General features: G+C 38.6%; 49 protein-coding genes across 49 annotated transcripts; 30 read left to right on the top strand and 19 right to left on the bottom strand. All coding sequences in view use genetic code 12, as the record gives it.

The window, feature by feature from the left end:
• Positions 1-426: 426 nt before the first annotated feature.
• Positions 427-1,344, top strand: KGF56_003703 (uncharacterized protein; the record flags this gene model as incomplete). Its single annotated transcript, XM_049325063.1, has 1 exon — positions 427-1,344. The coding sequence occupies one exon, from the start codon at positions 427-429 to the stop codon at positions 1,342-1,344; it is 918 nt and encodes a 305-aa protein (XP_049179293.1).
• Positions 1,345-1,467: 123 nt separating this feature from the next.
• HSP78 (chaperone ATPase) lies at positions 1,468-3,672 on the bottom strand (the record flags this gene model as incomplete). The annotated part of the gene is made up of 1 exon (XM_049325062.1): positions 1,468-3,672. The coding sequence occupies one exon, from the start codon at positions 3,670-3,672 to the stop codon at positions 1,468-1,470; it is 2,205 nt and encodes a 734-aa protein (XP_049179292.1).
• Positions 3,673-4,036: 364 nt separating this feature from the next.
• Positions 4,037-5,434, bottom strand: DFG16 (Dfg16p; the record flags this gene model as incomplete). Its single annotated transcript, XM_049325061.1, has 2 exons — positions 4,037-4,499; positions 5,058-5,434. 2 exons carry the CDS (start codon positions 5,432-5,434, stop codon positions 4,037-4,039), a joined length of 840 nt encoding a protein of 279 aa, XP_049179291.1.
• Positions 5,435-6,211: 777 nt separating this feature from the next.
• Positions 6,212-8,962, top strand: KGF56_003700 (uncharacterized protein; the record flags this gene model as incomplete). Its single annotated transcript, XM_049325060.1, has 1 exon — positions 6,212-8,962. The coding sequence occupies one exon, from the start codon at positions 6,212-6,214 to the stop codon at positions 8,960-8,962; it is 2,751 nt and encodes a 916-aa protein (XP_049179290.1).
• A 100-nt stretch (positions 8,963-9,062) lies between these two features.
• Positions 9,063-11,163, bottom strand: KGF56_003699 (uncharacterized protein; the record flags this gene model as incomplete). The annotated part of the gene is made up of 3 exons (XM_049325059.1): positions 9,063-9,080; positions 9,175-11,030; positions 11,145-11,163. 3 exons carry the CDS (start codon positions 11,161-11,163, stop codon positions 9,063-9,065), a joined length of 1,893 nt encoding a protein of 630 aa, XP_049179289.1.
• A 101-nt stretch (positions 11,164-11,264) lies between these two features.
• KGF56_003698 (uncharacterized protein) lies at positions 11,265-15,083 on the top strand (the record flags this gene model as incomplete). The annotated part of the gene is made up of 4 exons (XM_049325058.1): positions 11,265-11,995; positions 12,414-12,436; positions 12,868-13,517; positions 14,043-15,083. 4 exons carry the CDS (start codon positions 11,265-11,267, stop codon positions 15,081-15,083), a joined length of 2,445 nt encoding a protein of 814 aa, XP_049179288.1.
• A 110-nt stretch (positions 15,084-15,193) lies between these two features.
• On the bottom strand, positions 15,194-17,320 carry AMO1 (Amo1p; the record flags this gene model as incomplete). The annotated part of the gene is made up of 1 exon (XM_049325057.1): positions 15,194-17,320. The coding sequence occupies one exon, from the start codon at positions 17,318-17,320 to the stop codon at positions 15,194-15,196; it is 2,127 nt and encodes a 708-aa protein (XP_049179287.1).
• A 2,791-nt stretch (positions 17,321-20,111) lies between these two features.
• Positions 20,112-23,039, bottom strand: EFT2 (elongation factor 2; the record flags this gene model as incomplete). Its single annotated transcript, XM_049325056.1, has 2 exons — positions 20,112-22,636; positions 23,036-23,039. The coding sequence occupies 2 exons, from the start codon at positions 23,037-23,039 to the stop codon at positions 20,112-20,114; spliced, it is 2,529 nt and encodes an 842-aa protein (XP_049179286.1).
• Positions 23,040-23,442: 403 nt separating this feature from the next.
• Positions 23,443-24,281, top strand: ADE8 (phosphoribosylglycinamide formyltransferase; the record flags this gene model as incomplete). Its single annotated transcript, XM_049325055.1, has 2 exons — positions 23,443-24,029; positions 24,077-24,281. 2 exons carry the CDS (start codon positions 23,443-23,445, stop codon positions 24,279-24,281), a joined length of 792 nt encoding a protein of 263 aa, XP_049179285.1.
• A 155-nt stretch (positions 24,282-24,436) lies between these two features.
• Positions 24,437-25,546, bottom strand: IDH2 (isocitrate dehydrogenase (NAD(+)); the record flags this gene model as incomplete). The annotated part of the gene is made up of 1 exon (XM_049325054.1): positions 24,437-25,546. The coding sequence occupies one exon, from the start codon at positions 25,544-25,546 to the stop codon at positions 24,437-24,439; it is 1,110 nt and encodes a 369-aa protein (XP_049179284.1).
• Positions 25,547-25,646: 100 nt separating this feature from the next.
• Positions 25,647-27,338, top strand: HOM3 (aspartate kinase; the record flags this gene model as incomplete). The annotated part of the gene is made up of 1 exon (XM_049325052.1): positions 25,647-27,338. The coding sequence occupies one exon, from the start codon at positions 25,647-25,649 to the stop codon at positions 27,336-27,338; it is 1,692 nt and encodes a 563-aa protein (XP_049179283.1).
• A 1,264-nt stretch (positions 27,339-28,602) lies between these two features.
• On the top strand, positions 28,603-29,607 carry GVP36 (Gvp36p; the record flags this gene model as incomplete). Its single annotated transcript, XM_049325051.1, has 1 exon — positions 28,603-29,607. The coding sequence occupies one exon, from the start codon at positions 28,603-28,605 to the stop codon at positions 29,605-29,607; it is 1,005 nt and encodes a 334-aa protein (XP_049179282.1).
• A 66-nt stretch (positions 29,608-29,673) lies between these two features.
• On the bottom strand, positions 29,674-31,191 carry ARO9 (aromatic-amino-acid:2-oxoglutarate transaminase; the record flags this gene model as incomplete). The annotated part of the gene is made up of 1 exon (XM_049325050.1): positions 29,674-31,191. The coding sequence occupies one exon, from the start codon at positions 31,189-31,191 to the stop codon at positions 29,674-29,676; it is 1,518 nt and encodes a 505-aa protein (XP_049179281.1).
• A 1,836-nt stretch (positions 31,192-33,027) lies between these two features.
• On the top strand, positions 33,028-34,275 carry PDA1 (pyruvate dehydrogenase (acetyl-transferring) subunit E1 alpha; the record flags this gene model as incomplete). Its single annotated transcript, XM_049325049.1, has 1 exon — positions 33,028-34,275. The coding sequence occupies one exon, from the start codon at positions 33,028-33,030 to the stop codon at positions 34,273-34,275; it is 1,248 nt and encodes a 415-aa protein (XP_049179280.1).
• Positions 34,276-34,966: 691 nt separating this feature from the next.
• Positions 34,967-40,909, top strand: KGF56_003689 (ATP-dependent RNA helicase; the record flags this gene model as incomplete). The annotated part of the gene is made up of 1 exon (XM_049325048.1): positions 34,967-40,909. The coding sequence occupies one exon, from the start codon at positions 34,967-34,969 to the stop codon at positions 40,907-40,909; it is 5,943 nt and encodes a 1,980-aa protein (XP_049179279.1).
• Positions 40,910-41,190: 281 nt separating this feature from the next.
• Positions 41,191-42,303, top strand: TRP4 (anthranilate phosphoribosyltransferase; the record flags this gene model as incomplete). The annotated part of the gene is made up of 1 exon (XM_049325047.1): positions 41,191-42,303. One exon carries the CDS (start codon positions 41,191-41,193, stop codon positions 42,301-42,303), a length of 1,113 nt encoding a protein of 370 aa, XP_049179278.1.
• Positions 42,304-42,412: 109 nt separating this feature from the next.
• KGF56_003687 (DNA-directed RNA polymerase III core subunit) lies at positions 42,413-49,228 on the bottom strand (the record flags this gene model as incomplete). The annotated part of the gene is made up of 2 exons (XM_049325046.1): positions 42,413-46,762; positions 47,879-49,228. 2 exons carry the CDS (start codon positions 49,226-49,228, stop codon positions 42,413-42,415), a joined length of 5,700 nt encoding a protein of 1,899 aa, XP_049179277.1.
• A 64-nt stretch (positions 49,229-49,292) lies between these two features.
• Positions 49,293-50,244, top strand: KGF56_003686 (uncharacterized protein; the record flags this gene model as incomplete). Its single annotated transcript, XM_049325045.1, has 2 exons — positions 49,293-49,567; positions 50,046-50,244. 2 exons carry the CDS (start codon positions 49,293-49,295, stop codon positions 50,242-50,244), a joined length of 474 nt encoding a protein of 157 aa, XP_049179276.1.
• Positions 50,245-53,997: 3,753 nt separating this feature from the next.
• On the top strand, positions 53,998-55,839 carry HAP41 (Hap41p; the record flags this gene model as incomplete). The annotated part of the gene is made up of 1 exon (XM_049325044.1): positions 53,998-55,839. One exon carries the CDS (start codon positions 53,998-54,000, stop codon positions 55,837-55,839), a length of 1,842 nt encoding a protein of 613 aa, XP_049179275.1.
• Positions 55,840-56,490: 651 nt separating this feature from the next.
• On the bottom strand, positions 56,491-58,137 carry ALD6 (Ald6p; the record flags this gene model as incomplete). The annotated part of the gene is made up of 1 exon (XM_049325043.1): positions 56,491-58,137. One exon carries the CDS (start codon positions 58,135-58,137, stop codon positions 56,491-56,493), a length of 1,647 nt encoding a protein of 548 aa, XP_049179274.1.
• Positions 58,138-59,789: 1,652 nt separating this feature from the next.
• KGF56_003683 (uncharacterized protein) lies at positions 59,790-61,205 on the top strand (the record flags this gene model as incomplete). Its single annotated transcript, XM_049325040.1, has 1 exon — positions 59,790-61,205. One exon carries the CDS (start codon positions 59,790-59,792, stop codon positions 61,203-61,205), a length of 1,416 nt encoding a protein of 471 aa, XP_049179273.1.
• A 389-nt stretch (positions 61,206-61,594) lies between these two features.
• Positions 61,595-62,179, bottom strand: KGF56_003682 (uncharacterized protein; the record flags this gene model as incomplete). Its single annotated transcript, XM_049325039.1, has 1 exon — positions 61,595-62,179. The coding sequence occupies one exon, from the start codon at positions 62,177-62,179 to the stop codon at positions 61,595-61,597; it is 585 nt and encodes a 194-aa protein (XP_049179272.1).
• Positions 62,180-62,994: 815 nt separating this feature from the next.
• On the top strand, positions 62,995-64,254 carry SAP10 (aspartyl protease SAP10; the record flags this gene model as incomplete). Its single annotated transcript, XM_049325038.1, has 1 exon — positions 62,995-64,254. One exon carries the CDS (start codon positions 62,995-62,997, stop codon positions 64,252-64,254), a length of 1,260 nt encoding a protein of 419 aa, XP_049179271.1.
• A 1,903-nt stretch (positions 64,255-66,157) lies between these two features.
• On the top strand, positions 66,158-66,881 carry KGF56_003680 (60S ribosomal protein eL22; the record flags this gene model as incomplete). The annotated part of the gene is made up of 2 exons (XM_049325037.1): positions 66,158-66,169; positions 66,537-66,881. 2 exons carry the CDS (start codon positions 66,158-66,160, stop codon positions 66,879-66,881), a joined length of 357 nt encoding a protein of 118 aa, XP_049179270.1.
• Positions 66,882-67,246: 365 nt separating this feature from the next.
• KGF56_003679 (tubulin-binding prefolding complex subunit) lies at positions 67,247-67,639 on the top strand (the record flags this gene model as incomplete). Its single annotated transcript, XM_049325036.1, has 1 exon — positions 67,247-67,639. The coding sequence occupies one exon, from the start codon at positions 67,247-67,249 to the stop codon at positions 67,637-67,639; it is 393 nt and encodes a 130-aa protein (XP_049179269.1).
• A 940-nt stretch (positions 67,640-68,579) lies between these two features.
• On the top strand, positions 68,580-69,452 carry CBR1 (Cbr1p; the record flags this gene model as incomplete). Its single annotated transcript, XM_049325035.1, has 1 exon — positions 68,580-69,452. The coding sequence occupies one exon, from the start codon at positions 68,580-68,582 to the stop codon at positions 69,450-69,452; it is 873 nt and encodes a 290-aa protein (XP_049179268.1).
• A 675-nt stretch (positions 69,453-70,127) lies between these two features.
• On the top strand, positions 70,128-71,489 carry KGF56_003677 (uncharacterized protein; the record flags this gene model as incomplete). The annotated part of the gene is made up of 1 exon (XM_049325034.1): positions 70,128-71,489. One exon carries the CDS (start codon positions 70,128-70,130, stop codon positions 71,487-71,489), a length of 1,362 nt encoding a protein of 453 aa, XP_049179267.1.
• A 1,686-nt stretch (positions 71,490-73,175) lies between these two features.
• Positions 73,176-73,403, top strand: KGF56_003676 (uncharacterized protein; the record flags this gene model as incomplete). The annotated part of the gene is made up of 1 exon (XM_049325033.1): positions 73,176-73,403. One exon carries the CDS (start codon positions 73,176-73,178, stop codon positions 73,401-73,403), a length of 228 nt encoding a protein of 75 aa, XP_049179266.1.
• Positions 73,404-74,971: 1,568 nt separating this feature from the next.
• AMS1 (alpha-mannosidase) lies at positions 74,972-78,304 on the top strand (the record flags this gene model as incomplete). Its single annotated transcript, XM_049325032.1, has 1 exon — positions 74,972-78,304. One exon carries the CDS (start codon positions 74,972-74,974, stop codon positions 78,302-78,304), a length of 3,333 nt encoding a protein of 1,110 aa, XP_049179265.1.
• A 303-nt stretch (positions 78,305-78,607) lies between these two features.
• Positions 78,608-80,911, top strand: KGF56_003674 (uncharacterized protein; the record flags this gene model as incomplete). Its single annotated transcript, XM_049325031.1, has 1 exon — positions 78,608-80,911. The coding sequence occupies one exon, from the start codon at positions 78,608-78,610 to the stop codon at positions 80,909-80,911; it is 2,304 nt and encodes a 767-aa protein (XP_049179264.1).
• Positions 80,912-81,797: 886 nt separating this feature from the next.
• Positions 81,798-83,891, top strand: KGF56_003673 (anaphase promoting complex subunit 5; the record flags this gene model as incomplete). The annotated part of the gene is made up of 2 exons (XM_049325029.1): positions 81,798-81,809; positions 81,954-83,891. The coding sequence occupies 2 exons, from the start codon at positions 81,798-81,800 to the stop codon at positions 83,889-83,891; spliced, it is 1,950 nt and encodes a 649-aa protein (XP_049179263.1).
• Positions 83,892-84,024: 133 nt separating this feature from the next.
• On the bottom strand, positions 84,025-84,567 carry KGF56_003672 (CDP-diacylglycerol--inositol 3-phosphatidyltransferase; the record flags this gene model as incomplete). The annotated part of the gene is made up of 1 exon (XM_049325028.1): positions 84,025-84,567. One exon carries the CDS (start codon positions 84,565-84,567, stop codon positions 84,025-84,027), a length of 543 nt encoding a protein of 180 aa, XP_049179262.1.
• Positions 84,568-85,498: 931 nt separating this feature from the next.
• EDC3 (Edc3p) lies at positions 85,499-87,112 on the top strand (the record flags this gene model as incomplete). Its single annotated transcript, XM_049325027.1, has 1 exon — positions 85,499-87,112. The coding sequence occupies one exon, from the start codon at positions 85,499-85,501 to the stop codon at positions 87,110-87,112; it is 1,614 nt and encodes a 537-aa protein (XP_049179261.1).
• Positions 87,113-87,331: 219 nt separating this feature from the next.
• On the top strand, positions 87,332-90,880 carry KGF56_003670 (nucleocytoplasmic transporter; the record flags this gene model as incomplete). The annotated part of the gene is made up of 1 exon (XM_049325026.1): positions 87,332-90,880. One exon carries the CDS (start codon positions 87,332-87,334, stop codon positions 90,878-90,880), a length of 3,549 nt encoding a protein of 1,182 aa, XP_049179260.1.
• A 495-nt stretch (positions 90,881-91,375) lies between these two features.
• KGF56_003669 (Mrp/NBP35 family ATP-binding protein) lies at positions 91,376-92,377 on the top strand (the record flags this gene model as incomplete). The annotated part of the gene is made up of 1 exon (XM_049325025.1): positions 91,376-92,377. One exon carries the CDS (start codon positions 91,376-91,378, stop codon positions 92,375-92,377), a length of 1,002 nt encoding a protein of 333 aa, XP_049179259.1.
• Positions 92,378-92,458: 81 nt separating this feature from the next.
• Positions 92,459-94,010, top strand: KGF56_003668 (uncharacterized protein; the record flags this gene model as incomplete). Its single annotated transcript, XM_049325024.1, has 2 exons — positions 92,459-92,474; positions 92,614-94,010. 2 exons carry the CDS (start codon positions 92,459-92,461, stop codon positions 94,008-94,010), a joined length of 1,413 nt encoding a protein of 470 aa, XP_049179258.1.
• Positions 94,011-94,156: 146 nt separating this feature from the next.
• VAC8 (protein anchor) lies at positions 94,157-95,851 on the bottom strand (the record flags this gene model as incomplete). Its single annotated transcript, XM_049325023.1, has 1 exon — positions 94,157-95,851. One exon carries the CDS (start codon positions 95,849-95,851, stop codon positions 94,157-94,159), a length of 1,695 nt encoding a protein of 564 aa, XP_049179257.1.
• A 2,408-nt stretch (positions 95,852-98,259) lies between these two features.
• On the top strand, positions 98,260-101,706 carry VID21 (Vid21p; the record flags this gene model as incomplete). Its single annotated transcript, XM_049325022.1, has 1 exon — positions 98,260-101,706. One exon carries the CDS (start codon positions 98,260-98,262, stop codon positions 101,704-101,706), a length of 3,447 nt encoding a protein of 1,148 aa, XP_049179256.1.
• A 329-nt stretch (positions 101,707-102,035) lies between these two features.
• ADE1 (phosphoribosylaminoimidazolesuccinocarboxamide synthase) lies at positions 102,036-102,923 on the top strand (the record flags this gene model as incomplete). The annotated part of the gene is made up of 1 exon (XM_049325021.1): positions 102,036-102,923. The coding sequence occupies one exon, from the start codon at positions 102,036-102,038 to the stop codon at positions 102,921-102,923; it is 888 nt and encodes a 295-aa protein (XP_049179255.1).
• Positions 102,924-102,995: 72 nt separating this feature from the next.
• On the bottom strand, positions 102,996-104,432 carry KIN3 (serine/threonine protein kinase; the record flags this gene model as incomplete). The annotated part of the gene is made up of 1 exon (XM_049325020.1): positions 102,996-104,432. The coding sequence occupies one exon, from the start codon at positions 104,430-104,432 to the stop codon at positions 102,996-102,998; it is 1,437 nt and encodes a 478-aa protein (XP_049179254.1).
• Positions 104,433-105,269: 837 nt separating this feature from the next.
• On the bottom strand, positions 105,270-106,958 carry ZRT1 (Zrt1p; the record flags this gene model as incomplete). Its single annotated transcript, XM_049325018.1, has 1 exon — positions 105,270-106,958. One exon carries the CDS (start codon positions 106,956-106,958, stop codon positions 105,270-105,272), a length of 1,689 nt encoding a protein of 562 aa, XP_049179253.1.
• Positions 106,959-108,450: 1,492 nt separating this feature from the next.
• Positions 108,451-111,153, top strand: MSH2 (mismatch repair ATPase; the record flags this gene model as incomplete). The annotated part of the gene is made up of 1 exon (XM_049325017.1): positions 108,451-111,153. One exon carries the CDS (start codon positions 108,451-108,453, stop codon positions 111,151-111,153), a length of 2,703 nt encoding a protein of 900 aa, XP_049179252.1.
• A 154-nt stretch (positions 111,154-111,307) lies between these two features.
• Positions 111,308-112,219, bottom strand: YDC1 (alkaline dihydroceramidase; the record flags this gene model as incomplete). Its single annotated transcript, XM_049325016.1, has 1 exon — positions 111,308-112,219. The coding sequence occupies one exon, from the start codon at positions 112,217-112,219 to the stop codon at positions 111,308-111,310; it is 912 nt and encodes a 303-aa protein (XP_049179251.1).
• A 1,366-nt stretch (positions 112,220-113,585) lies between these two features.
• Positions 113,586-115,390, bottom strand: KGF56_003660 (uncharacterized protein; the record flags this gene model as incomplete). The annotated part of the gene is made up of 2 exons (XM_049325015.1): positions 113,586-114,193; positions 114,310-115,390. The coding sequence occupies 2 exons, from the start codon at positions 115,388-115,390 to the stop codon at positions 113,586-113,588; spliced, it is 1,689 nt and encodes a 562-aa protein (XP_049179250.1).
• Positions 115,391-116,217: 827 nt separating this feature from the next.
• MET16 (phosphoadenylyl-sulfate reductase (thioredoxin)) lies at positions 116,218-117,006 on the bottom strand (the record flags this gene model as incomplete). Its single annotated transcript, XM_049325014.1, has 1 exon — positions 116,218-117,006. The coding sequence occupies one exon, from the start codon at positions 117,004-117,006 to the stop codon at positions 116,218-116,220; it is 789 nt and encodes a 262-aa protein (XP_049179249.1).
• A 449-nt stretch (positions 117,007-117,455) lies between these two features.
• KGF56_003658 (cohesin-loading factor complex subunit) lies at positions 117,456-121,556 on the top strand (the record flags this gene model as incomplete). The annotated part of the gene is made up of 1 exon (XM_049325013.1): positions 117,456-121,556. The coding sequence occupies one exon, from the start codon at positions 117,456-117,458 to the stop codon at positions 121,554-121,556; it is 4,101 nt and encodes a 1,366-aa protein (XP_049179248.1).
• An 87-nt stretch (positions 121,557-121,643) lies between these two features.
• On the bottom strand, positions 121,644-122,621 carry KGF56_003657 (uncharacterized protein; the record flags this gene model as incomplete). Its single annotated transcript, XM_049325012.1, has 1 exon — positions 121,644-122,621. One exon carries the CDS (start codon positions 122,619-122,621, stop codon positions 121,644-121,646), a length of 978 nt encoding a protein of 325 aa, XP_049179247.1.
• A 3,241-nt stretch (positions 122,622-125,862) lies between these two features.
• MNN4 (Mnn4p) lies at positions 125,863-128,448 on the top strand (the record flags this gene model as incomplete). The annotated part of the gene is made up of 1 exon (XM_049325011.1): positions 125,863-128,448. One exon carries the CDS (start codon positions 125,863-125,865, stop codon positions 128,446-128,448), a length of 2,586 nt encoding a protein of 861 aa, XP_049179246.1.
• A 233-nt stretch (positions 128,449-128,681) lies between these two features.
• PDC11 (indolepyruvate decarboxylase 1) lies at positions 128,682-130,388 on the bottom strand (the record flags this gene model as incomplete). The annotated part of the gene is made up of 1 exon (XM_049325010.1): positions 128,682-130,388. The coding sequence occupies one exon, from the start codon at positions 130,386-130,388 to the stop codon at positions 128,682-128,684; it is 1,707 nt and encodes a 568-aa protein (XP_049179245.1).
• Positions 130,389-132,334: the final 1,946 nt, after the last annotated feature.

Here is a 132,334-nt window from a genome sequence, read left to right as displayed (position 1 = left end):
TACTACAGATATTGCTAATCACAGTGCTAACCGCAGTGCTTCTCCCCAGTTCTATCACTTTTTTGTCCATTTTGTTGCGAAAAAATCAACCATCTATATAATGTGCACCTAGTGATCCCATTAATGTAATCATTATCCTACTCTATATATCATCCCACTCTATATCCCACTATATATCCCACTCTATATATCATCCCATTCTATATCCCATTATATATATAATCCCACTCTATATCCCACTCTATTTATCATCTCACTCTTTTTGTCAGCCCCTATCTTATATCTAATCCAGACGATATGATTGCATCCTTAACGCTACCTCCTCCCCTCAATTTATTTTGCTCTATAGGTGTTCTATTTTTTCTGGTCAAATGTGATACACTCTTTTTTTACATTCTCCTCCAACTACACACTTTTTTACTATCAATGGGTTACATACCACCTCCTGACGGTGACAAGGACACAAAGGCGTCAAAAAACAAGTCACATCCAGTGAATCCCATAAAGACGTCTTCATCATCATCAGATTCCACAACCATTACAATACAGAGTCCTATATTTCCTCGCAATCCAAGTGTTGGTTTAATATGGGGTCCACTAATGCCTGCGTCTGACAACAGACCTGCCCTATGCACAATGATTGGCTTACAGTTTTTTCTAGGAGTGGGTCTATTTAGGTATGCAAGAAGACAATTAAGCTTACCACAAAGAGGTAGAGGAACCGTACTTAAACTGATACTTGCAGTAGCCAGTGGAGGCTCCTTAATATTTGGCTGCGGTCTCGAAATATCTCGTTTGATTTTACCTTACGATCCGTGGTATGAAGAGGCCAAACGCTACCGCGAATTAGCTATAAAAAATGGAGAAACCCCAAGCTTGTGGTTTGGAGCATACAATTATTATCGACCGATGAACGTGAAAAGTTGGAGCGATAAACTAGGCACCTGGTTTGAAAATGTAGAGAAAGAAATGAATAGTGGCGAGTCTCAAATTGAAAAACCTTCAGGAATATTGCACAGGCTAGATAAAAAAAAATTTAGTGAAGTATATGCCAAATTAAGAGAAAATAACAATACAAGATTCAAAGAGCTCCTATCTGAATTGCAAGGAGTAGATGAACTCAACAAAGCGGAAAGGTTGGATTTGATCCTAGAGGGGAAAAGCAATTATATTAACCTGGAATTTAACAAACCTGGTATTCAATTAGGTACACACAACATGGACTCGGATGAGGACTTTGAAATGGTTTGGCTTAATTTCGAACCTTGGGATGAGCTAAAACTAGAGACTGACTACGATATCAGATTGATTCCAAGATACGCCTCCCCCGAGCAAGAAGAGTAACTAGCCGGAATTAATAACTAATCAAAATGTAATTAAATCTTTTTTTTTTTTCTTCTTTTTTTTAAATTTTTTTTTTTTAAATTTTTTTTTAAATATACTTTATCTATTTATTGACCTATTTACCTACTCCTCCCCCTCTTTTCCCTCTTCTTTCTCAATAACCGACTTTTCGGTGTGGTTTTTCTCAACAATCACTTTACCTTTCTCATCAACAACTCTCACAGCTTCGCCTTCTTGGATTTCTCCACTGATAAGCATCTTTGCTAATGGGTTCAATATCTCTTTTGCAAGAACTCGCGCAAGAGGTCTAGCACCATATGCTGGATCGTACCCCTTGGTTATTAAAATGTCCTTGGCTTTTTCCGATACCTCGAGGTGGATCCGCTTGGATAATAATCTATCATCAATTTCCCTTAACCTAATTGCCAAAATCTCTCTTAATGATTTTTTGGAAAGCCTGTTAAACACCAAACAATCGTCTAGTCTATTGAGAAACTCTGGGGGGTAGTGTCTCTTCAAATTCTCCAAAACAGCTTCCTTTACCTCTTTACTAACCTTACCATCCTCTCTCAGGTTTTTATCCTCAAGAAGAATGTGCTGGCCGAGATTTGATGTCAATATAATAATCGTATTCTTGAAATCAACTTTTTTACCGTGTGAATCTGTGAGCGCTCCTTCGTCCAAAACTTGGAGCAATAACTTACTAAAGTCAGGATGTGCTTTTTCAAACTCGTCAAAAAGTAAAACGGCATATGGCTTTCTCCTCACAGCCTCCGTAAGCTCCCCACCTTCTTCATATCCGACATATGATGGAGGTGCTCCCAATAATCTAGTAATGGCATGTTTTTCTTGAAACTCAGACATATCAAATCTAATTACTGAATTTGGATCGTTGAACAAGAAATGTGCAAGTGCTTTGGAAAGTGCAGTTTTTCCTGTTCCCAGCGGACCCAAAAACATAAACGATGCAATAGGTCTCTTTTCATTTGTCAAGCCGGCTCTTTGCAAACGAACGGCATCTGCTACCGCATGAACAGCTTCGTCTTGTCCAACGACTTCCTGTTTCAAAATAATTTCCATATCTAGTAATTTATCCTTTTCCCCTTTAACTAAACTGGTCACTGGAATACCTGTCATTTTCGAAATAACTAACGCAATGTCATCGGGCGTCACTGAGTCGTGTAACAAGTTGGTTGGTTTGGTAGCCAGTTCAGATTTCGTTAATTGCAATAACTTTGATTGCAATTCGGGAATTTCTGCATATTGGATCCTTGACGCAGTAGCATAATCATTGTTTCTTTGACTTTGCTCCAAGTCATATTTGGCCTGCTCAATCTTGGCCTTAGCTTCCTTGATATTGTCAATCACTTTTCTTTCAGATTCCCATTGCTCGGTTAATTGTTGCAATTCTTTCTTCTTCGCTTCCAACTCTCCTTCCAACTTGTTTTTTCTATCAACGGATAATGGATCTTCCTCTTTCTTCAATGACTCTAGCTCGATCTCAATGGTCATGATGGACCGATCCAACGTGGCAATAGCATCTGGCCTGGACTCATGCTGCAACCGTAACGTGGAACTAGCTTCGTCAACTAAATCAATAGCTTTGTCGGGCAAAAAACGATCTGTAATGTATCTGTTTGAATATAACGCTGCGGTAACCAATGCAGAATCAGTTATCCGCACTCCATGATGAACCTCATACTTTTCTTTCAATCCTCTCAATATGGAAATCGTATCCTCAACCGATGGTTCATTCACCAACACTGGCGAAAACCGTCTTGCTAAAGCGGCATCCTTTTCAACATATTTTCTGTACTCCTCAATAGTCGTAGCACCACACATGGACAATTTACCTCTTGCCAATGCTGGTTTCAACAAATTACTAGCATCTATAGATCCCTCGGCTTTTCCTAAACCCATCAATAAATGAAACTCATCAATGAACAAAATAACGCTACCGGCCTTCTCTTCCACTTCCTTCAATATAGCTTTCAATTTGCTTTCAAAATCACCTCTATATTTGGATCCACTAATTATACCAGCCAAGTCCAAAGTTATGATTTGCTTGTTATTAATTGATTCTGGCACTTCTCCTTTAATGATACGCTGAGCAAGACCTTCCATCACCGCGGTTTTACCAGTTCCAGCAGATCCAATAAGTACCGGATTATTCTTGGTCCTCCTTGATAAAATCTGGATAGTACGACGTATTTCTTCATCTCTACCAATCACCGGATCTAATTTGCCTTCCCTCGCCAAGCTCGTTAAATCAGTTCCAAACTTCTCCAAAGCTGGTCTGTTGTCTTCCTCTTCCTTATTCTGTTGCATTTGCAACCTCCTAGGAATGGAGGAATGCAACTGTCGAATCGGATGTCGATAGACTGGTGTGTTGTAGTGCGAAGCCTGAACTGGTGCTGCATATGACGGAATATATCGAATAACTGGGAGTGTTGTTGTGGTCCAGAACCTCCTGGGCACTTTCAAATTCCTATTTTTCAACATTAGCATACTACTTACTTTTGCTTGTTCAATGAAATGTTACAATTCTGTTCTTTTTTAGCAATTGATGGGGGTTTTATATTAAGGGGTAGCAAAAAAGGGAAAAAAAAAAAATTATGGAACCTCCTAGAAATGCAAAGAGTCTTCCCGAACCATCCACCATAATATTTACACACACATATATATATATATATCAATTGGACTCTGTGCTACAACGAGTTCCTCTTTCTCGCCAGTCCTCTTCGTCATCCTCTTCCTGTATCCACGACTCGTAATCATCCGCCGTGTCATTTTCACTTTCAAACCCTTGCCCTTCTCTCTCTTCCATCACACGTGAAAGCGACTCCCAGTCGTCTGTTTGCTCATCCAGCGTGAAATCTTTCAAACTCTCTTCCGACCTCTCCTCAATCTCACATTTCTTCTGGGCGGCCCTATTCATGATCCAACCAGTGAATCTGTTGTTAGTCTGGCGCTTGCCTGACTCCTCGTCCCTAAAATCAATTACATCCTCACAACTAATCCTTCTACCCAATACATTCATTAACTCAAATCTTTTCTCCAATATCCAAATATTAAAAACCCATTCCCAAATAACAGTAAGCAAAATAACTTCAAGCAAATATGGCACCAACACTAACCATGTTTTGACTAGCCAGCTATATCTGAACAAGGTTATACGTAGAATGGTAATCACTATATCTAATGCAAACAAAAACCACACAAAAAGAGCTAAAGGAAATAACTTTTTGCTATAACATATCTTTCTCGGATTTTTGATCATGGTTGTATAGTACATCAATATACCGCCAAGCCACGTTACTACTATAAGTCTCCCCACAGCTCGAAGTATACTCCACGTATAATGTGCTGATACACTTTCAAATTGAGTATGAATGTATTTGCTAGTGTTGTAGATGACTTGGTAATATGTAAAAACGGAAAAATAGAATCCCATGAATATAAAACTAATAAACCCCGAAATAAACTTATACCTCGGTCGCACTAGTTTTTGGATAATCTCAAACCAAGAACCCATCGTTAGACACTGTGTAAGGATTATCAACACACGATAAACGTTGGTGTTGTACAACTTATAATGTAGCTTTATAATGTCCAAGCTACCATCGTGATACTGGATTTCAGACTCTTTTGTTAGGGTATTTAGTAAAACACTTGTGACTATTGCGTAGAAAATTGTTGTAATCTGGGTCAACCAGGGCTTACGCTTATGCTTGGGATTCAAGTACAAAAGCAAACTCAACATCCAGCACAGAACACATGAGCCACACAAGGCGAAAAGCAAAGCAACAAACGTATCTCCGTTATCCTTTTGATTATACGGGCTCTGGTTCAAATCCAGTAGATCTTCAAACAGCAGATTAGACTTTTCCTGCGTCACTAGTTCAATCAACTTCAGTATCGAGCAGTTTGTAATGTAATAGGCAGGTAGAATCTCGTGCAAGCTTGAATCATTGTTCCATGTCTGACTATAATGTTCTAGTAGTTTGATGGTACCATTGGTCAATGAGTACACCGAACAGTTTATCGGTATATTGCTATTCTGTAGATATGCTAACGTATAGTTTCCCATACTAGGATCTAGCAAAGGAGTATGGGATATCCCATAAACCATTTCACTTCTCTCTTCTTTTTTTTTTTTCTCACTATATATCTCTTTATTCCTTGTTTGAACTCGGCCTCCTCACTTTCTTGTCCATGTATTCATATGTACGTCGATTAAAAATAATATCTTTTATTCTTGGAAGTGTGCTTGGTAAAACATTTTTCTTGGTATTGATAATAATTTCTTTACCAAAGAAAACAAAAGAAAAAGAACAAAGAGAATGAATGAGGAGATGTATATCCACACCACGTGACAAAAGAAAAAGAACAAAGAGAATGAATGAGGAGATGTATATCCACACCACGTGACAAAAGAAAAAGAACAAAGAGAATGAATGAGGAGATGTATATCCACACCACGTGACAAAAGAAGAGGAACAAAGAGAATGAATGAGGCGATGTATATCCATATCACGTGACAAAAATATGTCATCTTTCAACCGATTCGAGTCGGTGGTAGCTAGTGTTGCTCCACTATCTCGCTCTGCTCGATAGTGTCGATAGTGTCGATAGTGTCGGTAGTGTCGATAGATTCGGATGTATATTGACCTGTCACATGTATCACCTTCCTTTTGTTAGAGACTCAAAGTTGTCCCATTAAATCATTCTTAGCTTTGTCTTGTCTGTCAGGGTGAAAAAAAACAGAAAAAATACAAACAAATGGTACTCTCATTTAATCAATAAATTAACTCATTTAATTGATAAATTAACATTGCAAATTAAGCTTTGTTTTAAACATTTTCCCATGGACGCAAGCAACCAATTGGCTTCTACAACCAGGAGGTCAAGAAGGGCTTTTCACGCGGGGCTCAACTCGTCTGTGCCATCGCTTGTGCCACCGTTTGTGCCACCTCAAAACATTCCTTCACAAATACCTGTCACCGAGGAAATAGTTCCATCAATACAAAGCGCAAGATACTCCGCACAACAGGAATATGGTATACCAGACAACGAGGGAAACTACAAGTCATTTTGTACCTTCTCAGACACTGTTCCACCTGAAGCTGGTACACAGTTTCATGTTACTGATCAGGGAACCGCTTCTCCCAAATTCATGAGATCAACAATGTATTACGTGCCGGAATCAGAAAAGTTGCGCCTGGTAACAAAGCTCCCCATGGCTATCACCGTGCGACCTTTTGCACCTCAATTATCCAGCGAAGAACCTGTTCCGACTGTTGAGATTCAAACCTCCGCCATACAGGGCAATACCACTGATAATAATAACAACAACAACAACAATAATGATGATGATGATAGCGATCCGCTTAGTGTTGGTCCTTTGAGATGCTACAGGTGTCGAACATACATCAATCCCTCGATGCAATTCACCCACAATCAAAAATGTATTTGTAATATTTGCCAATTTGCAAATAATTCTGTACCTCAGGAATATTACGCTCCATTGGATGCTCGAGGGTACAGGGTGGACAAGTTTGTTCGCCCTGAATTGCACAAAGGTGTCTACGATATTATAGTGCCAGTAGAGTATAACTTTCTGAAAAAATCTCCAGAGACTTTGCATATTGTATTCCTTATTGACATATCTGAAAACAGCATAAAGCAAAATCTTCCCATGTTGGTGGCAGAGTCTATAAGAACAACTTTGTTCAATTATAGCAGCAGCAGCAGCAGCAGCAGCAGCGGCAGCACCACCTTCCCTTACAAGATAGCCATAATTGCGTTTGACAAAAGAATACATTTCTTCAACATATCTCCCAAACTTGAAAAGACTCAAATAATAATTTCCTCAGATTTGGATGATCTTTTTGTCCCGTTTGATGAAGGATTATTTGCAGATCCACAGGAGAGCCAGTATGTCATCGAGGATGCTCTTAACCACATTGAGCAATTGGGAAACTCGTCTACTCATGTAGCCGACTTGGAACCATGCTTTGCAACGGCTTGCAAAACTGCTGGAATGTGTTTGGAAATGCATGGAGGAGGAAAAATCGTCTCTGCTTTGTCGAATTTACCCTCATGGGGTCCAGGTGGCTTGAAATATAAGGACAACAAGGCAGTGGGAAGAACACCTTCACCCGAAGTTGAAAAGAGAATATTCCTTTCAGACAATGAGTATTGGAAGTCAATGACCAAGGAGTTTGTTGAAAAAAGCATAGGAATGGATCTCTTTATTGTTTCTCACACCTCGGTCGACCTTTCAAATGTGGGATATTTAGTATCAGCAACAGGTGGAGAAATCTCGAGATGGACAAATTTAAACTATGAAAGAGATGGAAGATTATTTACCGCCAAGTTCAGAAGTATGATTTTAGACACAACAGGGTATCAAGGTCAACTCAAGTTACGTTGTTCAAATGGCCTACAGGTGGCCCAATATTACGGCACATCTTCATCCATATACGATTCCAGTTCAGTGCGAGACCCAGTTATTCCTATCCTTTCCAAGAACCAGGCATTTACAATTCTTCTTTCTTATGACGGACAGCTTAGCAAAAAGTTAGATTGTCATTTTCAAGCCGCGGTACTCTACACAGACCCAGAAGGTACAAGAAAAGTAAGAGTCATAAATTTGGTTTTAGCAGTAACCCCAAAACTAGAAGACGTTTTTTACTTTGCTGATGAAAACGCCATAATAACCACATTGGCAAGGGACACGATTTCCTTTATTGGTAATCAAACTTTAAGCGAGCTTCGTGAGTCATTGAACATCAAACTAGTTGATGTGTTTACGCAATACCGGGCGATGAATGAGTACGGACATAATCGGGCTCGTACATTAACCAGCAAGTTACTTTTCCCTGACGCATTAAAGAACTTGCCTTTGCATATTTTAAGCTTTTTAAAAACAAACTCGATTAGAGCATCAACTGGTTTATCTGCGGATACACGTTTGTGCGAGGTATTCAATATGTTGAACATGCCCTTGGAAAGACTTATGTATCTGTTATACCCGGCATTAGTAGAGTTGCATTCACTTGAACCCGAAGAAGGTACGATTGATGAAAATACGGGCTTTACAATTGTCCCGCAGTATAAAGAACTATCCATAAACAGTCTCGATCGTGGTGTTTACATTTTATGTGATGGGCAGAGAACTTGGATCTGGATAGACCCACAAGCAAATATAATGTTGATCAGGGATTTGTTTGGCAAACTGTATGAGACAGTGGAGGAGCTCGATGCTTTAATGGATGAACTACCAGAACTTCCATCAGAGATATCGCAACAAGCACGCAATCTTGTACGTTTTTTCAATAAAGAGATTGTTGGTGTAGACTCATCAAGTGTGCATATAGTTCGTAAAGGTATCGATGGGGCCGAACAGCACTTTAAAGAGTTTTTGAGAGACGATAATATAGGTGGAGCTATAAAAGCTGCCAATGGTCCAAGTTATGGAGAATATCTCACAAACTTACACAAAGCAATTAGAGTGCAATTGGACTCAGACAAAGCAGCCCAAACTATCAAGCAATCCATATCCAATGTTGAGCATGATACTGAAACCTTGGCACAAAGGTTTATCAATTTTTAGAATTTGCATATATCAATAACGTTTTGAATAGCCTCCTTGCTCTCATCATTACCATTTTGCATAATATTCATGCATCCATTTTTCAAATTTGGAAATTTCTTCAAGTGAAAATCGAGATCTCCATGATTAGCCGCAGCATATACTAGATTCACCAAGAGATAAACTACAACTGTAATCAATCTCTCATCTTTACAAGATAGAGAATCTATAACCACATTTAAAATCTCTTCAAAAACGGTTTGATCATCAACAATTACATCTGCAATCATATCAAAGTTTGTAGCGTTTACAAAAAATTTAGCCACTATTATTTGCAAATCCACATCATTTGAATTCAATAACTTCAAACTAATAGTTAGTCTCCTTTTATTCAGATCTTGTTTGATATTGAAGAATTTGGCCAATAGTATTGGCTGCGTAATGAGATTATTTAGTAGTTCATATGTGGAAATCTGGAATTGTACGTCCAAGAGTATCAAATTGTCAATATATGGCATGATTTCGTTTACAATAAAATCTTTTAACTGCGAATCATCAATAGACGCAATATTTGTTAGTGACAAAAGTGCTTCATATTTATCCAAAGCACTCATAAGTTGAGAGTTATCATCAACATCATCGAGCATTTCAATAAGGAATGGGATCGAAGTTCGAACGTCAAACTTCTCAAATGCCAATTTTGGATTAACACAAATTAACATCCGGGCTAAACTTCTCAATGCTTTCAAGCGGAAAACAGCAGCAGAAGCAGAAGCAGAAGAAAAAGAGTTTTCTTCTTTTTCCAAAGATGCAGATACAACCCGGTTTTCTTCCTTGTTTATCTTACTGTGTTTGATAAGGTAATTGATCACAATAGTCAAGGCGCCCTGTTTCACTAATTCTATTCTCACCATCTTCTTTTGGTCAACTGAGATGTTATAGATGATATCAATTACCACATTCATGAGGTTTGAGCTAGATGCTTCAAAGGTTTTAATTTGGTACAAGTTAGATACAAGATGGTCACTTTCGAGAAGCTCTTTGTTAAACAACATTATATTTTCTGATTTTTCTTCAGTGCTCTCGGAGCCTTCCTTTGGTACTGAGAAATGTTTCAATTGTTCACGGGGATCTTTCTCCTTTATTCTTGACAAATTGGCCAAGATGGAAAGTATCCCATACTGGATAGAAGTATTAACAGCAACATCAGCAGAAGAAAACTTTTGTAATGCTTTAACAAGCTTCTCAACAAACAAGACATCTCTTCTTATCAATTCACGAGTCTCCCAAAATAAAGTCAAGTATGTTAGCGCTTCGATTGAGTAGCCAACATACTCCATTTCGTGCTCTTGGTTTAGGTACAGCATAAGGACATCTGCAATATCTGTTAGCTTCAACTTGGAGTTGGATGTGGTGGATTTCATATATGTCCATTCCTTGGCCAAATCAAGGCTGGCAAGTAGCCTTACATGAACATCTTTGCATTCGAATGTACGTAACAAGAGTGCACTATACATCTCGCCATTAAGCTTTCTGCAGTTTTCAACAATACACGAGCTGGAAATGCACTTCAATATAGGTAAAAAGTTATGAGGTTCCTCGCTCTTTGATAAAAAAAGATCTCTTGTCTTGTCTTTGGTATAGATCTCTGCACACTCATTAGGTATCAAGGGGAAGCACATTTCCATCACTGCAAGAAAGTTGCAAAATGATGCGTAATCTAGTGTGTCTTCTTCATCCACTAACAACTCCAAATAATCTGTAATCACTTGCGTAGTTTTAACCTTATCAGTCTGTAAATTTTGTACCAATATGAGTAAAATATGGTGATCAACCTTTGAGTTCTTACCTATATAGGTAAGGAAAAGACTCAAATGCTGCGTGTTTACAACCTTAAATTCCGTTACCAATGAACTATAAATGCCCAAATAGAATTCAAGGTTACCACCTTCTTTTAAGTTTGTCCGTATTGCCGCTAAAATGTCCAATATTGACAGCTCTGCTGTTCTGTTCTGGTCAATTAGAGATACCAACTTTCTTGAATTATCACCAGTATTTTCCAACATTTGTAAAAATTGTCGGGGGTTTTCTAACAATTTGTCATGAAGAAACCTGAAATGCGCTGGCTGGAATAGTTTCTCCTTGTTCTCCGACAGCAGCGGGTCCTTGAGAACACCATCATACAAGCAATTCAAATCTACACTCTCACCATCTTCATTCATATCGTCTGTATCTATAGAGTTGAAAATTAAAAAAAAAAAAAAAAAAAAAAAAAAAACCTAAAAAAAAGTAAATCTTGTTTTTTAACGACATCGCCGTCATCATGGATACCACTACAGTACTTGAGAAATATACACAAGACCTTTCAAATTTGCCACTAGAGGTGCGACATCTACTAGAAGAGATTAAGAATAAGGATCTTCAGCTATCAGATATAAGGAGGCAGTATCAGTTCAAAGACAATCAGCTACATAAATTTATCCGTGCCAATGGTACTTTAACCAAACACCCCAAAGAGCAACAGCTCTACCTCAAGATAGAGGAGGAAATGAATGCGGCGATCAAGTTACAAAAGGAGAAAATTTTACTATCAAACACTGCTTTGTTCCTTATATCGAAACATTTGTTCAATTTTGAAACGGATATAACCAAGTTGGAGCGGGACGAGTTGTTACCTCCCTTGGAAAGCCCAGTGGAGTTAGAAACAAAAGAGGAGTTTTCAGGATTAAATGGATTTTCCGATAGTCTATCGGCGACTCCGACGCCTTCTTCAATGACTCCTGTAGCCGAACCAGTGAAGAGGGGCCAGAAGAGGAAGGCTCCAGTCAAGGGGGCTTCAGTTACACCCTCGGCACCTGTAAAGGTGAATAAACATAAATCAGAGGAAGTTGAAGATTCGATGCCACTAACAACTGGCTCGTTGGCAATTAATGGTTCGGCTGAAATGCCAACTCTGGAAGGTCCATTAGGCGAGGATGCAGATAATAATTTGTACTGCTTCTGTCAGCGAGTGTCCTTTGGCGAAATGATTGCTTGTGATAATGGCGATTGCAAGTATGAATGGTTTCATTGGAGTTGTGTGGGGATCACCTCCCCACCAAAGGATACCGAAGTTTGGTTTTGTCCCGATTGTAGAACAAAAAAGAAAAAGACAAGGAAGTAGAACAAAAAAGAAAAAGACAAGACACTATCGAGCAAAGCGAGATAGTGTTGTAATAAGCTACTGTGATAGTGTTGTAATAAGCTACTGTGATAGTGTTGCAACAAGCTACTGAGTCAGTGGAGCACACTGACTGAGAAAACAAGTGGAAAACTCTCCTCTACTTTTCTGGGGGAGCTCTTCTCCTTGAAAAGGGGCCTTCTTGGGAGGTGGATTGGGGGATTTGAGCTGCAAATTGTGGCCGCTCATCTCATATGCAATTGTGCAACCAAATACGCGTATGGCATTTTCAGTTTACTATCATTTATTAAGAACAATAGCCACCCGTCGGTTTGGTGAACACGATTGTTCCCTTATATAAGGTTTTCGTTTTCTTATTAGATAGAAATGTTTTAGTGTAAAATAGATGCGCGCGCACAAAAATTTCAAAGGCTTTTTTGATTACTTTTTTTTCCATCTTTGAAAATGTTTACTGTTTTGGAACGTACAACAAATTTGTATAAAACTTGTTTCATTTGAAAACACATTCAAAAGTGCACAACATCTGAACATCGAGAGCTTTTGAACAAATTCGGAGCTCAAGTTTTGAGATAAAGACGAATTGCTATTGAAATAACTGTGCTATTACCTTTTCATTTGGAACCATTTGGTTAATTTTTTGCATAAAATATTTTCTTGAGAATTATTTACAAAGTTAAGCTTTTTGCAAGAGTAATGTTGTACCAAAATATATTGATTTTGTGCACAATTTTGTTATCATGCTCAGCTGCTGATCCAGTCGCACCAAACGCAACACCAGCAGTAGCAGCACCAGCAGCAGGGGCAGCACCAGCCAATACACCAGCAGCAGTAGCAGCAGCTGACACACCAGCAGCAGTAGCAGCAGCCAATACACCAGCAGCAGGAGCAGCAGCAGACACACCAGCAGCAGGAGCAGCAGCAGACACACCAGCAGCAGGAGCAGCAGCCAACACACCAGCAGCAGGAGCAGCAGCCAACACACCAGCAGCAGGAGCAGCAGCCAACACACCAGCAGCAGGAGCAGCAGCCAACACACCAGCAGCAGGAGCAGCTACTACTACACCAGCAGCAGGAGCAGCTACTACTACACCAGCAGCAGGAGCAGCTACTAATACCCCAGCAGCGGGAGCAACAGGAACCGCTACTACTACACCAGCTACAAGAGCCGCTACTACTACACCAGCTACAGGAGCCGCTACTACTATACCAGCTACAGGAGTAGCAGGAGCAACCACTAACACCACTCCTGGTGTTGCAGGCACGGGTGTGACTACAAACACGACCCCTGGTGTCGCTGCACCTGCAACAACTCAAACACCTGGCACCGGTATAGGCGCTTCTTCAAACGTCTCTCGTAAAAGTACCACCACAAATAATATTAATCCAGCAACAGATGTGGATGGTATACCAAGCGGGCTCACATTTATCACGACCAGGGTCATGCGTTCAACCTCGACGCCCAATTCTTCAAAAACCCTGTCACCGATGTCTTCGTCATTGTCTGGTGGATCAGATGCAATAAGAATCAACTATTGCATATTCTTTTTAGGACTCATTCTTTTATAAGTATTAGGTGTATAAGGACAGTTTTTTTATATATAGAAACGCATTTATATTTATTTATTTATTTTTTTTTTTTTCCAATCTTAATGGGTGCAAAATTGTAATAGAGTGAAAAAAAAAAAAAAAAAAAAAAAAAAAAAAAAAAAAAAAAAAAAAAAAAAAAANAAAAAAAATAAAAAAAAAAAAAAAAAAAAAAAAAAAAAAAAAAAAAAAAAAAAAAGAAAAAGATTAACATTCTTTTAGTAAGGTTCTATCGAGAAAACCAACCAAATGTATATCCCACTGCTTCGTCGTCTACCTTTTCGAGCGCATTTGCGATTCTATTCCAAACGAGTTTACTCGGAGGATTTCCAAAAGCTTCGCGATGGGTTCAAAGCGTCACAACTGCCATCTGAGAACATTGTCAATACCTTGAGATCTATAAAGACATTGCAATTGAAATACCCCATTCATGAGCAGCTTGAGTCCAATTCTAGTTTATGCAAACAGTCAACGAGCCTCATTGACGAGATGTTTGAAAAAACCACTTTCACGCGAGAGTTGTTGAAACAAGTTCTTCTTATCAATTTGCCTACAGCATTGAATTTGAGACTCTTGAACTTATACTACGAGTTGAATCCTGGAACTTCAACCTACATAAGCAAAGAGTTGGCACTCATACCTCTACGTAATGCTATTTTTGATGCTGATTTCCAAGGTGCAATTAAAGTTACAGATATAACCATGGGCCATCCCAATTATATAGGGCACAAAGCGCACATTTTGAAACTGGGAGCACTAAAATTAATCTCGACAGCAGCAGCGATTACCATTTTCACTAAATTCGGGGTAACTTCATTGGTTGATGCGGGGATTTTGCCATCGGGCTGGGAACACCTTGGAGCTATCAACTCGATACTTTTAACATATATCATCAATTCAAGTTTCTTTGTCACGATTGTAAAGTTTGGAAGACAGTTGGTTTCATCCGGTGGTGATTACCTCACATGGCAAAAGGGAACTTTCTATACGCACTGGTTTAAACACTCTGACGAAATGTTATTTTTATCAAAGATAGTAGAGGCTGATCGCAACTTGAATAATGGCGAGCTGAGTCCAGAAATTGTTGAAGAGATTTGTCGTGTAGCGCCCGATACAAGAAGTAATTCACATATATTGAAACCGGGGTTCGATCGTGATGGTAATAAAATCCGCTTAATGCAAATGAAGGATGACTTGGAGAAAGTCAAGTTCCAGGCATATTGGATGACTGGTGGAGACGGATTTGAATGGATAGAGCCAGATCAAGATCCAGCGGATATACAATGGAGAGAACACTTGAAGAGTTATAACACACCTGCGTTGAACTGTAAGCTGGCAGAAACGGGGGAGTACAAATGGGCCGACGAGTTGATCTAAAGAAATCTCTTTCTGTAAATATATATATACATTCCTATATATTAACAGGTATATATTTACCTGTTCCGTCTGTATTCTGTTTTCAATTTATTTTTTTTCCTTCTTTCCTCTTACTTGCAACAGCTTTTATCACCAAAAGCCAACCTTGAAGTTTTGTCTGTATTCAAAGAGCAGGTATCAACCCCCGATAAACCTTTCTTAACCTCTGAAGTGGTTCTAGCGTACGATGGTTTTACATCCAAAACTGGATTCTCCGCATGCAAGTTTCTAGGTCTAAGTTGAAGATCAAAAATTTCTGTAGGCATAACTGGGAAGTCCTCTGGTGCTGGGAAGTGAGTGATACCAAAAGTGTGGAAAAACACGATATCAGTATTGTTGACATTTGCTTCTCCGTCGCCAATCCATTCTCTCATACCTCTCAGACCTTCACCACTCCATTGACACACGTGGTCTCCCGAAGGGTACAACTTACCATAACCATAAGCATCATCACTATATGGAATAACTTGAGTTGAATTAGCTGCCCATGGTGCTCTCTTTCTAACCAATGATCCTTCTTGAGCCAATAACGGAGAACAGAATGTGGACACCAATTTATAAGTGGCCGGCTTTCCTGAATACTTGTGAAGGGAGTTTGGATTGAAAATATCCCAGGTTCTAGCAGTCTTGCCCTCAAAGTTTGTAATTGAGTCTTTGACCTTGTTGAAAACTGTCTTTTCACAATAGAACGCATTACCATACTTGTTTTCTTTGGATCCAGTTGGGTAAGCTGAAGGCTTAGCATCACTTGTACCAGCAGAGTTATTATCACCATCAAGTCTGGGGTGCAATCTCAAAGAGAACAAGTGTTGGTGATTGTGCGCGTTAACGTTTGGATAAACTTTGGTACCCCATGGTCCAATATCTTCATCATCAGCACAAACAAAGGTGTTCAAGATACCTGTTAATCTAACTTCCAACTTAATGGTACCATCTTGTCTGAAGATCCAGTACAAACAGTACTCGTAATTAGCGGCAGTGAAAATCTGGGAAATAATCAACTTCTTTCCTCTAGTGGTAACAGTAGTTTGGAAATCGTCTCTGAAATCAGAATGTTTAAACAAAAGACCATCGTCTTCCTCGTGAATGCAAATGGCATTCTTGACAGTAGAAGCATCACCATTCTTGTCTGTAAAGTGAGCATCGATGTAGTGAATGACACCTTTGCAATCACATCCCAAAGTCAATGGGTTTGTACAATTACCTGCACCATACTCACCAATATCCAAAGCGTGTTTTCTTTGGTGGGGGAAATCTGGGCAACCATAAGGAACCACCATTTCACAAAGTGAAATACGATGAAACAATGGTCTAACGCGTCCATGGTCACTCCAAGTCATGTCGCTCAACACAATACCTTCTCTGTAGTTGAAACCAATATGGAAGTTAAAGTTTGACCAGCTCATAACATTTCCATCCAAGCTAAATGAAACACCTTCAGGTTGAGTAATGTTGATTGGGAAGTTGTCATTTCTAAAACCAGATGGATTTTCTCTTGTACCAAATTTCTCTGCAATGTGTTTAGGATGGAAGCTTGAATGCTTGTTCAAGGGAATCTTTCTTCTTCTTTGAGGGATATCAATAAAGATAACCTTCTTAGCATTCATATCAACAATTGGACAAAAGTCCAATGGATGAGAATAGTGGGAATCATCTTCATCAGATCTGTAGTACATCAATGCTTGCTGTAATCTTCTATCAGCTCCCCATCTTTCATCGTAACCAATAGTCCAAGCATCACAATAAATCATGTGCATCGAGTTTGGAGGGAGTCCGCTAATTTCACATTGCCTTCTCACTTCAGGATCGTTACGAATAATTTCCTCGGTCACTTGCAAATCGTAGGGCGTCAAGATTGGCTGAACTCCAGTAGTGTGTTGAAACTCAACCAATTGCTGAGCACTGATATCTACAATACCCTCGTGTACACCAGCGTCACCATTAGCTACAATAACAAAATAAGCAATTCTTGGTGGTCTTGGCCCATTTTTCTCTTTCCAGTTATAGTAAGCCTTCTTCATAGGTTCCCTCAAAGTGATGGTATTAAAGTTGATGGTTTTTCCAGCATAGTTATTCTTTACAATGCTTGAAACCGACCTGATTTCTTGAGGAGACAAGGGGTCCAAAGGATGAGCTGGTGGTGGGGGGGCCCCAACAGATGAAGTAGCATGTAATGCCAACTGAGCTAATCTTTCCATTGCTTAATAAAATATACCTATATGCTTATAAAAAGAAAATTCAGCAAGAATGGGAAACAAGAAGAATGATAGCAATAAATAGAAAAATGGAAAAAAGAAAAAGAAAAAGAGGCGGAAAACTTGGGGGTCAGAGGAGGAGGTATTTATACACCATCCTTTCTTCAATCATACTCAGCTCTCTTTTTAAGTACTTTTTCCATATCAATAACATCCTCAAATTCATTATACATAATACTAATAATTAAACTTATTCTCGATAAGATCAATTCATTTTTTTTTTTCTTTCTTTTTTTATTTTTATTTTTATTTATTTATTTTTCCTTTCCAAACTGCTCTTTTCATTACCTAAAAAAGAAAGCAGATCCGTATGGGGGGTAGTGGTATCTCTTTCCTATTTCGTTAAATGATTGGCGCACAGATTAACTATCTCAAAATTTAAATTACCAATAGAAACGTCAAAACACTCCTCCGCGTATTTCCTGAAATATAGCATTGTTCTCGTGGGTAATGGGAAAAAAGAAACAGAATTGAACTGGGGATATACATGGCCACGCAGAGATTTACTTTATTAATTAATCTTCTTGGATCTTAGGCCAGATTCTTTTTTTCTTTAAGGAGGTTATCACGTGAACGGACAAAAACTGATAGGGCTACAAAATGGTGGATTACAAATGGGCCCTCCACCCCACTAGCACCAGCACCACCAGTACACACCTATTCTTCCTTTTCCTCCTCTATATTCCTTTTTCTCCTTATTAAGAAGAAAAAAAATAAAATAAATTAAATTAAATTAAATTAAATTAAAAGTTGTATTAATCAAACGATACATTTGTTTCTACATATGTTTCTTATAGTTCTCTTGTAAATCTGGATGAGCACAATTGGTATTATAGCAAAAGTAAATATATTGAACCCATTCCAGCAGTTTATAACGATTATCTCAATAAAGTTCAAAGTTAGTGTAACATTCTCTACACTTCTGTCATAATTGATGAGTAGTTCACTGAGATATGTGATGTGACTTGTCTTTGATACTAGAAGTTGCTGAATATCTATTATGGCTTTTTTGCCTATATAAATAAGGCATGTTGAAAGCAATACCATTACATATTGATAATACCGAAGGAGAGTTCCAGTTAAAATAATAAAATTGGAATTATTTGAATTAACAACAGTTGGCTCTTTTTCACCATGATCAGATGATGTCAGTGTCAGTGTCAGTGGTGTCAGTGGTGTCAGTGGTGTCGGTGGCTTCAACATGTAACTCAACAATAAAATGGATATAACGAAAATAGCTATTGCAATGATCAGATCAAGCGAGCAAAAAGGCACCAATATTGTTATAATAATATTCCACGTCGCTAGAACAACCAAATTTGGTTTGCTGATATTAAATAAAATGCATGTTAATGAAAGGATAATGTTGATATAAAAATATGGATGTACTGAAAAATCAGCCATCAACTCATGTACCAGGGATGCTACAATTAATACCATTTCTCTCTCACATGGAAGAGATTATGGGTTTCCCTACCTTTCCAAGATAAATACTCTCAATGAGAATTCATCTCCATTATATATGTCTTATTATAGATTTTGCACAATTGTATGGAAGCACATATCTACAAAGAGCGAAATTTTGGTTAGTCATTTCTTTCTTTTGTTTTAAATGAAAGACGTATTGTATTAAACATAATTGACATCGTACTAATGTCAATTGGGTTAAAAGAGTTTGATCTAGAAAAGTTTTCCTCATACAATATTACATATAGTTTTCTTTTTTTTTTTTCCCTTCATCTGAAGTAAAGCACATTCCTCTAGCACATTTCTATAGCACGTTCCTATAACACGTTCCTATAACACGTTCCTATAGCACGTTCCCTCCCTGAAATATATCCCCTCTGTTGAGTAAAGTGAATCCTCTCTCTCTAACAAGTCATATGCATCAAAGTGCGTTCAAAAGAGATGAGCACAAGTAAACGGCAATATAATTACACAATATTTACTAATGAAACCAAAAGGGGCCATTCTTTTACCCGGTTTTCTTCCAGATGTGCCGGTTTATAAATAAATTTTTTTTTTTCCCTCCCTTTCTTTTTTAGTTAGTTCCATTGACTATATAATAAGTTACATGTTCTAAAGGTTAAATTGCCATACTACAATATTTTTGCTCTTACAAAAATAGAGCAAGCTTCAATCAAAAACGGCTTTTCTTTTTATTGGGCTTTATGTCTGGAAGCTTGAACACTTTAAAATGTAAAAAAAAGGTCCAACACATAAAAGTGGTACGATTAATATCCGTCAAAGCTATTAGAATGCTTTATCTTCAAACTGAGTTTTGCTTTCATCTTTTGTCCGTATCTACTACTAACATTAAAACAATAAACTATGGACCATCGGCAATAACTTTAACAATGAATAGCCGCAAAAAAAAAAAACAAAAACAAAAAACCTCTCTCTTGAATAAAAGCTCAACTCGGTTCTTCCTACTCAAATGTTCATAACCGAAAACGGGTAAGTAATTAATATACCTTTTTCTGCCAGATTTTGGTCTCAAAGTTACAAGTAGCATTTGACTTTGAATTTGACAACCACACAAAAAAGAAAACCCTTAAAAATATCTTTTACTAATTTATCTCTACAAAAGCAGCTTCATTTCTGCTTATTATGTTTTTTTTTTTTTTTTTTTTTTAAATAAATTTTTATGACTTTAAAACACAGACGTATACATAACTATGAAAGAGAAGAAAACAAAAAAAAAGCTGATAGAAAAAATAAGCCCCTTCTCTCCTTATAATTTGTCGTAATACTCTTCGTAACCTGGAACCTCCGGCTTCATTCCTTGTCTTTCTCTCTTCTCCTTAACAATCAAACCTGGTTTGGTTGCTGGGTCTCTAACATCACCGCTCAAGACTGACCAATGGTCGAAAATCAATTGTGGGAAAGCTTGACCACCAGTGGCTTGTCTCAATTCACCCGTAAAACCAAAGGACTCATTGACTGGCAAGTATGCTTTAATGGTGAACAATGGGGTACCTGGTCTTTGCTCTTCAGAAATAACTTGACCTCTCTTTTTGTTCAAGACTGAGTAAATACCACCAATGGCGTTTTCTGGACATTGAATTTCAACCAAGAAGACTGGCTCTTGAATGGCTGGCTCAGCTAGTAACATCGAAGCATAAGTGGCTCTTCTCATTGTTGGGATGATTTGACCACCACCTCTGTGAATAGCATCTGCGTGCAATGTAACATCCAAAATGTTAACTCTAACGGATCTAACATTTTCACCGAGAATAGGACCTTCCTTGGTTGCCCATTGGAAAGCGGCAACAACAGAGTCCTTAATTTCGTTCAAGTATTGAACAGCCTTGGTTTGATCAATAACCATGTTAGGACCGTTACCATCTGGACCAAAACACCAAATCTTTCTAGCATCAGTGACGTCCCAACCGTGCTTGTCAGCCAAGATTCTAGCTCTAGCTTTGAAATCATCTCTTGGGTTGATGACACCGTTCTCAATGTCCAAGGAAACTTCTTCATCGATTGGTTGAGCTTTAACGTAAATTCTATTATGCTTGTTTGGTGACTTGGATAAAGCAACCATTGATGATTCGGTTTGAACAGTTTCTCTATAAGCAACAACTGGTTTTGAAACCCTGATTGGAATACCAGCATGGTCGTTTTCCAAATCCGATATACAAATTTCCAAATGTAATTCACCAGTAGCAGCAACAATATGTTCACCTGATTCAGACATAGAGGTCAAAACACATGGATCGGATTTGGACAATCTCTTTAAACCTTCAACCAATTTGGGCAAATCGTTAGCGTTCTTAACTTCAACAGCAACCTGCACAACTGGTGAGACTGAGAATTTCATAACTTTCAAGTTGTGTGCGGCTTCGTTAGTGGTAAGGGTACCAGATTTCAACAAAAACTGATCAATACCAACTAAACCAACAATGTTACCTGCAGGACAGTCATCAATCTGTTCAACTTTACCACCCATCATCAAAACAGTTCTTTGAATAGATTTCAAGAACAAGTCTTCTTTTTTACCAACTTGGTAGTTTGGACCTTGGATTCTAACTTTTTGACCTGACTTAACAGTACCAGCAAAGACTCTTCCGAAAGCATAGAATCTACCTTTATCAGAAGTAGGAACCATCTTAGACACATACAACATCAAGTCTGCATTTGGGTCACAGTTTCTAATGGAGTTGCAGAATTGATCATCTGATGGACCTTCATATAAAGTTTCAGCTCTGTATTTTTGAGCAGTAAGAGGAGATGGCAAGTGCAAAACAATCATTTCCAACAAAGCATCAGCAGCTGGCAAGAATTTTCTCATAACTATTTTCAATAATGCTTTACCTTCCAATTCTCTTTCATCTGACTTCAAATTGATTTCTAACTTTTCCAATAAAGTTGGAATTTCAGCCTTCTTGAAGTTCATAATAGCGGCAAACAATCTGAAAATTGGGTCCAAAACAAACATGTTGAAAGCTCTTTCTAATGGTTTTCCATCTGCATCTTTGTCCTTGTTGGTCCATTTCTTAGTCTTTGGGTTAAAGAATGAGTCTCCCCATAATCTTTCCATCATTTTTGTTTTGTCAACACCAAATTTCTTGGAGTACTTGTTAGCAAACTGTCTAATAGTGAAAGCCCAACCATGTAAACCGGAACCGAAAGCAACTGTTCCTTTATCTGGGAAGACTTGACAGTCACCCAAAGATTGATCAACATAAGTAGAGATAATAACATTGACTGACTCAACAGTTCTAGAGAAGGACTGGTATAAATCTTCTTTGGTAACTTGCAATTCCAACAAAGCTCTGTCAACCTTGTTGATAATAACAACTGGTTTAATTCTTTCACCCAAAGCTTGTCTCAAAACGGTTTCGGTTTGAACACAAACACCTTCGACGGTATCAACAACAACTAAAGCACCATCGGTAACTCTCAAAGCAGCAGTGACTTCTGATGAGAAATCAACGTGACCTGGGGAATCGATCAAGTTGATCAAAAACGAGTTACCGTCGGTTTTCTGTTTGATGTCTTTAACATCTTCATCGTTCATGGAAGCATATAAAGAAATAGCAGTAGATTTAATTGTAATACCTCTTTCTTGTTCATCTTTTCTAGTATCCATGAATCTGGCTTCACCAGCTTTACCGGCTGAAATAATACCAGCTTTTTGAACCAAGGAATCAGTCAAAGTGGATTTACCGTGATCAACGTGAGCAATGACGGACATGTTACGCACATTGGCAACCTTGTCCATCAAGTCACGGATTTGTTCAATAGTGAAAGCAACTTGATTAATACTGGTTAGTATAAGTAAGGGGGGGAAACTCCTTTCTCAGGAAAGACACTTGAGGGAGGGAGGGGGTAACTCCTTTCTCAGGAAAGATACTTGAGGGAGGGGGGAGAAACTCCTTTCTCAGGAAAGATACTTGAGGGAGGGGGGAGAAACTCCTTTCTCAGTAAAGACACTTGAGGCAGGGGGGGGGGGGGGNGAGGGAGGGGGTAACTCCTTTCTCAGGAAAGATACTAAGGGATGATCTCTAATTCTGTTGTTTCCAACAAAAGTCAAAGTCCATTGCCCAATTCCTTTCCTTCCCAAACTGTGCAACTCCATCCCCAACTGGATTTCCACCTCTCTCTCTCTCTCTCTCTGCCTTCCCTTCTCTTCATGCCGCCATATAGACATACCCATCTTGTTGTAGTTTTCGTTGAAGGTGTTAAATCCAATGAGTTTTTTCTTTCCTTTAAGATGGGAAGAAAAAATCGCTACGAAAATTTTTTCGCAATGAAGAGAGCTGGCACTTCCACCTGGGAATTTTTCACAAATGGTAGTGTACAAGGGATGAAAAGAATTTTTTTTCGTACACACGAAACAACAAACTGGGATAACATGTTTTTTTTTTGTTGTGTTAAGATACACAACCTTCTGACCTTGAGTTTTTGCTCGGTGTCACTTTTGCAATGTCGTGAATGATTGCGACAAATGCATTGAAAAAAAAAAGGTACAAGTGAGAAGAGCTAAGGGCTTTGATGTAATTGAAGGAAAGGCTAGTTGTTTTTTTTTTTTTTCTTCTTTTCATTTGTATAGGTATAAGATGCTTACAATAACTGTGCTAATATCTGGTTCTGGAACTAATTTACAGGCATTGATAGATGCAGAAAAGGAGGGGAAGCTCAATGGGAAAATTGGCCAAGTGATATCCTCTTCTGAAAAAGCATATGGGTTAACTAGGGCGCAAGAGCATTCTATTCCAACTAGGGTACATAGTTTGGCAATGTACTACAAGGGGATACCAAAAGAGCAAGTTGAGCTGCGAAAGCAGAAAAGAGAGCAATTTAATATCGACTTAGCAAATTTGTTGCTTTATGGCTCAACAGATGGTAAACCAATTGAATCGTATAAGAAGCCCGACTTGATTGTCTGTGCTGGTTGGATGTTGATATTGGCACCTTCGATTTTGCAGCCATTGGAAAAGGCAGGTGTAACGATAATCAACTTGCATCCGGCATTGCCAGGCGCATTTGATGGTACACACGCTATCGATAGGTGTTGGAAAGCAGGTCAAGATGGCACAATCACTAAAGGTGGAGTCATGATACACAAGGTAATTACAGAGGTTGACCGCGGAGATCCAATATTGGTAAAAGAACTAGAGTTGATAAAAGGCGAATCTCTAGAGCAGTATGAAGAGAGGGTACATGCAGTTGAGCATATAATAATCGTTGAAGGTACCAACAAGGTGCTCAAAGAACTCTCGACACTCTCGACACTCTCGACACTATCGAGCAGAGCGAGATAGTGGAGCAACAGACTGTCACTGACACTCTCGACACTCTCGACACTCTCGACACTATCGAGCAGAGCGAGATAGTGGAGCAACAGACTGTCACCGACACTCTCGACACTGACTGTCACCGACACTCTCGACACTGACTGTCATCAACACTCTCGACACTGACTGTCATCGACACTCTCGACACTGACTAGCTGCCACCAACTCAGGTTTAGATTATTGTTTTTTTTTTTTTTTACACAGTTTTTATAAATCTTTATAGTTTAAAAAAAAATAATAATAAAAGTTCAACAGTCTATAAGTTTTTAATGACCTCTTGTGTAAAGTGTTTAGTGGATGCGGTACCTTTCAAATCACCGGTTCTGTTTTCTGGACCCGAAGCAATTGTCTTCAATACTGCATCTTCAACTCTTTTAGCTTCTTCGTTCAAGGACATGTGTCTCAACATCATACAAGAAGACAACAACAACGCAGTAGGGTTAGCTTTACCTTGTCCAGCGATATCAGGGGCTGAACCATGAACGGCTTCAAAAATAGAAACCTTGTTACCCATATTACCAGATGGAGTTAAACCTAATCCACCAATTAAACCAGATGATAAATCAGACATGATATCTCCATACAAGTTAGGCATGACCATAACTATATTTTTATATTGAGATGGGTCGGAGGTCAATTTCAATGAAGTGTTATCTAATAATTCGAAATCTAAGGAGACGTCGGGGTATTCTTTACCAACTTCCTTAGCAGTGTTAACAAACAAACCATCAGATAGTTTCATAATGGAAGCTTTATGAACAACAAGAACATGTGGTTTGTTGATGGATTTGGCATACTCAAAAGCATATCTAATGACTTTTTCAGAAGCTGGTTTAGTAATCAATTTAATTGATTGGACAACACCAGGAACAATTGTGTGTTCAATACCAGAATATTCACCCTCTGTGTTTTCTCTAATCAAAACGGTATCAACATTGTCGTATGGAGTCTTATAGCCAACAATGGACTTACAAGGTCTCACATTGGCAAATAAGTTGAAAGTTCTTCTCAATGTCAAGTTCATCGAGGTGTGACCTTTACCAACGGGAGTTGCCAAAGGTCCCTTCAAAGCAACCAAGTTTCTGTTGACCGAGTCCACGGCAGGTTGGGGCAAAGTGGTTTTGCCGTCAATTAACAACGGAGTAACATCTACAGGTTCCCATTCAATGGGGATATCAGCAGCAGCGTAAATGTCCTTCACCGACTGGGAAATCTCCGGTCCAATACCATCACCTTCAATCAATGTAACAGTATATTTACCGTTGGGTTTCTTTTGACCCGTGAACTGACCAGCAATATATGATCTTGCTAATAATGGGCGTTCTACAGCCTTAAATGGAATAGATTTGGTGAGTTGCTTGAACATGTTTACAGAATACTTACTGGTTAGAGGTTAAAACAAAATTATGGGAAAAAGATTCAAGAGATTTAAAAGGTTTTTTTTTTTTTTTTTTTTTTTTTTAGTCATGTCAAGATCTCCGTCATTAGGTTCAAGATCATACAACTCGGTGCTTGATTTCAAATCGGGATCAGCAGGTGTAGGGGGAGCAGGTGTAAGCCCGTTGAACTCGCCATCGCTGTCGTCAGAACTGGGCAAGTCCCAGCAAGGTTGGATAATACAAAAATTTGGAGGAACGTCAGTTGGGAAGTTTTCTGAAGAGATTGTAGAAAAGATAGTCAAGGTATTTAACCAACGGAATAAGGTTGCTGTTGTGTGTTCTGCAAGATCATCAAATACCAAACTGGAAGGAACCACATCAAGGTTGATTCGACTGGCTGACTTGGCTTCGAATAATTTAGATTTTGAAACAGTATTGGAAGTAATTGAACAGGACCATATTGAGAATTGTTGTAGTAAGATCAACAGCAAAGCAATTAGAAAACAATTGGAAAGGGACATCAAGTTTGAAATTGAACATGGCAGGGAGTTGCTCCATGCGTGTCAAGTTATTGGCGAAATTAGTCCTCGTTCTCTTGATTCTATTATGTCAATGGGTGAGAAATTGTCCTGCTTGTATATGACTGCGTTGATGCAGGACCGTGATTTGAATGCAGTTTATATAAATTTATCCGAGTTGATTCCCGTAAACTATAATTTCAATAATGGATTTGATGACGCTTTTTACCTGTTTATTTCCGAGGAGATTGAGAAAAGAATACGCCAAGTTACTGAAAATGATGGAGGAGAAGATGTCATTCCTGTAATCACGGGTTATTTCGGGGTTGTGCCAGGTGGCTTGTTGAATGGTGCAGGTAGGGGATACACTGATTTGTGTGCGGCACTAGCAGCAGTTGGAGTGCAAGCTGAAGAACTACAAATCTGGAAAGAAGTTGATGGTATTTTTACCGCTGATCCTAGAAAGGTGCCCAATGCTCGGTTATTAGATAGTGTTACTCCCGAGGAAGCAGCAGAGTTGACATACTATGGTAGTGAGGTTATCCATCCTTTTACCATGGAGCAAGTGATCAAAGCCAAAATACCGATTAGAATCAAGAACGTTGAAAATCCCAAGGGTAAGGGAACTATGATTTATCCCGACAATATAGCGAGACGAGGTGAGGAAACACCACCACATCCACCAGCAGCCTACGAAACCTTGACATCGAGTTATATATCGCTGCACAAGAAACGATCGGCAACAGCCATAACTGCAAAACAGGACATTGTAGTGATAAATATTCACTCAAACAAAAAGACGTTGAGCCATGGGTTCTTGGCGCAAGTATTCATTACACTAGATAAGTATAAACTTGTAGTTGATTTGATTTCCACTTCGGAAGTGCATGTATCAATGGCCCTTTCTGTACAAATTGAACAAGAAATGCAGTTGAAAAACGCTATACAAGAATTGAAAAAGATGGGAAGCGTTGATGTAACTAAGAAGATGACCATTATTTCACTTGTTGGGAAACAAATGGTGAATTTCATTGGTATTGCTGGAAATATGTTCAAAATTCTAGCTGACGAGAGGATCAATATTGAGATGATAAGTCAAGGTGCTAACGAAATTAACATCAGTGCCGTTATCAATGAAAAGGATACGTTAAGAGCCTTAAGGGCGGTACATGCCCATCTATTAGAGGGAAACCATTTTTTTTATGAGTCAGAGTGTGCTTCTGCCGTAGATGTTAGACTAGAAGCTTTAAGGATGCAATAGACTCTGCATAGACTCTGGAGTGGATACCTCAACCTCCAGAGCCAGATACCTCGACCTCCAGAGCCTACATGCATAGACTCTGGAGCCTATATGCATGGACTCTGGAGCCTATATGCATGGACTCTGGAGCCTACATGCATAGACTCTGGATTTTATATGCATAGACTCTGGAGCCTACATGCATAGACTCTGATGCCTACATGCATAGACTCTGATGCCTACATGCATAGACTTCCAGAGCCTATATGCATAGACTCTGGAGCCCATATGCACTCTGATACCTACATGCATAGACTCTGGAGTTTATATGTATAGACTTTGGAGCCTAAATGTATAGACTTCCAGAGCCAGATACCTCGACTTCCAAAGCCTAAATAAATAGACTCTGGAGCCCAGATACCTCAACTTCCAGAGCCCAGATGTATAGACTCTGGAGCCAGATACATCGACTTCCAGTTCATTACATATACATACACAATGGTATGTTTGCTCTATAGACATATGTCAATGGTTTGCCAATATGATCTTTTTAGTAGCATCAGAAAAAATAGAGGCACAAGAGAAGACATTATAAAAGACAGGGGAGATTAAGGTTATAAAAAGCCATTTCCTTTATGAGACACAATATGGGTGCTCTACTATCGAGCAACACTTTATAACTTAATAGCTAGTAGCTAGTAGCATAATGACTTAGTAGCTAGTAGCTAGTAGATTAGTAACTTAGTAGCTAGCAGCTTAGCAGCAAAATAGCTTAGTAACTTAGTAGCTTAATAGCTTAGTACTTAGAGCAGAACGAGATAGTAGAGCAACACTTTATAACTTGATAGCTAGTAGCTTAGTAGCTTAGTAGCTTAGCAGCATAAAAGCTTAGCAGCTTAGCAGCTTGTTACAACACTATCGAGCGAAGTGAGATAGTGTCGCTCGATAGTGGAGCAACACTCGGTAGCTAGTTACAACAATATCTCGCTTCGCTCGGTAGTGTCATTAGTCAGTGCTACTCCACTATCTCGCTTCGCTCGATAGTGTTGTCCAGTAGCTAGTTACAACACTATCTCGCTTCGCTCGCTAGTGTTGCTCGATAGTGTCGCTCTTTAGTGTCTCAAAACTCCCTACACATTGTCGCGACACAGTCACACGACACAGGTGAAACAAAAAAACGACACGAAATAAAAAATGAACAATCAGAAGCTCTTATCAGAAACGCCGTTGGTTATAACCACCAGTTTCTTGTTAAAGAAAGTGTATAAGCTTTGAGTTTGCAGTGATGTCATTCAATTTTGCCAATTTCACGAAAGATTTGAAATCATTTGGAGATAAAATCTCCTCTGATTTCAATAAGGAGGTGCTTCCTATGGCTCAAAGAACTCAGCGTATGGTTCAAGAGAAAATCGGCAAGATTTCCAAAGATGAAATATCTCAATTGCCCAAGGAGTATACTGAGTTAGCTCAAAGATGCAATAACATTGAGCTGCTTTATAAGAATATTCTCAAGGTTACTACAAATTACGAAAACGAGTCCTATGATTATCCTACCAATTTGCAAGAATCATTTAGTGAATTTAGTCATAATATTACTACTAGATTCAACAATTTATCCAAGGCTACCACTACTGCCGAGGCGCAAGCAGCATTGGTTAAACCAAATGACGACCAGTTTAGGACTCCCAAGACAATGTACCATGCATTGAGCAGGGCCACTGATGCTAGCATTTTGACCAATGGAGAAAACGAGGCAGCAACCTCCGCAAGAGACGAGGATCCTTTGATTAAAGGCTTGGATCTTTACTCTTGTAATCTCAATAAGATTGCTAATGCCAGAATCGGACAAGATCAGTTGATAAAGCAGAAATTCAACATTCCCTTAAAGGCTACTCTACGCTCATTGATTTCCCAATCGAACAATATCCAGAAAAAAGTCGAGTCAAAAAGAATTGACTATGATTTGGCTAGGTATAATTTGACCCAATGCACCAATCCTACCAAAGAGAGCAAATTACGCGTTGATATGGAGAATGCAGAGGACGAATTTGCCAATACCGTGGAAGATGCTATTAATATCATGCAAAACGTGGTGGAAAATGCTAAACCGTTACTAGAACTCTTGAACTTGATTGAAGCACAATTGGCATATCACAAATTGGCTAGCGAGTTGTTGGGTGGTATGGTTGGTCAATTTGAGGAATTAATCGATGAACAAAATAAGAAGAGCGGCAATGTTGGAAGCAACACCGTTGAACAAGGTAAAGAGACGGGAGAGTTTGATATTTAAGCTGATGTGTGTGCACTGCTGGTGATTTAGTAGTAGCTATCTCTCTTTTTTTTTTTTTTTTTTATTTCAATATTTTTCACCATTGTTATAGAATTCCAAAACTGCATTGGTTAATCTCTTGCCGCTTTCAATGATCTCTTTATCATTGTTAGCTGGTGCGTAGCATAGCCTAAAAAAGTTTGATCTTTCAGAGCTGAAGTTTGCATCAACACTCATGTTAGAACCGGAGACGACACGGACTCCATAACTTATAGTTTTCCACAATAATTGTTTCATCTTTGTTGTAATTTCCTCTTGATTCCTTCCGTCGAGGAATTTGATTTTGAAAGTAACAAACATCCCTGCCTGTGGGTCAATCACATCGACTAGCCCTTGTTGATATGCTTTCGATTCAAAGATAGTCTTTAGCAAAAGATCTTTTCTTTGCAGATAAGTTTGTCTCATTTTGAGAATCCATCCGATCCAGCCGTCTACACCACCAAACTTGTCGTGGATTACGTTATTCACTACTAATTGTGAAAGCCCTGAAGCACCGCGATTCACAGTCTCAGAATAGTTCTTAATGACTTTGATGATTGATTCATGTGCAATAATGAAGCCTAATCTGAGACCTGGCGCAAATAGTTTGGAAAACGTTTCTACTCGAATAACTCTTCCCCTTGTATCAATTTCCAAAAAGGATGGAGTTAAATGGGATTTGAGGTACTCGTCAACGGTAACTTCCTTGGGGGCTGCTGCTGCTGCTGCTGCTGCTGCTGTTGTTGTTGTTGTTGTTGTTGTTGTTCCATATCTAGGCAAGGTCAAATATCCATATGGATCATCTTCTATAATTATAAAATCGTGTAATTCAGCTAGTTTATAAACTTGTTTTCTAAATTGGAAAGTTTGAGTTAATCCCGTGGGGTTTTGGCCCGTAGCTATAGTATACAATGCCTTTGGCTTGGGTAAATCGGGGTACTTGTTCAGCCAATTGCCCAACATTTCTGTTAAATAGTTCAAGTTGATACCGTTTGACTCAGGACTGAAATCAATCGGAATAGGAATTGGTGTAGCACCTGCATTATTGACAAATCTTAAAAATGGGGTAAAAGTAAACTCTTCAATTAAGATCACATCGCCCACATCCAAAATTGCATCACAAGCCTTGTTTAGCCCATCAGATGCTCCTGTGGTTAGTATAGATTCCCATTGGTTGTAGTTGGGATTATGAGTTCTTTTGATGAAATCCTTTGTGAATTGAAGTAGAGGTTTATGGCCTTCTACTGCTGCGTATTGAAGACCCGTGGATAAATCAATCAAATCTGGGTTAGTTGTATACCTAGTGATATTCACCAGATGAGTATTTTCCTCAAAGTAGTCGCGTTCGAGCTTATCTTGGTGCTGGAAAGGATAATCAACAAGGTTTACTTTTGATGACTCAATTGGGAAAAACCCATTGTTTGGAGCTCCATAGGATAAAAGTAACGGGTCGGGATGTGGTTTAAACCCTACTGGTGGTGTTTCTTGTGGGCCACTTGTGAAATGAGAACTTTCTCTTTTACTAGCTCTTTTGGAGATGAGGTGATCAATGGTGAAACGGTTCATCGCGGTAAACAATCACAGTTCTAAAGCTGTTGGCTGTTGGCTTTTGATCCTTGGCTTTTGACCTTTTGCTCTTTGCTCTTGGCTTTTGACTCTTGGCCCTTGACCCTTAGCTTTTGACCCTTAGCTTTTGACTCTTGACCCTTAGCTTTTGACTCTTGACCCTTAGCTCTTGACTCTTGACCCTTAGCTCTTAGCTTTTATAAGATCACTATCTCTCTTTGCTCGATAGTGATCATTATGGTTATCTTGATTGCTAAAAATAGGCTTACTAATTAATTTGCAGCCATAGAGCCATAATATGGAATTGACTTTCCTTTTTCGGTGTATTGAGGCTCGATTTTTCATTTGGTTTCCTTTTTGGGTTATTAACATTCCCTTTTCGGTGTATTGAGGGTCCCGGAGATAAAAATAACATTATACTGCTCCGCTATCGACCAAAGAGGGATTGTGGAGCATTGATAAATATAGCAAGTGTTTCTCCACTGTTTTACTTCGCTAGTCTCTACTGTTCTTCTAGTCTCTACTGTTTTGCTACTTTCTGCTGCTCTGCTATTCTCTACTGCTCAATAAATTTGGTATAACATTCTCATATGCCTTCAAAGTGATGAAAAATCCAGTTTTAGACTTGTAACCAATAGAGATAGATGGAAGTTTATAGAGGAGGTTTATTAGAAGGGATAGACAGAAGTTTATAGATAGAGGCTTATTAAAAAAAATGATAGTTAGCGGTTAGCATTTGGTGAATGCACCACTAGCTCGCTTCGCTCGCTAGCACTAGTGTCACTAGTCAGTGGTGCTCCACTATCTCGCTCTGCTCAATAGTGAAGGCTCGTGGAGGCTCGTTCTTCTAGTCGGTTAACCTCTTATAGCATCTAGTATATATCCCTAATCAATTATTGTATAATTCTCTCAAGGATTCCATATAAAGCAATCTAATACGCTACCAAATAAATAACCGTCTGATGAATAGACGAGTGAAACGAGTCTAGTCGATAGAGAAAGAGAGCAGTCGCTAGGGAGCTTGTCTAGAGTAGTGATGACTAGACGAGTGAAACGAGTCTAGTTGATAGAGAAAGAGGGCAGTCGCTAGGGAGCTTGTCTAGAGTAGTGATACTCATTTCCACTTTGTATGAATATGAATATATAAATATACAGCACATGTATATTTATCGATGCTCCACTATTGAACGGACACTATCGAGCGAAGCGAGATAATGTTTTTAGTCAGTCGCAGCTAGAAAGTGGTTCTCCACTATCGAACGGACCCTATCGAGCGAAGTAATGTCTCTAGTCAGTCGCAGCTAGAAAGTGGTTCTCCACTCGATAGTATCGCTAGTCGGTGGCTAGAAAGTGGTTCTCCACTATCTTCCTTCGCTCAAAATGCTATCGCTCAACTTAGAGTTCATCTAAATACAATAAATCAAAGTATGACTATCTCGCTCCGCTCAATAGTGGCCGCTCGATAGTAAATGGTTCTCCACTATCTCGCTTCGCTCAATAGTAAGTGGCCGCTACTAGTGGAGGGTGGAGTTTAATAGCCGCCACGACCCATCCACCCGGCTCACAGTCGACCATAGGGCGGTCGCGCCAGATGAAAAAAACTCCGATGCGAAATTTCAGTGCGGCGTTTTTTCCATTTCCGGTTTTTTCTTCTCATCGAATCGTTTTACCAAAGAAAATACATCAAGAGTTATCGGATTTATAGACTTTCAAAACCAAGTAAGGGTTCGGAAAAGGAAAAGCCTGGTTATTAAGCTGTTACTTGTAGCGTTTTTCTTGTAGAGATCTTTTGCCGCTATAATTTTACTGCTTTTTACTTACTAAAAACCAAAAAAAATGAGTCGTTTAGTCAATATCTCCAAAGTCATTGGTGGTTTCAAGAGCAATTCTAGCACCTTCAAAGGCTCATCGTTGAAAATTGTTAGAACGTTGGCCACCAGTAAAGATGCCGAGTCTATCGATTCTAGTGATTTGGTTTCTGTTGACCTTCCTCAGACCTCTTTTGAAGGGTATAATTTAGATTGTCCTGAATTATCCTTTGAAACTGAGAAGGAGACGCTTTTGAAAATGTACAAGGATATGATTATTGTTAGAAGAATGGAAATGGCTGCAGATGCCTTGTACAAGGCGAAAAAAATTAGAGGATTTTGTCATTTATCAGTTGGTCAAGAAGCTATTGCTGTTGGTATCGAAAATGCCATTGATCATAAGGATACCGTTATTACTTCGTATAGATGCCATGGTTTTGCATTTATGAGAGGTGCCTCTGTTAAATCCATATTGGCAGAGTTGATGGGTAGAAGAACTGGTGTTTCATTTGGTAAAGGTGGATCTATGCATATGTTTGCTCCTGGATTTTATGGCGGTAACGGAATTGTTGGTGCACAAGTTCCTTTAGGTGCAGGTTTGGCATTTGCCCAGAAATACAAGGGCGAGAGATCAGTTTGCTTTGATCTTTATGGTGATGGTGCTTCTAACCAAGGACAGGTGTTTGAAGCTTATAATATGGCAAAATTGTGGAATTTACCGTGCATTTTTGTTTGTGAAAATAATAAATATGGTATGGGTACTGCTGCTGCGAGAAGTTCAGCCACTACTGAATATTTCAAGAGAGGTCAATATATCCCTGGATTGAAAATCAATGGTATGGATGTCTTGGCTTGTTACCAAGGCTCTAAATTTGCCAAGGACTGGGCTTCTCAAGGTAATGGCCCATTGGTTTTAGAGTTTGAAACTTATAGATATGGTGGCCACTCGATGTCTGACCCAGGTACTACTTATAGAACAAGAGAAGAAGTGCAGCACATGAGATCAAGAAACGATCCAATTGCTGGATTAAAGGCTGTGTTGTTGGAGAAAAACATTGCTACTGAAGCCGAAATCAAATCCTATGATAAAGCAGCTAGAAAATACGTTGATGAACAAGTTGCCGAGGCTGAAGGAGATGCTCCACCGGAAGCCAAGATGGATATTTTGTTTGAAGATGTTTACGTCCCAGGAAGCGAGATTCCTGTTTTGAGAGGTAGAATTTCGGACGATACTTGGGATTTTAAGAATAAGACTTTTTTGAATAAAGTGTACTAAAGAGCATCACTATCGAGCGAAGCGAGATAGTGGTGCATACTAGCTGTCAATGACACCATCGAGCGGAGCGACACTAAGCATTGCCACTATCTCGCTTCGCCCAATAGTGTTGTGACAAGCTACAAAGTGTTTCTCCACTATCTCGCTTCGCTCAATAGTGTTGTGACAAGCTACAAAGTGTTTCTCCACTATCTCGCTTCGCTCAATAGTGTTGTGACAAGCTACAAAGTGTTTCTCCACTATCTCGCTTCGCTCAATAGTGTTGTGACAAGCTACAAAGTGTTTCTCCACTATCTCGCTTCGCTCAATAGTGTTGTGACAAGCTACAAAGTGTTTCTCCACTATCTCGCTTCGCTCAATAGTGTTGTGACAAGCTACAAAGTGTTTCTCCACTATTCGTTCGATAGTGGATGTTGGATAACTTTCCAGTAATAAATACATATATTCTCTCTTCAATAGACTGACTTCTTCTGTAGAGATCTAGAGCACACTAGGGTCAATAGCATAGCTACAAAGTGTTTCTCCACCATCTCGCTTCGCTCGATAGTGTTGCCAACACCACCAGCTCTTGGAGCTAGCGGTTTTGATGTTTTGAAAAATCGCAGGGCATCGGATTTTTAAAAAAAAAAACAAAACTCCGTTGGTTTCACCAATTTGATAAAGAGTATTATCAGATTGGACGAGGCTAGGTATGAACGGAAGTGGTCTGGTAACCCAGGAGGTGCTTGAGGATGAAGCAAAGGAAGGAACTTTTATTTCTGGTGCAAATGAATCAGCTGGAACTAACAGGAGTAGCACCAGCACCAGCACCAGCACCAAATTTGAAGAAGCATACGATTCATTTCTCACCAAGATACGAAGGTATTTGTTAGACTCCTCGCCAGAAGTTATATCTTCAGCAGTAGAGATTCTATTAGACATTTTCGGATCCAATATCAATGTCCAGACAAAGAGGAAAGAAATCAATCAATTGTTGAAAATTCAAATTGGTGATGATGAGTTGAGTCAATTGATTAATTTGGCTAATTTGTATAATGGGTATTTGAAAAGACACAAGACGGGTACAGAAGGAAAGGGAGAAGCGGACGAGGCTATTGTTGTTGATGTTGATGTTGAGATGGAGGAGGAAGAGGAAACCGAAGGCGAGTTTTTGCGTGAGATTGTTGAGTCTGAAGAGGAGGAGGAAGAGGAGGAGGAGGAGGAGGAGGAGGAGGAGGAGGAGGAGGAAATAGAGGATGGAAAAGTTCAACAAGAGGCGACATATTCATGGGATACGTTTTTAGCAAATGTGCCGAGTGATGTGGATACCAAATCAGTATTTGAAATTTTAAAAGACCCGGCTTTAAATGACCGTTTGGTTTCTCAAAGACTAGATGGTTTATTAAACCTGGATATATTGAAGAAAATTGTCAAGAATCGATGGGAAATTGTATTTGGCCAAAAAATAAACACCGAACCCAAGCATTTACTCATAAAGGAGATGATTCAATTGCGATTATACGCTTTGATCAATAAGCTTATATTCAATGATGACCGGGAAAAAGAGCATATTATCAAAAAGCTACAAAAGAAGAGATTTTACGAAGAAAAAGCAGATGATTTGAAAATAACTTTACCCAAGGGCACTTTTCAGGAAAAGTTGCCCAATTATGATATCATTACGGTGCCTCCTAGTACTCTATCAGATCAGGTTGAAGACGAACTATTGCCCACTTCAACACTACCGCCGTGGGCTCGCGAAGCATTCCCTACTAACGAAACAACAACATTTAATCGAATACAATCCAAGATATACCCCATGGCATTTGAAAGTGACGAAAATTTGTTAGTTTGCGCACCTACTGGTGCAGGTAAGACAAATGTGGCCATGCTCACAATGTTGAGAATCATAGATAACCACAGATCCAAGAATGGACATATCAGTAAGGACCAATTTAAAATTGTTTATATTGCACCTTTGAAAGCACTAGTGCAGGAACAAATGCGAGAATTCCAAAGACGACTAACACCGGTTTTTGGGTTGATTGTCAATGAACTAACTGGTGACTCTACGTTATCTCAGCAACAAATCGCTGAAACCAATGTAATTATCACAACCCCGGAAAAATGGGACATTATAACAAGGAAAAATTACGCATATTCTAAATTGATAAAGTTGATGATTATTGATGAGATTCATTTGTTGCATGACCAAAGGGGACCGGTGTTGGAATCTATTGTTGCAAGAATTACCAAGGACGAGGAGAGTGATGTGAGGATTGTTGGATTATCAGCAACATTACCTAATTATCAAGATGTTGCCAAGTTCACCAATGTCAGTAAGGAGGGAGTGTTTTATTTTGACCAATCATATAGGCCATGCCCTTTGGAACAAAAGTTTATTACAATAAAGGAACAAAAAGCAATGAAGAAGAGGATCGCTATAAATGAAGCTTGTTTTGATCAAACTCTTAAATGCTTAAAACAAGATCAACAGTTGATTATTTTTGTTCATCTGAGGAACGAAACTGTTAATACTGCCGAGTATTTAATTGAACGGTTACAAAAAGATCTGGATTTAGAAATTGTTACTGATGAAAGTACAGGGGAAATCCTTTCTCAAGAATCTGAAAAGATTTCAAACGTAAAGCTACAAAAAGTTCTTGTATCTGGGATTGGTGTACACCATGCTGGGTTGAACAAAGTCGATAGAACAACTGTTGAAGATTTGTTTGCTCAAAAACACCTCAAGGTTCTTGTATCTACAGCAACATTAGCTTGGGGAGTAAATTTGCCAGCCCACACAGTAATCATCAAGGGAACCGAAGTATACTCTCCAGAATCGGGATCGTGGATCCAGCTATCGCCACAGGATGTTTTCCAAATGTTGGGAAGAGCAGGTCGTCCTCGGTACGATAAGAATGGTGAAGGTATAATCATCACCACTCAGGATGAAGTACAGTATTATCTTGCTATTTTGAACCAACAGTATCCCATTGAATCTCAGTTATTGACAAAATTGATTGATAATTTGAATGCCGAAATTGTGCTGGGATCGGTGACTTCTTTGGAAGCAGGAATTGATTGGTTGGGTCATACATATTTATATATTCGTATGTTGCAATTACCATCGCTATACTTGGACTATACACCCGTGACTAATAATAACAATAGTGACCCAACGATGTATTTCAAAAGAGCAGAATTCATCAATGCTGCGTTTTGTGTGCTCAAAGAGAACAAATTGATTGAGTATGAAAATGGGCAAGTGAAAGCTACTGAACTTGGCCGTATTGCATCGTATCATTATATCAGTTACCATACAATTAGCCAGTATAACAGATTACTCAAGCCTTGGCATAGAGAAGGTGATGTGATTCGAATTTTCACTCTTTCGGATGAATTTGAGCTTGTGCCAGTTCGTCGAGAGGAAAAACTAGAAATTAATAAATTGATGGAGCAATGCCCCATCCCAATCAAGGAATCTCCAGTTGAACCATCGGCCAAGATCAACATTCTTTTACAAACATATGTTTCAAGATTGAATTTAGACGGGTATGCCTTAATTGCAGATATGATATATATCAAACAATCCGCAGATAGATTGCTACATGCATTGTATGAGTTGGCAGTTTTGAAAAAATGGTCATCTTTGGCAAAATATGTGTTGGAATTGGCAAAAATGGTCAAGAATAGAATGTGGATAAGTGATTCGCCATTGAGACAATTTGGATCACATATACCGAGACTGATTGTGAAATCATCCGAATCCTCTCATTTACCATGGCTGCAATATTTCCATTTGACAAAAGAGGAGCTTGCAGAAGTTTTAAACTTGAGAGGGAGCGATGCTACAACTGCAGTCAATTTTATCAATTCGTTTCCAAAAATCGAAATCATTGACTATACTGTGCAAAGTATTTCGCAAGAATTTATGAGAATCAGAGTTGAGATCAAACCTACCTGGAATTGGATATACGATGTACATGGTAAACAAGAGACATTTGAAGTTATCTTGGAGGATTGTAATGGTTTACGAATTTTGCAATACCAACAGTTATTTGTGAGACAACAGCAACTTGATGAAGCGCATCTTTTGGAATTTTATGTTGAGATACCGAACCCTATAACACCTAATTATCTATTATCATTCATTAATACCAAATGGGTCAATTGTACATGGAAAGCGGCAATTATTACAGACTTGATAAAGACCAAGGATAAATCGTACTTTACTGCAAAAAGTGAATCCAAAGTGGAGGATGCAAGTTGGAAAAAGACGATGATGCTGATGCTGATGCTGGTACCAACACTGTTCAGTACCGAAGTTTTCGATACCATTTGCGATGATGAAGAACCAAGCTGTTTTATTGGTATAAATAAGGGCGACGAAAAGACGTACTGTCCTGATTTGGCAATATTTCATCATTTCAAGAAACTGAATGGCAGGATAATATACATCAATCCAGATACTTCAATTATTGATACAAATTTCAAACGATGGTCCAAATTGGAAAAGGGAGTTGCCAAATTAACTGAGGATTTAAAAACAGATGTTAAGAGCTTCAATAAGAGCAACATCATTTTAGGCACACCTGACCAAGTTTACACTTTGGTCAAGCGTTGGAAAACACTAAAATCAGTAAAATCAGTGGGACTTCTTATACTAGATGACCTCCACATGATTGAATCTAACGCAATGTATGAATTTAATTTAATTAGAATTAGACTATTGCAAGCGCAATATGGCAACGAGCTAAAGCTTCGAATAGTTGGTATTTCGTACCCAATGTTGGATGTCCGTGATATGTGTGCTTGGCTTAGTATTGGTAAACTGAGCATTGTTAATTTCCCTGCTTCAATTCGTGAACACAATATTGAGGACATCAATTTAACTATTGACGATAACGATTTCTTGAAATCTGTTGATGGCTTTATAAAGAAAGGGAAAACTGTGCTCATATTTGTTGATTCTAATACTGAGGCTATCAAGTTGGCCGAATCATTGCATGTTAATGAAAGTAGCAGTGGCATTATGAATGAGCAAAAACATTTTGATAAAATCAAAAGCTCTCTTTTGAAGAACTTTCTTAAAGGTGGAATTGGTTTTTATTTAAATGAGTTTGATAACCTTGATAAGTTGATTGTTGAGAGGCTTTTTAGTCTGCGAGCTGTTTCTCTTTTAATTTCAACATGGGATTCAGATATTCAACAAAAAGCAAATGCAGATGTGGTAATGATTGATGGTACCCAGTTCTATGACGAGTATGAACATAGAAAAGTTGATTACAGTTTAACATCTATATACAACATGGTTGGATGTTGTCAAGACATGGCAAATCAAGGAAAAGTGTTTATTAGGACTTCAGCAGACACCATAAACTACTACTCTACATTTATGAACACCGGGTTGATGGTGGAAAGTCAACTACGCCAAACAATGCATGAATTTTTTATTTCCGGGATTGTTGATGGCTTACTAAGACAACGAGAAGAATTTGTTGATATACTAACCCATTCATTTTTTTATCAGCGGTTATTGAGCAATCCAAGCTATTACCATTGTAAAGATGTAACATCCAATGGTATTTCTGAATATTTGTCCATCATGATTGAGGATGTAATCGATGGTTTGATCAAAAACGAATTTGTAGAAGAACTTGGAGAAGATGAGGATGGCTTAGAGTTGAATCCCTTGAACAAAGCACTTATTGCATCTCATTACAATTTATCTTATGAAACATTGAACTCTTTGAGTTCTTTAACTATAAAGAGTAAATTAAGAGATATCTTGAATGCATTGGCAAATGCTGTGGAATTTGAAAGTATCTCAATACGTAAGGGCGAAGAAAGAATATTGGTGGATATATCGGGAAAGGTGCCAATGAAAGCGGGGGGGTCTCATTATCATGTGACACCTTTTTACAAAACGTTCATACTCATTCAAGCATATGTTTCACGAATCAAATTACCGTTAACGCTTCAGCAGGATCTTCAACGTATTTTGACAATAATGCCGAAATTGTTGAATGCTTGTATTGATACGTTAGCAGGAGATGGCCACCTAAATGCCATGTTGGTTATGGATTTATCTCAAATGATAACTCAATGTACATGGTCATTTGAAAATCATCTTAAGCAGATTCCTCATTTCGACAATGAGGCGATATTAAAACGGTGCAAGGAACATGATGTTACTAGTGTTTATGATTTAATGAGTCTTGAGGATGACGAGCGCGATGCAGTTTTACAAATGGACGATGAAAATGATGAAGAGAAATTGAATGATGTTGCATCCTTTGTGAACCTGTATCCTAATGTTAAACTCACTTATACCTTGACCAATGATCGGGTAGTGGCGAATGAGGCTATAACGATAAGAGTTGTATTGGAAAGAGACGAAGAAATGGAATCGTTACAAGTGGTATCGCCATTACCTTTTCCACAATTTGAAAGTTGGTGGATTTTAGTTGGACAATTTTCAACTAAACAACTATATGCGATAAAAAAGTGTCAAATCAATAAAGTGGAGCAATCTTTTGATATTGAGTTCAGCTTGCCTCTACAGGGAGTGTGTGATTTGACGTGTTGGGCCGTTTGTGGATCATACCTTGACGCCGATAAAGAGGCCAGTTTCCAAATAACCGTTGACTAAACAAAACAAAACCAAAAAAAATATATACATATACATCCATATATCAACCCTCATTACTCTTTTGGAAACAGAGTAATTCCAACCTACTTGCAAAGAAAGGTTACCTTTGGTTAGGGTTGGGTTGAGGAGGGTTGAGGAGGTGAATCGAACCCGAGTCACATGACTATATCACGTGACTCATGACTCACTTGACGAAAGCGGAAAAAAAAAACGGGCCATCGCTGGAAAGGTGAAAAATTATAGCCATTGACTAGACGAAAGGTTGGGTTTCGTTAGTAGAGATGGGCATTGGGAACGCTCAGAGGGATAAGGTGCTTACTCCTTATATTGTGTCGTTGCTAGCGAATCCTCCAGTGTTAAAGCCGGAGGATTTGTCGCAGGTTATCCGGTTAATTTTCCAAGGTTTGGCATCAGAGATCCAAATAGCTTCGTTTTTATCAGTATTGAGAATGAGAGGTTTGGACCAGGAATCTGACTATATTGCAGCAGCTGTTGACGCGGTATTGGAATTTTCTGAGACCATAAAAGGGCATTTAGTTGACGAGCGGGGATATATAGATATTGTTGGTACGGGAGGGGATGGACAGAATACATTTAATGTCTCGACATCTTCAGCTATAGTTGCCGCGGGAATCGGGTTACCCGTTTGTAAGCATGGGGGCAAAGCAAGCACATCCACACTGGGCTCGGGGGATTTGTTGAAATCCTTGGGCGTTGATTTGGCAAAAATTAATGTGGTGACATTACCTGAAATTGTCAAAAAATCAAAGTTTTGTTTTCTATTTGCTCCCTCATTCCACCCTGGCATGGGCATAGTGAGTAATGTTAGAGCTCAGTTAGGTATACCTACGATTTTCAACATTTTGGGTCCATTGATCAACCCGATACCTATTCAATCAAGAATTCTCGGTGTTTACAGTGAAAAATTGGGTGAGAGTTATGCGAAAACAGCATCAATATTGGCCAAGAAAAGCCATATACATAAACGTACAATGGTTGTGTTTGGAGAATGTGTCTTGGACGAAGTTGCCCCGTTTGGGTATACCAAAATTTGGATTGTTGAGAAAAATGGAGATATTATAAGAGATCGTATATCGCCGAAAGATTTCGGTTTACCTGAGCATGGTATAGATACTGTAAAGTCAGGCACACCCGATGAGAATGCAGCCATCTTGAATCATATTTTAAACCAAGATAAAGAGGAGTTTAAGATTATCGAAGGTCGTCCCAATCACCCTCTAGTTGATTATATATTGTTGAATACGGCGGCGCTCGCTTATATTGCCGGACTTGCACAAGATTGGGTTGGCGGAGTAAAACTCGCAAGAGACGCAATAAAATCTGGCGAAGCTCTGAAAGCTTTACAGCATTTGAAAAATGCTATTGCAGAGTAAGAGATAAATAGAAGAAAATAGATTCCATAAAATATTTTTGATAGACTTAGCATGCTTTTGATTAATTAACTAAAGAAAAGGAAGAGCAAAGGACGGACTAATTTCATATCTATGCCACTGAAGAAACTTCACAACATGATTCAAACAAGGTCCTTTTTCTTCTCAATACTTTTTCATCGTAGTTTGACGACTTCACCAATTTAAAAGCACCAGTACCCACACTCATTGTTTGTCCTAATATAATACATTCAGAAACACCTTCAATTTTATCATGTTTCATGAAAAACGCTGCATCGAATAAATGGTCCGTTGTCTTTTCAAATGATGCCAATTGCAATACCGAGTCTCTCATTTTGCTTAAACCGAATCTTGTAATACCCAATACTTCACCTTTATAAGTCATCACATCACCTAACAATTGAATATGACGAGGATCAACGCTCATTCCGTGATTACTCATTGTATAATCAATCTCTTTAATAATTGAACTTCTTGCCGCTTCAATACCAAGAATTTCATTGACTTCAAGGACGTGATTTGTTGTTGTTTTTGTACCAATAATACCCTCAGTGTTCATAACATCTTTCAAACCGTAACCTTCTACAAGAAGTTCCTTTTTCCCATCATCCTTGATGTTAATAACTGCACGGTAGACGTTTGAAAGACCAATGATGCAAATATCAGGAAGTGTTCTTTTCAACAATTGCATTCTGAAAAATAATGCATTTTGATTGTTGTCCTCAGTTGTTGTTTTCAAGGCTGCTGATTTCGGTTCAATTATATCACATTTAACAACAATCATGTTTTTGCCCATCACGGTAACATCTCCTTTGGATATTTTCAATTTGGGAGCATTGCGTATTGATTCGGCAATTCCATCTATATCTAGCTCCAATTGCAACTTTTCAATGGTGTCTAAGTCGATCTTGATGCATAAACAAGCCATACTTTCGGTATAGACATCTTCAATGTAAAACGCGACATCTTTCAACAAGGTTTTTTCTATTCTTCCTTTTGCTACACGAGCAGCAATCTCATCGTCGTCATTGACTAGCACAGCATTGATGATTGGAGTCGAGATTGTTTTTGAGGCATTAATAATTTCTTTAATACGAGGCACACCTAGTGTGACATTCATGGAAGCAACACCAGCAAAATGGAAAGTTTTCAATGTCATTTGAGTACCTGGTTCACCAATAGATTGTGCGCCAATGGCTCCAACAGCAGTTCCTGCTTCAACTTTTGCTCTTGTGTATTTGTAAATACACTGTTTGAGGAATTTCTTTACTGCTTTTTGTGAGATTTTCATCAATTGGTTGATAGCATTGAGTTTGAGCTCATCTTCATCAATGAAAATATCCTCTGGAGACGGTGGAGTGAAAAATGGCTTTAAACCACGTTGTTCTCTTAATCTTGCTAATGTTTCTGCTTTATTCAACATAAAATTTCGTACAGAGTTGTAAAACTCTCTCTCGGCATCTTTTTGATCAACTATTTGACTCTCACTTTCGTTGTTCATACCATTGTTATTTAATTTATCCTCCAAAGGTTTTAAAACTTCCTCAACTACATTCTGAATTTGATAGGGCAACAACGGGTTGTCATTTGCATTATATGTTAGATTATAAGCATGATCCCACTGTCGTACAAAATTCACTGGTTTAGCATCACCTTCCATATCGTAAGGATCCAACCCATCACCACCATATGTGAACTGAACAATACCATTTGATGAGTTTCTCACAGTATTGTCATATTGAGAAGATAAATCTTCTAGTGATTTCATTAATCTTCTAGACATGTAACCGGTTTCGGCTGTTTTCACAGCAGTATCAACTAACCCCTCTCTACCAGAAATGGCATGGAACAAAAATTCAGGCGGAGTTAGGCCACTAAAAAATGAGTTTCTAACAAATCCTTTTGACTGGGGTGTTTTTGAATTCTTGGTGAAATGAGGTAAGGATCGATCTTGGAACCCATCAGGAACACGATGGCCCGAAATGATTTGCTGACCAACAACAGCCACCATTTGGGACACATTCAATGTAGACCCTTTAGAACCACATGTGGCCATAATTAATGGTGCATTTAACGGGTCTAATTCCCTAATACAAACATCACCAACTTCTTCTCTGACTTTGGACAAAAGCCCACCGATTTTTGCTTCCAATGTTTCCTCTTCATTACAACCTGGTTGAGTTTCTAATTTACCTCGATTATATAAGTCAATCAACTCGTCACATTTCAAGTATGCTTGTTCCACCATTAATTCCTTCTTTTGCTTCAAATCATGCGCAGGTGTAACATCATTGATACCAATAGAAAACCCCCTATTTCCTAAATATCTTGCACATAATTTGGCCATTCTTGTCATGGCAGTAGCTGCTTCTTGAGGACCATAATCTCGTAGTATTGTGTAAAACACTGAATGTTTTTTTCCATCACCTAAGGTTGATTTATCCATCAATCCACTCAATATTTGAGACCCTCTAATCACAACGTATCCATCGTTGGGTGACATTTCACTAGGTAAACCCTTTGCAGGTGGATGGAATGTTTTGTTTTTGGCATTTAAGTTAATCACAACTTTGGATTGTTTATTTGGTTTGATTAAAAGAGAGAAAACTTGTTTACCAGTCCATAACATCACTGGTTTCATTATTGATGGTGGTGGAATATCGAAATGAACATCTGCATCAGACATCATAGATAGTAGTTGAACCAATGTGGCACGATCTAAAAACGTATCCTTATGTGATATTAGATACGATCCTGTAATGAAATCTTGAGTAGCAGCAATAATAGGCTCACCCGATTTTGGTGTAAGTAAATTATTTTTAACACCCATTAAATTGATTGCTTCAGCCCTAGCTTCTTCGGTTTGAGGAACGTGCAAGTTCATTTCATCACCATCGAAATCCGCGTTATATGGAGTACATACACATTCATTTAACCTGAATGTTCTCCAAGGTCGAATCTTTGCATAATGGGATAAAATGGACAATCTATGCAACGAAGGTTGTCGATTGAATAGCACTATATCACCATCTTCAATATGACGTTCAACTATATCACCAGGCTGTAAGGTTTTTGATAATTTGTGACGATCACCAAATCGTAAGTTCCTCTTTCCTGCTTCGTTTTGTTTGTGAACATAATTTGCTCCTGGATGGACATCAGGCCCATTCCTAATTAATGCTTGCAATTTCTTCTTATTGTATCTAGTACACTTCTCAGGATAGGTCAATACTTTGGCAACTCTTTCTGGTACAGCAACTTCGTCGATTCTTAAATTTGGATCAGGCGAAATAACTGTTCTTGCCGAAAAATCGACTCTTTTACCGGACAAGTTACCTCTAAAACGACCTTGCTTACCTTTCAACCTTTGACAAAATCCTCTTATTGGTTTTGCAGATTTGCTACCACCACCACCGCCGCCAGCTGCTGATTGCATCAATGCGGGATTTGCCGCATCGGAGTTAATATACATTGCCACAGATAACTGTAAATAATCCCATTGCTCCATTAGGTTATTCACTGATATTCCCTTCATTATACCTGCTTTAATCATAGAGGATGTCCATACGATTTCAGTTAACTTGACGGTTAAGTCATCTTCATTTGACTGATTATCCATTTTGACTGATGGCCTAATACAAACGGGTGGTGCAGGTAGATACCTCCAAATATACATTTCAGGTCTTCCGCCTCTAGAAGGGTCCATTCCGAAAAATTCACAATCTGAAGGAGTAATCTGTTTGAACAAATTGAGCGTTTTCAAGGGGTTGAAGTCTTCAGTCATTCTTTTGGCAAATTTTTCTATATCCGGGTGGTTTCTAATCACTTCTTGTAAATCTTCATCCCACTTTGCCTTTTCTGGAGTATCTTTCTTACCAATCCATCTGAATGTATCATGAACGATTTTCAACGATGCAGGACCAGCACCACTAGCTGCCTTTTTCACCACACCGTTTACATGATTGCACTTTAGGCACCTCCTCTGTTTTTTACACTGATCTAAAATTTTCTTCAATATCTTCATTTTTTTCAAATTATCGATACCTGGTTTTCTCAATTCGCCAAGGAATTGTCGCTTACTCTTCTCGTCTAGTAGCACGGCTGCGCAGTTTTTGCAAATAGATTGAAGAACCGAGATGATGGATTTGAAGTACCCTACATGAAATACGGGTAATGCTAATTTGATATGACCAAAATGGCCCTGACACGATGCCAAATTCCCCTGACATGTACTACACTCTTCGGCATTTGATGAGGTCCCCATCTTGGGATCCAAAGCCCCTGAGCTCTTTGGGGTACGGCCTTTTTCCAAATCATACAAATCCCTCGTTTTTATCTCAACAACCGACTGTGCTACTATATCCTCAGCCGATAATGCTCCAAATTCTAATCCACTGATACATTTCGGTGCAATGCTGGTTACAACTTCCTTGCCCATAATCTATGAAAAAGCACAAAACAACCGTATCAACAGAATCAGTATATATATATATCTCAAAGCAAACCCGCAAATAGGGCACTAAGCTTATACAACGAGGCACTGGACTCGTTAAAGGAATTCTAATCCTCCGAAACCAATGCTTTCTTTCAATGAGCTGAGTCAAAAAAAAAAAAAAAAATTGAAATTTTTTTTTTGGTACAATTTGTAGATCACGTGACTTGATGATTCGATGATTGATTCCAAGGGGGAAGGCGCTTAGGGGGCTAGAGAGGTAAAGGGAAAGGCAATTAGGGGGTAGGAATATATTTCACGAGGTTAGAGGTAAAGGGAAAGGCAATTAGGGGGTAGGAATATATTTCACGAGGTTAGAGGTAAAGGGAAAGGCAATTAGGGGGTAGGAATATATTTCACGAGGTTAGAGGTAAAGGGAAAGGCAATTAGGGGGTAGGAATATATTTCACGAGGTTAGAGGTAAAGGGAAAGGCAATTAGGGGGTAGGAATATATTTCACGAGGTTAGAGGTAAAGGGAAAGGCAATTAGGGGGTAGGAATATATCTCACGAGGTTAGAGGTAAAGGGAAAGGCAATTAGGGGGTAGGAATATATATCACTAGGTCAACCAAAGCGTTCAGCTACAATGTTCAGCTCTAATGTTTATTTGATGAGATGTGTATAAGACCGTTTATGGACACTATCGAGCGAAACGAGATAGTGGAGCACACTAGCTGCCACCGACACTATCGGCACTATCAAGCAGAGTGAGATAGTGGAACAACACTCAGTAGCTCGTTACAACACTATCTCGCTCTGCTCGATAGCGTTGCTCGATAGTAGAACAACACTCAGTAGCTTGGTACAACACTCAGTAGCTTGTTACAACACTATCTCGCTCTGCTCGATAGTGTTGCTCTGCTCGATAGTGTTGCTCTGCTCGATAGTGTTGCTCTGCTCGATAGCGTCGCTCTGCTCGATAGCGTTGCTCGATAGTGGAACAACACTCAGTAGCTTGTTACAACACTATCTCGCTCTGCTCGATAGTGTTGCTCTGCTCGATAGCGTTGCTCGATACTGTCTCATCAACTAAAACCACAGCAACTTTGTATTTTCTTCCCATACAATCCCCCCCAGTTTCAATTTTTCATCCTCTTGATAATCATTCATTAGAATTGCCAGTCTTGATGGATTCTCCAAGTTTATACTGGCCTTCAATTCCAGCTTCAACCATTCCTTCAACTCATTAGAACCATACTCTTGCAATTCAGATTCCCAAATGACAACTTCCGTAGTTGAGCATCCTTCAATTTGCAGCTTTGATAAATAATCAACCATGTATGAGATAATTTTTTTAACCACATCAACCTTGTTTTCATTTTTGAAACAAACGAGTTTCAATACTGTAGCTTTTGTAGTTTTTGGATTTGCTTCATTCCAATCTATTGTCCATATTACAAACCCAAAGATTTCATGGGTTTCCTTGTTAATGAGTTTGATTCCAAAATGTGTTGGCAGCGAATGCTCGAGCTTCGCTTTTATTGAGTCGTACGATTCATTTTGGAAATCAATGCTTTTGCTCCATTGAGGCAAAGGGAACAATTTAAATGTAATGAATTTAGACCGCAAATGAAACCAATCAATGATATCTGAAGTTGGCTTAATACATACTCTAGTTTTCCCATCAAGTTGAGTTTTCTGCCAAAGAGAGTCATCTAGTTTTTGTTGATAAAGATTCATCAAGTGTTCAAAATCATGATACTTGATCAATTCAAAATCTAACCCGTCTGCGTCTTCCTTGACAAGGCTCGTGCTGGTTTTAGCGGGCATCGGGATCTTGATTAAATCAACGGGGAACGATTTAAACCCATTCTTGGCATAATACTCACCAATTTCACTATACAAGAACAAAAAACCTTGTTTCCCAACACCACCACTTACATTATCTTCTCCTTGAGCCCATTTCTTCAATTCATTAACCATGATTCTTGCATACCCGTTACCTCTATGTTCCTGTAGAGTGAATACACCGCCAATGCATCCACTCAACACCTGTTTCTTCTCAACCTTGCCATCAATTTTCTGGTAGATCCATGCTTCTCGAATCAACAACTCAATGGAGCAAAGCGCAGCACCTTTTTGTAAAGGTTTCTTAAACAACATAAACACGAGAAGCTTATTTGGATCTTGTGAAGTCATTTGAGATTTACTCAACACGTGCTCTCTCAAGACATAGTCTTGTGTCAGAAGTGCGCCTTTCCATGATTGACTATTTTGCACCCTGGTGAATTCTATAATTTCCTTATCTGTTAGTTGGACTAGGGCAAATTCTTGGCTTTCTTTAGCTTCGCCTGATATGGCTTCATTGGTGGTGGTAGCAGAGGTAGAAGCAGTTGATGTAGGAGAAGCAGATGTAGGCGAAGCAGATGTAGGCGAAGCGGATGTAGGCGAAGCAGATATAGGCGAAGCGGACATGGTTAGTGGAGACATAATTCTTCTCGTTGCTTCTTGCTAATAGCCAATGACAGATGAGACCTTTATGACAGCAGATGAGACCTTGAGACCTTTATATGGTGATAACCGACGAGACCGTTATATGGTGACAGCAGATGAGACCTTTATGACAGCAGATGAGACCTTTATGACAACAGATGAGACCTTTATGACTGCAGATGAGACCTTTATGACAGCAGATGAGACCTTTATGACAGCAGATGAGACCTTTATGACAGCAGATGAGACCTTTATGACAGCAGATGAGACCTTTATGACAGCAGATGAGACCTTTATGACAGCAGATGAGACCTTTATATGGTGATAGCAGATAAGACCTTTATATGGTGACTTTTTGACAGATAACCGCTTTCAATTTATACGATAAAGAAAGGAGAAGGACTTTTGAAGAAAGAGAAGGACTTTTGAAGAAAGGGAAGGGTTGTTGAAGAAAGGAGAAGGATTGTTGAAGTAAACAATGGATTACAATTTCATTTTGCAATTTGATTTGCACTTTCCTAAAGAAGACAATGGCAGATTTAGTGGGAAGGAAGTAAGCGGCAAGAGAAGAGAGGAGGGAAAAAGGAGTGATAAGGAAGGAAAAGGGAGGAGAAAGAACGAGAAAGGAATGAGAGAGAGGGGAGGAGAGGGGAGGAGAGAGTAAAAGAGAAAAGAGGATACAAGGTTTGATGCCGTATGAAGTTGGAATGATTTTTTACAAGTAATGCATATTGCTACCCAATTTCTTGGTTTCGATTTTTATTGAGGTAGTAGTAACAGGTGTAGATGAGTCAATGAGCCAAGTTGACCCCAAAGTAACTGTAAATGATCCTAGTAGAGTAACAAATGATCCTAGTAGAGTAACAAATGATCCTAGTAGAGTAATAAATGATCCTAGTAGAGTAACAAATGATCCTAGTAGAGTAACAAATGATTCTAGTAGAGTAAGTGTAGATGATCCTAGTAGAGTATGTATAGAGATATATTGCGAGGAGTGATTTCTCTACTTTATTTCAGCTAGTGGAACAAGAGAAAAGAGAGTAGGTAGGGTAGAGGGTAGATGGAAAACAGTAGTGTGGAGTAGAGTAGATGGAAAATAGTAGAATAGAGTAGAGTAGGTAAGGAAGAGAGGCTCCGCTAGAGGTCTGGTAAGCTACTACATACGGGTTTGAATGGCCATTATTAATCTCTAATCAATACATACGGTTATCGCTAGTCAGTGTTGCTCGATAGTGGAGCAACACTCAGTAGCTTATTACACTCTGCTCGATAGTGTCATTAGTCAGTGTTGCTCGATAGTGGAGCAACACTCAGTAGCTTATTACACTCTGCTCGATAGTGTCATTAGTCAGTGTTGCTCGATAGTGGAGCAACACTCAGTAGCTTATTACACTCTGCTCGATAGTGTCATTAGTCAGTGTTGCTCGATAGTGGAGCAACACTCAGCTTATTACAACACTATCCCGCTCTGCTCGATAGTGTCGAAAATACTAGTCTTGATTAGGGACCACGATTTAATTTGTGTTTAATGTAAGATTATAGAGATAAGTAGGAAGTTGCCTTGACTAAGGTATATTGAACTAAACACTTGCAGCCTATAAGAGACTTGCTTAGTCATAGAGATGCAGATTCAAGAGAATTTGTGGAGACAAACTTAAAACGGTAAACTCCGAGCTCATTTCCCTTCAGCCTACATCACTATATAGTTCATTTCCCTTCAGACTAAATCACTATATAGTTCATTTCCCTTCAGCCTACATCACTTTAATTTTTTCATTCAGCCTCAATATTTGTCTACATCACTTTATAGTTTCTTCCCATTGCTTCAAAGTTCTAGTCAATCGGTAATATTAATAAACCAAGGTATAATTCAAAACATAAGGCATTCTTATTGAGAATAAAAAATTAATTTTAAACTCCTTGTCTGTCTGTTTTATTAATTAAAATCTCTCACTCGTAAAAATAGAGACAAATATAGTTTATCAGACAGACATTTTTTGAACGCACTTCCATTGCAGTATCAAAACAATTTAAGAAAAAAATAAAAAAAAAAATAAAAAAAACAACCTAGGAGAATTGATCAATTGTTATGAATGAGTTGTCCAATTTACAACTTCTAACTCCTTATTTCACAATCTTTATTAGAAGAAACTCGGCAATTTAACAAACTTACTCCTTTTCCCTTTTGACGTTGCATCTCTCTGCATGCCTTTTTTGGCATTCTCTTTAGGAAAAAACATCAAGAGAAAGAGGATTGTTTTTTTTACACCGATTGGAGTTTGAAGGTCGTGCTATTATGTTCATCTATGGGGTTAGGTTACATTTTAACTGGGGAAAGATGAAAAAAAAAAAGAAAAAAAGAAAAAAAAAACTCGTAAACATATTTCAAGTTACTAAACAATTCTTCTTCCTCCTATCAATTACTCATTAGTTTATGAGTTCCCCATTTGAAGTTAGCTAACCAATTTCCAGTATGGATAGCCTGCAATTGACTGTAAACTCCAAAAAAAAAAAAAACCGCATAAAAGTTGCACAATAAGGTTGGGTCGGCTAATGCAGGGAATTTGAGTAAAGAAAGAGATGAGGTTCATCGGTGTTTGAGGTTCATCGGTGTTTTCGGCTAATTAATCCTCTGTGTAAAATTAGATTGGCCAGTTCCTCATATCCGGGAGGCAATACCCGAAGGAAAAAAAAAAAAAGATGTTTTGAGTTGGTGCTTTACATAAGATGACACAAATGGTAGCGCTAAGTTGTAGATGTAATAAAAAACAAAAAGAAAAGTACACCCGGGGTATCATCAGGGGTAGAGCAGAAATTGTAATGGACGTGGATGATCAGGGGTGGAGCAGAAATCGTAGTGGACGTGGATGATCAGGGGTGGAGCAGAAATTGTAGTGGACGTAGAGAATGAAATTACCTGAAATTTGAAGTTGCCTGAAGGATAACAACAAAACATCTCAAAATGGTAAAAACCAGAACCTTAAAACAAGTATACAAAACGGGAGTGGGGGATTGCCGCAGAAATTGATTCTGGATCGCGGCAGAAATTGATTCTTGGGTCACGAAAATGGAATTGCCAATGTTGGAATCAGAGTTTAGACTTTGAAAATAGAAGCTAAAGATCTGAGTTGAGATGTGAGCAAGGAGGAGGATTATGTAAAAGATAAATTGTCACAACATCCCGTTTCTTAATAGAGTTCCCTAATGTTTATATTATTATTGCAATTACTGTATATGTTATTATTGCAATTGCTAGTTACAGTACTTGTTATTATATGTGATAGTGTCGATGGCAGCTAGTGTGCTCCACTATCTCGCTCTGCTCGATAGTGTATATTGGATAGTGTATATTGGATTACTCGATAGTGTATATTGGATTGCTAGTTATTGGCTATGACCAGCAGACACCAATGCATTTCCCCATAATAATCTCCAAGATGTCATGACGCATACTAAAGCAAGCCAAGACGAGCTATATGCAACTACGTAAAAAACCGGAACAAAATATATGTGATTACGTAATCAAACCACATACACAGCTACTAAATATATAATAAGTTACATAACTAACCATAAACTTTTCAGACAGACATTATTTCTAGCCAAAGAAAGCTTCGGGAAAACAATACCACTGGCGAAAACTCACATACTTAAAAAAACGGTGTAACATACTTTAGTTGACAGTGACAGTTTTTAACTCTAACTCTAATTTCAGACACTCAGATACTGAAAAAAAAAAAAAATTTATTATTACTTATTTTTAGTGAGTAATTTGGTAGCAAGGTTTTCTTTTTTAGGGTAGCATTGGCATCATTGTCTCAGAAGCAAGAGTGCACTTGAGTAGCCGAGCGATATTGGCGCCGGTAGTGAGAATTATTTAGTTAGTTAGTGGTTCGCGCAGGTTTATGTTGATAATATATACCAAAGCACAAGTTCAAGAGCAATAAATTGATCAATAATTTTTTCATTTTTTCAATTTTTCAACTTTTTCAACTTTTTCCCATTTTTACCGTTATAATCTTTCTCTTAAAAGCCTTTATAACTTTCCTAATATCGCCATAACCAAAAGAGAGATACACTTGCAATTCACTCATTTATCCAATTCCTAAGCTTTTCTCTTAAATGATACAAGCCTGGAAACGAGCTATAAGTTATACTACCCCACAGCTATAGTATCTCATGTTACATTGGAATCCTGGTCATTTTTAAGCGAAAAGGCAATAAACAGAAATTTGAGGTACGTATTGAGAGCAACTTTAATGAACACAGTTCCATAAAAAAAAAGGGGGGAGTCGAGGGAATGGGAGAATGTGAAACAAAGAAAGAACTGACTTTTCAAGATTGTCTGTGTTTTTGGTTAAAACCTGCTTTGGAGGTCCTGCTCAATAGAAGAGCTTTCCTTCTGAAGCTTTACAAGTCCTTTTGCGATGAGCTTGGAAAAAAAAAATTAAACGCTGAAAATTGGCACATTGAAAATTGAAAAATCTAGTTTTGCAGAAACTGAGCAAATACTTGAGCAATTCTAGATTAAACTGGATCTGGCTAATTTTGAACCAGCAAAACTAGTTTGCAAGCTATTAATACCTGCTCGGATAACTCCCTCTCAAGCTCCTCCCCTGTTCACCTTTTATGCCTAAACTTTTTACATTTACTAACATTCTTTTTTTTTTTTCGCAGCTATCTTCTTTAATAAGGCATCACCAGAGTTTGATTCTATATACATATTCATATTGACATATTCATTACAAAAAATGACTGTTATCTCACAGGATCCAGTTTCGAGTATCCCCTCTTCAGTCGCAGGTACATCTGTTTTTAGGGAATCGCCAGCATATTTCAAAATACAACCGGCAACAACATCTTCTTCTACTATTTTACCAAGAGTCAAAACTTCAAAAGAATGGGTTTTACCACCAAGACCAAAACCAGGACGCAAATTGAAGGAACTGAATAACAATACGGGTAGCAGTAATTGCAGTGGTGCCGCCACCACCGCCACTACTGCCATTACGCGCCCAAAAAAGACAAAGGTCAAAAAGAAATGTTGTCAAAATGAACCATTGGACAATGCAAGCAATCTTCTGGATACAACTACTATCCCTCAATTGTTGAAAAATATCTCCATTATTGATAGTGAAAACAATTTGCTAAAATCCAATATGTTGTGTTTAATTCATGAGTACAAACATTTGAAGAAATGCGTATTAGACCATACTACTACTAGTAGTACTGCTAATAGTAATGTTACTAATGCCTCTAACACCACCACCACTCCCACAGCGGAGTTAAGCCCAACCGCAAACAATAGTATCTCCAGTAAAACTGAAACAAATGCAAATTTACTGGATACAAGCATTCCATATACTCAAGTTCACAAACGATCCTTTAATGAAATTCTCATGACATTGGAAGAAGAGGAAAAGAAGGAAAAGAATGAAATGAATAAAGAGAAGAAGAACTTGAATGAGGCAAGAGAGATTGTAGAATTTTCACCTTATATCTTTGGTCTGGACTCAATAAGTTCTATAAATTCTTCAGCTCTTAGCACAACTATGAGTTCGCCATTGATGCAGAATAATGAATTTGATGAGTTTATAAAGATTGACGAAATTGATGAAGATAAAGGAGAAAAAGATAATGAAAAAGAAGATGATGATGAAGAAGAAGAAGATGATGATGAAGAGGAAAACCCGGATCATGCAAGAGATTTAATGACTCTTAAAAAATGCAAAACAAACAATGAAGTGGAAAACCCAGGTGCATCTACTAAATTTTACACTAATAGTTTAGACTTTGAAGATTCAGATATGGAAATGGAAATTTTTGAAGATGGAAGTAACCATAGAGAAAGTGTTGATAGAAGTGAAGGGGATAATTTAAGTCCTACTTTGGAATTATCAAGAACTACAAGTCCATACATGTCTGATTACGATTGTAATCTGTTGATGAGCACATTGACCAGAAGTACAACAGTTAGTTCTGTTGGCACCGTTGTTGAAAAATTCGGTCATCATCATCATAACAACCATACCAATTTGCAACAGCAGCAGCAACAACAACAACAACACAACCATCATCTCACTACTGCTGCTGCTGCTTCTACTACTACTACTACTCCTCCTCCTCCTACTACTACTAACACTCTTGCTACAACCGGGGCTAATTTATGCGCGGGCGGATTTCCTATGCAAGCTACAATTTCTTCTACATCTTCATCAATACTGGCATCGCCAATGATTCACAAACACCCACCACCACTTCTGCTTAAAAAAATGGGAGCTTTTTTTGATCTTCCTAAATATAAGGAAGTGGATAAATCAATTGAATCTTCCCCTTACAAGTTCAAATTTGATGACTGTATGGAAGAGAAAGAGGATAAGAGGGATGAAATGAAGAGACATGACGATGAGTATAATATGGTTACTGATATTTTGGAGGAAAAGTTGTTGAATAATCATTTACATTACTATCTGGATAAAGAGGAGGAGGCACAAATGCCACTTTTACACCAACAACTGCCGCTGTTGCTGCAACAGCTGCAACAACAGGTGCAAGTGCCAGAGTATGGATGCACTGGTTCCTTCTTATTTTGAAAATCTAGAGAGAATCAGATGGAGGGAGAGAAGTGGGAGGGATTGATGATTGGTGATAGGTAAATGGGGTATGATGGGACAATGAGGGAGATAAGATAAAAAAAAAGGAAGAAAATTTTCGAAGTTCAATATACATATATATATATATATATTCAGATTGTTAATGAGGTGATGAGATTGACGAGATATGACGAGATATGATGAGATCAACGAGAGGATGATTTATAAAAAGAGGAAGAAAAGCTCAAGACTTGGTTCAAACTAGTTGGACTCGAGTATATTTTTTTTTTCAAAGTAAAATCCCCTGTTTAGGTGTTGTCCAATTGGAAAAGACCATGACGGTTTGATATGAAACTTATTTATTTATTCATTTTATTTAATTTTGATTTATACTGTAGATGTCTCTGAGTAACGTTGACGAAGACTAAACTTGAAACTTGTGGTACTAAAATTAGTTTGAAGGGGGAGGAAAGGGGAGGAAAGGGGAGGAAAGAGACGTGCTCTCGATAACGTTGATTATATCTATTCCAATATAGTCTTTTTAGTCCAAGTATCTCTCTATAAACATTTCTTTTTTTCACCAGTAATATAATTTATACAGTACACACACACACACACACAAATATGTTTTTTTTTTTTTTTTAATGTTTTTTACTGTTGCACAGGCATTGAAGTAGATGGTTTTAAAATCTCATCACCTGTAGTAATAGTATTAACTTTCCATGCACTTGTAATAGTCTTTGGTTTAGTCAAGAATGTGATACCGGATTTACCATAAAAGTTCAAATCACCCAAAAAGGAACCTCTTGATCCGGTAAATGAGAACATAGGTAATGGAACAGGAATAGGCACATTAATACCAACTTGACCAACATCGATTCTCTTTGTGAAATATTGAGCAAAACCACCCAGTGAAGTGAAAAGTGAAACTCCGTTACCATAACGATTAGCATTAATCAACTCAATAGCTTCATCAATTGTGTCAACATTCACTACTGATAACACAGGAGCAAAAATTTCCTCGTCATAACAACGCATACCGGGTTCAACTCCACTAATTATTGTTGGTGCAAGGAAATTTCCCTTGGAGAATTTGGAATCATCGGGTCTATAGCCACGACCATCTAGTTCCAATGTTGCTCCTTGCTTAACCGAGTCTTCAATAATTTGTTCTGCTTTTGCAAGTGATTCTGGATTAATCAAAGGACCCAAATCCGATGACTTATCAAAACCTGAACCCGTTTTCAATTGTTTTGCATCCTTAATTATATCCTTGATCCATTCTTTGGTTTTACCAACTGTAACCAATACACTTATAGCCATACATCTTTGACCAGCAGCTCCAAATGCAGCACCATTCAACGCATTAATGAACTGTTGCTTTGGTGCATCTGGAAGAACAACTAAATGGTTCTTGGCTCCCAAATTAGCTTGAACTCTTTTACCCAATGCAGTACCTTTTTCGTAAATATATTTACCTGCTTTATCACCACCTACAAATGTCACGGCTTGGATTCTAGGATCTTCAATCAATTTGTTAACAGTAGCATGTTTACCATGTACAATGTTAATCACACCGGGTGGCACACCTGCTTTTGCTGCCAATTCACAAATAATCATTGCTGCACCAGGAACTCTTTCTGAAGGCTTAACAACGGCAGTATTACCGGTGACCAAAATTAGAGGCAACGACCATAATGGAACCATTGCTGGAAAGTTAAATGGACAAATGGAAGCAACTACCCCTAAAGGTTCTCTAATCATCTTTGTTTCCATATCGGTACTAACTTCTAAAGTCTCACCCTTGAGGTCATTTGTTATATTACAAGCAGCCTCGGCAACTTGTAAACCTCTAGTAACGTCTCCTTGAGCATCGACAAAAGTCTTTCCCTGCTCCAAAACAATCACACTAGCAATTCTATCTCTATTCTCCTTTAATAAGGAAGCAAAATTGAATGCAATTCCTTGACGTTTAATGACAGAAGTATCTCTCCAACTTGGGAATGCGGCATGGGCACTAGCGATAGCATCATCCAATTCCGATTCTGTGGATTGTGGGACTTTAGAAACGACATTATTAGTAGCAGGATCGTGGATATCAAACCATTCTTTAGTTTCTGATTTGATGAATTGGTTGTTGATAAAGCTTGGAGTTAGATATGGTTCATCGTTGGGGTTTGTATGGCCGGTTGGGAAACTTGTAGTGGTTGAAGATAGCTTGATGATTGTTGAGTTGAACCTCATAACTTGTCTAGCAGATGACTTTATACTGGTTGCTTTCAATACTCTCGACAACATGACTCAGTGACAGGGAAAAAAAAAAGGATAAATTAGAGAGAGAAAGAAAGAAAGAGAGAGTGGAGGTACTTCAAAGTGACTATGTTGTAGATCAGAGAATTAGCAAGGTCTTTTATACTCACCACTGCAGCTTCGTAACTCTTGTTTAAATGTGGTTGTAAAAAAGTGGTTGTAAAAATTTGGTTGTAAAAATTTGGTTGTAAAATTCGAAAAAGGGTGTGTGGAGTAAAAAGATTAGGTACTATCGGGAACCCAGATCCGTAAAGGGAAAAAAAGTATCCTATTGGTGGGTCCCGTATAAAGCCGATTATTAATCTTGAAAAAGGTGAATCTTTTTTCCCCGCATAAAGCTATTCGGAACTCGGTTCACGAGACTAGAGACTGGACGAGTGAAACGAGTCTGGTCTATAGAGAGAAGAGAGAGAGACTGGACGAGTAAAACGAGTCTGGTCTATAAAGAAAAGAGAGAGAAGAGAAAGTAGTTAATAGACTGTAGAGAAAGTGGTCAATAGACTGTAGAGAGAAGAGAGAGTAGAGAGAACAGTTGTAGAGAAAAAAGAGAGTAGAGAGAATAGTTAATAGACTAAAGAGAGAAGAGAGAATAGAGAGAGTAGTCAATAGACTAAAGAGAGTAGAGAGAGTAGATAATAGACTAAAGAGAGTGGAGAAAGCAGTCACTAGACTATAGAGAGTAGAGAGTAGTCAATAGTCTATAGAGATTAGAGAGAGTAGTTGATAGACTATAGAGATTAGAGAGAGTAGTCACTAGACTAAAGAGAGTAGAGAGTAGTTAATAGTCTATAGAGAATAGAGAGAGTAGATAATAGACTAAAGAGAGTGGAGAGAGCAGTCACTAGACTATAGAGAGTAGAGAGTAGTTAATAGTCTATAGAGAATAGAGAGAGTAGTTGATAGACTATCTCGCTCTGCTCGATAGTCTACAGATTTTTGGAAACTATTATTCAATATTTCTCTTTTACATTTCTGACTTCTATTGTTTCAATGTGGCTCACCCAAGGTGCTGTAATATTGATTGACGCGCTACCAATACAGGGACTTAAGGGGCTACCAGTATAAGGACTTAAGGGGTTTTATGGGGCTGCATATACCGAAACTTAAGGGGCTTTAAAGGGCTACAACTATATGGCTTTAAGGGGTTAATTGGATATTTGGATGCAAGGGGAAGACCAGTTTAAACGAAATGTATGTTAGTCGATATAAGAGACTAGAATAATGCAAATGGCTTGCAATTTTTCTCAATATGCCTTCTCAATGGGCTTATTGCATATTTTGACTAATCTCTCAATTTCGAGTGACTTACTTCAACTAAATACAATTTCTACACAGTGATCAAATTTTACTGCATTCAGCACCCCATCCCCCGTGCCTCCTTCTCCCCCCACCCGAAATTGGAGCTACAACATTTCCATAAAACTTGCATACCTAAAAAAGCACTACAATAATTGTTTTTTTTTTTTTTTTTTTTAAACTGCAATAGAAAAGCGTTGCAATATTTTTCCCTCTTCTTTCTTTTAAACTTTTTTCGCAACAATTCAAATTATACAAATCATAGACAGAAAGGTATTGAGCCTCTAACCCTTGCCTATAAACCGCCTTAGCGCCCCACACAGCCGCCACCGCCTGTGCTAGCAATGACTATAACTGATATCAATATAAAGCAACACCACAGAAAAAATAGAGACAAGTATCATCACCACATTTCGGGACCTCCTCTCAACTCAGCCAAGAGCCAGTCATTAAAGAGTTTATTTGAAGTATCTTCAGCTTCGTCGCTGGCCAACTCTCATAATTCTTTGTCGTCACCTCAACTACAGTTTAATCGCAGTAATACCAGCTCAATATCTACTTACGATAATAAGCATAACATTATAAATAAGAGCGAGAAGAGCAAAGGTGCCCGAGATTTGAGAGAAACACACGAGGAGGAGGAAGAAGAAGAAGAAGAAGAAGAAGAAGAAGAAGAAGATGATGATGATGATGATGAAAGTATAGCTGAGATTAAGCGAAAAGGCGTTTTCCCAGGGCTTCGTAAGCCGGTTGTTCTTGAAGTTTATCAAAAAAAGCACTCACCAATATTATCACCACAAGTTTCGGTAATGAGTAAACTTGACTTTGATTTTGATTTTGATAATTGGAGCTTAGATCCTATAGATCATAGTGAAAGTGCGAGACTACAGGAACAAGCAAATGGTTTAAAAGAGGATAGAAGAAGATTACATGCAGACAAAAGAGAAGATGAATATTATGAGAATGAAAACGAGGAAGGAGGAGGAGGAGGAGAAGAAGAAGAAGAAGAAGAGGCACTTGGTGATGGTGCTGACGATGGTAATTACTATGCAGAAGTTGAATCAATGATTGAAAGTTTAAAAGAGTTGAGTCTTTTGGATAGGTTCAAAGGGTTGATTAAAAAGAATTCAAATAGCATGTTACGGAAGCTAAATGGTGGGTCCAGTTTTGATTTATCAATGTTTCGTTCCACTGACGAAGTTTTCCATGTGAATGATAGCGCCACTTTAACTCCCCAAGAATGTAAGATTAAATTCTGTGAGGATAATGATGGTTCCAAATCGGGCGAGTCAAAGGAAATTGAACAGGAAACGTATCCTTTACTAGAACCAAAACGTAAAAAATCGTTTCTCAGTTTTAATAAGTTGGGGTTTGAAGGATTGGATTTTTCATCTTTGATTAATTCTTCTCCTTCTTCACCGAATAAGCATAACTATGATCATCACCAGTATCACCAACCCCTTCAGCATAATAAAAACAATAATAACAACCATAATCATCATCATTATATGCATAATCGCGGCCCACTACATCATCAACCTAGATCACATAATCAACAAGTCAAGCTGATTTTAAAGTGTAAACAGAACAAAAACTTTAATCAAGAATTGGAAGAGTCTGTCAAGCAGGACCTTGTTCAGTTTGATGAGTTTTGGCATAAATTTGAAATGATTGAGCAGGCAAAGAACAATTTGGGGAATGAAGAAATGTTGAACCTAATTCGTTTGGAACAGGTGAGGAATTATTACAAAGAGATGTGACTGGCAAAGAGGAAGAAAAGTTATAATGTTGGGTAAAGTGGTGAAGTAAATGGAGTTGGTTTTGTTTTTTTGAATTTTTTTTTTCTTGATAGAAGGAGCATTTGGTGGTTGAGAAAGGAATACAAACAGGTAACGTGTCTTTGCATTTGCAAAGCAGGTTTAACTGTTTTTTTGGTGGTTTTGGACAATGAAAAAAGTAAAAAAAAAAAAAAAAAAAAGTTTGATTTTGAATAAAGTTTACAGAGCAGGTAATACACGGAGAACTGGGTCATTTGAAAAAAGTTTAACAAGTGGCTAGTGTAGAAGTGATGTTTTCTCTAGTTTCAGTGGCAGATAATCGACGAGCGCACAACTATATCCTATTCTATAGACTGTGAATTTTCCCTTCACTATTGATTTATTTGAATGTAGGGATAGTCAGGCACAGACCCCGAAGCATCGAATTTCCCAATAGTTCGCAATTCCACTTCTTGATCCCAGTAACAACAGTATTTTCTATTATCTTTAATACTTCCATGATAAACAAAGCTGCTATTTTCCCCTTCATCAAAACAAATCAGCCATTGATTTGAACCATGGTAGTAAAGTGAATCGTGTACAACTTTAAAGTCCTTTGACGATTCGCCATTAGGACAGAGTTTCAACCGATGTGTTTTTGAATCAACTCTTAAGAAATGAAGATTTTCAGATGGTGCAATGTTATCAATTTTCAAGCTTGTGTTTTTGAGAATGGTGCCTTCCAAATAGGTATTGCTACTGGTGGTGTTTTCGGGATTACTTATATAAACTTTTGTACCATTGTGGTGCAATTTCTGTATTGCTGCATTCATCAACTGATCAGAGTCAGACGAGTCATAGCAAGAGTCGTAAACTGCCAATACAAACGGTTCGGATGCTTGTTTATAAAGCACTTGTGCTTTTATAAAGTGGGAAAAGAACAAAATTGAGTTGATAATGATGTATAAATTTCTCATTCTTCTTAAATGGTTCTAGCTTCAGCTTGAAAATTTTTCACAACAGTCTGGAGTCAAAGGGGGACTCTTTATCTTCTTATAAACACCATTTTTGATCAGTTGCATACCAAAAAAGGGGGAAAAAAAAAGAGAAGCCGTTTTGTTGAGCCGTTTTGTTGCAGATAATATATTGTCCTTGTCTTGGTAACAATAGAGAGTACTTTTTTTTTCCCTGGCCAAATTTTTTTGCAGCCATTTATTCGGTAGCGCACTTTTACGACATTGGAAAATGTTTTTTCAGTCAATGAAATGGCACGTGCTACCGGTGTTTAACTTCCAGGGTTCCTGGATAAAGACAGGAATGTATTAAGCTCTCCCTCTCTCTCCCTCTCCCTCTCTCTCCCTCTCCCTCTCTCTCCCTCTCCCTCTCTCTCAACTTCAATTCCCACTTATTGGGAAATATTGGTCAATTTCAAAATCAGTGGGCAAGGGTGCTATCTCACTGACCCCGTTTTTAAAGGGTCAGAAACTCTCTTTGCGAATAATAAAGTAAAGTAAGTACATACATAAGGCTTTTGGCGGAATTGGAAATAAAGTCTTTATGCAGTATACATTGCTAAAATAAAAAAAGACTAACCATTAACTTACTTAGTCAATTTATGTAAAAGTCTAAAGAGATACAAGAGTAAGAAGATCTGGCAGTTGGCAACCCAATTGGACTATCCTACTAATGTGTCAGTAATCCTCCTTCTGTTTCTATCTCTTTGTTTTGTTAGGTTCCCCCCCTCCCCATTTCCTTTCTTTTTTCTTTTTCTTTTTCTTTTTTTGGGCTTGGAATGACCAGCTTTGCTATATCATTAGCGCTATTTGCTTGCACAGTTATTGCGTTTCAACTTGACTTCAAAGTTCAAAAACAAGAGTTTCAACCACATGCACCAACAATACTTGACCAACGAGATTTCCATCTCCTCTTTCGTGTTCTACAAAATGTCTACATTACAGAGTTGGAAATAGGTTCAAACAATGATAAAGTATCTGTTTCAATAGACACGGGATCACTGAGCTTATGGGTGATGTCAAGTTCAGTGGAATGTTTGAATGTGTCTCAATTCCACACAGAAAATGCCCCTACAATTCCCAAGGTACTTGATGATCTTTATCCAAACTACACATGTACGGCAAATGGGACTTACAATCCTAATGAATCAGAGACGTTTGTTGAAACAAATCAAGTTTTCAATATAGGGTATGCCGATGGTACCGGATCATCTGGATATTGGGGGCTTGATGATTTGCATATTGGGAATGCAACAGTCCATAACTTCAAGTTTGGCATTGCCAATATCACAAGTGTTGATGTTGGTATAATGGGAATTGGTTGGCAAGAGTCAGATGATGACAATTTTCCAAAAATGCTTGAAAAGCAAGGAATAACTAATAGTTCAATTTACTCGATATACATGACCAATGAAACGGGAGTGGTTCTTTTTGGAGATGTGGATAATTCGAAATATACAGGTGAAATGGCTACTACTAATATGACCAAGGCTGGTACTCTAGAAATCGAAAGTCTAATGCTTGATGATGAGAAGATACTGGTGGTGGGAACGGAGAAAGTTCTTTTTGATACAGGAGCCACATTTTCCGCATTTCCTCGAGAATGGATTGAGGCGATTGCCGAGGCAATAGGTGGTAGATATAATACAAATGCACTGGTATATGATATCGGTTGTGATGAGGAGTATGATCAGATGTTGAAGTTCACGATAAATGGCACTGAATTGTCATTTCCGTTGACGGCTCTAGTTTCACATGTTAGCAGTACATCAGAGGAAACATGCGTGTTAGCGATATTGGATCAGCTGATAATAGGTGGTGTTTTATTTGGTTCTGATATCTTGCAAAATTTCTACACTGTTTATGATTTTGAAAACGATAGGCTTTCCATTGCTCAATTAGGTGAAGATGTGAATGCAGACCAGCAGAGTTCAAGTATTTCGAACGAAGGGGCAAGTAAGACTAATGAAGCACACTCTGTTTTACCATGGTCATATTTAGAAATATTTTTGGTATCGGTCTTTCTTTTTGTTCTTTAAGGTTCATGACGATAAGAGATAAAGTTTATTATTAATTAGGAAAAACAAATTAGCGCTAGTAAGAGGAAGAGGCGAATCTTTGCAGATAAAGGTAAAGAGGTAAAGAGGGGCTTATAGGGTCAGGAGATGGCTAGAATATTATTATTTAAGGTTCCCAAAGTAGTATACAAATAAGAATAAAATTTTATTTTTTTGAAAGCCCCAGCTTTTCTCTAGCTTTTGAAGGGGGAGCACAAGAAGAGTAATAGCCCCCCCCCATCACAAGGTGGAGTACGAGCCGAGGCAAAGTTGCATGACATCAACAAGAAAAAGTACTCAAAAAAGGGCTGATTCAAAGATGAAGCTTTGGTATTATGGCCCTGTAATTTTCAAGTCATATTCTGTTTCAAATTGTAATTTTTACTTTATCCTCTCTCTCTAACCTGAAACTGCGGTTTACAAAACCAGATAAGTGTATATGTGTGGAGCTAAATTGTATTTACCCCCAAAACAAGGAATATGAAGTTATATGTATATTGCCACAACTTTAAGATTGCAACTCTTATTATACGTAACCGCTGTTCTTACTTAAAAAATATAAATCCTTTTTTTTTTTTGCCTGTATAAAATTAATATTAGAAACTTGTATCGAGTTCTTTCTACTCGGCGTTTATGAAAACACACACACACACACACACAAGAGTTCAATCTGGATACCTCTGCATGATATGAGAAAAGAGCGTTAAATAAGAATAGGAAAGTGAGCTATATCTTCTTCCTCTTATTTTTAAACGTCTTTTTGCCTGGCCTCGATTAAAAGCGTTGAGGATATTAAAGTAGGTGTTATCGTCATAATATACACATAACACCATACACACAAATATACACACAAAAATACAGATCCCACCCACTATTTCTTCTTGCCACCGCAACAACAATAGAAAAGAATAGAAGGATGGTTAGCGAAGAGTATACGGGTTTGCTCATATTCTTTTTGTTATGTTGTCTATTTCTACTAATCTGCGCCTTTTATTTCGAAGAAGGACAATGGGTTATGACGATTGAAGAAATGAGAGAGGAAGAACATAAAAGAGATTTGGAAGGACAGAGAAGTCTACCTAGTAGATAGCGAAGAGTACGGCGAGCTATCAATCAATGAAGTGGCGATAGAAAGATAAAAAGAGTACTTTAATTTTTAGGGGAGAGCAGAACACGTTAGAACTGCTCTCAATGTTTGGTCCCAGGTATTCAATTCATTTGTTTTTTTTCATGTTGAGGTTTTTATTAGGTGTGAGTACAGTGTATTCATCTTCTTTGTACATTTAGGTTGGAAGATTGTAATAGAATTTAACTATTTAGATAATAATTGAAGATCATTCTCTGTTACTGGTTTTGACCTTTTAAAAGTGGAGGGAAAGAGTTAGTAATGAGAGAAAGTAAGTAGTAGTAGTAGTAGTAGTAGTAGTAGTAATAGAAAAAGAAGTATATGTGCATCCTACCACAAGGGTCATAGAAGTACATAACATGTTCTGGTTTCAGCTACAATTCTCTCTCTTTCTCATATGGTTCACTCCACTCGCCTGCATCTCGTTTAGTATTTTCTAATTTTTGCAGCCTTTTTATGATGCATTGCATGATCTACTGCAAGGCGCTCTTAACCAAGGCGCAAATAAGTCTAAACCCTGAGTAAAACTATACACACGTGACATATACCAATTTTCGTTTTGCGGGCTGCATGGTAGCACTATTTCAAACAGATGGTAGCCCCACTATCCATCGATATCAAAGATACAGAGAGAGAGAGAGAGAGAGAGAGAGAGAGAGAGAGAAGAAAAGAAAAGAGAAGAGAAGTTTTCCAAATTTTTCACTTTCCTCTCCACCTGTAACCTTTTCAACTACACAGATCAGACAAACCCTAACCACAATGGCTCCAATTGTATGTATGACTATATCACTAATCTAGTAAATATCAGATTCATGCCGTGCACCATCGCCAGGAAACACAAATAAGTTGATTTAAAGTGGTAAGGTTCAATATCCTTTCCATTTTAACTCACTTTTTTTTTTTTTTTTTTTGCTTTTCAAAAGGGAATATTGAATAGAATATTCAAACTTGAGTGGCTTCAAACCCTCTTCACCAACCTTCCCCCCTTCCCTCCCCCATATATTTTTCCTTTCCTTCTTTTGGAAATAAAAGGCTTTGCTGTCAGAAAGAGTGTGTTCTGTATAATATTTACTAGAAAAACATTCTTTTCGCAAAAGTGCGGTAGGCTAACAACTTCCCCGGTGTGTAGACTTCAAAGAAATCCAAACAAGTTAAGAAATTCACTGTTGATACTTCAGCACCAGTTGAAAATGGTGTTTTTGACCAAGAAGGATACGTCAAATATTTGATTGAACACATCAAAGTCGACAACATTGTTGGTAATTTAGGTGATGACATTTCAGTTACTGCTGAAAGTGGTAACAAAGTTGTCATTCTTTCAAACGCTAAATTCAGTGGTAAATACTTGAAATACTTGACAAAGAGATACTTGAAAAAGAACCAGATTAGAGATTGGATTAGATTTGTTGCTGTTAAACAGAATCAGTACAGGTTACAATTCTACTCTGTTGCTGAAGACGAAGATGAAGAGGATGAGGAATAGATTTTGGGTATATAAAAGTTTGAGAACAATTGGTCTAAAGCCATTAGATTGATGTGATTTTCTTTATTTTTTTTTAATACCTAAATGACATTTGCTCAAAGGGTTGGGGTTGTTTTTTTTCTTCTTTAGTTTTCTTGAGGCATATCCCTTCTACTCAGGGGTTGTCTCTTTTTCTACTTTTTGTTCTTTTAGGGGAGGTTACTTAGGTTTGTATAAATGTTAATATTCGCTTTTGAACATTAGATGACTCTATTTGATGGTCGCAACCGCTACCACGTACATACTTTGTATGGAAGCTCTTCTTTTTTATTTTTTCATTTTTATTCTTGAAACAAAGAACGTTAAGATCTCTACTGTCAATTACAATGGAATTACTTCCTGAGGGACAAAGAAACACTGCGGTTGAAGTGGAATGGGAAGATCAACAGAGAATCAATAAGTTCTCGACATTGATAAATAAAAAGGATAGCAAGCAATTACAATTGGATAAATTAAAAGTTGAAAAAGAGTACCTTGATGACTTGACCATGGAATTGGAACTATTTGATGAGGATGAGAAGATTCAGTACAAGGTGGGCGATGCATTTATGTTTATTAAGGTGAAAAAAGCATTGGGTAAGATTGAGAATGACGACGAGGCGATACTGAAGAAAATTGATGATATAGTTGAACTCATTTCTGAATACGATGAGGAATTGGGTAAGTTGAAGAAGGCATTGTATGCCAAGTTTGGTAATAACATTAATCTAGAACGGTGAGGGGGGCAACACTATCGAGCAACACTATCGAGCAACACCATCGAGCAGCACCATCGAGCGAAGCGAGGTAGTGTTGTAACAAGCTACTGAGTGGTGCTCCACTATCGAGCGACACCATCGAGTAGAGCGAGATAGTGTTGTAACAAGCTACTGGGTGTTGTTCCACTATCGAGCGACACTATTGAGTAGAGCGACACTATAGAGAAGAGCGAGATAGTGTTGTTCCAAGCTACCGAGTGTTGTAACAAGCTACCGAGTGTTGTTCCACTATCGAGCGACACTTTCGAGTAGAGCGACACTATAGAGAAGAGCGACATTATAGAGAAGAGCGAGATAGTGTTGTAACAAGCTACTGAGTGTTGTTCCACTATCTCGCTTTGCTCGATAGTGGAGCTCGATAGTGGAGCTCGATAGTGGAGCTCGATAGTGGTGCTCGATAGTGGTGCTCGATAGTGGTGCTCGATAGTGGTGCTCGATAGTGGAGCTCGTGTCGTATGTGAATACCCAAAAGAGTAAAAAAATCCATTAATTACATATTTTCTCTCTCGTATATGAAGAGTGCCGGAAACTGATGCCAAAGTAATATTAAGATCCGACTAGAGGTCTAATGAGAAACAGTGTGAGTATGTGTGTGTGTGTCCATTATGAAACTCCTCTACCCTTTTGTTTCTATCTGTAGTCTACCCTGCCCCATTCCTTAAACCCTCATCTATTCTAATATTCTTTTCATCATATGATATCTTGAAAAAAAAAAAATCCCCTTAGTAAATTAGTCGACCGATTTCAATTAGCATGGTGAAAAAAAAAAAAAATATATAAGAACCCCAAACTTTTTCCTTTAGAATTTCAAAGCCAGTCTTTACTTTCTTAACTCTTTTTTGTAGTACAAGGCTATAGAGCAGACACAGAGAGAGAGAGAGAGTGTGTGTGTGTGTATACAATGGCAGAGTTATCTACATCTACTTCATCCGAGCCAAATCCATTGGTTGTGTTTACAACCGTAGCCTCTATAATCTTATCCTTTATTGCATATTATTTTTTTCAACAATCAAAAAAGGGTAAACCTGCATTGATCCCAGATCAGTTTCAGAAATTCCCATTGATCAAGAAGATTAAAGTGTCTCATAATTCGGCTATTTATAGGTTTGGATTGCCCCGTCCCTCAGATACTTTGAACTTGCCCATTGGTCAGCATATCAGTATTGGTGCGATTGTAGATGGTAAAGAGATTGTACGTTCCTATACCCCCATTTCCACTAGTGACCAAAAGGGCCATTTTGATTTGTTAATCAAGACTTATGAAAACGGTAATATTTCAAAACACGTTGCGGAAAAGGAGGTTGGCCATTTTGTGGAAATCAGAGGCCCTAAGGGATTTTTCACATATGCGCCCAATATGAAGAAAAGCTTGGGAATGATTGCTGGTGGAACTGGTATTGCGCCAATGTACCAGATCATAACAGCCATTATGAAAAATCCCGATGACAAGACCAAAGTGCACTTGTTATATGCTAATGTCACTGATTCTGATATTTTGTTAAAAGACGAATTGGAAACATATGCCAAGGAGCATCCCGATAGATTTAAGGTTCATTATGTGTTGAATGAAGCTCCTGAAAATTGGCAATATTCGGTTGGCTTTGTGACTCCCGAATTGATTGATGAGCATTTACCTAAACCTTCTCCTGATACAAATTTACTATTATGTGGTCCTCCACCAATGATCAGTGCTATGAAGAAAGCCGCCACTTCCTTAGGCTATGAAAAGGCCAAACCTGTTTCAAAATTGGGTGATCAAGTATTTGTCTTTTAAAAATGAAAAAAAAAAGAGATAAAGAAAGAGAATGGAGGAGGAGGAGAAGAAGAAGAAGAAGAACAGGCAGTTTTAGAGCCAAAAACAAAGAACAAAAAACTTATAACGGTATAGATACATAGATACACTATCTAGTTGAGTTAAAAAGAAAAAAGAAACGTTTAAAACAACTTTACGTTACTGACCCACCAGCTTCTGCTTCTTCTTCTTCTTCTTCTTCTTCTTCTTCTTCTTCTTCTTCTTCTTCTTCTTCTTTCCATCTAGAGTCATCTCTCTCTCCCCCTCTCTTGTCTCAGATTGGTAGTGTACCTGATGATAATTTTCTGCATATCAATTTTTGTTTATCAAAGAGGGAGATATCAATCAGCCGAAATCGCTCTATATAGTAATCCCCTTTTTTTGGCCTTTGTAGAGGATACCCCGGGATTTCAAGAATAGCAGAGAACAGAGATAGCTGAAGATAGCTGAATAGAATAGAATATATAGATAACAGAGGACAGAAAAGCTGAAGATAGCAGAAAAGAGAATAGCTGAAGATAACAAGAGAAGAGAAGAACTAAAGATAACCGAGAAGAGAATAGCCGAGGCGATACTTTTTTCCAATAATCGCTCCTTCCTTTGTATTTAACAAAGTGACACGCTTACACACACATACACCATTAAAAGAGGCTAGATATGGGGAAGATGTTGTGTTCTTCTATAGCGATTGGGCTAGCCTTGTTGACAGGACCTGGTTTGACGGTTTTTGTTGAAGATCTTCAAGCACAAGATTACTTTGACGTACAAGATGCCAACAACTACATCTTGAACGCAATACAAGATGATTACAAAGAAGTCAAGATTTCAAACATTTTGAAAGATCCATTAAAGTATAAAGATTTCCCGCCAATAGTGAGTTTGCCCAAGCAGGAGCAGCGAACTTTGGAACCAGGCGAAATCCCTCAATATGTGCTAGATTATGCGCCTTTGGTTTACCTATATAGCGAAGAAAGATATTTGCCTTATGATATTAGCGAGTTTGTTTCAAACTTCCATGTGAGGTACGAGAACGGCACAGTGTGTCCGGGGACAGACGAAGGCGTCTTAACATTACAAAAATTGGCCAAGCTTAAAGATTCCGATAATTTGTATTTGACTTCAAATTCAGATTTTGACACTGATCCCGAATGGATTACTGGTATTAAGAATAAACCTAATTTGATAAATGGAGAGATTAAGAATGCACCTGCTACTTTGATTGTAGTGGACAAGGGCAACGGATGGGTCGATTCATACTGGTTTTATTTTTACTCGTTTAATTTAGGACCATTTGTCATGGGCCAAGGTCCCTATGGGAACCATGTTGGAGACTGGGAACACTCATTGGTGAGATTTTATAAAGGAGAACCAATTATAGTATGGATGTCGGCACATGGTGGTGGCGGTGCATTCTATTATGAGAATTTAGAGAAGTACACTTTAGATGAACGGCATCCAATTATTTTCAGCGCCAGAGGTACTCATGCAAATTATCCTAGTGTGGGACAACATCCTCACGACCTACCATACGATATACTTTCAGATTTCACTGATCGCGGTCCTTTATGGAACCCAGAAAAGAATTATTTAGGATATACTTATGATGGAAAACACATTTTTCCTGCATTGAACAACTCAAATCCACATTTTGTTGGACGTGAATGGAGCTATGGCAATTGGTTAGCATTCAAAGGCCATTGGGGAGATCAACAGTTACCATCTAACGATCCTAGACAAAAGCATTCGATAATTGGCGGATACAAATATATCAATGGACCAACTGGTCCTCTTATGAAGAATGTGTTGCGAATCGTTCCTTGTGAACGTAGTAAATGGTGGAATTTCTGGAGTGGGTGTAATGTAAGACAAAATATCAAGTGGGGTGTTGGAGTTGAAAGCGAAGGTTATAATTGTGGCAACTTGTTTGTGAAAATGAAGCCAAAATGGTTAAAGCTGGTATTTCAGAAAGTTACTTGGGGCGGGGGATTTTGTTTTATTATTGATTTATTATACGGATGAATACTATCGACACTATCGACACTATCGACACTATCGACACTATCGAGCGAAGTGAGATAGTGGAGCAGCGCTGACTGCCACCGACACTATCGACACTATCGACACTATCGAGCGAAGCGAGATAGTGGAGCAGCACTGACTGCCACCGACACTATTGGGTGAGCAGAAAAAGGGAGGGTAGAGAAAGGGAGGGTCGACACTATCGAGCGAAGCGAGATAGTGGAGCAGCACTGACTGCCACCGACACTATTGGGTGAGCAGAAAAAGGGAGGGTAGAGAAAGGGAGGGTCGACACTATCGAGCGAAGCGAGATAGTGGAGCAGCACTGACTGCCACCGACACTATTGGGTGAGCAGAAAAAGGGAGGGTAGAGAAAGGGAGGGTCGACACTATCGAGCGAAGCGAGATAGTGGAGCAGCACTGACTGCCACCGACACTATTGGGTGAGCAGAAAAAGGGAGGGTAGAGAAAGGGAGGGTCGACACTATCGAGCGAAGCGAGATAGTGGAGCAGCACTGACTGCCACCGACACTATTGGGTGAGCAGAAAAAGGGAGGGTAGAGAAAGGGAGGGTCGACACTATCGAGCGAAGCGAGATAGTGGAGCAGCACTGACTGCCACCGACACTATCGGGAGAGCAGAAAAAGGAAGGGTAGAGAAAGGGAGGTTAGAGTTGATTTTGGGATTGGGATGGGATATTATTGTTTGATTTTTTTTTCTTCTTTTTATGATTCATTTCTGTAACGTTTTAGACCTTTTTAATATAAAGATAATACAATAGTGTCAGGAGTCAGTGCTGCTCCACTTAGTAGCTTAGCAGCTTGTTACAACACTATCGAGCAGAGCGAGATAGTGTCGATTTGAGATGTGTTGGTCTTATAGTAATGAATTTTGCTAAGATGGTGGCTGCTAGTGTGCTCTACTATCGAGCAGAGGGGGATAGTGTCGGTGGCAGCTAGTGTCAATAGTGTCGGTGGCAGCTAGTGTGCTCCACTATCTCGCTTCGTTCGATGGTGTCGCTCGGTTTCAAGGTCTCACTATTACTTCTTCTTTGATAACGAATTCTGTTACTTTAGGATCATTATTCTTTTTCTTCCTTCTAGAGTCAGCTTGGGATTTCAGTGATGATGATGATGGTGGTGGTGGTGGCAAGCTGGGTAGGTTTGATATTTCGTAAAACATATATATTAAAGAGAAACAAACGAGTCCCGTATAAATCCAAAATCCCCTTCTTCTGAATTTATTAATGAACCTATCTAATGGAGTATAGTACTTTTGATATATTGCTATCATTGGTGAATTTACTAAGCAAAACAAAAAATAGAAAGCTGCAGTTATCAATGGTTAACCTTTGCCAGTATAAAATATTCAACTATCAAAACAAGCACCCTCACAAGCTAACAAAAAGCGTTTTTACCTGTTTAATCGACAAACGGCGTTTGACCAAAAGTAAACGATACTATCGAGCAAAGCGAGATGGTGGGAGCACGATGACAATGACTGGCTTATCACAACTGGTAGCACGCGCTATTGTAAATGCCTGAGGGTATATCAATAGCAATGATAAAAATAACAAGTACAAAAAAAGCATATACGTTTTCTTTTATTATTGATAGCTTTGTGAGGTTTAGTTTGATTTGCTTGAATATACTGCTATTGACAAGACAATTACAGAAGATACGAAAAATGTCAGACGTTAAGGGGTACATTGTTACATTAAAAGAAGATTGTCCAGATAAGACGGCAGAATCGATAAAGAACCAGATTAAGGAATCTGGTGGCAAAATTACCAATGAGTTTAGCTTGATTAAAGGGTTTGCTGTTGAATTACCATCTGTTCATGCTGATGCATTGGGAAAGAAACATCCCGAAATTGCAAATGTTGAAGAGGATAAGGAAGTTCATATCCAATAAGAGACTATGTGACACTATCGAGCGAAGCGAGATAGTGGAGCAATACTAGGTGCCGCCGCCACTAGATGCCACTGACACTATCGGGGAATAAAAGAGATTGTTTTAGTCGGTAGAGTATTAATGTATAGCCAGAATAGATGAAACTCAAGTAATCAATCGAGCGACACTATCGGCACTATCGAGCGGCACTATCGAGCGAAGCGAGATAGTGGTGCACACTAGCAGCCACCGACACTATCGAGCGACACTATCGAGCGACACTATCGAGCGGCACTATCGAGCAGAGCGAGATAGTGGTGCACACTAGCTGCTACTGACACTATCGAGCGACACTATCGAGCGAAGCGAGATAGTGGTGCACACTAGCTGCTACTGACACTATCGAGCGACACTATCGAGCGACACTATCGAGCAGAGCGAGATAGTGGAGCACACTAGCTGCTATTGACACTATCGAGCGACACTATCGAGCGAAGCGAGATAGTGGTGCACACTAGCAGCCACCGACACTATCGGCACTATCAAGTAGAGTGAGATAGTGGAACAACACTCAGTAGCTTGTTACAACACTATCTCGCTTCGTTTGATAATGTCGCTCGATAGTGGAACAATATTGATTAGCTTGTTACGACACTATCGAGCTAAGCGAGCTAGTGGAGCAATACTAATTAGCTTGTTACAACACTATCGAGCTAAGCGAGCTAATGGAGCAATACTGATTAGCTTGTTACAACACTATCTCACTATGCTCGATAGTGCCGCTCGATAGTGGGACATCACTCAGTAGCTTGTTACAAAACTCAGTAGCTTGGAACAACACTATCTCGCCCTTCTCTATAGTGTCGCTCTGCTCAATAGTGTCGCTTGATTGTGGAGCAATACTGATTAGCTTGTTACAACACTATCTCGCTCTGGTCGATAGTGCCGCTCGATAGTAGAGCAACATTCAGTAGCTTGTCACAATACTATCGAGCAGAGCGAAATAGTGCCACTCGATAGTAGAGCAACACTCAGTAGCTTGTTACAAAACTCAGTATCTTGGAACAACACTATCTCGCTCTTCTCTATAGTGTCGCTCTGCTCGAAAGTGTCGCTCGATAGTAGAACAACACTCAGTAGCTTGTTACAACACTATCGAGTAGAGTGACATAGTGTCATTAGTCAGTGCTGCTCCACTATTTAGGTCTTCTCGGTAGTGTCATTAGTCAGTGCTGCTCCACTATCTCGCTTTGCTCGATAGTTTCGCTCAGTAGCTTGTTATGCCACTACATAACTCAACACTTTCAACTCACTCACTCACAAACAGAGCACTCCAAAGGACCAACCTCCTGAGTCTCGTAACAAGCTACTATTAATCGCTACCAAGCGTTATCTTATTTGTTATTTATTTTTTTATCTCCGAACTTTCCCAAAAGTCCGGCCCGGTCAATTGCGCCCCCGCACTTTTTTTCTTTTTGAAAAGAACAAGACCACTTTACATTCTTGAGTATTAACTCCTTGGTGAAGCTTTTCATTGGATTAGTAAGGGATTAAGGAGGTTAGGAGATAAGGAGATAAGGAATATAGGTATGGGATACGACGATTTTAACAGGTACCCCAATTTCAAGCCGGTTGATCATTTATACGAGTCGAGGTTACGGCAATTTACCAATACTGGAGGCCAGTATGCTCATTTGAATTTACCCCGGTTTTACGATATTCATCGTAAAGAAATTGGCAATTTGAAATCATGGAGAGTTCCTGATAAAAATAACAAGACCCAAAGACCTTTGTTTAGGGATATTGACTTTGGAAACGTGAAATGGGAAAATATCGGGCTAGGTTACAGTTTTGGTCCTAGTTGGAAGACTTTTTGGGTTAAATTTGAGTTGGATATACCGGAAAACTGGCTCAAATACGAAACGTTGGAGATCGATTGGGACTCCAGCTCAGAAGCTTTGATTTATGATGCTAAGGGCTTGCCATTGCAGGCTTTCACCGGTGGCGGACAACGGAATTTATTTGAAATTCCCAAGCAATTTAAAAAAACTGGGAAACAGTTGTTTTATATTGAAGTCGCGTGCAACGGGATGTTTGGCAATGGAGCAGAGGGTGAACCTGATCCAAATAGATATTTCAGATTAAACAGGGCCCATTTGGTGGTGCCCAATATGGAGGCAAGGAGATTATTCTGGGACTTTTGGATCATAAGTGATGCTGCAAGAGAGTTCCCTGGCGGCTACTGGCAAAAGCATCAAGCCGCTGATGTGGCTACCAAGATAATGAACAGCTTTGACCCACAAGATGTCAACTCTATTACCAAATGTCGTGAACTAGCGACAAAAATTTTGGGAAAACAAATCAATTCAGAAGATGTGTTTGATACTTTTACAAATGAGGAAAAAAGAGTTGACGTGTTTGGTGTGGGCAACTGCCATATCGACACTGCTTGGGAGTGGCCATTTGCAGAAACAAAACGGAAAATTGTACGTTCCTGGACAACTCAATTGAAGATTGCTGAAAAATATCCTGAATATGTCTTTGTTGCTTCTCAAATGCAACAATTTAAATGGTTGAAAGAATCGCATCCAAAAATTTTAAAAAAAATTCATGCAAAATTCACAACTAATCAATTTATTCCATTGGGTGGATCATGGGTTGAAAATGATACAAACTTGCCAAATGGAGAGAGTTTGATTAGACAATTTGTCCTTGGACAGAGATTTCTTCTTGATGAATTTGGTTTCCAGTCGAATATATATTGGTTGCCTGATACTTTTGGTTATAGTTCACAAATTCCTCAAATTTGTCAATTAGCTGGTATCGATCGATTCTTGACCCAGAAGTTATCATGGAATAATATAAACACGTTTCCATTGTCTACATTCAACTGGAAGGGAATCAATGGGTCGCAAGTATTGGTGCACATGCCTCCGGCAAACACTTATACAGCAGAGGCCCATTTCGGTGATGTTATGAGGTCGCAACGTCAACATAAGAACTTGAGGGATGTACCTACTGGATTGTTATTGTACGGACATGGTGATGGAGGTGGTGGACCAACTGAAGAAATGATTGAAAAGTTGAGAAGATGTAGAGGTTTAAGTAATGAATGTGGTGGGCTACTTCCTTCGGTTGCATTGGGCGTTTCAATTGATGAGTTTTACGATCATATTTTGGCAAAGTCAAATAACGGTGCTACATTACCAACCTGGACAGGTGAAATTTATTTGGAATTCCATCGTGGTACATATACTGTGCAAGCACAAATTAAGAAATTTATGAGACTAGGTGAAATAAAATTGCACGATTTGGAATTAATTGCTGGAATAACGAGCTTGGTCATTGATGACTATAAATATCCTGGTAAAGAGATTCAAGAGTTATGGGAGGATTTATGTTTGTGTCAGTTTCATGATGTCTTGCCCGGTAGTTGTATTGGTATGGTTTATTATGAAGAGGTTTTCCCCATGTTGGGTAAGTTATTGGAAAGGGCAAACAAGTTGATTCGTAGTGCCCTTGATGTATCGAGAAACAAAAAGGGGGCCAATGAAAAGGAGTTGGTAAATACCTTGAGCCACAATAGAAGAAATGAAATTGTTGAAATTGACAAAAGCGAGTATCCCGATTTGTTTGAGAGTCTAGTCAGTAAAGGTCATTCTACTGTTGGTACAAACGACGACAAGAAGAAGAAGATCAAAATCAACGTCGACAGTATTGATGGCAAGACCACGATTCATAAGAAGGTAAGGTTCCCTTCGAGCGTCAAGGTTACCGATGATGGCGGTTATACATTATCCAATGGGCTATTAGTTGCACAAATTTCGTCAACTGGTATTATTACTTCGCTTTATGATACAGTTGCAGAAAGGGAGATTATAGATTCTTCGGCTACATCTCAAACAAAACAAGAGAATAAGTATGTTGGAGGCAATCAGTTCATTTTATTTGATGACGAGCCTTTGAATTTCCCTGCTTGGGATACCGAATTGTATTCATTGGAGAAGTTCACTTTGCTCGATGCTTCTAAAACAAGGATTATCGTAGATAATCCATTAGAATCCTCCATTTTAGTGACACATGAGATTTCCCCCAACTCTTTTATGGAAACGGTGATTTCTTTGGCAGGTGTCAACGATGTCAATACAGCCAACAACTTCATCAAGTTTTCGTCAAAAGTGCAATGGCATGAAACTTACAAGTTCCTCAAGGTTCAATTTCCTACTACTATCAATTCGGCTCTTGAAGCTAATTACGAGACTCAGTTTGGTATTACCAAGAGACCAACTCACTATAATACTTCATGGGATGTAGCAAAATTTGAAGTTTGTCATCATAAATTTATGGATTTGAGTGAACACAACTATGGTGTTTCCATTTTGAACAATGGGAAATACGGTGGCTCTATACATGGCAACTTGATGAGATTGAGTCTATTAAGAAGTGCCAAGGCCCCAGATAATCGCGCAGATATGGGTGTTCAAATGTTTGAATATGCAATTTATCCACATAGAGGTAGTTTAGGGATTGATACTGTTCATGCTGGGTATAATTTCAACTACAAGTTGATTCCTAGTAATGCAGATACGAATATCTTCAATGCAATAAGGTTAGAGCAACAGGAAGGTGGGTCATTAGTGTTGAGTCATATCAAACGTGGTGAAAATGATATCGATGTGAGTCAATATGCTTCATTAACTAAAGAGGAAAAATCCATAGTTGTCAGAGTTTACGAATCTCTTGGTGGTGAAAGTAAAGGGAAGTTGATTATTGATGAGAAATTGTTTCATGTTGATAAAATTGAAAAGACAAATGCTTTAGAAAATGAAGTTATTGAAAAGGTAAAGATTGAGAAGGGGAATGTTGTTCCAATTACACTAAAGGGATTCGAAATCAGTACTTATAAAATTTTGTTAAAGTAGAAGTAGAAGAAGTATAAAAAGAAGAAACTGCTTGATTTTTTTGTTTGAATTTTTTTGAAAACGTAGTATAAGTATTGGCATTGCTAGTAGTAGTAGTAGTAGTAGTAGTAAGACCAGTACTGGGCTTCTGGAGGTGGTATTATACAAAGGGTATTTTATTTTTATTTTTTTTTTTCATCACTATGAAAGATGCGATGAGATGAGATGCGATGAGGTTTCTTAAATTTTTCAAAATCATCACTAATACCTAAAGTAGCACCACCACCAACAACAGCAACAAAAAGCGCTAGTATTTTACCGAGAATGTCGATAAACCTTGTACTAGAGGAGATCAAAGGGTCACCTACGTCTTCAATTATACCGACACTTTCACTCCTTTGCAATGATAAGTCCCTTCTTTCGCAGATCTCCAAATCCAATTTACAACATTTGACATCACGTACATTACAACTCTGTCGTTCTAGCGATATTTACAGTAAATGGTGTGGAATAAACTGTGTATACATTCTTTGTCAAAACTATACCATATTGGCTAGCGAAGGAACTAATTTTCTTACTCAATTGATCACCATTTTGGAAAGCTATAATAGTACGATAAACGTATTAATCTTGAGTAGTGCTGTTGATGCTGTCAATATGTTGATGCGCATGATCAGAGGCAAGCCTACATTAACGCGTGAGATCTTAACTCCCAAATTGAGTACTATTATTGGGTTATATTTGAAGAATATTCAATATGACGCCACGTTGTGCATCAAGTCACTTTATGAGATAATAAAGTTTCATCCAAACACATTCAGACCTTTTGCTAACAAGTTTAGCTTAAAGTTGTATGGTTTATTGCGAGAAGAAGGATTTGCCGAATATTCTCACAAGTTGAAAGTTGCAATTTACAGAGCATTGGCCATATTACCAGTGATTGAAAAAAACGACCCCGATGTGAAATGGGGCAATGATGTAAAAAGTATAGTTGGAGAGATAACCGGTATATTAGGCGTTTATCAGGAGTTCCTTAACTTCAAAGATGATGCTAGCTTGGACATGTTATTGAAGAAGTTGCCTAGTACAGCAAGAGGAGAAAGAGGACAAAATTTATTCAATGATTTAGAAATTGATGTGAATGAACCGGGTGGGTTCTTGCAATTGAGTAATCGTGTTGGGATATTGTTAGCCTTGCTAAAGCATTATATCACGGATGGAGGAGTTCCCGGTGTAAGAATCCCCATTGGGATGATCCTTGTGCTCATTGAAGTTGTGTTTTCAATCAACACGAGGTTTTTGTCATTCAAGAGCGATGTTCGCGACGAGGAAGTTCGCAAATTGGTTAGCTTGACGTTGGTAAAAAATCATTTGAGCACATTGGACTTGTTGAGATCGTTATTAAAGTTTAAAGGCGACTTGATACCTCATTTGTACCACATTTGGACAATCTTGGAATTCCTTGTGCCGGTCAAGAATAACAACAATAGTAGTAGTAAAAAAGTTAGTTCATCAGATGTGTTTAAATATGAACTGCTCTATGTTGAGCAATTGAAATGTGTTGGTGACTATTTGAATTTGGTGGGTACTGTTTCTGATAGTTCAGTGTTGTTGCCATTTATTGATGTTGCTTTAGCCTTGACCGAAGTTAGAAAAGAGACATTACTAGGAGAACAACAAGCAGCTGATAAGAAGAAGAATGGAAAGACAAAGAAGAAAAAGAATACATCTGCCGTTGCCTTATCGGATATCTTATCTCATGAACATTTATTTCAAAGCGTTAATTCCGAAATCACATTATCTGTAGTGAGGTCCTTTCTAAACCAGGTAATTCAGAGGATTGAATTACCACCACAACAACATTACAGGACAATGAAGTTCATTATCAAGGAAAGTATAGTGCAGAAAAATGCCAATTTGGAGAGTATTGTACCGAAATCATTGAGAGATTTGTTGGTTAATGCCGTGTTGAACCCGGGTTACGATAAGAGTAACATTTTGCCTATTGTATCTTCAATCTTGGAAGATGATCAGTTGATCTCAGTGTTTAACAATCCGAGATTCCCTGCGTTGCCCAAATATTACTCTATAGAGTCTACTGATGAAGGAAAGAAGAATGTCAAGGAGGAGGATGAGAAGGAGGAGGAGGAGGAGGAGGAAGAATGTGGAAAGACGGAAAAGATGGAGGTTGCTGAAGGGAAGAAATTTGGCAGTGCAAAGGAGACTGCCATATATAAGTTGCTAAAGGAGCAACAGCTTGAGCAACATGAGCAACATGAGCAACATGTTGAGCAAAGCATGCATGAGGAGAAGCAATTGAAAGATGATTCTGAAGAAAATATATATGCATTTACCAGTTCCAAAAGACCCTTTGAAAGCGATGGCGGTGATGGTGATAACGGCGGTGACGGCGGTGTAGTTTTTGGCAAAAAGACGAAAATAGAGATAGACTCTGGAAATGCTCTGGTTGTTGAACGAATTGAGGAAAAGGTTTTTGCAAGTGGTGATACAAGAGCAGAAAATAGTATACTGATAATCACTTCTAACCAAGACGATGAGTGCTCAGACTTTGAGATGCCAGCTATTAACGTTGAAGAAGATACAGAGGAGGAAGATGAGGAAGATTAGGCGATTTGTAGATAATAGAGTATCGAGCAACACTATCGAGCAACACTATCGAGCGAAGCGAGATAGTGTTGTAACAAGCTACTGAGTATTGCTCCACTATCGAGCGACGCTATCGAGCGAAGCGAGATAGTGGTGCATACTAGCTGTCAATGACACTATCTCGCTCTGCTCGATAGTGTTGTAACAAGCTACTGAGTGTTGCTCCACTATCGAGTAAAGTGAGATAGTCTATAGAGAGGATAGATGGAAAGAGTAGATATAGACTATCTCGCTTTACTCGATAATAGAACAAGGCTCAGACAGTTAAAGCAGTCGCATTTAACTCGTATAGAGTGTAGATGGAGGGAGTAAATATAGACTATCGAGCAAAGCGAGAGAGTAGATGGAGAGAGTAGATGGAGATAGTCTATGGAGATGGTCTATGGAGAGAGTCTATGGAGATAGTCTATGGAGATGGTCTATGGAGAGAGTCTATGGAGATAGTCTATGGAGATGGTCTATGGAGAGAGTCTATGGAGATAGTCTATGGAGATGGTCTATGGAGAGAGTCTATGGAGATAGTCTATGGACAGAGTAGAACCGCGTGGAAACATATCTGGTCAAGTTGGTGAACCTCGATGGCACTTGTTCCGCGCAACCACCTTTTTCTTCAAAGTCATTGGTACGCATTTTACAAAAACATTTTACAACACATTTTACAACACATTTTATTATAGACATTTTTGGCAACACTTTTGGCAACACTTTTGGCAACACTTTGGCAACACTTTTTTTTATCACCAAATGTGCTGATGTTGATAACTTGTTTGGTTAATCTACAGCTTTAGTTATCACATACAATTTTTTCTATAGAAATTCTGTTGGACAAATAATTTGCTTCAATTAGATGACCAATGAGGTAAGTTTTTATCTCTTTAGGGACTTGTCACCACTTCAGCTAGTCTTGCTTACGGCGATCAAACTATATGCGACTACATCTATAGCAACTACATCGTCAGCAACCACATCTATAGCACCCTCAACGTTACTTCACTTGTGCAAGCTAATTGAGAGAGAACCAGAGATCAACAATGAAAGCAAGCTAAAAACGTGCAATGATCTATCGAGTCTTGTCAACACCCTAGGCGAGTCGACATTTACTGTTCAATTAGTTGTTGAAACTTGGAAAATCAATAATGTCGAAGATTTGCATTCTATGATCAATGGGTGTAGGAGTTTGGTCGTTAACTCGCAAACCCACATTCTCAAAGACGACCAGCCTACAAAAGTTTGTAAGCAATTCTCTAGCAAATCCTTGTTTGGCACATTTATCACACAAGTATGTACCTTTTTCGACATGCTCGAGTTTGACGAAAGTTTGTTGATTTTTCAGTCACTTTTGGAGTTTCGCAAATCTACAAAGGGCCAAATCGAGAAATCAAGACAGCGTGTTGTTATTGTTGATGATGGTGATGGTGATGGTGATGGTGAGGATGACGACCCAATGGAGACGGATAAAAACGACTTGTTCAACGCTTTGGAAAACCAACTTTCCAAAATCGGTATAAGTCAAAGAGATAAACATACCATCTCTCGATCAAAACGAGATTTAGAGAGTTTGATCAGTAATCAGATTGCAGTTTTGGAAAATTATGGTACACCAACACCTCTATATTTGAAAAGAATCATCAAGATGATGACTGCGTCCAGTACTATTGGCTCTATAAAAGCACTGGATTTTAATCAACTACCCTCTTGTTATTATTTGAATTATTTGGAATGTTTATCCGAGTTGAACTACAACGGAGCAGTAGATGCATTACATCAATATTTTGATTACATGGTAAGTAACAACTCCAAATATTTTTATCATTTTGCATTGATTTCAAAAGCTTCACTACATCAATTCTTTGGCGAGGATCACAAAGCAATTGATTCCATTGTTGAAGCAATTAGTGTAGCTAGGGAAAATAAAGATAATGCAACTTTGACTTATATCCTCAGTTGGTTTTACAATTTCATGCACAATAAACCTCATTTGTGGAAAGAGCAAACTTTGTTCAACAAGAGCAATGAGGATCAATTGTTGGACTTTTTAATCAAGAAAAGTGCTTCGGTCAATATACTGCTCTTGGCAATAAATCTTGGTTTTGAAACGTTACAAATAATGCATAGTGGTCTGAGTATCGGTGAGTTTATGGCGAGCTTGACCCGCACCTTGTTTACTGCGGTCAATGACATAAAGCCTACATTTGTTCGATGCGCAGAAATGGCGGCTTCTATCTGGAATACAGTTGGTGTGACCCCACTTTGTCGGGTTTATGATGATCTAGCATTGCAGTATAGTGCCAAATCTTCCGACTATATAAGTATCAAGTCTCGTCGAATATACCTTGATTTCATGCGAGGCTATGAGCGTGAAAAATATGTAGAAGAGATGGATAAACTTGCACTGGGAATCAGCGATCATTCATTGTATAATTCGATACACATCCGGTCACTTATGATGCATATTAAGCAATATTTGATTCAAGGTAGGACAAGAATGGGATACGAACTAATGAATATGCTCCTTAATAGTGACATTAGGGATTTAGAGTTGAGAAATGAATTATCTTTATTGGAAATAGAAGTCTTGATTAAGAATGAAAATTATCATGCAGCATTGGAAAAAGCATTAGCAATAACTTATGTGGATGATTATATGCTACTACGATTGAATATTTTGAAATGCCGAATATTCAACTTATCGGGAAACCCGTATCGGTCCTTGTCTCTGATTGTCCAGAGTATTGAACTGTGCAAGAGGTTCGGATTTGGCGCCTTATTGATTGAAGCGTCTTTGATTTTCTTTGAGATATTGAATCAGCTAGGGCATAAAAAGGATGTAATTAGATTAATCGGTGAGATTATGCCTCATATTGAGAGTTATGGAAACAAGGAATTGAGAGAGGCTGCTTTTTACCAGCTTGAGATAGCTAAAGCTGATGAAGACTGTTAGAGCTAATAGACGTTATAATCTTTCCCCTTTTTTCTTCTTCTTCTTTCTTTCTTTCTTTCTCCCCCCTCTCTTAGTTTCCTTCTACTTTGTTATTTAATTGCCAAGTCATACATATAAACATGTATCTTCTAATCTAATCAACTCTTTTATTACGTTCGTCAACATCTAATTTTGCCAAAATAATCAGGGCACTTTTCATTTGGATGACATTTGCAATTTGTTTAAAAACCCAAATAGGTGCACTAACAACCGCCATAACCCCGCCGAGCCAATAAAACCCATAGTAATGTAAATAAATAGCTACATAAAACAACTCGTTAACTGCACATACGGAGAAAAGGACTTTTCTATTTGTATAATACAAGGAAAGCAACTTTGACTGAGAAGCTTCAACGTTCTTATGCGACGTTGAGCCAGCAGATAACATGGCGTACATGTGGATATAATGAGATGCCAAGTCCAAACTCACTAGTAATTGCCAAACCACTGTGAATTTGGGATATAACACGGCTAAATAGACAATCAAACTTGATGTGGCACAACGATCGGTCACCATATCCAAAACCGCACCGAACCTCGTGCCCTGATTGAATTTTCTTGCAGCATACCCATCAAATGCATCCAAAATGCTCGATATACCGTAGAATACCACTGTTGTTAGCGGATACCTCAGCATACAAAGAAAAGATATTATTGCTGTGAAAATGCGCATATAGCCGATCAAATTGGGAATATATAGAAATATGGTTCTCAAGCCAACCTTTTCGGTGGCTAAAGTGTCCAAACGTTGTACCGATGGAGACACCATTATAAAAAATTCCCTTTTCCTTTGTCCCTGTTCCTTGAACTTGTAGCCAACCTTTGTTCAATTGAAAAACTCTATCGGATTTTACAAACTCGGTTTAAATTGGAAAACTGTGAAAAAAAAAAAAAAAAAAAAAAAAGGTTTGATGTAAGACTAATGCCAACTAAAAAAAAAAATTGGAAAGCAAGTAGCAGTACAATACGAACCGTGGGGGAAATGTGGGCTTTCTTCTAAAGGATAGCCGTCCACAGAGTAGACGTTCGAGAGAAAACAAAGTAAAGTTCAAACCAAGAAAAAGCCCTGATCTTTCAAATAGCTTAAGAATCCACTTTATCCGCGAACTTGTTTGCTGAGTATGAAGAAAAAAAAGAAGAGCGCCATATGGAAATGAAAAATGAAAAAAAAAAATAAAATAAAATAAAAATTAAGATTAATTTGGCATTGAAATTTTTCATTTCGAAAGAAACCATAGGAGAGAGGTCAGTAGACCCTGGATATCGAGATAGTTAAAGAAGCAGTTGGTGTGTATTTTTTAGATTTTTTCCCATTTTTAGCATTTGTTGAGCTATTTCCGCTTTCTTGTGTAGGGGAGATTCTGCTCGATAGTGTTGATTTCGCTCACTCGATAGTGTTAATCGCTCTGGTCAATAGTGTTATTAGTCGCTCACTCGATAGTGTTAATCGCTCTGGTCGATAGTGTTAATCGCTCACTCGATAGTGTTAATCGCTCTGCTCGATAGAGTTATTGTCTGTGCTCCACTATCTCGCTCTGCTCGATAGTGTGTGTCGCGTTAGTTTTTCAATGACTGAATTCCTATACTCCAAGGTCAATTTGACCTTGAACGATGGTTCATCGTCGGTGGGGGTTATAACTTTTGTCGATAGTATTCAAATCACTTTAAGAGACGCTGTTAATACCAAGGACCCGTTGCTTTCGCTCCCTTCAATTACCATCCCCAATTCAAGTGTCGCTGATATCAAAATGATACAGCTTCCACCTAGTTTGAAAAAAAAACAAAAACCCAAGAACTTTCTGGATTTTGTTGTTGACGATGCTATATTATTTGCTTCCAAGCCGTCTCGTTCCAGTACCCCAAAACCGAAATCATCAGGAAGCAGCAAATCCACCGGTCGAAGCGATATTGAGCCCAACTCCGATTTGGACGTTGTGGGGGATATAAAGAATGAAGAAGAATTTGATTTTCAAGCGAATTTGGCAATGTTTGACAAGAAATCGATATTTGATAATTTCAGGAAAAACGACCATACTCAGTTGAATGATACTTTGGTAGGGCAGAACAAGATTGAAAATATAAGTAAATTTAAGGAAAAAGAAAAAGAAAAAGAAAAGGTAAAAATGAAATACAATAACAATGAAATGGTTTTGGATTCTATGCCAAAGGATAAGTGGGACTCGATTGGAACTTCACTTGGCAAGCAAAGAACAGATACCCCAAACTCGGACTCTGCAAGAGTTGGAGGTGTTGGAGGAGGAGGACCAGGCAACAATGCCATTCGCCAGCTTAGTCAAGAGAAGATCAAAATTAGAAATTATGGTCTTGTCAATTCTATTGACTTGAAACCTGTACAAACGGCGTCTCCGGTCCAATTGTTGGAAATCGAGAAATTAGCAGAAGATGTATTTGGAGTTAGCTCAACAATGATGACTGAAACTTGTGCTGCAAACTTGAGCAAACTTATATTGGATAGTTGTTTAGGTGGGTCTGTAAGATTGAGTAACAAGAGTAATCACAATCTACCACCATTGGTTCTTTTGTTGATTGGAAGCGGTAGGTGTGGAAGTAGAGCATTTGCAATTGGTCGCTACTTAAGTAACCACGGTGTTAGAGTATTGGCCTTTGTCACTTCCTTTGACGAATCAGATTTTCAGTTGAACCAGCAATGGAGATCTTTTGAATCCATTGGAGGGAAAGTGATCACTTCCGATTTTGAAGAGTTGGTGGACATTGTTGAAAATCAGCTTAGTACCCCGCTTGAATTGATCATAGACGCACTACAAGGATACGATGATCATTTGGAGGATATTTTTTACAAGCCTGAAGACCAACGGGTTTTAAAAAGACTTATAAGCTGGTGTAATGCACCTGCAAACCTGCGAAAAGTAATGTCCTTAGATATCCCTTCGGGAATCGATGGAGGATCGGGAATCCTTCCTGATGGAAATACAAAGGTGGATTGTCGATGGTGTATCTCTATGGGTTTACCATTGACCGGTATACTATTGGCCTACAAAAATGATGTTTTAACTTACGACAAGGATGATCAAGAAATCACCCACTACTTAATTGACGTTGGTATCCCCAACAAAGTCTACCAAATGAAACCAAACCTTCGCAAGTTCGATAGGTTCTGGTTTTCTGCCGAGTCTTGTATAAAGTTGAATGTAGCCGTATAGAAGAAGAAGAAGAAGAAGAAGAAGAAGATCTGTATAATGTCACGTGACCTCTTCAATTGCCAAAAAAAAAAAAAATCAAAAAAAAAAACCCAAAAGAAGAAAGACCCAAAGGAAAGACCTAGTTAGAACCTTTTTGTTGTTGGAGTAAGTCAGGTATACTCATTGAAGAAGGGTTGAACGGGGGATTTGCTGTGGGAGTCATTTAATTTTTTGAGTGAAATGAGTTCACTGGGTAAAAATGAATACCTACAGAATGTAGACTCGAAATCAGAAGAGTTTAATTTGTTTGGTAATTCTTTCGATGCAAGAAAAAAGAGTGGTGGAACAGCTGCTGGCAAGAACTTTCCTAGTTCTAGTTACAATCAAGGAGTTAGCAGTTTCTCGTCGAGCTCAAATATGGATTCCAAGGGTGGAATAAGTCTGCGTTTTTCGTGGTTTGGTAGAACAAGTTGGAAACCAAGTACAAAGAATAGCAATCGATTGAATCCGTGGGATAATGCTGCTGGTGCTGGTGCTGGTGCTGGTGATGCGGATGGTAACCAATTTCACCTGTCAAAACTACATACTTTGTCTCCGCCTTCCACGCATTTGGTCATTGACGAGTCCAAGTCGAAAAATACAAATTTTTTCAACACAATAGAGGAAAAAGCAGTCCATGTAGAGCCCCTTCTTGAAACGAAACCAAAAAAGTTACCATCACGTTCAAGACTTGGCCAATTGTTTAGCCTTTTCCAAAAGACAGATAAGAGCGAAGACAAGAAGAACAAGAGAAGATTTCCTGCTACAACAGTGACGCCTAGATCGCTATCGAACCCGTCTTACAAATCGGTTGATACTAGAAGGATAGGTGGTATAAGGAGATTGGTTTTAAAAACGAAACCTGTAAAGTACCACCTCATTGATGTAAATAAAGTACTTAGTGCAAGGCAGCATAAAGTTGTGATGGGTGCAATTTCAGCTGAAAAATTGTTAAAGAATGACAATTTGAGCGATGAAGAAATTGAGGAAGTTGAAGAAAAAGAAGAAGAGCCTGTTAGAAAGAGATTTTCAAAACAAACATTTGACATTACTAATAGAAAAGAGGAAAGGGTGGAGACGAGGGAGGAGGAAAAGGTACCCAATCTAAGAGAGGAAAAACAGAACCGAAACTTTAGACAGAAAGTTCAGCAATCACCACCACCACCACAACAACAACAACAACAACAACAACAACAATATAATGGATACTGGACGTTCCCTTCAATTGATGAAATTTCAGCAATGGACGAAGATTGTCTTCGAAATTTGGAAAACTTCATTATTGGTAGAGTTGGATATGGACAAATTGCATATGATTACCCTGTGGATCTAACCAAGGTAAAGCATGATGCAGATCTTCGTGGTGTACTGTTTGCAAAACAATTATTTGCTAACGTTATACAAATAGAACGGCAAACAATTTTAGCTTACAAAAATGAAGTGCATAAGCCAAGTTTAGGTATGGAGTTGAATGTCCCCGCAACAATCACATTAGAAGGTGTTGTCAACAAGAAAGCAAACCTCAATGAGCAAATCAACTTCCTTAAGAGCCAAATTGGAATGGAATATATATCTTACAATCCAACTACAGAAACCTGGGTTTTTCGAGTAAAACATTTTAGTGTTTGGGGGCTAATAGACGAAGATGCTCAAAACTTCAAAGAACTAACACTGTTGAAGAGAAAACAAGACGCCAAGGAGATGAAGGCGGCTCTCGAGTATTCCAGGGTTTATGAGGGCCAAGATCTTGATCAAGAATCGAAAAAACAGAAATTAAATGAACACACAAAGATAGTACCTGGTGGTTGGAACTTTCCAAATCCTCAAAAAGATAGTATTTTGCTACTTAAACAATCTCTTGTTAGTGATGAAATAGAACGAGAATTGAGTAGGTATAATGATACCGTGGATATCATGGATGAAGTTGACGGAAATCTCATTGATTCAGAAGAAGAAGGAGAAGAAGAAGGAGAAAAGGGTGAAAGTATAGGTGAAATGAAAGTGAATGTTTATGAACCTTTTATTGAAGATGAATCTGTTTTTGAAAAAATACGAAACAATATGAATGTTTCAACAGCAAGTAATTGGTTATTACAATTGGAGTTGGCGAATCAATTCAATTCAGCTTTGGCACCTCTTTTTGAGACGGAAAAGACTCCAGAAAAGTTGACTTTATCCAAGGTTGATGACTTGATATTTTCGGAATTTAACAAATCAAAAGAATGTGCTACTAGTAAGGATAGTACATTTCTTGGGCCAATATCTGAGGTTCCTGATAAAGAGGAAATTGATGAAAATAATCCCTTTGTTTTTAGCAAAGTTTTGTCAAAATGTTCTTTTACATCAAGGAAGAGCAATCTGATACCCAAACTACACCAAAACAGTAAGTTGTTATTTAGAGATTTTTGTGATTCAAATGAAAGTGATGCCGAAATTGAATTGGCTACAATATTATTTGAATACAATGAAAAAAGATCTTTTGAAGAGATAGATTATAAATTTGAAAAATGGCTTAGGCTGTATAATGAAGAGAGCGTTAATGAGCTCCTTGATAAGAACAGATTGGACTACTTGGAGTGCGCTTTTATTTGTTTGTGTGCAAACGATGTCTTGAGAGCAATTGAATACGCATTGAAGTCAGGAAGTGAACATTTGGCGGTCATTTTATCCTTGGCCCGTGAAGGTGACAGTTTAATAAAAAAAAGTGCACAGGAACAGTTAAAGAAATGGGAGCTTGGTGGTCATAAAATAGTACCTGCTCTGATTATGAAAATATACCAATTAATAGCTGGACCATCGAGTGACTTGTGGAAGACTTTACCATGGAATATAGCACTTTGTTCTGCAATGGCATTTGATGGCACTGATACTGGTACTGGTACTAAATCGTTAAAGTATTTGATAGAACGTTTTGAACCTGTGCTACCTGAGAAGAACCTGGTTTCAGATGTGTTTAAAATTTTTATCACTGGTTTTGATTTGGTGAAATTGACAACTTCTCATTTAAGTAAAAAATTGCAATGGATCTTTTGCTTAGTTTTGGCTGATTTTGAGTATGACGAAGTTTCTAAGAAATTTGGTCAACAATTAGAAGCAGCCGGATATTGGATTGAGGCATTGATTGCTTATTCCAGTATAAAGGATGATGATCTTGCCAAGGATCTTATTAGAGGGTTGGTGATTAAAAAAGTTGGCGAGGTTGGAGTATTGGATGCTGTGGACGAAAAGTATTTGGTTGAAATGTTGAAGGTGCCGCAGTCTATGATATATGAAGCAATGGCAATAGAACGGAGTCAAAGGGGTGACTATTGGGGTGAAGTAGAGGCACTTTTGAAAAACTGCAATTGGGAAGAAGTCCACAAGACAATAGTCACTGAATTGGGTCCCAATACAGTTATATCTTGTTCAAGTACAGAGATTGAACGATTGAAAGAGGTGATATTGCAGTTTCCGCAAAACGGAATGCCTGTACTGGAATGGAATAAAGGTGCTGGTATTTATGAGAATTATTTCCAACTTTGTAAAGAAAACCAGGGCGATATTGAAGTGCTTGAATTTTTGATTGATCATTTGCCACTTGCAAGTGTGCAATCTACAAAGGAGAAACCAGCCATGAACTTGATATCCAAATTTGTTGGGGACTTGGCTTTGGAGAATATAAAGATCTCAAATGTGCGGAAAAAGAAAATATTGGAATTTCCAATGGACGAAACTACAAAGAACTACTTCAAGGCAAGAATCTCCAAATAGGCCGCACATGTACATGCACCCATTATCGAGTAGAGCGAGATAGTGGATCACACTGACTAATGATACTATCGAACAACACCGACTTGCTTTTTCACCAGAAAGTTGTTTGAAAACTGTCTTTTTAGGTGGTTGTTTGAAAGCTGTCTTTTTAGGTGGTTGTTTGAAAGCTGTCTTTTTAGGTAGTTGAACTTTTTTTTTTGTTTTGGGTGAAACCTGCTTCTATTTCTTGCCAAGTTCTTTCTGGTAATGGTAGAATATCATGAATGAGAATAGATCAATTGTCTAAGTATCAATACATACTATCTTTATTGAAAGTATGGACTATCTTTTAGAGTAAGTATAGACTTCTACAAGTATTAACTGTCTTTGAGAAGAGGAACAAAAAAAAAAAAAAAAGAAAGTAGTATAACCATTTAATTTAATGATTATTAATCCTTAAAACTCTACAAACACGATATACTTTTGCTTTTGCTTCCCCCCTCTGTGTTCTGTAGGATGTCACCCAGTCAGAAGGTTACTCAGTTTGAGCCGACGCTTGAAGCAAACGCGCCTCAGCATTGTCCTGGCCCTGAATCCGAGCTTGCGGGAAAGGAAGATGCTTGTAAAGGATGTGCAAATCAAGAAATATGCTCATCTCAACTTCCCAAAGGACCCGATCCTGACCTTCCACTAATATATAAGAGGTTGTCACATATACAGCATAAGATTCTTGTGCTTTCTGGGAAGGGGGGTGTAGGCAAATCCACGTTTACGTCGATGTTGGCATGGGCGATAGCTGCCGATGAGGATGTTGAAGTGGGAGCTATGGATTTAGATATATGTGGTCCTTCACTACCGCGAATGTTGGGTGCTGGAGAAGGCGAAAGCATACATCAATCAAACAGCGGGTGGAGTCCTGTTTACGTTGCTGACAATTTGGGACTAATGAGTATTTCCTTTATGTTACCCGATTCGGATCTGGCGATCATATGGCGTGGCGGTAAGAAGAATGGGTTAATAAAGCAGTTTTTGAAAGATGTTGACTGGGGCGACCAGTTAGACTACTTGGTGGTTGATACGCCTCCCGGAACAAGCGACGAACATTTATCTGTCACTTCGCTAATGAAGGAAGTTGGTATTGATGGGGCGCTAATAGTTACTACGCCACAAGAAGTGGCGCTATTGGATGTTAGAAAAGAGATTGATTTCTGTAAAAAGGCAAAGATAAAAATTCTAGGTTTGGTTGAAAACATGTCGGGCTTTGTTTGTCCCAATTGTCACGGCAAGAGTCAAATATTCAAGGCAACCACAGGCGGAGGTGAAAAATTGTGTCAGGAGTTGGGAATCACATATCTAGGATCAGTGCCGCTAGATCCTAGGATCGGTAAAGCGTGCGATGAAGGCATATCATTCTTTGATTTATACCCTGATTCGCCTGCAGCAACAGCTATACTTGACGTTGTTGATGCGCTACGGGACAAAGTAGAAGTTAGCATGAATGGATTGAAATTGAGCTAAACTATTTGCAACTCATCTCAACTCATCTCAACTCATCTCAACTCATTTCAACTCATCTCAACTCATCTCAACTCAAAGGAAATGAAAACTGGCCTTGGTGACTAGTTTTGATACCTATTCTGGTAATGTATGCGGCGCAGATCCGAAGAAGGAAATTTTGCGATGGCGCGCTAAATTTTCCACCTTCTTTCCTTTTATCCCCCCCCCATTATAACTCTAGGGAGTTGAGTTTAGAGACGGGATTTGGCACGATGAGATGTTGGATATAGAAGAGTTGATAAAGCAAGAACCTGCATTTAAACCATCTAGATTGAATTCACTATATTCCAACTTTTCCAGGAATAAGCAACTCAATCCAGAAGGTTACCAAGCAAATATTCAAGCTTGGAAATCATTATTTATTCGAATTATTACCACGGATGCATTTGGTGAGGGTAGCGTAGTCTCCGTTTCGTGTCAAAATCTTAAGGAGAAGTTAGCGTTGCCTATATATGGAGTGCCTCTAAATCTTGGTGGCATTTTACAAACTTTTGTAGATGACCATTTCCTAATTCCAGAATCACTATTTCTTAGTGCTAAAGAAAGCTATTTCAGTACCGTAAGCGGTCATTTTGGAATTGGTAAATTGTTTTCTGTGGCAAATTGGCTACAGTGGAGATCGTTGCATGGGTTCCGCGTGACAAGGAGTGATAAATTGGTGGTGAATGAGCGATATATCTATTGGGATGAGATGACCAAACTTGGTAATCAAATTGAGACGATTATTGAAGATAAAATTGTGGCAAAAGAGACTCACTTTGGTAACTTGTTTACGTCCAAAATGTTGATTGAAGCATTAAAGGAAGAGGAGCACCATAAACTGATTTCAAGTGTGGATTTCAAGTTATTGTTAACTTATTGGTCGCGAGATTTGAAATGTTGCTATACAAAAGACGTCAATGGAATAACCTACGTTAAATGGTCAACTGAGAGTGATATATCCGACCAAGACATGAGCATAATTAATGTCAAATCTACACTAATCAATCTCGAACATAAAGTAGGCGAATTGGAAAAAAGGGTTAAAAAGATAGATTACAAAACTGTTCTCAGCCAGCCTAAGGAGCTTCGCCAACTGAAATTAAAACAACTAATGCTATCAAAGAACCAATTAGTTAAGATGTTAAACAATTTAAATAGTCAAACAATGGAATTACTGACAATATTACAGAAACTCGACGAAGCAAGATTTAATATTGATTATGTCTCGACATTGAAAGAAAGCATGGCTACTTTAAGTAAATTAAATGCAAAGATTAACGTGAAAGATATTGATGAAATTAGATTAGAAGTAAACGAAGAGATTGCAAAGGTGGACGACCACTATAATGCTTTAGTTGCTGAAGATAAGGAAATCGAGGATGAGATTGCCGAGGAAGTGGATAAGGAATTAGCCCAATTGCAGAAGGAGAATGAAGAAAAGTTGAATACTTTGGATTCTGGAAAAGAAGCTGCTTTGAACCCTGATAATAGTGGGTCTGAGGAATTAATGAGAAAACTTGCAAATTTGAAAATAGACGACAAAAAAACTCCTCCCCTTCCTTCTCAAGCATCCAAAGCTGACTCGAAAATACAGCAGCCTTTGACAAATTGAATTACATTACCTGTTATAATTCTTTTTCTTTGTGGCTTTATTAATATACACCATATTTAACCCTCTAAATCCTTTCACATTAGCCCTTCTCTCTCTCTCTCTCTCTCTCTCTCTCTCTCTCTCTCTCTCTTGCCTCTACTTCACTCTTAACCCAAGATTTGTAAAATTTGTTGAGTCAAATTATACAATTCGACTTTTGGATCCTCGTATTGATCATCTCCCTCACCGTTACTCTCTTGGTTATCGGTTCCAGCTTGAGTCAATTGTTGTTGAGAGCTACTCATCTTTTTAATTCCTGTTAATATTAACTCATCCTCTGAAATCAATTGATTGAACTCGGAACTATTTGATTCTAGTAATTGTAAAATGGTCCACAAAGCGATATGTTCGAAAGTTGCACTTCCTGACTCCAAAAATCTAATCAAGAAACCATGAATTCCCTCATCTGGTGATGACCAGTTGCCTAAAATATATTGTTTGTGCTCAGGTGATACTCTTGAACACAAATTTGCCAATGCTGCTGCTGAGTTTCCACAAACCTCACCATTTTCGGAAAATGTCAAGGGAATAAGTACATCAATGATATGAGCTTCATATAGCTTGGGTTTCAAGTCATCTGCAAGGGCCAAAATAGCAAAACATGCTGAGATTTCCAGTTGCACTGAAAGTGGTACTTTCAAAACAAGATCTTTACATTTATCCACGGCACCCGCAGCTAATAAAGCAGTTCTATTTTTCTCGCTTGATGCTGCCAAATTACGCAATGTTGATACTGCGTGACACTGGATTTCCTCGGATTCTGTGTAGTCCAATAATCTAACTAATGGTTTCAAAAAGCCGGCTTCAATGATTAATGCCTCATTTAATGGATGGATTGAAATGTTCCTTATACAAGCAACAGCAGCAAGAATCAATGGTTGATGGGTACATGTAAGTAAATGGACCAAGTTTGGTAATCCTCCTGCTCTTACAATTTCAACTTGATAGCCAGAATCTGAAGCTAGGTTTCTCAAAGCTAAAGTTGCTTGACATTGAACTCTTGGAGACGGACTATCCATCAAACTAACCAATTGACTCACCAATTTTGGTTCTGTATTGGCCAATTTTTTCCTGTTGGATTCGTCAACAGCTATATTGGATAATGCTGTTGTACAGTAATACTGGACATCTGCGTCATCATTTGAAAGTAAGGATACTAGCACTGGCACGGCGCCGGCATTGACCAACTCCTGTCTGTTTTCGCCCAGATGTGTCATATTTAATAAAGCACCTGTAGCGTTTCTTTGCACCCTGATATCTTTCAGTTTTGCTAATTTAGTCAATGGAATCAATGCGCCACTCTTTGCAATCTTTGATTTGTTGTCATCTTGAGTAGCCAAATTAGTTATACAACCTACAGCATTACACTGAACTTCAATATTGGTGGACATCATTTGCCTAATCAACGGTTCTAGTCCGCCCATTTCAACAATCAAAATTTTATTTTCTGTGTTAACTGCCAAATTCCCCAATGCTCCACATGCAGCTCTTTGCACTTCAAAATCGCTTGATTGTAATAGAATCAAGATAGGCTCCAACACGTCTCTATTGACCTCTCTTACATCTTTCTCAGTGATTTCGGCAAACGCCAAAGCTGCGCTTCTTTGCAAATCGATATTTTCGGAATAAACCAAGGTGCTTAAAGCCCTCAAGGGTCCATTACTGAAAAAGTCGACATCAGACCTGTTTTCTAGGTATTGTAGCAACGCCGATATTGCCTCTCGTTCGTTTTCTGCTAGAAGCAACTGGTTGTGACTGCCATCGCCACCACGGCCAGACAAACAACTACAACAAGTGCCCATAACCTTTCAAAAAAAAGTGGAAACCTTGAAAACCCTTTCAAAAAAAAAAAAAACAACCCAAAGCCCAGTCTCCAATGTTTTAAAAAAAAAAAAAACCAAACAAAAAAACCCAAAAAACTCGTTAGGCTCTCTTGATACTTTGTTTCAAACTACAAAGCGTATGGATTTATAACTCCGCAATAACGACCAAATGGAAAAATAATAACCTTGATACCAAATTTGACCCCACAGCAAGTGCAAAGTCAGCTAAAAAAAGACTCAAGTGACGGACCAACAACAACAACAATACTTTTATATTTGTGACACCCCTTTCCCTTTCTTGTTCAATGGTTGTTACTCACTCTATTACTTTTCTTTTTCTGGTGATAATCTATTCTCTAGGTAACAATGTGTGTTTTATGTTTTTTTCCTTTGCTTTCACTTTGTAGTGTATTTTGGTGTATTTTTGGTTCTCTGATATGGAGCGACACTATCGCGACACTATCGAGCGAAGCGAGATAGTGGAGCAGCATTGACTAATGACACTACTGAGCGAAACTATTGAGCGAAGCGAGATAGTGGAGCAAGCACTCTATCGCGACACTATCGAGCAAAGCGAGATAGAGGAGCAGCACTGACCAATAATACTATCGAGAAGAGCGAGATAGTGGAACAGCACTGACCAATGACACTATCGAGCGAAGCGAGATAGAGGAGCAGCACTGACTAATGACACTACTGAGCGAAGCGAGATAGTGTTGTAACAAGCTACCGAGCGACACTATCGAGCGAAGCGAGATAGCTACTCTGGCAGCTAGTGTTGCTCTATCTCACTCTGCTTGATAGTGTCGATAGTGTCGATGGCAGCTAGTGTGCACCACTATTTCGCTCTGCTCGATAGTGTCACTCGATAGTGTCACTCGATAGTGTCGCTTAGATATCTAAAAGATGAAAAGTGGTTGGAGTATTCAGGAGTAGTGTATTTTTAATTCTCTGTTATGGAAGGGGAATGCGCGCGGCTCTACTATCGCGCATTGCTCGATGAAGCAATGGGGTGTGTGACATGACTGACACTTGCTAATCATGTGACCTACTAAACGAAGAACAAAAAATATGTCGATAGAAGCAGAGATTGAAAGAGGTAAGGGACACACTAGCTGCCACTGACACTATCGACACTATCGAGCGACACTATCGAGCGACACTATAGAGCGACACTATCGAGCGGCACTATCGAGCGAAGCGAGATAGTGTCACTAGTCAGTATGCTCGATAATGTCATTAGTCAGTATGCTCATGTCACTAGTCAGTATGCTCGATAATGTCATTAGTCAGTATGCTCATGTCACTAGTCAGTATGCTCGATAATGTCATTAGTCAGTATGCTCATGTCACTAGTCAGTATGCTCGATAATGTCATTAGTCAGTATGCTCATGTCACTAGTCAGTATGCTCGATAATGTCATTAGTCAGTATGCTCATGTCACTAGTCAGTATGCTCGATAATGTCGCTCGATAGTGGAACAACATTGACTAGTCTGTTACAACACTATCTCGCTCTGCTCGATAGTGTCATCAATCAGTGCTGCTCCACTATCTCGCTTTGCTCGATAGTTTCGCTCAGTAGTGTTACTGTTGGTGCAAATGTTTTTTTCTTTTTTGTTTCCATTTATACAAATTCGTTCAAAATTGGGTCAAATATGGAAAGCAGGGAAATAATAGTCTAACTTGTAGTTTATAGGTTCTTGTTGTAGCTTTTCAAATGCAGCATCTTGTGGGGCTGAAATATGTGAAACTCGATAGAAGGTAGAGATTGAAAGAGAGGCAAGAGGAATTTTGTCAAATTCTTTGCAGGTGTGATTAGTTAGATGAGAAGTGGTTTGTTTGATAATACTTTTTCATTTTAGTTGGGTCACTCAAACTAGCATTGGTGACAGGAGTAATATTCCACTATCGAGCAACACTATCGAGCAACACTATCGAGCAACACTATCGAGCGAAGCGAGATAGTGTTGTAACAAGCTACTGAGCGACACCATCGAGCGACACCATCGAGAAATCAAACCAGTGTGTAATACTATCTCGCTCTACTCAATAGTGTTGTAACAAGCTACTAAGCGATGCTCCACTATTGAGCAACACTATCTCGCTCTACTCAATAGTGTTGGTGGCTGCTAGTGTGCACCACTATCTCGCTTCGCTCGATAGTGGTGTTCAATAGTGGTGTTCGATAGTGGTGTTCGATAGTGATTGATACATCACATGACCTACACGTGCCCATCATGTGACCTACCAAACGAAGAATGAAAAACTTGATTTTATTGACAAGAGGCAGAGATTGAAAGCAAGACAAAGGGCCGTTTTGTCGAGTTCTTTGCAGGTGTGATTGGTGTGACTGGTTAAATATATGAAAGATGAAAAGTGGTTGGATGGATAGGATCCAGGAGCTTCTGCATATTACGGTTGACCCCTTTTTGCAAGACCTCAGTAAAAATGGGTTTGAGAATTATGTGAAAATAGAGGCATTGCTTAATGACCCAGACACGAGGGTTGAGAACGCGTTCAAGATAGCTATAATGCAGGCCTTGGAGCTGTCAATGTTTATACCGCCGCCGCTAAGACGCAAGAGAGGTCGAGAATTGGAGCAGGACCTGGAACCACAACATTTAGTTCATGGTGCAAAGCGAGCGAAAATGGGTTTAAAGAAACTGCTGCTGCTGCTGCAAAAGGCATTGAAAACTGAGGTTGACAAGGTAACGTCGTTGAAATCGCAAAAGGAGGTTTCTCAAATTGAGCTCGAGAAATTCCTCAATTCAGACTTGAAGCATCTAGAAGTCTTGTCTGTACCTGAACACTACCCAACAAAACCAAACACAGCTTCTTCTTTAACTGAGATTTACTACTTGACTCAAACACTACCATCGAACAAACTAATCCCGGGAAGTCACAAAGTTCTAATGACCGATGATTATGAGTTGGCGTTGCTAGAAGGGAAAGTGGCTGTCATATATTCAAGAATCGAGGAATTGAAAAGACAAGGAAAATGGTCCTCGAGACAACCACAAAAGTTCTATGATCCTTTTATATATGCAAACCAAGAAAAGAAGAAGATGATGGTAAAGAAAAACTGTACATGGGACAATATATTGAAGGAAGCGTTATGGATGGCGGAGGATTTCAAAGAGGGTACAAAATGGAAAAAGTATTCATGTGTAGTTATGGCTCAAGCAGTTCAAGAGTATTGGGCCTTGGGGAAAGAAAGCACATGTATAAAGAGAAAAATGCCAAAAATTACCGAAGCTGGGGAAGTTACAGCAACAGCTTCTATTGTTGAATCATCAACAGCACAAGAAAATGAAACCCCTCAACCTCACCCCAAAGGAATTGATCCTAAATTGTTATCGTTAAAAGAATCTTCTGTGTCGAAAAAACCTTCAAACATATTTTCGAATTTGCAAATGCCAGATTCAAAATTGGTCACTGTGACCATTAACGATCTTACAAAATATGCACAATCTATCTTCAAAACGTTGCCGACATACAAAGCTTTCAATTCTGATGAGCGTTACAAGCTTGATGCCAAAGAACCTCCTATAACAGCAGTGTCTAAATTACTACTACCGTATGATTCTGATCAAGAGTGGCATAAGGTAGTATTGAAGAAACCAACTTCTTCTTCTTCTTTTTCTTCTTCATCATCATCATCAACAACAACAACCTCCTTCTCATCTTATCTGGGTCAAAATAGTAACACCAAAAAATTACCCGAATATCAAAAAGGTGTATTTGGTGTACAAGCGCATCGAAGATTCCACATTTTGAAACCACCGAAACCGCCTTCAACCAGTAACATAGAGTTTAGATCACCAACCATTTGGGTTCCTGAGGATGACAAAAGACTTATCCATTTTATTGCAGAGTTTTGTTTCAATTGGGATTTGATAGCTGAGCATATGCTGGTGAAATCGTTTGCACCTACTTTACGAAAATACGAAGCAAACATGGAGAGAAGAACACCTTGGCAATGTTTTGAGAGATATATTCAATTAAATCAAAAATTCCAATTCTCAGATATGAAAGGTATATATTCATTTCATGCACAACAATGGCTCGAGCTGGCACATAGAATCCAACTGACTACAAAAAGAAGAGTTTCTCCCTTGGGTGTTGCCAACGATTCTATTCAAAGAGGACATAGAAAATTGAGGTGGGCTTCGATGTTTGATGGTATGAGGAAAGCTATGAAGAAAAGAGAAATTGCACTTGCCAAAGTGAATCATCGTAAAGCTACTAATGAATTTCAGGCAAGCCAACAACAAGTGGCCGCTACCAACGGTGATAAAAAGGTTAATATTAATAAGATTCCGACTCCTTCAGAGTTGGCTAAACTAAAGTACGAAAGAGATAAGGCAATACAGGAAGGAACTCGACAACGTATGATGGCAGCAATGGCGCAGCAACAACATCAACAACAACAACATCAACAACAACAACAGCATCAACAGCATCTGCAACAACAAAATCAACAGCATCTGCAACAACAACAACAACAACAACAACAACAACAGCAACAACAACAACAACACAACCACCACCACCAACAGCAACAGCAACAGCAACAACAACAACAACAACAACAACAACAACAACAACAAATGCCACGAGGAACACCTTACCAGCCGGTTTCGGCAACACAAGCCCAACAGCATCTGCAACAACAACAGTACTCACATCAACAACTACATCAACAGCATCAACAGCAACAGTATCCACTGCAACTACTTCACCAACAACACCAACAAGCGCAGATGCAACAACGGATGCAGAGGACACAAAACAACCTTCCGCAGCAGCAGCAACAACAACAACTACATCTGCATATGAAAACGCAAGATTATAGCGGTGTTTCGTCATCGGAAAATACGCGAATTTCCCCTTTGAGTGGCATGCAAGTGAAAGATGTTAACCATACGTCGATAAAAATTCCCACTACAAAAGATGGCAAGCCATTGACCACTGAACAGATTCAACAATTAATGCAAATGGAGAAACAAAGGAGAATTCTTCAACAACAACAACTTCAACAACAACATCAGCAACAACAACATCAGCAACAACAACATCAGCAACATCAGCAACAACAACAACAACATCATCATCAACAACATCAACAACATCAACAACATCAACTGCTGCTGCTGCAAAATCTTGATTATTTGCAACAATCGAATTTTCAAAGCCCGATTTATTCCCCACCACCACCACCACCACCACCACAACAACAACCACTGTCACAAGCAAACTCTCCACAATTCCATGGTGGACCACTTCGTCATGCACAGCAGCAAGTTAGGCCAAACATAAGCTCACCTAATATGTCTCAATTTCTGCCAAACAAATCCAACGCACAATCTCCAGCGCCTTATTTCCAACAACCAGTAAATCAAGGTCAGCTGCTGCAACTTGTCCAGCATGCTGCGCAAAGAAGCCCCAATCTACAGCAACAACAGCAGCAACAGCAACGTCCGAGAATGCAATTCCAGCCCTCTCAAATCTCTGCTGTTATTAATTCAATTCAAAACCAAAATCCCGGACTTTCAAAAGAACAAGTAACAAAAATGGCTGCTCAGTATCTTGCTAATCTCCAACAGCAGCAACAGCAGCAGGCCCGTAATAGACAAACAGCTAGTTTACAACAACAGCAGCAACAACAACAACAACAACATTTGCAAGTCCCAGCTGAAAGTTCCCCAGCTGCAGCTAACAACAGCCCTTCTCAGCTACTCCCACAACAGATCCTTGAAGCTGCTCATTTAAGCGTTAGTTCTAGTGTTAGTCCACAACTAAGTCAGAACCAAATGAATCACCAGAATTGATTAAAGATAGGATTCATACTCACTTTCAAAGTTTGTTAATCATTGAAGCCCAGTGGATAGCTATTGTATTAAAGTGAGTTTTCTTTGTAGTGGCCTGTGAATTGGAATTATTAGCTGAAGGTCTCTTTAAACTGATTTGAACCCTGAACCCTGAACCCTGAACACTAAAGTGTGTCTGTGTATGTGATTTGATTTGTATAGGCGATATTTCAATGGATGCAAAAAAAATGCTCACCAAAAAGAAAGAAAAAAAAAAAGCCTCTCAAAATTTTTCAATTTGGTTTGGAGATGAGGTCAAACTCTAGAGCATACAAAGTATTTTACAAAAGATGTCGTTGACACAGACTGACCTAGAAGGTGTTGTACCTCTTTTAGGTAGAGGTAAAGTCAGGGATATTTACGAGCTAGACAAGGATACCTTGCTTTTCGTTGCTACGGATCGTATTTCTGCATACGATGTGATTATGGCTAATGGTGTTCCCGATAAGGGAAAAATTCTCACCAAATTATCTGAATTTTGGTTTGATTTCTTGCCTGTTAGAAACCATCTTATAAAGAAAGATTTGTTTCAAGAGTACCCGCAATTGGAGAGGTTCCGGGACCAGTTAGAAGGACGTGCTTTGATTGTGAAAAAATTGAAATTGATTCCATTAGAAGTCATTGTTAGAGGGTATATCACCGGATCTGCATGGAAAGAGTACTCAAAAACCAAGACAGTTCATGGATTGCCCATTAATGAGGAGTTGGTTGAATCACAAGAGTTTAAGGAACCAATATTCACTCCATCTACCAAAGCTGAACAAGGTGACCATGATGAGAATATTTCACCTGCACAAGCTGCTGAGATTGTGGGAAAAGAGTTATGTGACAGAGTTGCCAAAATTGCAATTGATCTATATGTCAAGGCAAAAGAGTTTGCCAAGGGCAGAGGAATAATCATTGCTGATACAAAATTTGAATTTGGATTAGATGGAGATGGGCAAATTGTTTTAGTTGATGAAGTGTTGACTCCTGATTCGTCAAGATTTTGGAGTGCAAAGAACTACAAAGTTGGTCAAGGGCAAGAATCTTATGACAAACAGTTTTTAAGAGACTGGTTGACTCTGAACAAATTGAATGGGAAAGACGGAGTCGCTATGGATGAAGAGATTATGGAAAAGACTAGGCACAAGTATATAGAAGCTTATGAACAATTGACAGGAAACAAGTGGGAGTGAACCAAAAAAAGAAAAAGAAAAACAAAATAAAAAGGACAAGGGTATTTGATTTGATTTGTATTGTGTACTTTTTTAGTTGATACGATACTTGCGTATTTCTATATTTCTTTGACGTTCATATTCATCAGTGACTCTGAATTTATGATTGCTGAAAGGGAGATTATTAGGTATAGTTTCTTGTGCTAGATTCAAATTTTTATTACGAAGTATATTGTTGGTGTTGTTGGTGTTGTTATTGCTGTTGCTATTGCTGTTATTATTGCTGTCGTTGGTGCCGCTAGTAGTAGCTGTATGTATATCGTCTAGTTCTCTGGGTCCTCTTGGCCTTGACTTCAATCTTTCTTGAACTTTCTTTTCAACCTCTTTCTCCACCACTGTCCAGAATTCCTTTTGATATCCCAACCTGACTTCCTTAGCTTCCAAATCCAACGACTTTTTCTTTAGATTGAATTCCTCAATCAAGTTATTCTCCATCTGGGTTAAATTCAATTCTTTTTCCTTAAGTTTAGATTCATGTATTTGTAGAAACTGTTCTTTTTTCTTCAATTCTTCATTCTTATTGATGAGCTCGTATTTCAACTGGGATAAAGTTCGATTATATTCGGCCAACTCCATTTCTTTTCTTAAAAACTTGATGCTTAGTGAGTTTATAAGATCGTAACACGATGGACGAAGATTTGGATCAACTGTTATGCACTCTTTTATTATAGATCGTAATTGAAATGAGTAGGACTCTGATAAATTGGGAATTATTCCCCTTTTGATTTTTGACTGTAATTGCAAATGGGTCTTTGCCTGGAACGGCGGTTGCAAATTGCATAGCTCGTATAAGACACAACCCAAGGACCAAATGTCACATACCGGCAGGTAGGGCTCATCCATTAATACTTCGGGCGACATATAGTATGGCGTACCAACATAAGTTTTTGCAAAATCATTTTGGGTTGTCAACATCTTTGCAAGGCCAAAGTCACCCAATTTGAAAACGCCGTTTTCAACAAATATGTTATCTGGCTTGATATCTCGATGAATGATCACTGAATCTGAGTTGATCTTTGGTGAAACGTTGCGTAGTTTATTTGACAAGTTATCCTCTTGGTGAAACAAATTGACTTTTTCAGCGTCACAACCGTAATGACACCTATACAATGCCAACAACATCTGCACCAAGACCTGCCATATCAACTCCTCGGGTACATCCTCTTTGTTTGTTTTGTAGTCAGAGATATACTTGGCCAAATCACCTCCAGAACAATACTCCATATATATGTGTATACACTTTTGACTTATTATATGGTCATGCATATAGTACCTCACTATGTTCTTATTATTCAACTCTTTCAATATACGTAGCTCAGAGATAATTTGGTTTCTTTCATGACTATTCATCGACTTGTATTCAATCTCTTTTCGGACGGCAATAGAGTTATCAATCTTGCTTCGCACTTTACGTACTGTTCCAAAGGATCCTTTGCCTATTATCTCCAATGGTTCATATTCATTACTCATATCCTTCAGCTCTACTCTACGAATAACCCAGAAGAGGCGCCAATCTGGTTAAATTCGAATTGAAAATTGGCCCTCCCCCGGCTTTCGTTATACAATTTTTCACTATATGAAATGCAACAAATCAATCTTCCTAAAACAGCCAAATCAAAAACAAAAACAAAAAAAAAAAAAAAAAACAAAGAGGAAAACGATAAAGGGTGTTGAAAGGTGGACCGAACTCCGAGTTCATGTCACAGAAGAGGGAGGAAACGAGCGGCACTATCGAGCGGCACTACCGAGCGACACTATCGAGCGGCACTATCGAGCGACACTATCGAGCGACACTATCGAGCGGCACTATCGAGCGAAGCGAGATAGTCGCGATTGACTAGTGAAACTCCGAATTTATGACACAGAAGAGGGAGGAAACGAAGGATGAGGTTACTTTCCGTTGTCATGGCTACTGGCTATGGCACTTTTCTGTCATCGATGTAGGCCGAGAGAGTGTAGAGCACTATCGAGTGACACTATCGAGTGACACTATCGAGCGAAGCGAGATAGTAGAGCACCATTGACCAGTAACACTATCGAGTAACACTATCGAGTGACAATATCTAGTAACATTATCGAGTAACACTATCGAGTGACACTATCGAGTAACACTATCGAGTGACACTATCTCGCTTCGCTAGATAGTGCTTCGTGAAAAATAGATGAATGAATTAAAGAGATGCGCTAGCCTTGTCGAAAGTTGTATAAGCCTTCTATTGATATAGAGAGAGGATAGAATGTCTCTGACAATAGGTGTATAAACCTTCTATTTATATATAGAGAGGATAAAATGTCTCTGGTAATATATTAGGCCCAGTTGCCCAATAAGCTCATCAACAACAATCCGGCAATCAAGGAAACCATAGCCAACAGGGTATGAATCCAGTTGCTTGTGCGTAAATGTCCATCCAACCAGTCGTGGGCCCACATCTCAATCAACCCGGTCCAAAGCAAAACACCAGCTGAGAATGAATCCAAAGTACCCAATGCAATAATGGTCGATACGTCATTACCATTGAATTTATGTAATACACCAACACCAATGGCCATTCCTATGGGTGTAATTATTGCAAATGCACCAGCCATTGATAATTTGGTTAGTAAATTTGCCCTGATATCTGCAATTCTTGAACCCAAGGCCAAACCTTCGAAAAATTGGTGGAATACAATTACTATGAACAATGTAATAAAGTATGAGTCTCCAGCTACTACCAATGTTAATCCAATCAAAATTGAATGGAATATTATACCACACTCAAGAATAAATACCGAGATTTTGTCCTTGACAGATTGGTCAAGACCATGGTTGTGGTGGCTTGCAGCAGCAAGGTCATTGCCATTGTCAGAAGATTCATCAAGAGTTTGCTCTTGGCTTTCGATTTTTTGTTCAACGTCTCCCGATGCGGTTATTTGAGATACCGTAGATCTCGATTTTAAGGATTTTGACAATAAACGGTAGGCAATGTATTCAACAATGAATGCAACAAAAATACCGGCAATAGTAATAGCAGGTCCAACAGCTTCGTATCCTATATGAAGACAAGAATTTGCCCAGACCAAAGCAGCATGAGTCATGAGATGAACAAAAGCTGTTGATATAACCACACCAGTACCGAACTGCTTGACGATTGTAATGAAAATGTTCTCTTGATTCAACTTGAATAATGATTTAAGAACCATTGGACCAAATGACCCAATTGCACTTGTGACCAAAATGGCAAATAATGCTCCAATTCTGATGGGAATGTTGTAGTCACGATCAACTTTTTCACAAGTTTCAGTATCTTTATTTTCATTGTCGTCTACACAATGTTCAACACCTGCATGGAAGTGACAATTGGTTCCAGATGTGGTTGCTTCGGTATCTTTTTCCCCAAGAATGAACTGCACTTCCTCGTCACCATTCATACAGAAGGTCTCGTTTCCGTGTGAGTGGCACCCGGTATAGCTTTCTGGTGCATTTTTTGGCACTGGGTCAATATAACCTTCGTTTCCATCAGCGTCAAGACAATATTGCACATCATCATGGAAATGGCACCCGTCAACAGAAAAAGTGGCACCTTCATCCTCGTCCTCCTCGTGCTCATGCTCATGCTCGTCCTCATGCTCATGCTCATGATCATGATCGTCGTCTGATTCGGTATCTTTTTCCCCAGGAATGAACTGCACTTCATCGTCACCATTCATACAGAAGGTCTCGTTTCCGTGTGAGTGGCACCCGGTATAGCTTTCTGGTGCATTTTTTGGCACTGGGTCAATATAACCTTCGTTTCCATCAGCGTCAAGACAATATTGCACATCGCCATGGAAATGGCACCCGTTAACAGAAAAAGTGGTTTCCTTGTTCTCCACTTGTCTAGTCTTCGGCACTAATACCGATACTTCACCCAGTTCAATTTCTCTTATTTCCAAAGAAGCAGCATTTTCCAAGCCAACATCTACCGCAAATGAACCAATTGCTAAAGCAGACACCACAAACGCATTGGTAAACCTCATCCTTGCAGACCAACTAACCAATAATTTGCAATAAAGACAACCATTGAGGATTTAAAGAATATGAACCCTCTTTTATACCACCATTATTTACTCTCATCAAGTACGGCTATACCCATCAAGGTATTCCTTTGCCAAGGCTTGATTCAAAAAAAAAAAATTTGTTTAAGGTATATCAAAAGACAATGTTATGTTCAATCATCTTTAAAGTTGTATACTCACCAATACAAACCACCCTCCTTCCTTTCTTTCCCCCCCCTCCTCAACTGAAAAAAAAAAAAAAAATTGGTAGGTACTTGCATAGTCTAAACTATAAAATTGAAATTAGGAAGGCTTCCCTTTAGGATCCTACTTACTAAAATAGAGATGAGATGAGACGTTTTATTTTCTTGGTATCAAAATCAAAAATTTTGATAGAACCATTATCAGTTTCTGTTGAAAAAAAACAAAAAACATAGATTTATAGTTTCATTGGGAACCATCAAGGTATAATCAGACAAGAAAATACCAGTTTTTTTTTTTTTTAGCAAAACCCAATTTTCCTGAACAAAGATGACAGGATGATGGAGGGGATGAGTTGGAAACCATTGTTGTAGATCTCTTTGAAACCTCTAATTTTTTTTTATTTATTTACAAATTTAGGTTCTATTGCTGAATATAATAGTTTTTAGGGGCTGGTTTGGAATTGATTGTTACATTGATTCAACTAGCTTTTGAAATATTTTAGGTTTTTAGACCTTTGTTGTTGGGATCTGTTGATGTTGCGCACCTTTATTAAGTGGAAAATCTGTAGAGCGACACTATCGAGCGAAGCGAGACAGTGGAGGAGCACATTTTAATAACACACGTGTATAACTATTTAATGCTACTCCACTATCGAGCAAAGTGAGCCATACTATGGCTACAAAGTGTTGCTCACTATCGAGCAGAGCGAGATCGGCTCAAAAGCCTGTAATATGTAGAAATTAGTGTAATACAAACCTGTAATATGCCGAGACTACAAACCTGTGATATGCGCAAACTAGTGTAATACAAACCCGCAATATGCGGAAACAGGTGAGTAAAAGCCTAGTGCTGCTCTACTGTCTTGCTTCGCTCGATAGTAAGTGCAAATCTTTAGTAAGTAGAACCCCGCCCAAGCAGAACCTGTAATACGCGTATAAACACCTCTGATAGCTGGAAAACACCCTGATGGACTTGCTGTTGAATGCCGTGCATTGACAGTAACAATGGTACAATGATACAATGCCACACTCGTACAATGGCACTATGCCACTATAACGCCATATCATATAACGCTACAGCTCTAGTGCTATGTCGCCCATACCGCCGTGATCCCCCCAAGCTCATCAAAAGACGCGTCTTGAAAAAAAAAAAATGGAAAGAAAAATTAACACGAGAGTAAAAATCAACCAGATTAACAGAAGGGTAAATTACAAGGGGCAAAAAGGATTGGTATATTCGGCTGACAACTGCAGGTGGTTTGCTCTCTAAGATGTCTTCAAGTCTAGATACAAAGTTTTCCAATACCTGGAACGAGAAGTCGTTTATCAAAAATTTAGCTGGCAAGAATCCTAATGATATTCGATTTGTTGACCATAATAAAGATTATTTCACTTGCCTTGATTGCGATGCTGAACTTATAGCTGACGAGATATACAAGACCAGATCGGTCATAAAAATTCAGGACGGGATCAAGTATATCACTATATCGCCTCAAGTGTTTCAAAACGTGTTGAAATTTGTGCTTTTGGATAAACAAATGCGGGTTGAGATTTATAATAGCAAGACGTATCAATTGGTTGTTAGTGGTACTGCAGGAAACCTTGATGCCGTGAGCGAGGAGTATGAAATCAACTTTGAGTTTCAGGATTGTTCAAACTCGTCCATTGCTGCCGTAAAGGTGCAAGGTAGCCGTGTCGGGGTATGTTTAATAGAAGAGGATTTGATCCAATTGTGTGAGTTTGAAGATAATGATTTATTTTCAAATTTGGAAGGATTATTGGTGCAATTGGGAATAAAGGAGGTTGTTTTACCAAACTTATCCGATAAGAAGCTATTACAGGTGATTAACAAAATTAGCAACATCGTCATTAGCACGGGCACTCATTTCAATACTAAAAATATTGAACAGGATTTGGTTAAATTGTTGGAGGAAGAAAACCTTGAAATGGCTTTTTCTTCAAAAGGCATGAAGATGGCTGAGCTCCCGCTTTCGTTAGCTTCTTGTAACGAATTGATTGCTTATTTGAATTTACTTGAAAATGACGAGTCTCTGAGGAGAAAATATACCATTGAAAAGTACAATTTATCGTCCTTTATGAAATTGGATTCAGCAACAATGAAGGCATTGAACTTATTCCCCGAGTTTAAAACTAGCTCAATCACCTCGATTTTCGAATTGTTGAATAAATGCAAAACAGCTGGTGGAGCGAGATTATTATCGCAATGGTTGAAACAGCCCTTAACTTCGGTCACAGAAATTGAAGAAAGGCAGGAGTTGGTTAGTTTTCTAATGGATAACGCCAGTACAAGGGTTTCCATACAGGATATTCTATCTCAAATCCCGGATATAAAGAGACTATTAAAGAAAATGACAATATCTATAAGTAAAAACGGCAATGAAAACAAGAAATTGGAAGACTTGGTTCGATTATATCAAATGGTTCTTCTTTTACCAGATTTGATCAAACTATTGCAAGATCAGAGCGAATTGCTGGATAAATATTGGCTAGAACCTATAAAGAAACTGTATGCTGCACTTGTTAAATTCCAAGAACTAGTTGAAACTACAGTTGACTTGAAAGGCTTGCATGATCTACACTCCAATTTCGACATCCGTCCTGAGTTTGACTCATCATTAATTGATATTAATGAACGTAAAAATAAGTCAATGGATAAAATCAAACAATCGCATGCAGAAGCCGCTGATGATTTGAACATGGATCCAGATAAAAAATTAAAACTTGAAAATCACCAGGTTCATGGCTACTGTATGAGATTGACTCGAAATGATTCAGTCGTTTTGAGAAATAATAGGAAATATATCGAAATACAAACAGTTAAAGCTGGGGTATACTTTACTACAACTGAGTTAAGAAAACAAGCACAAGTTTATGCTCAATCTTGTGATGACTATAATTGTAAACAAAGAGAATTGATCCGTGAAGTCATCTCAATTGCGTTAACTTACAGGTCCTTATTTTTAAAATTGAGCTTGGACTTGTCGCATTTGGATGTTATTCTCAGCTTTGCCAATGCTGCTTTAGTTGCTCCTACAACATTTGTTAAACCCAAGATGATTCCCCTTGATTGCACAGAAAGAAAGGTACACATTGAAAACTCAAGACATCCATTATTAGAAATTCAAGATGATGTTGACTTTGTGCCCAACGATGTCAAGATTAGTGGTAAATTCTTTAATATCATCACTGGGCCAAACATGGGAGGTAAATCTACTTATTTGAAACAAATTGCTACAATAGCACTAATGGCACAAGTTGGTTCCTTTATACCAGCAGATGAAGGCGAGGTCACGTTACCCGTGTTTGACTCGATCTTGTCTCGTGTTGGAGCTGGAGACTCGCAATTGAAAGGATTATCTACATTTATGATTGAAATGTTGGAGACCTCGTCGATACTAGCCACAGCAACGCAAAACTCACTCATTATCATAGATGAATTAGGTAGAGGTACTTCTACATACGATGGATTTGGTCTTGCCTGGTCAATACTGGAACACCTAATTCGAGTTAAGAAATGTATCACTTTATTTGCTACTCATTTCCATGAATTGAATCAATTGGCTGAAAAATATCCCAATGATGTTGAGAATTTGCACGTTGTAGCCTATGTGGAAAACAAGGATGATATTACATTAATGTATAAAATTGAACCTGGAATTTCATCAAAATCATTTGGTATTAATGTAGCTGAAATGGTCAAGTTTCCTGAAAAGATTATCAAGATGGCAAAGAGGAAGGCAATGGAGTTGGAGAGCGATAAGGAAACGGCAAGCAAAGCGCAGCATATATCTTCACCTGAAGAACTCAAGATGGAGGTGGACAATTTGAAAAAAGTATTGAAAACTTGGAGAAAAGAAAATAACCTTGATCCTGAGAGCGCTTGTCGCGAGTTGAAAAAATTATTAGAGCAAAACTCCAGTGGATACATAACCGAGCTTATTAAAAGCCTCTGATTAGTAATACGCGAGAGAAGAGAGGTTGGTTGATGATAACCTTTTATTACAATGTCTCTCTGTATAATTTTCTAGTATCTAGTACAATGTAATTTCTCTTTTCCCCTTTTTTTTTTGCTTTTTTGCTTTTTGCTTATTGTTTTATTGCATTTTTTCACTGTTTTTTGATCTTCTTTGTTGCTTCATCGTCCATCTCTCTCAACTTCTTAACTTCCCTGTATCTCTCTAAGCCTTTTGGATCAATACATGTAACCACAGGTAAAAATCCCAAACAATACGTTAGGGTGAAAAACTGATCCGTACCAGTAAGAAAACATCTTAAATACTCCTCATAAATCAATGAAAAATAAACACCGGTTCCTGTAAAGATGTGCCACCATCCATGGCCTTCCAAGACAAACCCATACGGAATACCCCAACCTTGTCTAATCGATCTAACTTCATCACAAAAATGGATATCCAAGTTCCACAAAAGGTATCCAAAAAGGAAAATACCTACACCAAATATAGCAATTCTATCCATTTTCTTTCTAATTTTAGCATCTCTGATATATTTCCAGCTCAATATTATCGACTCATAAATGATACAAAAGTTGAGCACGGCATAAGCTGTTTGGTGGAGTGTTGGGTTCTTAATCCAAAGATAAATAATTGTTAATAAATTTGTTGCAAGGAAAATACCCATTCCAATCATCAAAGACTGTTTCTTAGTTTTGAATGAGCTGTAGATACTCCAAAACGGCACAATTGTGGCATATAGCATAGGCAACTCGTCCAATAACTGGTACTCATACCTAAGTGTCATATGGAAACACCAACTACCGATACCAACCAACAAGAATCCAAATGCAGTAACTATAAACCTCTTTTCTAAATGGTTACTTTGGGCTTGGTAAACCGCAAGTAATGCGAGTGCTATAAATGCGGCATTTGTCACAGTATTGACAGCTTCAGCAATATAGGGAGTAACAGCATAGTTTAGTTCGCACCAGTCAATTGTACTCAGCGGTTTACCCCAATACCCAATCTCTTGCTCTTCAGCATACGGCCATGCAAACGGTAACATCTGAGTGAATAAAATAGCGGTGAATTGCAATTGCCGGAAATATAATATGTCAATATGAAGCAGATGAAACGAGGATATTTCTTAGCTTAGCTCCTTCTTCCAGGGTCCACACCAATATAGGGAAAAGAAAAGGAAAAGGAAAGCAAAAGAAAAGAAAAGAAAAGGCTCTACCCTAGTTAGCTAGAAAGAGGTTAATCAAGAAGACCTTTTACTCAAGAATTGAAACTTTAAATGGGGAAATGTATAGCAAATTCTTTTTTTCTTTTTATACTCAAAGTGTCAAAATAAAACCGCAATATATAAATTGTAGGAAAGGCGGCTAATCTGGAACAACGAGCTTTAAAGACCCAGAGAGGCGGAAGAGAAGGACAAAAAGGAGGTGAAGGAGACGTGATTCAGAAAAGGCTTTTAAACAATATGTATGTTGGTGAAAACTTTGAACCCGGTGCTTCCTTTAACAATAATTATTCATTAACCTTGTCATTAAATAACCGACCCCTTCTTTTTTTCCGAAGGATTAATTCGGTGATATTTTTCCGCGTGCAACACTATCTCGCTTCGCTCGATAGTGTTACATACTAGCTGTCAATGACACTATCGACACTATCTCGCTTCGCTCGATAGTGTTGCACACTGGTAGCCACCGACACTATCGGCACTATCAAGCGACACTATCTGCCACCGACACTATCGACACTATTGAGCAGAGCGAGATAGTGGTGCACCGCTGACTAGTGACCTAAATCGCTTTGCTCGATAGTGTTGCATACTAGCTGTCAATGACACTATCGCGCTTCACTCAATAGTGTTGGTGGCAGCTAGTGTGCTCTACAATCGAGCGAAGCGAGATAGTGTCGGTGGCAGCTAGTGTGCTCCACTATCTCGCTCTGCTCGATAGTGTCATCGATAGTGTCATCGATAGTGTCGGTCAGTGTGACGTCCACCAAAAAAGTATTAGTTTAGTGTATTTTACAATTTCCTATTTTCAGCGTGTTCTACAGGTTCACTAATGATTAACGTAGACTAAATTAAGGAAAATGGTTGGTTGTAAATTTTTTTGCAACCTTGTTGTGTCACACAAAAAAAAAAACCAATCAAAACCAGTGCACTATCGAGCGAAGCGAGATAGTTGAGCAGCACTGAACGACACTAGCGAGCGGAGCGAGATAGTGGAGCACCACTGACTAGCTTTTACTATTATCTGCATGCTTTAGATGCTTCACAGTGCACTATCGAGCAGAGCGAGATAGTGGAACACACTAGCTGCTACCAACATGCTTTAGATGCTACACACGGGATTGATTATATCCTTTTCGCTAGTGTTGTTCAGTGTGCTCCACTATCTCGCTTTGCTCGCTAGTGTCGTTCAGTGCTGCTCCACTATCTCGCTTTGCTCGCTAGTGTCGTGCTCAAACCAACGCAACCAACACTCATCATTCACCGGGTTCGTAGTATATGCATCGTTCATACACATCATTTCTTGATCTGTTCTATTTGAGCCTTGCCATTTGCTACCTAACTTGATGGGTGTATTATCTTGAGTCACGTGACACCAATCAGGATCGAGTTGAGATGAGTAGTGCCAGTATAAATTGGCTATAACAAGCTTTATTTCGAGCTGAGCCAAGTTCATTCCCAAACACATTCTAATTCCCTTCCCAAAGGGCATCATGAATTTATTTTGTTGTTTTAATCGCATCTTATATGTGGTCTCCAGTTCGTGAGGGTATGGTAGCCACCTTTGAGGAACAAATGCCATCGCATTGGGGAAAACTGTGGGTTCTCTATGAAGAGCAAAGGGAAGACACGATATTGTTGTTCCTAATGGGATATGGATACCGTTTACACAATAATCTTCTTTGTCTACTATTCGCGGTTCTGCACCAGGGATCGAGGCATGTACTCTCGAGTTTTCTAAAAGTAGCGAATTGAGAAACTGGAGTTGATCGATTTTTTCCAAGTCATCAATAACGTCTAGTTTATTATTGGGTATGCCGAAATTTTCGAGTAGTTCCCGTTTCAAGAGTTGTTGTAAATTGGAATTTGCTGGTCGGTAAGGTAGCATAACTGTGTAGCTGTGGTTTCATGACCAGCAAATAGATTATCGGTAAGAAACGAATATGCATAATCTTTTTCAAGTCCGTTGCTTTTTAGAGTTTCTAGGGTAGTCCTATTCTTGCCTTTTGTTGTGGGATAAGGATTCTTTTCAGCAATGGCATATAACGATAGTTGGAACTTGGTAATATCATCAGCTGCCATTTTTATCAATTTCGTCGCAGCAAGAACCCAAAATTGCGGCATGAAACTAGTCCAAAACCCCATACTTGACACTTGTCTATGCTTCATTATTATTTCTCTTTCTACCGGATTTGACAACAAGTCCAGCCCATTATTTATGCCCAATTCGAACCTTGAGATCACGTCCATGGCAAATGCACCAAATAAGGTATACACTTCAATGCCTAAATTTTTCCCGCTTTGGTTTTTTTTCAGCTTATTAAACCAATCTTGTTTATGACTTTTTGCTCGAGGATTAAATTCCGGTTTCACTGAGTATATGTCCGGTAGCTCACCCGATACAGAGCTTTGATGAACCACATTGACTAACTTTCTCGTGGTATCCACCAATATTTCCCTCGTGTTATTTTCCCTTGACATTATTGCGCTCTTGCTGTACAATCTCGTGATCATCTTTTTATAATGTAAATGTTTCTCATTTGTCAATGTTGCGAATAAGTTATCTTTTGAACCATGGTTGGTGAAGTTCTGGTAAAACTTGGATTTGGGGAAATTCTTCAAGTATATGTCAATGATAAACTGTTGCGAGCCATTTACACTTAGTTCATTAGGAGATAGAATGACAAGGGGCCCGTATTGCTGGTGTAAATTGTATACTCTCTCTATCCATCTATGTTTTCTTTGATGGTTCAAGCTGGGAATATAGGATATTCTATAAAGATAAGGGCCGGGAACTTTCCATAATGGCGAGGTTATCGGATATATTAAAAAGTAGTAAATTAAGATGGAGATGAAACCAAGTGCCAATATTTGGTATATGTCAATTTCACCAAGTGCCGATATTTGGTATATGTCAATTTCACCAAGTGCCGATATTTGGTATATGTCAATTTCAGCAAATTTGCACTGTTTTTGTACAGGTTCCCTTAACATCCTGTTTGAAAAGGAAAGCAAACGTTTCATCACTTTGGAGTTCTATTTGTCAGAAACTCAAAAGTAGAATGAATTCCGGTTTGCTTTAAATGCCTTATCAATTCCGCATCTGTAAATTTACGTCTTTGTGTGACATTTGAAAAGCGCATATTTCCAGATAAGGAAAGGAGGGGCAACACTATCAACACTATCAACATTATCGAGCGAAGCGAGATAGTGGAGCAACACTTTGTAACTTGTTATAGTCGAGAGAGAAAAGAGAGTAGAATAGAGTGTGATCCACTATCGAGCGAGGGAAGCAACACTATCGAGCGAAGCGAGACTATGTCGCTCAGACTCGTTTCACTTGTCTAGTCTAGAGATTAGGGGAGAGAGAGGAGAGTGTCGGTGGCAGCTAGTGTGCTCCACTATCGAGCGAAGCGAGATTGTATTGCTTTGACTCCTTCCACTCGTCTAGTCTAGAGAGTAGGGGAGAGAGAGGAGAGTGTCGGTGTCAGCTAGTGTGCTCCACTATCGAGCGAAGCGAGATTGTATTGCTTTGACTCCTTCCACTCGTCTAGTCTAGAGAGTAGGGGAGAGAGAGGAGAGTGTCGGTGTCAGCTAGTGTGCTCCACTATCGAGCGAAGCGAGATTGTATTGCTTTGACTCCTTCCACTCGTCTAGTCTAGAGAGTAGGGGAGAGAGAGGAGAGTGTCGGTGGCAGCTAGTGTGCTCGATAGTGTCGATTAGACTCCTTTCACTTGTCTAGTCTAGAGAGTAGGGGAGAGAGAGGAGAGTGTCGGTGGCAGCTAGTGTGCTCGATAGTGTCGATAGTGTCGATAGTCTGTCTAGTCTTTCTCCACTATCTCGCTTCGCTCGATAGTGTCGCTCAATCTAAAATGAGCAAAGTCCTTTGCTATATGAATTCCGCACTCTGTTTTCACCTTGTCCTTCCACCTCCCACTTCTTTCATCCTCGCCGTCGGCCACTGGAACAGTAGAATGCCAGTCACCAATCGACTTATAGCCCAAGTTTAACAATTCATTAAACGGTACATTATTTTCGTCAATGTAATTTTTGACTTGGTTGAAATCCCAATTCCATAATGGGTTGATTTTGATAATATTATTCGCTTCATCCTTTTCCAATATTGATAATTGTGATCTTGAACCACCTTGGGATTTTCTTCTTCCTGTGAGGACAACATTCACGTTTAAATTCTTATACGCTCTTTGGCTTGGTTCGACTTTGACTAGGTAGTCATAATACTTGTCATTTGTTTCCCATAACTGGTCACCATATTTACCTACAAACTCAGCTTCTGTCTCGACCCCGAGCGGCTTAAACACGTGGATTAACAAATCAGGGTACTTTTCTTGAACACGCTCTAATAACTCATAAGTTTGTGGGAAATGATACAAGGTATCTAAAAAGATCAACTCAATCTTACAATTGGAAATTTTCGATATCATATCAGTTATAGCCAACCCCGTCAATCCAAACGCCGTGGTTTGATACAAATTGGGGAATGTGAAATAAGCCCATTTTATCAAGTCCTGAGGCGAAAAAGTGACTAAACGCTGGTTCAAAAACTCGATATGCTCCTTTGTTAGACTTATATCTCTATTGCCAACCATTTGTAAAAGGAAATAATCAATATACACACCGAAAACAAACTCTATCCTCTCAAGCCAAGCGATTTCTCCTACACCTTCCTTTCCTTCCGTTCCTTCCTTCCTTTCCTCCCTTCCTCCTCTTTCCTCCTCCCTCCCTCCTCTCTATTCAATTGAAAAATTATCGGAAAAATTGCAACATATCTTGTGACTTGACGCTGCTACCATATGTCTCTACTGCTACCATATGTCTCTACTGCTACCATATGTGGAGTCAATTTTTCCGGTGTCGTGTCTCTTTTAGCTGTTATTTTCGCGACAATAACCCGATTGGGAAATTTTTTTCAATTTTTGGTAAAAGGCCCCCCCGCCGATGGACAAGAAGGTGAGTTGTAGGTTTAGAGGATTTGGTTGGTTTAGTGGGTTATTTGATGGGTATTTAGGTGTTGTTTGGGTTGGTGTGTGCATATTTGATGAGTGATAAACTGTTGGTACCTGAAAATATCAAGGATGTGTTGGCGACGGCGCCATTGCTTCACCTAATACCGAAGCAAAATGTTGTTCCCATGGTGAATCTACTGATGTTAGCGCCTCAAAGTGACGCGTCTGTGTTTTCTGGAACAACCCCACTTGTTGAAATAGGGGAGCTGGTGCTGGAAGATTGGTGCTCAAAGGATTTGCAAATTGCGTGTCAGGAGGAATTTCTTGATTTCGTTGATGATGAGGTGGACCATGTTGAGTTTATGGTTTCTTCTAAGGAACAAGTGCTCAATGAAGCAAAATTTGAGTATACAGACGAGTTTGAAGCTAGGGTCTTGGCAAGGGAAAAACTCGGGAAAACCCAGGTTCTTGTTGAGCAAGATGAATTTGTGCAAACCAGAAGGTTATCACTACGAAAGAAATATCCAATAGATGACCCCGACTATATCCAGCGACATAAGCTAAAGTATTTTAAAAAGTTTGAAAAAGAAGCATCAAAGGTGAGGAGCTTGAGTTTAGAAGAGGAGCCAAAAGAACCAAAAGAGCCAAAAGAACCAAAAGAGACAAAAGAGCCAAAAGAACCAAAAGAATCAAAAGAGCCAAAAGAGGAACCGGTAAAGGTGGTTCACATCCCGCAACAGTCTATTGAAACACGACACAAGACGGAAATGGGCAAGTTTGCTTTGTTTTTGAACAAATCGCAGAAAAGTGAAGTTGAAGTAACTTGGGAACGCTTGGCTTCACTATGTGAAACATTGTCCAACCTAGGAGGAGGACGACAATTACTGGCAAGTGATACAAGAGATTTAATTTGCGTTCAGGAACTTTGTAAAACCAATTTGAAGCTGACTTATGAGACCTTGAGTAAATGCTCCGTGTCCAACTTTGAAGATTTCAAGTCTAATTTGCCGCAATTGTTGAAATCGGTTTTTGGTATAAATTGTTTATTGTTGATTTTGAAAACGGCAGATGTCAAGTATAAATACACTGATATTATTATTGAGAGCATTGAGTTGAATGTCTGTAAATATTTGTCCCCTCTCAATGATGAATTAGTTGTGGTTTCAGAAAAAGACTGTTTGCAACAGTCTCAAACAGTTGTGACAGAGACAAGCAATGCATTAAAGTATCTAGCATCAATCACGAATCTACGACCGTTTGATGATAGTCATTTGACGAAACTCGAGCTAACCTGTGTGGAATTAGCATTACTGGGGGAGGAGAAGGATCATCACAATAACAACAACAACAACAACAATAATGAAGCTGTTGCTGCTATACCACTGGATGTACTTCCTGTTGCTGCTACGTCATGTCTAACTTCCATCTACAAAAATCTACCTGATCAGCAACCATTTATTTTGTTTGAAGTTTTGTCCTGTTTCCCAGCCTTATCAGGAAAACGAATTACTGCAAGAAGGTTCAAAGTCGAAAGAGGTTTTCAAACACAATTATTTACTGTTTTGTTGAATAGTTTTGTAAATTGCTCGGAAAACCCTTTGGGAATAGCCAACCATATAGCAATAGAGCTAATCAAGCTGATGCAAGAAAGTCCTACAACTAGGTCAGAGCAATTTCTAATTTTTGTAGAAGATTTATGGAAATTGAGTTTTTTTCCAGAATGGATTGCTTCTGAGTTACTTTTATTGAGCTGTATGGCAGCAAGTTTGAATATATTAAAAGAGTCAAAGAATGAATCTAAACCAGGTGAGCTACAAATTTTTGATTTTTTGATATCGTTTTCTGAAAGAATCGTTAGAGCAGAATTTACTGAAGAAAAGATCGATGAGAAAACGGCTCTCAAAATCCTAGAAAATTGTCTAGGCTTTGACAAGAGTAATGCATTTGCCTGTTTAAAGCTGAAATTGACGTCGTCTGTTGGATTTGCTATTGAAGATGAACTAACAACAAAATCTAGGGATATGGTTAGTAAAACATATTCCTCATTGGTAATAGGAGAATTGCGATCCTTCTTATATAAAGATTATCTCGAGTTTATTCAAGAGCTGCTTAATTCAACAAAAGCCAAAACGAGAAGCAAAGCGATTAAAGCATTATCAGTTTTAGCAGAAGACAAGCCGGCTGTGTTGTCCTCGATGCAAGTTCAGAAAGCTTTAGCTAGTAGACTTCAAGATCAAGCAACACTGGTGAGAGACGCTATGCATGATTTCATTAGCAAATACATCAAATCTCATCCAGTAGAAGGGGAAAGATTATTAATTCCATTATTCAAATCATTGAGCGATCCTAGTGTATTAGTGCGGAAGAAATGTATTCGAGCATGCGCAAGCGTTTATACTCAACTCGATAACGAGAATAGAAGAAAGACGAGTTTGAAAATATTTGAAAAGTTGTCAGATGAGGAGGACTCTGTTCGAGCAGAGGCTACTGAAGCACTATTGCATTTATTCTTCAATCCTACAAATCCCGATCAAAGAGGTGCGTCTGATTGGATAAAAGGAGCAGTTAGCCATAACTTGGACAACTTGAGGATGTTTCTCACCAACTCTGTGTTTTCGAAAACAGCATTAACTATACTAGTTTCAAAGTATGTTGATATTGCTATACTTGAGGTTATAAATGATATTGATATTGATAAAGATGAGGCTATGAGAATGGTGTCTGTTTTCACCACTACTATGCCCTCAATAATTAACCAGGACATGCTCGACCTGCTAAAACCATTTTTGTTTGAAGAGACAAATTTCTGGACTGAAGGGTATATATATGCTTTACGTGTTTTGAAAGTTGGAACCGAAACGCTTAAGCTGTTTAGAGGAACGTTTATTGAAGAGGTGACGAATTTCTTTTTCAAAAAATTGCACAATCTAACAAGGAGACAATTGATTTATGTTGTTCCAACATTGTATGCATTGACAAAGTACAGCATGACTGAGTACAAAATTGTAAATGCTACTATATCAACAATGAATTTGATCAAGAAGCATTACACATCAAATGACCCATTAATCATAAATATTCTCCTTCAGTTACTATCATTTCTTGGGAAATACTGCCATTTGGAAAGCTTAGATTCCCAGTTCCATGAGCGAAAATTTTTGAATCCTCAGGAGTCTATTGTGACACTAATGGTGAGGTACATTATGATATTTACTACTCCCAAAAAAGTGCCAATTACAATTAAACGGGTGGCGTATCCCAGCATTATTGCTTGCACTTCAAGCTATCCTCATTACTTATTAACTGACGCTGTTTTGAATTTATTAGACTCTGCGTTTGAAAGTGAGTCGGATTTTGAACTCAAAAAGGGCATGGTTGAAGAGCTTAATACTTTTTTGAAAGAAAATGGAAAAGGAGAGCAAGTAATTACCGATGTTCAACATAAAGCGTGTATAGTTCTCGTTGAAAGGTTTCTTGGTCAAATATTGAGGCTTTGTCTTTTGGATGATGGGTCGATGGCGTTTATGCCATTTGGATTTGTTAAAATAGCCTTGGATTTGGGTTTTGCAAATCCTATTGAATGTACACCTACATTAATTGCGTTGCAAGGATCGCCTATCATGCCATTGCAGCGTGCGGCGAATGAGCTATACAAGAGTATTTTTGACAAGTTCAGATCAGTAGTTGATTCGAGATATCAGGATGGTTTGCGGTTAGCGTTTTCATCAAAGATGATTGCACCTAATTTTTTCCAATTATTGCACCAAGCGGCGCATGATTATAAAGCATCAAGAACTAAACTAATTAAAGCATTGACAAGGATGCTAGTATTGAAACCGGAAAGTTCCAACCAGGAACACGAATTGAAATTGTTGATTTTTGTTATTGAAAGAATGGCTCGTTTACAATTGAAATCTGCTGAGGAAGTGAACATTATTACTCAGCATTTGCAACCAGTAATCCAGGCACATGCATCTGATTTTCTATTTGATTTGAAATCAAAGAGTGTTTCTGATCAAAGAGAGATGTTCAACTGGGCATTGGGAATATACCTACTCAAAAAGTATGAAACTTTTCTTTCCAGCCCAATAAAAGATGCTTTACCATTAGCATGGATATACAATAATATTAATGAAGAATCAAACATGTCTTTTCTAATTGAGGAAGTGAAAAAAGTGATAGATGAATATTGAGTAGATTTCGCAAAAGGAAACTTGATGTGGGGTTGGGGGTTGGGGGAGGAGATAGGAAGCTAGTATATCTTTATTTATTTATTTTGTTTATTTACACATTCTCCGTAAACTTTGAGGTAGCTGAAATCCCTTTGAAGAAACGGGCATGTCTTGTAAATCGCATCCAAATAGAAAACTCTCTGGAGTATCGCTAACCAATAGTTTGACATCAATGGGATTGACCAAGTCGTCTAATTTACAACGTGTTTTCAGTATTGTTTTATGACCCAGAAGTTTTAATGGTGGTTTCGTCGGTTCCAAGCGGGACTTTTTTGATTTGCTGCTAATTTGTTTTTTCACGGATACTCTTGATTGGCCCTTTTCTATCCTTTTAGTGTTTTCCATTGCAATTGTGTACTCATTATCATTATCTTTTTCTTTTATTTTTCGGTCTTCTTCTTCTTCTTCTTCTTCTTCTTCTTCTTCTTCTTCTTCTTCTTCTTTTGCTTGTTGTTCACCACTACCATCGTCCCTACTCGTTTGTTTTGCTTCTTTTTTCATCATAGTTGTAAACTGGTCCATCTTTTTCCTTAATTGAGCTTGATTGCTAAGCACATTTTGAATCTCTGTTTGTGTCAACTCTCTTTTGTACTCCAACTCCTCTAGGCTCATTGGGTCTTTGATTTTTGTAATTTCTGGAAGATATTTAATCCAATCATCCAGGGCTAGCAACCGCGAATAGTGTTGAAGTGTATCTAGTTCCGCCAAGTGTCTTATTTTCTCATCATTAAAGATTTGCTTCTCATCCTTTTTCATTTTCCGATGAAATATCAAGTATATGGAGTCAGACAAGGGGTCATTTTTGGAGAAGGGGGTAACGGTGGAATGGGCAAGTGCAACTGCATTCGTTGGCATTGGTTTTATAGTAATTTCCTCTTCGTTTTTATAGTACTCAAATAATGGAGACTGAGCATGTTTATCAAATAAAATGTCCTGAACAAACCAGCTGAGGTTGGTAAAGTCAAAGTAACATGGTTTTGATATACTAGAGGTTGAGTTTCTAGATCTAAGTTTTCTCGAGTTCATTTGAGGAGGAATTGCCAATGCACCAAAGTGGAGGAGGAGGAGTTTAAACAATCTAACTTTTACTCCACAACAATATCGAACCAAAGATTCTTATTCGAAGCTAGAACTGTTTGATGAAGCTCTCAAATGTGGTCTTTGCGTGTAGCCCCTAGATGTGATAATAAAGCCTTCACTTGTAGCCCTCAGGTGTAGCCCCCAGATGAAGCCCCTAGATGCAATGATGTAGCCTTCAGATGTAGCCTTCAGATGTAGCCCCTAGATGTAGCTCCTAGATGTAGCTCCTAGATGTAGCCTTCAGATGTAGCCTTCAGATGTAGCCCCTAGATGAAGCCCCTAGATGTAGCCTTCAGATGTAGCCTTCAGATGTAGCCCCTAGATGAAGCCCCTAGATGTAGCCTTCAGATGTAGCCCCTAGATGTAGCCTTCAGATGTAGCCCCTAGATACAATGATAATGGCTCTTTTTTTTTCAAATCTTGATCTTGAATTGAGCCGCACTATTACCATATTGGGCAACTCATCGACGAAGAATCAAGAAGACACGATTGTTGATCCAAAAATGTATTGATTGGAAACGATTGATAATTGATACTAGCATTGGGCAATTGATAATTGACACTAGCATTAGTAAATGGGAGCCACACAAAAGCCCAACCCCTTTATTTTGATGGTATTGCTGTATTGACAAAAATAGATCAATTAAAGGGGATGAAGTACAACATTGAAGAATCAGGCAATCTACTTGAAAGATGATTAGTCAAGAATAAAAATCAGAAAATGGGACCGGAACACAAGGTTGCTAAATGCCTAGTGCTAAGACCATTTTCAAGCTTTCTACGTACGGGTTTGGTTTAAACTTTACATTAATGTTTCATTATAACCAATTGCAACATTCTGCCAAGTTGACTCTTTGTGATGTTTTTTAATGACTCCCGAATAGAGAGGTTGCAACACCCTTGAAACATGGACAAAACTACAACTCTAGAATGCACAAACAACCATATAGAAATGTAGAGACAACCATAGAAATGTAGAGACAGCTATAGAGGTGTAGAGACAACCATCTGGATAATGCACAAACAACCATCTGGATAATGCACAAACAACCATCTGGATAATGCACAAACAACCATCTGGATAATGCACAAACAACCATCTGGATAATGCACAAACAACCATCTGGATAATGCACAATCATCTAGGGAATGCACGAATATTTATAGAGACAACCATATTGAGTCGGGGAAGAATACTAGCTTTAAAGAAAACTGTAGCATAGTATAGCTTTAAATAAAATTATAGTATAGTATAGTAGTGAAAAATGCAAAGCATTGCCAAAATGTAATGGTAGTTACTAACAACGGAAAGAGATATATAACTGGGCACACCTACTAAATATAACTGGGTACACCTACTAAATATATAAATGATACCCCCAAACCCATGTGTACCAAGAGACATATATACACCTGTCAGTTCCAACACTAGGGAGCAGAGCGAAATAGTGGAGTAGCTGTGACTAGTGATATCTCACTCTGCTCGATAGTGGAGTAACTGACTAGCTATATCTCACTCTGTTCGATAGTGGAGCAATCCTTTGTAGCTTGTTACAACACCTTATATCTTGCTACAACACTCTCAAGCAGAGCGAGAGAGTGTTGCTCGATAGTGGAGCAACACTTTGTAGCTTGTTACAGCACTATCGAGCGACACTATCTCGCTCTGCTCGATAGTGTCGCTCTGCTCGATAGTGGGGCAACACTTTGTAGCTTGATACAACACTATCTCGCTCTGCTCGATAGTGTTGCTTATTTTTGTGCTAAAAGGCAACGCGAATTCTCTTAATTAATTTTTTTTAAGCAAAGGGGGCACTGCCAATAGCCAATGGCTTAGAAATTAATGTATGCCGTTTAATACGAAACAAGTAAGCCATCTTGTGAAGCTTAGAGTACTTTTTTTTTCCCTCTTACTAAACACTGAAGCTCGTTGCCTATTGGGCTTTTGCGCTCGCATGACTTTTGTTACAATGCCAATGGCTCCTAATTCATGCAGAATAAGAAAAAACTTTCAAACTAAAAATCTTCAAAAAGAAAGTGAAAAAAAAAAAAATGGTGTCTAGTTTTGAAACAAAGTGGAGAAGGTTATCTTCATCAGCTCATTCTCTCTCTTGGTCTTGGTCTTGGTCTTGGTCTTGCTGTCTCCTTAGTTCCCCTTTGAAAATGCTTCAACATCTAATGCAGATGTGAAAAATTTGCAACTATTATAAAAATTCCATATGGCGGAGAGATGTGACGTAGAGAGGCAATCCTCCTTACTACAGGAACTAAATTAATAGCTGTCTAACTATTTACTATTAGTTTTCACTATACTTTCTTGGTATTGTCTCTTGGCCAGTTGCAACTACAATACCTTTGGTAGCACTTGTCAAGTAGGCTCTACGAAACATGATTTTCTCCACTATTAATATTTATTCCACTAAATACAATTTTATTCTACTATCAATATATTACTTTACTACGTTAGGAGTTATCTTCAGGGGGTATTGGAGATAGCACCTATATATATATATATATATATATATATATATATACATATTCAAATAATAATAATATTTTTATACATTGAGATATAATAAATTATTATTATTCATCATCAAATAATACATTTAGCATTTATTACATGTATAACACGTTATGCATGGTAAATGTTTATGCATACAGGCTTATAGTATATGTATAGCGGAATATTAACTCTCACACGGACATCATTGCTCGAAGTTGAAATATCAATAACCAGTATAATAACAGTGACACCTGGCAGGAAGGAGCGGTAACAACAGCTAACGCCAACAAGGATAACAGTAGCGACGCGTCTACAGAGACAACACGCTAACTGAAGAGTAATATAAGAGGTTGTTGGTATACGGCTCTAGTGAAAAATACTTTTATTATCACTCCTTCATCAGAAAGTTTGAAAGTTTGAAAGTTAGAAAGTAAACTCCCGTTTCCCTATTGGATCATATAGAGACTCACCATGGTCCGTCTTCTACCAGAGTCACTGTTGCGGTTGTTTGTTCATAGACTAGGTGCCAAATTGGGCCTACATCGAAGTATACGACGAAATGTTCAACTAATAGCAATAACTTGTCTCATATTTGTCATTACATTACTGTTTATCGTATATACACCTTCAAGGCAAAATTTCATAAATCAGCTAACACCTAATCCCAACTCGTTTGATAATATGCTATATAAAATGTACGCCTGTGACGGAGATTTCACTGATGACACTTTGAATCCAGAACTTGTGTTTAACTCCAAAATCGATGATATCTTCAAAATTAAACAGTCTGTAGATATAGAAAACAAGTACTGGTTATCAGATACTGATATAAAACAACAAACAAAACTAACTGTGCCACTGTACTATACGAAAAAACTGGGGAAACCAATAATACAACCTTTTGATCCGAGGTTTACTTTGGCCTTATATTATCACTACATAAACCAGCAATTGTCAGAAAAAGCACTGGAAACGGTACAAGAGACTATAGTAGAGATTCCATTTAATTGGTATGACTGGGTTGATATGTCTCCTTTAGATAAGTATTTAGTGGCGGAGGCGACAACTGGTGTTCAGGTTAATTGTAGTATATTGGATGCATGGAAGGACTATGAACGAGCCAAAGCGAATGAAAGCAAATTGAAGGAATTGGAAAAGCAATGGGACGACGAAAAACTGGGGGAAAAGAAAACTCTTGAGAGTCAAAATGAAGATAAAAGTAAAGACCAAGGTAAAGACCAAAGCAAAGACCAAAGCAAAGACCAAAGCAAAGACCAAAGCAAAGACCAAAGCAAAGACCAAAGCAAAGACCAAAGCAAAGATTCAAGTTCAGATTCAAGTTCAGATTCAAGTTCAGATTCAAGTTCAGATTCAAGTTCAGATCACAGCGAGCTGGTGCAAAATTCGTCACGGCTTCGACACAAAAGGAAAGACGACTTGTTTGCTGACGTGACAGGTCATAATGAGTGGTGCGTTTCCAATGAACAGCTTGGAGATAGCCACAATGATGGGCATTCCAACCATCCAGGGTTTAATGTTTTTCGAGATCCAGGAAGAACGACTCCTTTGAAGGCTAAACTTACTGGGAAATCGTACCTTTATGCTTTTGCTCCACCACCTTCACAGATTATATTTCTATCTAAGCAGGGCTCATACTCTGTTGCTATTCGTGGTAATGGAAAATTGTTACAGAATGGATTACCTGAGATGTACCTCAAGGATACAGCAAGTCGAAATATTGATGTATTGACGGAGTTTCATAAACTCTGTCGCAACCATCCGCCTAGCACAGATAAGGTCATGAATGAGTACCTACACTCTATACCAGAATCAAGTTTCCGTTTTGATGGTAAGGCAATCTTAAAGAACTTTACAGAAAGAGTAGAAAGAGGTGAGAAACTATCAAAGAAAGAGCTTGCATATCAAGAATCCCTCGAGTATAGTTTATTCAAAGTTGACAATGGAGGTGCAACAAAATATTTTCATGAAGCTAGACTTCTTGGTACTAATAATGGAGATCATTACGATTGGCGGTTTTTCAATGGGTTAATTTTAGGTACTGAACTACAAGGTTTGACTTTGCATCGACTAATCAGAGCTTGGTTGTCATTTTGTAGAAAGAATGGTATAACAACGTGGATTGCCCATGGCTCGCTATTATCTTGGTATTGGAATGGATTGTCTTTTCCCTGGGACAATGATATTGATGTACAAGTTCCAATTATGGATCTACACAACTTGAGTTTGAATTTTAATCAAACTTTGATAGTTGGCGATCCTGAAGAAGGATTTGGCCGGTACTTTTTGGATTGTGGAACATTCATCACCTTAAGAGAAAAAGGTAATGGATTGAATAACATAGACGCCAGATTTATTGATGTTGATACCGGGATGTATGTAGACATTACGGCACTTGCGTTATCCAATTCGAAAGCACATTTGGATTATTATAATAAGAAGTTACCCGATGGGTTTAATGAAGAGCAAGGAAATTGGCAAGCTTTAAATGAAATGTATAAAGTTTACAACTGCAGGAATAATCATTTCAGTAGATACAACGAATTGTCTCCATTGGTAAAGACTACTGTTGAAGGCGAAATCGGATATGTTCCTAAAAAGTTTACTAAATTGTTACAGGATGAATACAAGCATGGTTTAACCTCAAAAAAGTTTGCAAACCACTTGTTTTTGCCCAAGTTGCGATTGTGGGTGAAGGAAGAAGACTTGTTTTATTTTTTGAAAGATAGATATAAATGGGTCCAATACTACTCGCCTAGCCTGTATTATAATAGGCTTGCCAATCACACATACTGGTTTACAGATAAAGAGATATTGGGTTTAAGGAAGAATGAAAATCCATACAAGGAACTGCATGAATATTTATTTGCATTGAAGGACGAACAGTTGGAAAAAGTGAATGATTTCGAATATGAGGATTTATTAGACCTTGTTTTGAATGATGATATCTTGATCAGTTATATGATGTCAAGAAAATTCACCTTGTTTCATGAGAAGGAGCTTATGAAGTTGACTTTTGGGAAACTGACTGCTGGCTTATTCAATAAGAAAAATGCAGTTGAATTTCCACCATTAATGCATGAACCTTTCTTATACCAGATGACATCCGATATGGATAGTTACGAATCTAGAGTTTCCAGGGTGCAACAGTCAATCGATATGTACAAAGTTATTGACGATGAGAATGTACTAAAGAGTTTGCAACTTGTGGAGGATTTCAAGGATGTCACTAAAGTTGGAGAAAACTAGATCAACATATATAGAAGGGGTGAAACCTCTTTCCATAATAAACAGACTTTTGCATTTAGAAACATTGTATCTTTAACTCTACAAATTAGAAGAACTTGTTCAAAGAAAAACCATTACCATTACTTAAACGTTGCATATAAATTCTATCAGACTTCTTGAGCTATTTATATAGAACCATTTTTATTATTATTTCATTCCCATCTTTATTATTAACCATCTAGCCCCCAATTCTCTTAAGCGCTTTCTGCATTGGTTTGCTCAGATAATTTAGCTTGAGCAACCAAGTTAGCAGGAGCATCCATTCTAGCTAACATAACTTCGATCATTCTAATCTTGTCTGGGACAGCAAAAGCCTTGTCGGCAAACAACTTGTTCAATTCACCAACGGTACCAATTCTAATAGTTTCGTAATCTTTAGCATTGAACAATGGCAAAAGTTGCAAATTGTTCCATGGTTGAATATCATTGTATGAAGCAGTTTCACCGTGGATCAATCTTTCAATTGTGTAACCATCATTGTTAAGAACAAACAAGTAGGTGTTGTTACATTCCCATTTACATAATGTGGAGATTTCTTGCACGGTTAATTGTAATGAACCATCACCAACGAACAAGATAGTTCTCTTCTTTGGATCAATTTCTTGAGCAGCCATTGCAGCACCACAAGTAGCACCAACAGTGTAACCAATCGAACCCCAAAGAACTTGTGAGATACCAATTGTGTTGTTTGGGAATCTTGATTGGACAATACCGAAAGCAGATGTACCTGTTTCTGTGATTATGATATCGCCCTCTTCGAACCAAGAGCTGACTTTAGTCCAAAGATATTCTTGAGTTAATGGAGTGGACTCTGGTGCTGGAGAGTTGATCAATTTCTGTCTTGGTACAGGTACTGGCTCATATGATGAGTCAATTGATGATTTAACTGTTTCTAACAACTTGTTTAAAGCTTCCTTCATTTGAACACCAGGGAAAGTGGCTTGTTTGATCTTGGTGTAATCTGAGTGGAATTCAACAACGTTCTTAGTCTTGTAAGCATATGAGAATGAACCTGTGTTGAAGTCAGATAACAATGCACCTACAGACAAGATCAAATCAGCGCTTTCGACAGCTTCTTTAACATCTGGTCTTGATAATGAACCCACGTAAACACCACCGAATCTTGGGTGTGATTCATTGATACCTGATTTACCCATTGGTGTAGTGAAAACAGGGAACTGAGTAGCATCGACTAACGCAGCAACTTCAGATTTACAATTGTGTCTTGAAGCACAAGCATCAACCAAGATGACAGGGTTTGTAGCTTGTGAAATTAATTGCTTAACGGTTTCGATAACTTCTTCTTGAGCTTCTGGGTCATTTGGTTTCAATGACAAGTCAATTGGTGTTTGTAAAAGAGAAGAAGGAACCATCAAGTCGACCAAGTTGGATGGCAAACCAAGATAGACTGGTCTTTGGTAAATAACGGCATCTCTGATACATCTGTCGATTTCGTGAGGAGCCGAGTTGATATCGGAGATGAAAGCACTAGTTTGACTAATGTTTTTGAACATTCTGTGGAAAACAGTAAAGTCACCGTTACCCAAAGTGTGGTGCAATAACAATTGCTTAGCTTGAGCATTGACTGATGGTAAACCAACAACGTTCAAAACAGCACAGTGTTCAGCGAATGAGCCGGCGATAGCATTGGTCAATGATAACTCACCAACACCAAAAGTGGAAACAACAGCTGAAAGACCCTTAACTCTGGCATAACCGTCTGCTGCGTAACCAGCATTCAATTCGTTGGCATTACCTGCCCATCTCATTCCGTCAATCTCATAGACCTTGTCCAAAAGCGACAAATTGAAATCACCTGGCACACCGAAAATGGTGTCAACTTTCAATTGGTGCAATCTTTCGAAAAGAAATCTTCCTAATGTAATTTCTGACATATTCATAGATAAAGAATAACTTGGTATTTTGAATCTGATCTGACTGACAAGAGAAGGAGAAGGAGAAGGAGAGAGGAAACTTGTATATTCTACTAATCTTTTTATACTGCTAGATACTTTTTATACTGCTACATACTTTTGGGTCTCTCTTGTCAAGAAACTGGAACCAAGTGGCTAATTGTTATCCGAAGAAAACTCTAGCCATTTTCCATGTTGCATATTTTGCATCTTTAATAAGGTGAGTTGATTATATTCAAGGCGTATGCATTATTCTATTTCTTTTTCTTTTGGTTTCTTTTTTTGTGGCTTGAGGTGAAAAATTGATTGGATGGTTAATGCCCGTTGGTTTGTATAAGCGCATAATGTTGTTTTAGTTGCTTTTGTAAGCGCATACACTATCATAAAACACTATCGAGCAGAGCGAGATAGTGTTGATCTTGACCATATCGGGGCAGCAATATCGAGCAGTATTAGCACTTCACGGGGCAGCAATATCGAGCACCACTAGCTCTTGACCATATCGGGCCAGAGCGAGATTAAATTATTGGTTCTTTGATAAAGAATAACTTTAGTGCGGCAATTACCTGATTTGGATGAATGGAAAAAAGAAGTTGATTGGAAGAGGAAATTAATGTACGGGGATGACAAGTCCGAGCAACACTATTGAGCAACACTATCGACCAACACTATCGAGCAACACTATCGAGCAACACTATCGAGCAACACTATCGAGTAACACTCTCAAGCGGAGCGAGAGAGTGTTGTAGCAAAATACTGAGTGTTGCTCTACTATCGAGCAACACTATCGAGCAACACTATCTCGCTCTGCTCGATAGTGTTGAAATAAGCTACTGAGCGGATCGAGCAGAGCGAGATAGTGTTGTAATAAGCTACTAAGCGGCACTGTCAAGCGGTACTGCCGAGTAGAGCGAGATAGTGTTGTTAAAAGCTATTGAGTACTGCTCTACTATCGAGCGACACTATCGAGCAGAGCGAGATAGTGTTGTAACAAGCTACTGAGTGATGTCCCACTATCGAGCGATACTATTGAGTGAAGCGAGATAGTGTTGTAACAAGCTACTGAGCGGCACTATCGAGCAACACTATCGAGTAGAGCGAGATAGTGTTGTAACAAGCTACTGAGTACTGATCTACTATCAAGCGACACTATTTCGCTTTGTTCGATAGTGTTGTAACAAGCTACTGAGCGGCATTATCGAGAGACACTATCGAGCAGAGCAAGATGGTGTTGTAACAAGCTATTGAGAGCTGCTCTACTATCGAGCGATACTATCGAGCAGACTGAGATAGTGTTGTATCAAGCTATTGAACGACACTGCCAAGAAGAGAGAGATAGTGCTGTAACAGGCTACTGAGTTTTTCTCCACTATCTCGCTCCGCTCGATAGTTTCGCTCGATAGTGCTGTAACAAGCTACTGAGTGTTGCTCCACTATCTCGCTCCGCTCGATAGTGTCGCTCGATAGTGTCGGTCGATAGTTTCGCTCGATAGTGTTGTAAGTGTTACTGTGTTTCTACTATCATCTGCTGGTCTCCTCCTCTAATCTCCTCGTCTACTTTACTTTAATCTCTACTAGACTCTACTAGACTCTATTCTACTAGACTCTACTCTACTAGACTCTACTTCATTAAATTCTACCCCATTTGATTCTACTCTACTCTACTCCATTGTTTTTTACTCCACTACTCTCATTCACTGGTCTCTACTATATTGTTCTACTAGAATATACTATAATCTATAGTCTACTATAATCTATAGTTTACTATACTATACTATGCTAGTCTCCTCCTCTACTCTACTAGATTCTACTCTATTGAGGCGACACTATCGAGCGGAGCGAGAGAGTGGAGCACACTGACATTATCTCGCTCTGATACTATCGAGCAGTGACACTATCGAGCAGTGACACTATCGAGCAGTGACACTATCGAG

The sequence above is a fragment of the Candida oxycetoniae genome (assembly GCF_023343755.2).
Source record: "Candida oxycetoniae strain CBS 10844 chromosome Unknown scaffold32, whole genome shotgun sequence".
Classification (NCBI taxonomy): domain Eukaryota; kingdom Fungi; phylum Ascomycota; class Pichiomycetes; order Serinales; family Debaryomycetaceae; genus Lodderomyces; species Lodderomyces oxycetoniae.
The sequence above is the reverse complement of the archived record's forward strand: the minus strand, read 5'-3'. Positions and strand labels throughout refer to the sequence as shown.